The following is a 144,179-nucleotide window of genomic DNA, read 5'->3' on the forward strand; positions in this document are numbered from 1 at the left end:
GTGTTGTGTGCACTCGCAACAGTATTATGTGCACATTCCACGATACTATGTGCACTTTTCACCAGTGTGTTCATGCTCTGTGCACGCTCCACACTGTTGTGTGTGTGTGTGTGCGCTCTACATAATATTGTGTTCACACTACACAATATTATGCACGTGCTGTGCATGCCCCACAGTGTTGTGTGTACTCACTACAGTATTATGTGCACATTCCACAGTTCTACAGTACTGTGTGCGCACACCAATTCCACCAATATTTTGTAATATAAAATATATATTACTATACTGTACCAGTTTTACTTGGCATACTTTACTTTGTTGTATATGACACACTTTTGATGCTCACTGAACTGAGGTTGCATAAGGTTGGCTGTGGCATATTGTTTTCCAAAATTTTACAAGCTTCATCAGCGGTAACATATTTGGACGTTCCTCCTATAACATTTGATACTTGAGTATCAATCCGTGTTTTATGGATCGAGTTTTTTGCTTGCTAATGAAACGTCAAAGGGAGAGTGGTTTTGTGGCAGGAACCGCAGGAGGGGTGACAGCCCGCACGGAAGCTGCATACTCCCAAAGTCGTCTACTTGAAAGGTCAACTAAATTCCTCCCAGACCTGCTACCTCTGCTTGTGTGGCATTTGGAGTGTGACAGGAGTGACCCACAAATAGTGGACCAAAGGGAGGAGGAGAGTCTAACAGTATCCACAGGTACTGTAATACTATATCCTCAAATGCCTTAGCATTATAATATTGACTTTCGCACTGTATGTTGGTCATTTGTGTTTGTTTGCTAGCAGGCAACTTCCTATATATATATATATATATATATATATATATATATATATATATATATTCTGCTACACACTTTGCATTCAGGTGTGCTACTCTGAGGCTATATATATATATATATATATATATATATATATTCTGCTACACACTTTGCATTCAGGTGTGCTACTCTGAGGCTATATATATATATATATATATATATATATATATATATATGCACATATATACAGATACGTTATATATATACACACACACACATATGTATGTATGTATATATATATATATATATATATATATATATATATATATATAATACATTTTATATATATATATACATTTTTATTTTTATTTTTTCACTCTTTGAATTACTTTTTATTAACTGTTTACACTTGTAAAAAAATATATTTAACTTTTCTTATATTTTACACTTAAAGAGGACCTATTGTGCTTAATTTTCTGCCCTTTGTATTGAGTTGTGGAATTCTATAGAGCAGCTACACACAAAAACCAGCAGAAAATGCTTTATAGTTCTTCCAGAATCTGCACCTATTCAGCTGTGTTTCTTTGGATTTGATGGAAAAACTGCCTGTTTTCCAAATGTTCAAACCCCATTATCTGAAACGTTGGCATCGTATAACACGAAAATACAACATTCTAACTGCATTTACATAACTGCATGCAAAAATACCAAATACCAAGTCAGATATTTCACTACAATTGCAACAACGCCAGTGATAACCTCGTTAAAATAACATGCTAGTACCATGGCTATTTTACCCAGACATAGTGCTTCAGTTTGGGTCGGTTTGGAATGATCGCATTAGCTACTCACCCTTGAAGTGATTGCAGTCTTTCCCATCACAGCCATTCGTTTAAATAGTTTCTCGTAACTTCTATGTGGCAGTATCCATGCTTGAGCAACGGTGATTTGCAAGATCAAAAAAATTTTGTTTCGTGTAGCAATATTAAAGAAAATATGTACCAAACTAATGAGAAATGTACTACCAGATGAAAAACTGTATAAAGTCATTTCATCAGCTCCACACTGCAGATTGAGGAAAAATGTGAAGACTCTGGGTGCGTTTATCATGTCATGTGACAACTCATTCTCAGCACCCAAAACACTGTGTGGCTGCATCGTCCTTGACTTGCTGCCAGCAAGTAAATATACAACTCTGTCCAAACGTGCCGGAGGTGTTGTCCGTGTGTTTGACTTATGAGATGTGAGCCCACAATAGATCGATTTTTGCTCTTCAATTTTAGGGGTCTGATGATGTCACGTTCGTAAATGCTACACGACTGCAGGACCCTGATTGTGGAAATGATTGCTGTTTAACTGTGTCTTGAAGCAGGTGAGGCAAGATACAAAGGAAGAACAGCATGACATCAGGTAGGGGAACTACAATAATCCCTCATTTATTGCTGTAAATTGATTCCAGACACAAATTTCCACAACGTAGGATTTGCTATAAATATATCGAATATTTTTGCAGTTAGAGCACAGAAAACTTGTTTATGACTTTCTAAATCAAATTTTCCACATTATTAGAGCCCTGTAGACATGAAATAACACCCCTATCATCACCTTTACACGCATTTTACCCAATACAGTCGACATAATAATGTTGTTTCGTTTTAGCTTGCCATGGGCAACAGTAATTCAATCCTGCAATAAAAGCCTGTTGTTTTGTCAATCAAGTTTGGTGCTTGTGTTTCACCAAACATTACAGTAGACACCTCGTGACCAGTGTAGAATACTACACATCATCTTTGAATGTACTGTATCTTATTTTAGTTGATTTGAAAATGATTCATTTAGCCATTAAATGAAGTTTTAAAAAGTTTACAGTGGAAAAATGTGAACAAGATGGAAGTCAGCCATCATCATTGTGCGGATGAAGGGAATGTAGTCCATGGTCCATCCCTACCGTGAACTCCAACACCTTGAGAACTTCTTATCTCGTTCTTTGCTGTAACCTCAGCACGTCCCACGGGGATCCCAGTCGGGTCACCTGGGTGGCGTGAATGAATGGCTGGGCCGTGATGTTGTCATTCGCATCACTTGAGCTCGGTGGCCCCTGCTGTAAGCACCCCCCCTGTGTTACAGACCCGCCATGTGCTTCTCCCACCGGCTCAGAGGGCGAAACCCAACGCCGTACGCATTCAGGTGTGCAATAAAGTGCTTTTCACTTTTCGACGACTTCCTGTCTCCAGTGGCGTCCTCCATTAACCCGGACAGACAGACAAGAGATGCTTTCTATTGGTTATCCCCCTCCCAAAGGTGGGCCACTACCTGGCTTGACGATAAGATAGGGGACACCGGCTGCCTGTCAATATTGCCTCATGAATGTTGATGTCGCCATTGGCGCTCAAGTTGGACTTGAAGTTGCACAGTGCGTTTATTGTCCACGAGAGATAACACACCAAGACACTCCACCTCCACCACCCCTCCCAACTTTGCTGGCTACTATTTACTAGCAGCAGCTGTAGTGATGTGCCAAAAAAAGTTCTGGACATCAACCCTCGCTTTTCATCACTGCCGCTTCCGACTGCTAACAGGGATCAACCCCCGATTTCCCTGCCTCTCTTCTGTTCCATGCCGCAGCAGGCTGAATGTTGGTGAGGTCACTCCTGGAATCATATGGCAGGAATTGCCCACACCCAAATCATCTAAGAGGCATTGTCACGTTCCAAAACTTTGGATTTCATGCAAGTGCTTTTGACAAAGTGTTTGCCGCCTTCCTGATTTTTTGTTCATGTTTATCACACTTAAATGTTTCAGATCATCGAAGAAATTTAAATACTAGTCAATGACAACACAACTGAACACAAAATACATTTTTTTCATGAAAACTTGTATTATCACATGAGAAAAAAATCCAGATCTACTACTGTACATGGCCCTGTGTGGAAAAGGTGATTGCACCGTTAAAACATAAATTAACAGAAAGTAATTGAGGTCTATGAGCCCGGGTCTAACAGTCAGATCTATCAGACTCCAGCAAACAACAGTGAGAGCCATTATCCACAAATGCAGAAAACACGGAGCAGTGGTGAACCTTCCCAGGAGTGGCTGGCCAACCAAAATGACTCCAGGAGCGCAGCGACAACTCACCCAAGAGGTCACAAAAGACCCCACAACACCCAAATAACTTCAGGCCTCACTTGCCTCAGTTAAGGTCAGTGTTCATGACGCCACCATAAGAAGGTCACTGGGTAAAAACGGCTTGAATGGAAAAGAAAACCACTGCTGGGAAAAAAATAATAATTTCAATCAGATTTTTTCCAGATTTTTTTTTCTCTGCGGTCTGACGAGACAAAAGTTGACAAAATATGTGTGTCCCATTACATCTGGCGTAAAAGTAACGCATAAAAAGAACAGTAAAATATGGTGGTGGTAGTGTGATGGTCTGGGGCTCTTTTGCTGCTTCTGGACCTGGAAGAATTGCTGTGATAAATGGAAGCATGAATTCTGCTGTCAACCAAAAAATCTCGAAGGAGAATGTTCAGCCATCTTTTTGTAACCTTAAGCTGAAACCAACATGGGTTCTTTAGCAGGACAATGATCCAAAACACACCAGCAAGTCCACCTCTGATTGGCTGAAGAAAAACCAAATGAAGACTTTGGAGTGGCCTAGTCCAAGTCCTGACCTGAATCCTATTGAGATGCTGTGGTATCACCTTAAAAATGCAGTTCATGCTGGAAATGACAACAATTCTGCAAAGATGAGTGGGCTAAAATTGTTCCACAGGACTGTAAAAGACTCATTGCAAGTTATCACAAACTTGATTGCAGTTGTTGCTGCTTAGGGTGGCCCAACCAGTTATTAGCTTTAGTGGGCAATCGCTTTTTTACACAGGGCCATGTATGTTTGTTTTTTTTTTTTCTTCCTTAGTAATAAAATGTTTCATTTAAAAGCTGCATTTTACATATATATTTTACATGTTTGATGATCTGAATCATTTAAGTGTGACAAAAATGCAACAATGCAAACAATGAGAAATCAACCATACATGCAAACATATTTGTGGTTCTGAAATTATACAGTGCATAGCAGCTGTCTAGCTTTAGCATTTTGTAAATCACGTTGACATTTCGTACTTTCGCAGCTGTCGAAGCCATGCGATTACAATTATTGACATTGTTGGCATTTCCGTTTTGTTGGCACACTACGCAGGTTAAAATAGTATTAAAAAATGTATCTCAAATGCTGGGCCAGAGCTTAGCAACAGGTAGTAGAATTATGTTTTTATTTATTATCCCATCCGTCTATTTTCTATGCCATTTATCCTCACTAGGGTCACAGGGTTATTTATTATTAATTTGCTCAATCAATTATTAAATGTAATAAATTGTGTTAAAATATATTTGAAAAAGTATATTTTTTCTATAATTTGATTTATGTTTGTTTTATATTTATATGTGTAATATTTTATTATTATTTATGTTTATTTATGTTGTGTGTTCTGCACATTTTAGTTAAAATATGATGTTCTGGGTTGTTATATCTCGGTATCCAACATGAAACATTTAAAAAACAGATTTATTGTTGGCCAATGGATGCGTTTAATTGTATTTATTTATAGAAAATGCTGCCAATTAAAAAAATTACAAAAACAAGCTGCCAATTGAAAAAGGCCCCTTAGCCACATTTTGGATAGCCCACATCTAAATACAGTAGCTAGCTTGTAGTCTACTTTTAAAATACTATACAAAAGTGGCAAGTATTTGTTTACAGCCATCGTTAACTTCCGGATAAAAGACGTCACATGGTGGTCAACACGTGACCGAACCCAGGAAGTGGAACAATCCGACAAAGTGAGTATTTCAGTGTTAACTCCACAGCATATACCGCTTTTTAAAAAGATGTATGTATGTGTTAGTGTGTTAATTAATGTTTAAATTATTCAATTAATAATACAACAAATCATTTCGATACATGTTCGTGTAAAAAATATTTAGGTCATAAAGCGATATATATACATATATATATATATATAATGTAGAGTTTTTTTCGCCTTGTTCAGGCCTGAGGCTTTCTTAATTAAATCTTAACTGTTTGAAATGAAGGATTTAAATTGCTCAAGGCTTCAACACTACACTATTTGCCTCTTTTTCTTTTAACTGCGCTTTATTTATTCTACACCAAGTGGTCACTGCATGCCTTCTTCAAGCCGCCTCCCCGCGGCTGTGCTATATTTGACTAATTATCTTCTTTAACATCATTAACATTTCTATATTTTTTCTCAAGGATGGAGTGGGGAGGAGAGTGTGTCACTCATTTTTAAGAGGACAAGCGTCGGCGAAGTGTGAAAGGAAGGAAGAAAGAAAGAAAAAAAGAAGGCCTGGTTTCTCCAAGAGGTCAGTTAATTCATTTAATTAGGAAGCACACTCACAGAGGTTCGCTAAATAATTTAATTGAATCATAATAATCTGCCTCCTCTTCTTCTTCTTCTTCCAACCCACTATTTCTTTTTGTGTGCGAAACCTCTAAAACATATTTGAAGCGGTGCTTTTGTGCGTGGAGGAAATAACATCATAAATAATGACGAGCAAATGGTGCAGATGCACAGCTGCGGCATTCCTGCAGAGCACCAACAACAAAATGCACGCAGGCAAACATTTAAAGGTCGGCTTTCTGTGCCTATTTTTATTTATAGTGCAGTATTTGGAATTTTGCATATATTTTGTAATTCATCCACGGGAACATTGTGTGTGTAATTAATTAAAAATAATTAATAATAATAATAAACAGGACTTTTTAGCTAATGTTGCACAAAAATGCATTATTATTATTATTATTATTATTATTAACCAGATGTGCACTGCATCTTTTATGTTAAAGTTATTCTCCTGCAAAAGTCTGCCTTTTCTTCTTTTTTTTTTACCCTTCTTGCTATAATAAAGCATTTCTCCCTGGGCTTTATTGATCACTCACTCTGAGCTAATGTAATTATCCTCATCAATAGGGTGACTGCAGGGAGAATCATTATGTGGCTGACATTGATAAATGATCAGGCCAAATGCGGACCTTTTTCTCCCAGGAAGACCCCCCCCCCCGCCTCCGCACACACCCCTCAGCGCCCCCCACTCCCAGGCCCACATAACGTAGTCATAGAAACACCTTATGGTGAAGAAAAGTGCTGAAATGTATAAATAAAATGGCGAACTTGTGCGGATAACCTAATGAATTAACGCATTTTAATTTTCCACCTTGTATGAAAATCCCGACTAAACAATAGATTAAAAAAATAGTGCTTTTTCTTCGATTTGTGGTGTATTGTAGGGAATTTATGTGTTTTTTTTTGTGCGGGTGGGGGCCCGCCTGTGACAGGGAGGAGATGAAGGGGAGGAGTTGTTTGGTTCGGCTGGATCATCCATCATTCCCTGTCAAGACACATGGGCACAAGGAAAAACAGCAGAGGCAATCTACCTTCTGTCTCATCGGGAAAAAAGAGAGGGGGAGGGATGATGTGTATGGAAAGAGAAAGAGAAAGGGAAACTAAACCATTCATATTGAAAAAAATCCACACCTTTTCCTCTTTGAAAATTATATTTATCGAATAATCGTAAATCTGCTTCAATCTTTTTTTTAATAACAAATGTGCTAGAAATTGGCTAAAAACAAACAAAAAACTGGCATTTCACGAGGAGAAAATGTATTAAGAAGACGAGTCGTGCCAAGGAATAAAAACATTTTAGTGCAGGTGTCAAACTTCCTCACTACAAATACTATTATTTATCAAATATCATACATACATACATTAAATACGGCAAAACTAGAGCCCGGAGGAGGGGAAATGCGAGCTAAATTAAACATGTACATTTAGATTTAGATATGTTAAAGGCTATTTACTTTCGTAAAAAGTTTTGTGTTTAAAAATGAACGGAGACAATCCACACGTGCTGCAAAACTGTGCAAACATTTTATAATTAGAATATATATTTACATAGAACTAGAACAGGTTAAGGGGGGGCATGGTTCGTTTATAATTTAAGGCCTTAAAAAAACAATGGAACGTGTCTGTTTTGTTTGCGAAAATGTAATTATTTGAAAATACTCCACGTACGTCGTAATTAATTTTAATTATAACTTATTGAATGCCGTTGGGGTTATTTACGTGGGGAGGGCACATTTAAAATAATTCATACATAATATTAAATAAATGAAGTAAATACATTTTAAAAAAGGCAGTTTGAAATGGAGTTTAAAGGCCGTCCTCGTGCCGGGTGTTGGTTCTTGTCTCGTGCGAGTGTGCCGTAAAGCAGGAAAAAGGCCTGTTGTTGCATCTTGCAGTTCCAAACTCGGCCGACAGGCGCCGCTGCCAAACAGGAGAGGCTGCAGCAGCATGCTCCTGTAAAAAACATTTTCACTGCTCTTCCTTAAAAACTCCAAATATTTTCATTTTTTTTAAACTCCACGTGATTGACAGCTATTCATAATGCATGTGTATATTTTCCTGACAGCTAAATAATGCCTTTTCCTTTTTTCCATGCAGTCACTATAGGCTTGCACACTATAAATTATAGTGATTCACTTTTTTAAAAACTATGGTGTAAGAAAATGTAAATTTGTGTTAAATCCACCATAATAATAATAATAATAATAATAATAATAATAATAATAATGTGGAAAAACCACAAGCTAATCAGGCAAAAATGTACCCCCCAAAAAAATCAAAAAATGAAATATTTATTACAGCATTTGTGACTGAACACCTTTTTAAAACAATACGTCACAGTCCTCATACAAGTATTTTTAATGTATTTTTTGACAAAGCTTTTAAGGGAGATGGCATCTTATCTTCTAGTGAGGAACACGTGCTGAGAGGGGGGGGGTGGGACAAAGTAAAACCAAAAATAAAAGCAGGAGGAAGGAATTCATGGACATATACAATATCAATGCCACAGCAGATCTGAAACTAGCAAAAAACATTCTTTTTTTTCAATTGAGGTAAACACATAGAATATCTAACATGAAACAATTAATAGACTGAACTCTGTACGAAGTTTGTTACAATAGTCTCTCAGCTTTTTTTCTTCTTTTATTACCCCCTCCCCAAAAAGCATGAGTTTATAATTTAAGTGTTTTTTTCTTCTTTTTTTTTTGGCTGCATAAACAGCTTCTCTTCAGTGCCGCAGAACCAACATGTGTACAGTCCGAGAGTGTTGATCTGCAGATAAAAAAGAAGCAGAGTGGGATGTCACTTTTTCTTCTTTTTCCCCCCTCCCACTGTGGAGCTTCCTTCCTTGCTCTTCAGCAAATAAGAGTCCCAGGTTAAAAAAAAAAAAAGTATAAAAACCAACACAATCCAGTGCTTGGGCAATTTTAACAGGGCAACATTCATTCATGAGCCTTTATAGTAAAAAAAAAAAAAAAAAAAGAAAATCTTCAGGAGAGATCCGGTGTCATCTAGCCTAGCAGCCTTTTCCCATCATGCCCTGTTTTTAAGGTGGGGTGGGGGGTGTGGGACAGGATCTGATGGCCATGTGTGGTGTTTTTTTGAGATGTTCCATCTTCTTCTGTTGTTTCATAATAGTGCTGTGCTGCTCTTCCAGGAGAGAAAATCCTAAAAACTAGCTCGGAAAACATAAAAATCCAAAGTTTTAACTTATTATCTATATTTTCATACTACAGTAGTAATAACTCTTGGAGTTGTTTCTTTTTAAAGTCTTCCAGAGTGATTTTTTTTAAATGTTTGAAAGCGCCAAGAGTGTGTTTTTGTCCGCTCTTTTTTTGAAAAGTTTTGAGTTTGCGTCCTCTGGTGTAGCAAAAAGCCCAAGACTTTACAAGGTGTCAGCTTGGTCCTCCACTGGGGTGAAAGTGTAACAAAACAAAGTTAGAAAAAAGAGTCGTCACAGTTTGTCTGGAATTCTTCAGTTCCTTTTAAGAAGAAAAAAAAAAAAGTCATCATGGAGGGACACCGCCGCCTTAGTCTTCTTTTTTTCTTTACATAAAAGCAGTCGCGGGCTCTTCCTTCAGGCGTGGATGTCCAGGCCCGCTCCTCCAGTGGCGGGGTCCATGGGCGTGAGCAAGGGGGGTCTCTGCTGCGCAGATACGGCCATCCCCGGGTGGGACGAGGGTCCTCCGTGCATCAGCATGGCGTGGTGGTGAGGGTGGTGGGGGTGGTACGTGTGAAGAGGAGGGGGTCCGTGTCGCAGCTGGCTGGGGTAGGAGGTCATCTGATGGGGGTTGCTGTAAGTAGAGGGGGCCATGCTCACGCCCATAGGACCGCTCTGAGGTACGTAGTCGCCCGGCACGCCTGGCAGACCTGACAAGAAGAAGAAGAAGACATTATTTTATGTATTTATTTATTTTAACGTGCGTTCCTGCCAGCTAAAAGACACATTACTGCAGCACACTATTTCAAAGCTTTACGATGCCCAGTAGCATTGCGGTCAGCCACCATATTGACATGCGTCGCGTGCCTGCCCCCTGCGGTGTTCAAGGAACATGCATGCTCGCTCTCACACGGGGGCGTTTGATTTAGGGTGTGCTCATTCTAGGCCATCCAAAGGGCCGTGCTAAAGTTGGTTTGACTTGCGTGAGTGCACCCAACCTGGACATGCTAACCCATCATCTAATGCGGTGCTTCTCAAATAGTGAAGCGGGGGCCCCCCTGGGGGGGAGCATGGTGTGGCAGGGCGTGACAGGCCCTCATAAAATTTCTGCAAGGTCGGCACGTCTGATGGCATCTTTGTTCATGCTTGAATGACACTAGTGCCAGCAACTCATACAGTGGTTTGTACAGATTCATGGTCACCTCCGCCATGACTGCCAAAAAACCAAAAACGTGAGTGAGGTGGGGGGGGACACAATATGATTTTATTTCATAGGACCCAGGATTCCTGGCGGAACTCCTGCCACTGCCTTGCGTAATAGAAATAAACAACCACTCAGAATAAGCCACAAAGTAAAGTTGCAGTAATACTTGTGTATTGAATAGGAGTGTAGCAATTCATCTACTACATCATGTATCGATTTATATTCCTGAGTCAACTACATGGATCGGTGTTCGGCAAGTTGATCTAACATCGTTTAAAAGGTAATCAATTGATACTAGAAAATGCACTAGGTCAAAGCACAGCATGTTTTATATGGATGTGTTTTTTTTTTTTTTTTTAAGCGCTATGTTAAACGTTACTCGATTCAGTTTACCCATCTGTGATGTCATCGCCACACATCAGCAGACAACATAATGGAGGATGGACGGCAGAGGACAAGGTGGCTAGCAAGAAATGATCAGGCCACCATTGTTGTCCAGTGTGTGGAAACACTTGGGCTTTTGCAAAGAGGGAGACGGTCTAAATAAGTCTCTTTCTGTTTGCAGGATATGTAAAGGCCAAGTGAAATACCATGGCAACACGACAAATCTCTCCAATCACCTACTAGGGCGCCTTGGGATTTCACGCAACGCTGAAAGTCGCAGGTAAACCTACTGTTAATTCACCCTGGTTGCACTGTATTTGGATATTATTGCATTATGTTGGAAAAACAGGAGTAGCTGCTAAGCTTATTGTACAAATATTGGTTGCATGTACTCTGCTTTCAGTGAAAATATTCAACCAGAATGTGAATGCATTTTCCATTATTTGTTGTTTACTTGTTGCTTTATATTCATAATTAATGTATACCAGATTCCCTTATTAAAAACTAGGAAAATACACTTGCACTGTCTGGTATCCAAGTATTTATTTTGCTGAATCATTTCTGATCGTATCATTCTAAATGCACCAACATTGTCCTTGAATCGTATCGGCAACCTTAGCACTGAAGTGACGATGTGGAGCAGTGCGAGTTCCCCTAAAGCAGCTTTTTATTCAAGGAGATATCACAACATATCAAAGCAATCCCATTTGCAAATACAGTATGTCCTCTAGTGGCTGTAAGCAGTATAAAATGTACACATAAATACACAAAGGCATTGTTAGGATGTCATTACAATTATTGAACACTCTATTTCTTAGCTGCTATTTGTTGAGTTTGCATGGCCTTGGCCCCAGTGCGGCAGGTACAGTTGATTTTTTTTTACAGTGAATTTGACTGTACAGGACTTGTTAGCCAATCAGGTCTTTGAACAAGAAGTATAACATGAAGGGGGGGGGGGTATGTGGGCGGAGTCCCCTGACGTGATGGTAGCATACTGGCCTTGCTTAGGTAATTGTGTCATGTTTGCTGTAAACTATACTAGATGCTGAGGATAGTGGGTGGAAACGGGAGCGGGTTGGTGTGGCGTTGGGAAAAGTTTGGGGTCGGCTCTACAGGCCTGCACCTTCAGGGAAAGTACAGCGAGTACATGGGATATGTTAATGGCGGTGCTGGTTGTGGGGTCACACTGGAGCCAGGGGGGCCTAGATCTGGGCTGGGGTCTTGGGGGGGGCCGGCCCGCTCTGTAATGTGAACCCCTGGGGGATTAGAAGCTGTAATAGGAGGGGAGAGGTCGCTGCAAGGTCACTAAGCATGCTCGCTCTCTGCATTCCTGCACCTTAGTACACTGCAATTAAGAAATTACACTGGAGGGCCCTTGTGAGGGGAAGAGGACAGAAAGGAGAGGAAAGGTGGGTTGGTGGGGAGGGAGGGGGGACAGCGCAGACCTGAGATTAATGACCGATCTCATTGGCTGAGAGGCTGGGCCATTTTCCAATACTCCCCACTTGCATGTCACATCATTGGGAATGCACATATTTGTGAGAGCAGGTCTCTTAAAACCTCACTACCGGGGTCATAAAATAAATAAATCATTCAAGGAGGGGGGGCGGCCGCGTTGGTACCCCCCCCACCTTCCCCGCCTCTTATAACCTGGAGCAGCTCCTGTTAAAAGACCCAGCAGATGTTTTTGACACTGTAAACTGGTAATCTCCACTCTTTGGAAGAAGCTGCAGCCATTCCATTATGATGCAGACCGCCTCCTTTATTAACAAGAGTGTTAAAACCATGTGAGGACACACTGGACCCCCCCCCCCCCACCACCACCACCCCCAGCTTGCATGCCTGTTGGCTGCTGTTATGGCACAGTGCTCAAGCTCAATGGCCGGCCGTAATTAAGTAGCAAATACGCCATATTGTGCGGCTGTGTAATCAAATCAAGAGAGAATAATATTCCTCTGTATTAAGCTATTAATGTAATTGGTCATGAAGCGGAAAGTGCTTGACGTAATTAAATAGTCTCAAAATTATACGAGCGCCCATATTAAGAATTAGCCAACCTGAGCTAATGTTGTCGCTGTGTGGCTGTTTTAGGGAACATTGCTTCCGGATTTTTCCAAGCAGAGATGAGGAGATTAGGGAAAAAAAAGGAGAGTGAGAGGAGACAAGGACCGGAGGGGTGAAATGATCTCTGTCGGCGGAATGGTGTCTTTGACCCAACGGAAAAATCCAGTCGTCCATTTACATATAAAGAGTTCTTTTAATCAAGGTAAGTGCTATTATATTGTGGCTCATTGCGCAGCACAGTTTAGGTGTTAAGATAAATTATCCTCCGGAACCTCGGCCGCCCTTTGGGGCTCCATTTTTCAAATGTCAGCAACTGTGGTGGGAAGCGGGGTCCTGGATGGCTACCTCAATCAGGCTGCCTCCATTTAGTTGCATTCCTATGTGTGTGTGTGTGTGTGTGGTCCTTTAGCCGCTATGCTAACAGCTAAACATAAATTTAACGCAATGTCTTGTCTCGGGGTGCCCCACCACTTCCCCCGCCCCCCTTCGCGCTGCCCCTTAAATTGTCACCATCCAGTAAAAAATAATCAAAACACATCTCTGCTCAAAACAAACCCCCTCTTGTGAAGACTCAACCATGCCACCCCCAGGCCCTTGTATATCTTGTTCTGGGTGGGGTGGGGTGGGGTGTAATGTACTGCGGCGTTCCCATCTTTGCATATAAGATAATTTGGGCATCAATCCTTCCCCGGACAGATTTATGTCACTCGGAGGACAGTTTCACTTCTCCTTCTTTATCGCTTCACTGGAGCCTGCTTAATTTCCAACCCCCCCATCCCAAATAGCCCCATTCCCCAGGAGATGTTATTTTTTCCCTAAATGTCCAACATTTGCATCCTTGGCTGTCCAGAAAGAGAGTGATGGCGCTGTTGTGATAAATAAATGTCTGTCCGTCCTCTTGTTGTCTGGCGCCACAAGTCCCGTCCTCTCCATCCTGGGACGACCAAGGAGGGGGGGCTTCTTTTTCTTTTTCCCAACTTAATTCATCCTTAACTACTCCCCATCCCTGCCTCCCATCCTGCTCCGATGCCGTATATTGAGGTGGAAACATCAAAGCCCCAAGCCCCACGCAAGCTGGGAAAGAAATAAAAAAGACAAATAAAGATGACAAAGAGCCCAGTACTTACTTCCCCCTTTTTCTTTGCGTTTTTGCTTTACAAGACGGAGGTTACATGTAGTGCCATTGCCCATCCATGCCCATATTCATCCCCATTCCACTCATAGGCCCTGGGAAGAGGAGAGAAACGCCAAAGAGGAGTCAGAATCACAAGTGAAGACCAGACAGGGAAGCTTCAGATGGAAAAAAGGACCACGGAAGAGGAAGACATGACCATTAGGGATGAGTGTTTGAGTACCATCAAAGTATTTCTTTTTGTTTGTTTTCTGCATATATTTTTATCATTGTATTTTTTCATTTTAATTTGTGTAAACTGCTGCTCTTTCATAACTTTATTCTGAGTAATTCCAAAACAATTAATGTATCTCCAACTCAGGAACACGTCTTTAATCCGCTAGTCCTAGGAACGACAGTCATTGTCACAAGGCCACAACGAGGTGCATTCATGGACACTGTCAAATATCCCGTCTTTACGATGCGTGCATGCGTGGTCTAAATAATAAGTACTCAGAAATCCCAGAAAATACATCTACGCTCAAAACATGTGAATCCAACCTGAGCTACGTGATGTCTTTGAGCAGGGAATAATGCAGTTCAGGTGTCATTCAAACGTTCTGCTACTATTAGAGAGACTAGCATTAGATTAGCTTTTCCCACATTCGTGCTAGCTTCTTTTTAGCTTCATTTAAACTGTTGAAATATACAGTATAATAACTGTGTCCTGTCACTTGTGTTTCTGTTCACAAAATACAGCCGTGCATCTGCTGGTTGCAGCCAAGTCGTGCAATTGGATGAATTTGGAATCATCAGTTTCTCAACAACAGTACATCCTGGCTATTAGCTATTCGAGTTATGCAAATGAGAAAAACTTGAATACTGGAAGTAACCATAAAACCCCTGAAAATGTGCATTTTTTGAAACTCTAAACCGTATAAGCTGTGCTCCTACCAGGTCTTAAACAACACATAACATAACATCACGTCTTGTGAAGGCATCTTCTTGCTGGAAAATGTTACTAGAATTGATGTGTGAGACAGCGTTCTCTGCTACATAGTTGGAGTAGTCTTGTTTCTCTTGCAGATAGCGCCATCAAACCACTGTCTATTGTAGTTACCATATTGATTACCATTATTGATTTAATTTAGTGTACCCCCCCAAAAGGAGAGAAAATACAGCTATGAAAATGCTATACTTATCTATTGTAATTTGTATTTATTAATTTTGTGGCTAGACACTTGTTGCTACAGACTGAACAGCACCTCTGCTGGTTGCAGACAAGTAGTGCACTGCATTTTTATCGATCAATTAATCAATGCATGATGTAAAATTATTGATTTGATGATTTTTGGTCACTTTTATAGGACTAAAGGAAGAAAGAAACAGAAAGTTCTGATATAGTGCTTGTGCAGCTCGTGCTAAGTGTTAGCGCTCATGCCACAGACGGCGTGGATGGATGGATCACTTTTGGAAGGCGTGGGGGGGGCACGCTCGACAAGCAGACGGGGAACTCACCGGCCGGTCGGATCCCCATGTGCTGCTGCCCGTCCAGCACGAAGCTGCCCATGGGCTGGCCCTCGGGACTGTATGCTGCTCCTTGGCTCACTGAAGGATCAAGAAGAAAACCTGATTGTAGTCAAAACGCGGGCATGAGGAAGGGGCAAAGGGAGGAGGAGGACGAGGGTTTGGTTTGGGAAGGGGGGGTGGGGAGGGAGAGGCGGAGGAGGAGGAAGAAGAAGAGAAAACACACCAGACAATCAGCAATTGTCTCAGCTCCAGCCCAAACATACTGTAAGACATTGTGCTCATGTTTGTGGACTGCATTGGGGGACGCGTGGCATGCACACACACACACACACACACCATGACATATATCACAAACATTGTTCCCACACTACGTGATGGAAGGAGCCATGCAGTAAAAGTCTTAATTGCCAAAAATAGGATGATAAAAATCTATCTGCTTGTATTATCCTGTTTGGATTATGGAAGAGAATTATGTTTGGATAATCTACAGATCAAACAGTCATGGTCTTTAGTTGGGATAGACTCCATGTACTGCATGTATGGGCTGTAAAATACACAATTTGCTTTGCTAATTTCAAGCGTGCTGGTAAACAAAAACTAATTAGGATGAGGGTGATGGAATCATCCCAAAGAATAACATACATATATATGTGTAGCAAATTCACATTTAATAAACGACACCAAAAAAAATAGACCGCTATGCATAACATTCAATGCACAGCTGAGAATATCGAGGAAAGACCGTCGCGGTTCCAACCACCGCCGTGAATAATTCTTTAAAAAAATGATTAGTCGAATTTTTTCCATCTCACTTTTAACTGTTAAACTGTTTAACTTTTTTTTTTTTTTTACACTTTTACACTTCTTTTTACACTTTAGAGTTAAGTGTAAAAATGTCTCTCAATGGTGACAGCTTGACACTGGAATGGATCATTTCTATTTTTCATTATTTCCTAAGGGAGAAATTGGACCTCAAGCAGTACATTTTTAGTCTAGAGCAGGCGTGCCCAAAGTGCGGCTTGCGGCAGAATTTTTATTGGCCCTCAACGCAAAAATAAATTCAAAATATTAGGGAAATAGTGTCATAATATTAAGAGGGAAAAAAGGTGTAATTTTATGAGAACAAAGTTGTAATTAAAAGGGGGGAAAAGTACATAGGTGTAAAAGCCTCTTATTAGTATCAGCTTCAGTCTTTGTTTTTTTTTCCCTCCCATTTTTGCTGTTTTTTTCTTCACTTTCTTCTCAAAAAATCATTCCCGTAATATAACTTTTTCCAAAAAGTCAAAAGATTTTGTTTTTATATTTCAACTGATACAAAAATTACATTATTTTCATCATAATATTACAAAATTATTCTCTTAAATGATTTTTCCATGACTAGATTGGCTGAACTTGGCTACATGGTGTCAGAAGATTGGAAAGACCTGGGTTCGATTCTCTGTGTGGAGTTTGCATGTTCTCCCCGTGCATGTGTGGGTTTTCTCCGGGTACTCCGGTTTCCTCCCACATTCCAAAAACATGCTAGGTTAATTGGCCACTCCAAATTGTCCATAGGTATGAATGTGAGTGTGAATGGTTGTTTGTCTATATGTGCCCTGTGATTGGCTGGCCACCAGACAAATAACCATCCACACTCGCATTCATACCTATGGACAATTTGGAATGTGGGAGGAAACCGGAGTACCTGTAGTAAACCTACGCATGCACGGGGAGAGCATGTAAACTCCACACAGAGATACCCAGGCAGAGAATTGAACCCAGGTCTGTATGGCCTACATTCTAACCACTCGTCCACCTGTTTTATTGTTGTTCCATTTTATTGTTATTGTTATATTTTTTGAATATGGCGCGGGCTGCACTCCTGAATGAAAGTCCCGGAAGTCCCGCCCCTTCCAACATGTGATTTGATGTAAATCTAGGAGCTAGATAAGTAGTTGAATGAAACGTAAAGTACTCTTGACTTACTATAGGAAATCTCCAATTAGATTAAATCACATTGAGAAGATAGCCTGCGGGGGTAACTTGAGGTAACTACCCCCCCACCACCTCCCCTCCTTCCACTCCTTTCTTTGAAATGAAACTGGGCAACAGTGTGCATGCAAGGATTTGTTTTTTGTTTTTTGGAAAGGACATCTTCACACCAGGGAAGGAAGAGGAGGGAGGAGAAGGGGAGGAAGAATAGAAGAAGACAAGTGTTACTGTACGTTTTTTTACCTGCTCGATTTGACTGGTCAATCATGGGCTGTACTATTCTTCTCCTGGCATTAATGAACCTGGCAGAAGAAGAAGAAGAAAACACTCAATCACGGGGCTGAAGGATTGACGACGAGAGACACACACATCCAAACAAAACAGCAACAAACAAAAGGCCGATTGTGTGGCGACTTGGGAACCCAGAGAGGGATACTTTTAATGTTCCTTATGATGCCCCCTCCCCTCCTTCACTCCCTCGTTTAATAAAGCTTTTGATTACGTCGGGTTGCTACGGGCACCGGGGAGACATTCCTCAAGTATTAGTTGCAGAGGGGGGACGCTCGCGGTGGCACATCCCTTTCTCCGTCCGTCTTTTTTATCCCCCCCTCGCAGACAGTTTGGCCCTGCACACGCCGACTTCCCTGCATCCCGTCTCCAGATCCTTCTTTCCAATCTTAGGATGTCCCTCATTGGAATTTGAAAGTAAGCTTTAATTAAGAAACACAGAGGATACAAATGGTTTCTTTCATTGCCCTCAATGGGACCCCAACTCAAGGGGGGTGCGCCCCCTCTTTCCAGCTGTCCAGAAATGAGGACCAGGCACGGAGTGTTCACATGGTATTGTTATGTCAGCGAGCCCATCAATTAGACCCGTCTGAAGTTTTATCACCGCCTTAGCAGCAAATAAGCTCCACACGCACACAAAAAAGGAACCTCGGGTACATGGAACCCAAGGGTCACATGGAGGTGAGTGGCAGCCGGGGGCGACCTTTTTAACTTGACGCCTTTTTAACACAAACTGACCGCTCGAGCCCGAGAAAGCTCCTCCATTCACGTTCATAAAAATGGTAGAACGGCCATGTGGTTGATATTAAAAGCTGTCCAGTTTTTGCGGTCCTCTGCAGAGAACGAGGGCCTCCCCCACAGCATACGGGGGCCTGGCTAAAGAGGTGGTCATTAGCAGGAGCAGTGCTGGAACCAATTTGGGTTCCTAATCCCCCATGAAGTCCTGATACCTGCCCGTACCTTCCCAACGGACCCTAAACACCCTTAATCTGCCCTCGTCCAAGTGACACGCTTAAGGAACAACAAGCTGCATGCTTGGCAAAAGAATGACAAGGGCAGGGCATCCACGGGGGCAGGTACACGGGGGGGGCAACCAGCCTTCACGTCCCTCCCGGTGGGTGGCAAAGATGAAAGTATTCAAGGGATTTAGACACTTTAGGTGAAAGTCACATAGCAAAGGATTTGAGGCAAACGCCTGCAAGAGATGCTTCCAGCATGGCAACCCCCCCACCCTCACCCCCCATCTCCCCGTCTTTATACCATAATGGTTTCTCTCTAAAGACCCCAAGGGGGAGGAAATGTTTACAAGGTGTGCTCTTTTTCATCTGTAAGCGACAACAGAACATGAGGGAAAACTTCTTTAAAAAATTCTGAAATCAAATACTGCGTATAAGTATACATACATAGTTAAATACATAGTTAAATACATAGTTAAATACATAGTTGTAGTTATTGGCAGGGTGAAAAGAAATAAGAATAAATAATAATACACGTAGCATGTTTGGCCAAGCAACTGTATGTCACATACTGCCTCATTTGCTATTGTGTGCTTAACTTGTCGCCATGGCAACCAGGAGGCGTTTTGCCTGCACCAAGGGAGCGGTTTGGAGAATAAGGGGCTGTAGTGGTGACCAAAGAACCCCTGCACCCCCCCTCCTTCTTTTGGCCTTAGAGCATCTTTTATCAGAGTAGAGCAAAGCCAATTGGGCTTATCGAGGTCGGCCCTGATAACGCTGTTAATGGTGTGTGCTTAGGAGAACAGAACCGGGACCAGCCGGGCCCACTGGGACTAACAGGGGCCAGTGGGACCCACTGATGGATGGGTGGATACGAGAACCCAGTGACTTGGGTATCAACCCGTAGCTTGACCACAGAGACTTCACTGTACCCCTGTGCTGTAAATCCACAGAACCAGAACCCCCCCACCTTTTATTATCTACATCTGGTGGAGCTTATTACTGGCTGCCTCTGCTGACTGTTATAACGTATACACACACAGCATGGGAACTCCACGCTGTCTTCAAACAAATAATTAAAGGCAAGGTTAGGGGTCGTGTGTAGGTCATTCCTCGGGATACGCCGCAGAATGTGTACATTCTCCCCGGGAGAGGCTGAAATAGTGTTGAGGACGGATGGGGGGGCGGCGAGGGACTTCTTCTTTAGGCATTATTAAGGTTGAGGATGCTTCTGGAGTCCATGTGCTAACTCTGCTTTTCAAGCATGAGTGTGAATGTGTGTGCACGTGTCTCTTATGTGTGTGTGTGTGTGTGTGTGTGTCTCAGCACATTCTTTAAACATGAGCACCTACAGTAGCGCTTAGCATGCCCTAAAATGGCAAGATGCTCACATCGGTGCAATACATATGTGGCGAGACGGAGGAGGATCCTCAGGAAGGATTGTGTTTTGGCTGTGAAAATAACAGTCCAAGTATGAATGATGGAGCCAAGGCAGCAGGAGTCCACTTGACACCGGGTCTCCGCTAGGCTGGATCAACACAGCAGCCACGGCGACTAATATGGGCTCACACACGAGGGGGTGGCCTGTTAAGTAGCCTGGCGAGCACACAATGTTGTTTTGTGTCTCACCGTGCGTGTGTGCCAGAAGACTGTCTCCACAGGAGCGTGTGTATTTTTAATATTGGGTATTTTTCTATTCCGTCCACCAGCGAACCAGACTGCGTTTTTAGGTCATCGATATCTGACTTTCACATTTAAAAAAAACACAGCGAGGGGAAATATTTTTAAATTGTATTGCTTCATTTTGGAAGATGAAAGTCACACACATTTAGAGAAAAAATATAAATAAATATAAATATATATAAATAAATATAAATAATAATAATTTGTTCTGATGACATATAAATATATTTAATATATAGTAATGTTAAAAAATGTAAAAAATATATTTTATATATTTAATTTAATTATATATTTAATTAAAAATATATTTAATATGAGTAATGTTACAAAATGTAAAAGTAAGATAAAATTACATTACATTATCATTACAAGATAAAATATAAATATGAATAATTGAATATCATTGCAAAAAAATGAAAGGTATGAAATAGAAGCAGTTATATTATATAAAAAATATATTTTAGGAGTTATATAGGAAGTCCAAAAGACTAAAGTTGCAATATTTTGAGAAGAGAAAGTTATATAAAAGTTATAATATTAGGAGGAAAAGGGTGGAATGTCCCGAGACGGGACAAAAACAGACAGAAAACATAAAAACATTTTACAACAATAAGAACAATAATGTTGTGCTATTTAGTAAAAAAAAAAAAAGTATTGCAAAGTTATGAGATGTTACGAAGTTACAAAGTTGCCAAAATGTTGAAACATTAGTGTAAATTAGGACATTAGGGTAAGTCTATGAGAAATTCTATGATAAAAGTTATAAAGTAAGTATATATAAAGAGTATTGATGTTATGATAAAAAAGTGTGAGGATATGAAACAAAAGCCATTCTATTCCAGGAAACGTAACACTATGAGATAAAATAAAGTTTTACAATAAAAAAAACGTGCATGTAACATGGATAAAGTATGTGCCGTGTGCATGCCTTGTCACGTGGTGTAAAAAATGGCGCAAGCATGCAGTAAATAGTCAACAAAACCGTGTGACAGCATAAAAAAAAGAAAAGTCAGCCTGTGGTTTTCTGCACGCTTGAGTGCTACTCTTGCAGTTTTTGTTTGTCAGGGCAGACATGTTTAGCATGGCTCTCTTCCTCTTTCCATCCCGACTCTCCTTCCTTTCTCCACTAAGTCGCCAAACTAGTGACCCCACTCCCGATTGGCTGGCGGTCTCCACAGCGATTGGCCCAGTTGTCTCTCTCTCTCGTTCTCTCTCTCTCTCTCTCTCTCCCTCTCACGTTTCTCCCTTTCCAGAGAAGGCTTGGTTTGGCATGATGATTTGTCAGCCAAGGAATGCTGACAACAGGAGCCAGTTAGTTAGCAGGTGTGGCTTGGGTCACTTCAGCAGAGATACCACATGTTAACTAGCAGTGCTTTATCGGCATGGGAGCGCTAGGAAACTGATTTTCATACGGCCCAAACACCAAAGAAAATAATGCAATGTGCGGGTTTGAATCCATGTTGAATGCCAATGAAAGAAAGTCATTTGAATAAAATACACAATTTATTTTGCACAACGTAACTTAAATAACAATATTTTTTTTCATACAGTAATTTTTTCATACTGCCGCTTAGATATTGTCATATAGTTGTTATATTTTATATATTTATATATTGGTAGATTTCATATACCAAGTTCCCCCTGTATTCAATTTATTTGTAACATTACGACTTTCTAAAATAATATCGGACAGGATTTTCATCATAATATTTCAACGTTTATTTCAAACTAATTTGTATATTTTTTTTCATAATAATAGCTGGTAAGATTTTTGTCCTAATATTGCAACTTTTTAAAAAATATTAATTGAGCTTTTGTCTCATAACCCTGACTTTTTTTCTTACAATAATAACTGACTAGATTTTTGTCGTAATATTTACAATTGTGTTTTTTTTCTTGTAACATAAATTTAAATAAATAAAAAGGACTTATAGGATTTTTGTCGTAATACTGCACCTTTTTTCTCCTCACAATAATAAGTTTATTCTCAAAATCTTTCAACTTTTTCCATAATAGCTGACAGGATTTTTGTTAAAATATTACTTTTTTTTCTCATTAATTGAGCTTTTTTTCTTTTTTTCTGTTAATAGAACTTTTTTTCAAATATTCAAACATTTTTTCTCATAACACAACTTTTATTATGATATTTATTATGAACTGGTCAAATTCTTGTCCTAATATTTTAACTTTTATCTTGTACTAATTTACCTTTTTTTTCCCACCTTAAGACATATTATTAGAATACAATATTATAATAATATTGCCACCTTTGTCCCATAACACTAAGACTTTCTTGAGATACATTTCCAAAATGTAACTTGTATCGACATTTTGGACTATTTTTGCCACTTTGACCAAGGATCATGACCACAATTAGCGGAACGCTTACTTATCGCCTCGCCACTTGACACAAACAACCCAAGCTTCCACTGATTAAGTCAGTGAAGTATACAACAACCTGTCCTTTGAGAAGAAAGTGCATGAACACGAAAGCCTCGAGGAGGCTGCGTTTGGTGTAAGCAAATACTCATCGTGGTCTGGCCTCAGGTCTCCTGTGAACCATCAGATCTACTGTAGTGACAACAACAGGTCCCATCCTCCAACGTGTAGCTAATACAGACAGCTGATGTATCATACATCGTCAGGGTTGGTTCCTCCATCTCTGCCCCATCAGTGCCCCCTTCGTTTGAGTTGCACACGAAGCGACGTCAGCAGGGTGAGCATGACCTCACCCCCGTGTTTGATTTGGTGCAGATGTGAAGCAGAGCGCGGAGGCAGGATTTTTCTTTCTTTTTTTTTTTTTTTTTAAAGGAAGGTTGAGGGCCCACATTTGGGGCAACTGCTGTGTTTACATAGTTTTCTCTCTCGCTCTCTCTCTCCATACTCTTTTGTCTGCCTCTCAAAGGGGGACTGTTTCACCTCTCCTCCATGGACTTTCACTGACCTGTTTTTCTAGCCCTTTTTATGACGCCGCTCATTGGCCTTTTGTGGCACCCCTGCAGCCCCGCAACACATGCACATTAGCATCGCTCCCTCTATTGCTAACACATTACTCCCTAAAATTAAACAACATACAAACCTGGCAAACTATTAAGCTTCGGAGCAAAAAAAAAAAACAGTACACATGTATTTGTGCTGCAAACAGCGGCGATATAACAAGCAGCTAATTAAAATAAATCAATAGCACTGCGGCATGCTTGCTCTCTGGCTGTGCACGTTAATGTCAGTAAACTGCTGCTATGCTATTCTGCTGACACCTTCACTCTTTAAAGGAAGATTTTGCCCATCATACGAAATCCTTATGGGAGACACGGACACGTCTTCTGTCTGTCCCTTTTCTGTGCGTTCTAAACATACTAAACACAAACACAACAGCTCAGCTAATAATGCATGTAAACACTTATTATGCCTATGAAGCCCTCTGGAAAAAGTCTCCAGAAAGCGCCAACGTGCATGTCAACCAAGCTACATTGTTATTGTTATTGTTAACACTACTGACACCTCGCCGCACCACATCGGCAGGCTACTAGCCGGCTAGAGACTAGCTTCACCACACATGCATCAGACCACTACCAAAAAGGTAACGCTACATATTGGAGCTGCCGCCGCTGCTGCTGTATTTTTGTTTTTCAGCTTGAAAAAGTCAACGTGAATTGTTGGCGTTTGTTTCTATGTTGCTATGAGAAATCAATGCACCCAGGAAGGAAGTTCCAGTAATGATTGAAATGACCAAAATACGGCAAAATACTATAAATATTACATGTTATTATGCTATAAAACCGTGAAAGAGAATGAGGACCATTGCCAGAAATGGATGAGTTCTATTATATTCCAACTTTTTTACAATATAATTTCCTCCATTAAACTTAATTTTTTTTGTGGTAATATTTTAAAAAAAATTTTTTATTGAGCTGTAGAATTAGGATTTTTTTCCTTATATTTCATATGTATATATACCCACACATTTATGTATATTTTTTCACACATTTTTTCCCCCATAAAATTACAAATTTGCTCCTTGTACTAATTGTATTACTAATTATCTTGTGCTAATGTCACTACAATGTATTTCCCACAATAGTATGATTTTTTGGCTGGGGGGGGGTGTCATATATAATATACATATATATATTTATTGTGTATTTATTCATTTTTTAAATAAGAAAATATCAATGAACATAAGTCATAATATTGCTGCTTTACTTAAAATAAGTTTTTCCCTCATAATTCATTCATTCATTCATTTTCTACCGCTTTTTCCTCACGAGGGTCGCGGGGGTGCTGGAGCCTATTTTTTCATAAACGTAATTTTCTTAATATTTGGAATTTTCCCCAATAATTAGAATTAATAGTAATCATTTATTTATTTTTATTAAAAGTTTATGATTATTTATTTAAAAAAATTTCATTTATTGTGTCGAAACTTGTGACACTTAGGCTCCAGAGCCAACCTCTTTATTCAAGCTGCAAAGCTGCAAAGACACTGGTTTATCCCACGGCCCACGAAGGCAGCATCCAGTGCTCAGAAAGGTGAGGCTGTCTGACAACACCACCAACAAGCTCTGACAACAGCAGTGTGTGTGTGTGTGTGGGGGGGGGTGAGGGGACTTGACACGGCGTTCAGGCGCCTCTCATTTGACACGTTGCCCTCCTCCTCCTTCTTCTTCTTCTCGAAGACACACGATAGTTATTGTTCTTATCAGCTAAGGTGAAAAGAATGGAGCACGGCCAAGCCCGCCTGAGGCGTCAACACACCTGTATGAAAGAGAACTTATTGTAGCAACACAGCATGGCCGACTTGCCCCGGCACCGACAAATCTTCTCAGGGGAGGAGGAGTGGACTGACTTTTCTTTAACCCGGACCGTCCCCAAATAATCGCCTCCATTAACCAAGCGGCCACCTCTCTGCCCTGGAATGTTTTCACCAATGTTCTTATTTTGGAATCCCACCAGCAGGGGATGGAGCAAAGGGTGGCTCCACCGGAGGAAGAAAACACCTTATTAACGTGCAAAGGTGCACACACGTTGCCTTCGCCTGCCTTCCTTCCTCAGAGCTGAGGGACCAACAGCTTTGGCTTTCACCTCGTTTGAAGTCAGGCTGGAATCATCCCGTATGTCAATAGTAAGCACTCACTCGCTACCCCCCCCCCCCCAAAAAAAAAAAAACTGCACAATACCAAGGAGTATTAGGGACTAATGTAAAAGACCGTACACCCACATATTTAAAAAAAATACTAATTTATTTTACTTTTTTAGTTTTATTTACTAAAATATTTACTTTTACTAAAAATTTACTTTTGTAAACTTACTTTTTTTTCTTTTTTCCTGTAAAATAGTCTCTCTTATTTTTACATGCAATATTATTATTATAATCACATGGCATTAGAGTAATATTATGACTATTATTTTATGGTATAACAAGTGTTTTGTAACTTTTTGCTTTTTACTCCTAAAATAAAAATAATGACTTCCTCACATGATATTTTGTATTTATTGTCATAACTTTATCATCTTCATTCATTCATTCATTTTCTACCGCTTTTCCTCACGAGGGTCACGGGGGGTGCTGGAGCCTATCCCAGCTGTCTTCGGGCGAGAGGCGGGGTACACCCTGGACTGGTCGCCAGCCAATCACAGAACACATATAGACAAACAACCATTCACACTCACATTCATACCTATGGACAATTTGGAGTGGCCAATTAACCTAGCATGTTTTTGGAATGTGGGAGGAAACCGGAGTACCCGGAAAAAACCCATGCATGCACGGGGAGAACATACAAACTCCACACAGAGATGGCCGAGGGTGGGAACTTTATCATTTTAATTTAGTTAAATAAAAAAATATTTGTATCATATTATGAATATTACAATAGACTGTTATAAAATATATATATAATATATATATATAATATGTTATAAAATTACAATATAATATTGTATTCAATTTGAAATATCTATGTGCATAGGATGGCAGCGGTCCACACAGAGATAAGAAGGGCAGTCCAGTGCCATCATTAGCATCACTCCTCCTGGGATCAGGAAGGAGGCAACCCATTTCCTTCCTTAGCATCCAGCCTGCAGCTTCCTTGCTATCTAACTACTTGCTCTTCCTTTACTGTCTTTGTATCATCCTCCATCTTTTTCTACTGCCTGGTAATCGAATAAGTGGGTGTGCGACTCTGTGACCCGCCCCCCCCCTCCCCATTCCCTCTCTCTCCTTTTTTGTCACATATCAAACAGGGTTGCTTTGTGGATTAGCAGTGGGGGGAGCCGATAATGACATGATAGCGGCATGATATTTCAAACAAAATTGAGTGCCAATTGCCGGCGTCGTCTCGGCAGCGAGGCGGGAAACAAGGACCATGTATTTCCTTTGAGTCGGGATCAAATGTCGCTCTTCTTCTCTTCTTTTACCAGGCTGTAATGGGCAGAAGATGTAGGGAGGGGTGGGTGTACATGCCTTGTATGCACACATAGACACGCATGATCCAGTTCTTCAAACCCAAAGTGGAGCTACAGTAAGCGTACAGGGAGGGGGCAAGAGGTGCCCTGATTTATCACGTCGCCTCTTGGGCACCCAAGAATGGATAGACGCCAACAAACAACAAGCGATTAAAAGGCCGCCCCTTTTGCCCCTCACCTACTTCTCATAATTACATCACTAGATGAGAACAGGATTTTTCCACACTGGAAGTTTCCATGCCGCACATTATTAGCGACCGCATGTGCCCCCAGCCATCGCTTTTAAAAATTAATACAGAGTTTCAATTGCACATAATTGCTTTGACATATATTCACAAGGCACCAACAGCAGCAGTAGCAGTGGTCACAAGAAAAGAAGGCAGGGTTATAAATAGTTTGTGGAAGCAACTGAAGCAAAGCCAAGACTGGAAAGAAGACCACAGGGGCTCTGATGTGATGGTGGCCGCCCCCCCTAGGGGGGAAGCCTCTCTGATCGGTCCCGCCACTGAGTGTGTGAAGCCTCCTCTGGTCCTTCTTATGCCACAGTTGCAATAAATGAAAATAAACTGTTGTGGCTCCTAAATATTAGGGATCCGACTTACAAAAAGTATTGGGACACATGGTTGGTTCATCTACAGGTGGTATGGAAATGTATGGGGTGGGTGGTGCCCAACCCCGCTCCTTGATTGATTGCTTAATTGATACATGTAGCAAGCACACACCTATTATTACCATTTTTTTTACATTTTAATATTTGAACTTCATCCTACTTTTCCACGATCTAATCTCTGAAGCTTAACCGACCGCCAGAAGCGCATGTATCACCGTCATATAAACAAGTAAGATGCATAAAAAGGTTATTGTTACCTTTGTTACTTTTAACAGTATGTGGAAAGAGGACAGGAGGACGTAGTTGGAATGCAAAGCGTGAAAAAGCGAGTTGAAGACAAACAGTGAGAGCATGCCTCAACAAAGAGAAAATACCTTGTAGAGGTTCATGGAGTTTAAAGAGCTCAGCCCGAGCAGGAGATCCTGTCCTCTCTGGCTATACACACACACACACACACGCACACACACACACACACACATACACACCCTCAAGGCCATTCTGTTACACCTGGTCACCTTTATCCCTTTCAGCCCCCCACGCCCTTAGCCTTCCTTACAAACATACGCAGCAAGCATTTCCCTGTGGCTAGCACACGGCTCCCTTGGCTATATCTCCCTCAGCTGATAAAAGTCATTATTGCAAATCTACTCTGTCAGGTCGTCTGATCCGCTGGGGAGAAGCTCTGTCACTGTCATAAGCCACAGACAGAGGGAAAAAAAAGCCTAAACAGAATGAACCGTCGTGAAGATACATTCTGTGTAGCATGCTACTTTTCAACTGATGCTACATCAGCATTGAGGTTTAGTTTCTGTTGCAGCAAAAGGACTATAAACGCTGGAATATGAAGGCTGGTAAAGAAACTAAGGCTGTCAAATGGACAGATTAATCAAGCGTTTTGAATGAATTCATCATTGTAAGATTTCAAGTTGAAAAACAATGGCCTCTTACTAGCCTGGGATAGCCATAGCAGCTGAAAGGTACACCAGACCAGGGCTTGAGAGCTTTTTGAGTTTATTTTACAAGACACCCAGCACACACAACAGGCCTCTCCCAGCCCCTTTTACCTGTGAAGGGCCAACCACAGTTCCCAATGAGAGGGTGAAGCAAGTCCAAAAGGTACCCGATTTACATTCCCAACACCCTTCATATTAAATATAAGTCCTTCAGGAGTCCCCCACTGATGGGTCACTTCCTGTATATATACACATATAAACACTCACGTACACCTAACAACTTGGATTCCCCAACTACCACCCAGTCAATCCCCCCTCCTCCAGGTGGCACTTGGGAGAGTCCAATTGAGGTGATCAGCCTCTGCCCTGCACTCCCATGAGCGCGCCTCCATGTTTGTGCCACGACCAATCACCTCAAACAAAAGGAGAAACACAAATGACTTCTAAATGAAAAGCTAACTAACTAAAGTGGCACTTGAACTCAAATGGCAAACAAATATAATTAAAGCACTAACCAGAATATATGTAAATAACTAAAGCCAACTATATACACAGAGAAACCGGACAGTGTAGGTGGGGCATACACCTGATCAGTGAGGGAGGATTGGCAGCTCCCTCACAATCATGATTAATCACCATTTACAATTATGTCTGAAAAAGTTGATATAACCGAAAGATAAGAAACAGAACATGCGTGTACATATACAGTATTTGTATGTAATAACAGTGTCACCTGACGCTTACCTTGACTGGCCTGTTGTGTTGGAAGCAGTTATCATGGCCATGGATGTACGTATTTGTGATGCTGACTAGCACTTGGTTGCGGGATGCCGTGGGTTTGCAGTGTTGTTCTGTGTGAAATGCACTCTAAATACAGAATCTTTACGACTGTTACGGCTATTTTGCGGGATCTCTGTGTGAAACAACTTTTGTGGGGGTTTTAGCTGAAAACGTTGCGGTGTAAATGGCCCCTCAAAAGCTCCCATTTGTCCCAATGAGCTCTAAAGCAAATGGAAGCTCATAAACAAGAGTCCTGACTGTATAGACTTTTGCCCTTTTATGAGCCGGGGACCCCTGTAAGAGCTTAGTGTGTGTGGGGGGGGGGGGGGGGGGGGGTGCTGGGATAAGCGACAAAAGAAGAAGAAGGAGGTACAGGTTAAGGCAGAGAGAAGAGTGACATCTCGCCTCGTTTGCGGCGGCCTCATTACCAAACAATACGGCTGTGAAATTGGTTTAATGACAAAGTCATAAAATTGCTATTCTGCTCACAGATGGCCCCCGGGCTCATGGAGGATTCTGGCAGGCTTACGACGGCTGCCCGCGTGCATTAAGCTACTTCTTGCTCAGGAAAACACAGCATCTCTCTATCTTCCTGCAAATGAAAGAAATTAACCTACTTTTCCCTTTCCTCCCTCTTCTCGACCTCTCATCACCCCCTTCCCCCCCACACACACACACTTCTCACCCTGCTGCTACAGAAATTAAGTAGAATTAAAGACAAAAAAAGACGAAGAAAAAGAAAAAGGAGTCTCACCCACGCAAGCGCAGCTCGACTTTATTTCAAACGCGCAGCTCTTGTTATTAAACGACCCCGCCAATAAAACCAAGCTGTTGAGGAATAAAGGAGCCAAAAGGTGCTGAGAAGTACAAAGACACCCCCAACCCCTCTCCCGTACCTCCTCCTCCATCGCTTTCTAATGCTTTTGCTGCAATACTTCTTTCAGCTCTCTTTGCAGCCTCACACAAGTACATTTAGTAGGAAACGGGATAAAATAGGAAGCACTATATTACATTCAATTATCGACCGTATAAGCACAGCTGATATAGTGATGCACTGTTCTTCAAATGGGCTGCCACATCATGCTATTGTTGTAATAGGGATTATGGTGTAAAGTGCTGCTAATATGTTCATTAACTGCAAAGGGTTGGTAGTGAACCAAATTCATATGCACGGTTCTAACCTACCCAAACCGGGGCGTCCTCCAGTTATCTATTACCCAGTAAACAGGTCAGCTAAAAAAAAATGGTAACTGTCTAATTTAATTAAATACGAGAAAAACATTTAAATGTAAAAATACATTGCATTTTTGAAATAAAGAAAAAATCCTAAAATTTAACAATATTAAAAAATATATAAATAAATAATAATTAAAAAATAATAAAAAAATAATAAACAAACAATCCAATACATAATAAAAATATGAGAACATGCTGTAGTTATACATCAAATCCAATTAAAAACAACTATAAATTTAACTCCTGGGAAATAATTACTGAGCTAAGTATCATATCCAAAGAGCCAGTTTTGAAGCAACAAAATGGTTGGAAATTTTGATCAAAATCCATGAAACAGTTTTTGAGTTTCTGGATCAGGATCAACGGTTTGTGCTGCACAGCTAAATTATCTTAAGTCCAGTCTCAGAATTTTTAAGTTATACCTGCAAAAGATCCAATCATCATGTTTGTTAATTTATCAGATCGGTGCTAGCTCCATATCAGTCTTGTGTCTGAATATTCTCATTCATCAGGGCAATAAATCGATGGCAACCGTTCGATTCAACTGTTCAGGTTGTCTTTTTCAGACAACAACAACACATCATCAGTCGGGTAAACCTAACCAAGTTCACATTCCGAATTCATGGATGAACCTTCCAACGTTTGGCGATTTGTGCTCCACACAGTCTTTCAAAGACAAGGTCAACAGTCCAGTTGCGATTGATGCTATGGTCTGAGAAAACAGTCTAGTGTTTTGTAAGTGACAGCAAATGGGATTTGGTTCCTAACTTTGGAGGTTTGTTCATTGTAGGTCCAGGTTTAAGGTCATTCTTTCATTTTTTAGGTATGTTCCCAGAAGTGGCGGAATCATGGTGGAAACTGGCCAAAATCTGTAAGTTATAAACATTTTGTTATACCAATTTTGAGATATTTTCCTTGAGTCATACCAACACTACACACCACTAACCCTCAAACATACCCCGCCTGTGTACTACCTACGCTGCACTGTTGTTTGTATGAAATTCTACTAAATCCTCGGAAGTGTTAGTTTTATGGAAGTAACACCCCCCCACCCCGATTGTTGACTCACACAGCTGCCGTGTTCTGACCTGCGATACACTCTCAAGTGTCTGATAAAGTGGGAGGGGGCACCATTAATCACATGGCACATACGCTGGCAAAAAGTGCACACATCAACACAACGGTAGCACACATTAGCATCAGCTGTTTAAAACTCCCCCATGGCTCACTTGCAAATGTGGATGGCAACAACTGCTGAACTAAAAAAAATATATATAAAAATGAAGGGTCTAATCTGCCAATAGTGTGAGTATGCCTCCAGTGGAGATGAAATGGGATTATTATTTGAGCATGGAGGAAAAACAGCCAGATCAAATGAATTTAGCGGGTGGGGGGGGGGGGTGCTTGCCACTTGGGATCTGACAACAGAGTCAATTCTGCTAATTAACTGCCAATTAGCGCTCCCTAAATGAGAGGGATCATGATGCTCGTGTTGGCATCGCCACAGACTCCCCCTCTCTTTACCAGTCACACACACACATACACACATTTAGGTGGTATATTTAGCAAAGCGGTGGAGGGTACAACATGGCTACTTCCCGAAATCCCAGGTTATTGCCAAAAAAGACCCTGCCATTTCCATTTGGGTCAAAGTTAAGACTTGGAAAAAAGTAGGGTGTCTAGGAAAGGAAAGGAGGGGGAATCATCATTGCCTCAAAGCTCATAATAAAAAAAAATGGAAAAATGAGACCAGGAGTCACCATTTTATGATACATTTGGAAAATATGAGTTATTATTATATATATTTTTTCATATTGGGCTCGCCCGCCAAACCAGAGGATCATAAAAGTTTCTTACTGGAAGCCTTTTTTGTTTGGACTTTATCTTGGCAGCGAACACTGCAAACAAGATGTGCACCACTGCAATAATGTTGAACCTGATAATGAGCTTTCTTGTACCTCTGCTCAAGTATGCACAATATATATGTACACTCATATATAAATGAAATTATATGAATCCAAATATAATATTTTTATAATAATGTAAGACTGTACATTTGTATTTTATTTTTAAATAAATCACATTTTTTTCCATACAAAATTATATTGATGCCTTTTCCTCATTTCTTTCCTTTGTGTCAGTTTTGAAATTTTCATAAAAATATCCCCCACCCTCTCAATACATGTAAGCTTCACACTTGATATTCATACAGTTGTGTAATCCTTTTATAGTTGTGATAATAATAATAATAACACTAACCAGTGTACTATGGCCTCCCTCAGGTGACTGCTGGGAGATACGGAGTCTATTTCATGTCATCAGTGGGCACAGGCTGCCTGGCGCCGTCGTCTGGCGGATATCCTTCCCTTATCAAGTGACCTGTGCTCCGACAGGGGGCAAAGGTTGGCCGAGAGCCGCCCCTGTGTCTTAATAACTCACTCATTGTATTCCTTTCTGCCGCTAATTACAGCCTCTCCCATGTGTGTGTGTGTGTGCGTGTGTGTGTGTGTGTGTGTGTGTGCATTCCCCCCTGGGCTGTAGAGAGGAGCCAGAGGAGTAAAAATAGAGTGTGGCTTAGTGCCCTCTTTATTGTTATTAGTGCTCCATTGGCACAGCAGTTCGTCATCATATATGCCAAGAAGTGACATATTTGCCTTCTTCAGCTCACTGTGAAGACGACGGAATAACGAGCGCACTATTTCCTGCCTTTCTTTAGGCCAGCTTTCTTCTCCCATCATCTGTCACTGGTGTCATCTCTCAGGCCCGTGCTGCAGCTTGTCTGTGTGTGTGTGTGTGTGTTTATGTGATGGCTGCATCGCTGCAGTGGTAAATAACAGCGGATATCGTGCTGGGTTTGACGCAGAGACGCGAGGGGATACGGTCAGGCCCCATTTAGCTCCCAATGACGGCTGCCCGAGACAAGAAAACCACACCACTCATTGTTAAGATATGGTCCTCCATTGAAGGCCAAACAATCTTACAATGTCAATCTCATTGTTGTGATTGTTAAACTACCACAAAAATTCAACATCATACTGTATGTGTGTAGCATGACAAGGTATTGTTGGGTAGTCCCACTAACTGATAAACAAACAGCTTTTTTCTACTACAGTCCAACTGGATGGTAACCAAAGCACTAGAAGCTACGGTACATTTATCCGTATAAAGGTAAGGAAAACATTGTCAAAGTGTCGGTCTATCCAAACAATAATAGAAACTCTACTGGATAACCAATGCATTACGACTTTGATGCATTCGAAGAAATGTGTAAAAAACTATATGCATAATCCTACACAAAATTAGTGGAAATATTTTTTAATAATAAATGTAATTAGTTATCAACTCCTGCTAATTTATCCAATTGCACATCCTGTACAAAGTGTAGTTGCTATTCTTCATTTTCACTGCAGTACTTCTTGATCTTGGCTTAAAATTTTTCAAAAGTGGGATGATGAAAATCCAGAATCCACACCCGACACCTATTATTGATGGCAGTTTCTGCAAAAGCATGCCAGTGGAAACTTTGTTGTTGTTCTTTGACCAAAGCATTACAACATTAGAGTTAACAAAAAAGAATGTGTTCAACAAAAAGTCATTTTTGGGTAATCCTGGTAATTGCCAAATAAAGCCTCTAAATGTCAACAGAAGCTTCACAATCATTCTTCTCCCTTAATCGTGATAGAAAGACACAGGAACCAAAGCGTCCTTGTTGGTGCACGATGTCTTTCTAATATCTCAGGATACTGTGAGAGAGCTGCCAGTGTCCATTAGAACACACACACACGATATGCACACATAGGCTGCCATTAAGGGCATAATCAAGTAGCCGTCAAATAGTGGACTTTAACCTGTCCGTGTTCTTTATTAACACGGGACCTGCTAATGCCTACAAACAGGTGAGGCTGTTAAGCTAATGATGCAGACGGGAGATAGCGGCTCCAGGAGCCAGACAAACGGTTTCAAAGCGGTAGTGGGAGGTGGCGGTTGTGTTCTTTTCGGTGGTGTGCAGGTGAGCTGCAGGTATAAAAAAAAAAAAAAAAGGGAGGATGCTTTTTTGAGCTTCCACAGAGCTGCCTTGTGCCCTCGCAATTCCGCCAGAGGACAAAGCCCTGATTCAGCACATCCTTTCCCCATGGGGGGAGAGCGCTGGAAACCGAAGACAGTGACTATGTAACCCCCACCCCACCCCACCACCACCACAACCCTTCTCCATCCAGCACCAGCCCTCTGACTGTCTCTCTCTCCCTGTGTGTCTATCCGTCTTTGGCCCGTCCTGTTGGCAGCGGTAATGCATCAAAGGCAAGCACAGAACAATGCCAGGGCCTAGTCAGGAATTTGAAGGGCTTTTATTTTTAACAGGAATTTCGGACGGCAGTGGTCCGTCATGTCCTGGCTGGACTATCTGAGCAGCCACTTGGAAAGAGACACCAGAGAAGGAAAAGGAAGGGCAAATAAAGTTTGAGGTGTGAAACCGTTAAGCTTCTCGTTAATTCACTCCTTGTAAACCGAGGGAGGAATACCGCGGACTTATCTGCAAACTTTCCAGTAATGGAATGCAGGTCATTCTCGATCCACAGACACATGGGACAATTTGTAATATGCATGCCAGACCACTAGTTGGCGACATCACAAAAGGTTTTTTGCACTTTGTAAGATTTCAGATTCCACTTAGGTGAAGTCATTTGTATGTTAAGTACAAATGCTACAATGCACTTGACATGTCGTGCATGTTTTGCCAACATTTGTTTGTAGTTTTAAAATTTTTAATAATTTTGATAACTGTTCCTGTTAGCGGACCCTTTTTATGATGTTGCAAATGCATAAAAATCCTGAAATTTCAAACGCAAATTTGGCCAAGCAGGAAAACCTTTGCAACTTTGCTTGTAACTTTTTGAACTTATTACCAATATAAACCCAAAAGTATTTCATCGCAAAAGCATATAAACGGCCAGTGAAATCTTGTCTTGTTTTTCCCCCCTCAATGATGAAATTGATGCTCCAATTTTCACTTACGTCCCTGTCCCTGTTGTGTCAAAAGTTCTTATCGCTGGCTGACGTCTATTTTATCTGGCATTGACTTTGCCACGTGAATAAATATTCATATTAACGACACAAACACAGAATAAGGCAGATGACCCGGCAATTTTCCAACCTCTGAGGTCATGTCAAAGCCTTGACAGTGTTACAGAGCAATCGTAAATGGACTTAAACGTCTGTAGCGCCTTTACGTAGTACCTTTACGTTAATCAAAGCCTTAGATTTACTCCTTTACTGACTGATGATGCAGCATCGGGTACAGTATCTTGCCCCAGGATACTTCAACTGAAGAGCGAAGTATCGAACCAGCAACCGTCAAGTTGGGAAACGACCAATCTACCACCTGAGCCATGAATCTGTCATCATATAATTAAGTGATTATGGGATGCGCACACAATTGCGCTAACGACACGCTTTTGCTGGCACACTGAGAATCTGCTGTTAATTTTGCAGGATCTCTGTGTAAAAGCTTCTCCAGGTGAAATGTCGCCCATAAGAAGCAATGCACTCCTTCTAAAGAGATATAGCTATTGCTTTGTCTGTTTCCCTGTCAGGTTAGCGGAGTCTTTCTGTATTAATCACCATGACACAGGCAAGGCAACTCAATTTTCTGCTCCCGTAGGTAAGGTGCGCGGCATTGCCGGCCCGAGACGGCGGCACGAGGCATGAAAACAGGCAGCTAATCTTTGCTTACCGGTGTAATTGAAATGCTATCCACACTGTAGGGTGCATTAAAGTCTGATAACGGCGGGTTCCTGTGGCCAATTTAAGTAGCTTGACTTCCCCCTTTTGGCTGGGAGGGAATAAAGGGGGGAGAGTGTGGCGGCGGTGGTGGTGGGGGAGGTTCTGATAGATAAGGCTGACAAACCAAGCTAATTCTCCAGGCATGTTTCTCATTGTGATCCAGGAAAAATGAGACGAAAGAGGAGAAAAAATGAATCAGAGAAGCAAAAAAAAAAAAAATCAATTGACCCTCGGGTGGCTTGTCGGCCTGCGCGTCTGATAAACGTAAAAGCTCGCTTAATGTGGGCCCGCCTGTACCCAACAGATAGAGCACTTTGTAAATGAACCCGCTTTGATAAATATATTAAGGAAAGCCGCGAATAAAAGGCACAGACTTGTCATTTGTAAATAGAAGCCCCCGCTACACGGAATTAGAATGATAAAATGGGGCTCCATATAATTAAGTTTGTGTAAGACCTGAAATCCGTGCAAATACCTTCCCGGGATGCTGAAAGGAGCCTGTCACTTCAATTAATCTGAACATCACCCTGAGAATGTACGTGGCCAAATTAAGCCACAGATAAAAAAAAAAAAACGGCGGCTAGTATTTTGATAAGTAATTCCTGTATCATTTCTTTGCTTGTGTGATCATTTTATTTAATCCACCACCCCCAGTTATGTGCTAAGCCGTCTACAAAGGACCCTCACCGGCCTGGCCACCTTAATCCGCCGTAGTGTATATACAAGGAAGGGGGCGGCTGGCGCTGGTGCCGTCTTTTTGTGGGGGCACCGTTGGTACTGGTTTTTTTGGGGGGGAGGGGATGATTGGTTGATGGCAGGGCGGGGAGGAGGGGTGGCTTATAATCTTCCCAGTCAAGACATAAAAACCAGAACATCCTTACATGCTGTAATAAAGGTGCTGGAGGTGCAAATGTGGACTCACCAGTTGTTTACTTGTAGGATGGTGAGACCCGTGTCTTGGGCTAGCTGCTTCTTCTGCTCTTCAGATGGGTACGGGTGCTGTGAAAGAGGAAAACACGACCGTTAGCCTTGTGTACTGGACATTTCTGTTGACTTTGTAATTACTTTGTAGGACGGTCATGTGATTAACCATGCACGATAGAGGAGTCTTTGTGTCCATAACGCTTATGATTGGGCTGTAATCTGTACAAACCACTGTACGAGTTGCTGGCACCAGAAACACTCAACCCCATTGTACCAATTACAAATATTGCCATTATACCATGCAAATAGTCAAATATTCAAAAAAAATAGCGCTAAGGTCCTATGTCTTCCTCCATTGTGCCGCACCTCTGCCTGACCTCCTCCCAACCCCGGCGCTCCCTCAGCACCGTATAGCAAAAGATGCATCCGCCCACCCATCAACACAAACACACACACATATACAATTGAACTAAACCTGTCAGAGCTGGCCAAACAAGTTTGTCAAATGTGTCAACCTCCCTGATCCCCCTCATTCCCGCCCACGCACTAACAACGTATGTATGCATGTATAGGCAATATTTAACATACCTGTCTAATTTTTCATAAAATGACAGAAAAATCTGTGCTGAAATAAAACGGCTTTCTATTTGGTCCAAACACCACCCGTACACAAAGCCTTGATGGTGTCTACCTGATCCTGCTAACTAACCACCTTACTAACCGTGGAAAACAAGAACCCCCTCAGCAAAATTGGCAATTTTTTGGGACCGGAACAATTTTTTTTTCCCTTGGCCCATCAGTCATGGTCATCAGTCCACAATAAAATTGCTTTATGGTTACGGGACGCTGTGATGCTATCGATGTGGTCTCCAATAGAGGGAAGATGGCTGATGTATAAGTGGCAGGCTTTGGGGCTGCCCCGCAATGTAGCATGACAAAACAACAATGATCACCACTGACAGATGTCTTTAAGGGCCAGATTAGGAGTCGAGGCGCACGCAAACGAAACAAATGAGACACTGTTGTGTGTTTCTGCACATACAGACACACACTCACACACAAATATTCGTAAATTTGACACCTGCAAATCAGCACACACACAAGAATTCCTTTTAAAAGATGACACTTAAATCCTCCTCTATTTTCAGGTGGTTTCAAGCTCCATTAACATTCTTCCCCTTCAAAGAAAACACCTTCTTACTCTTCTGCTATTTTTTTTTTTTTGCCCTCCAGCCTTTTTCACCTCTTGCAAGGTCGCAAGGAGTGCCTGCTGTAAAAATATATTTTCTATATTATTTTTTCAATAATTAGAACCAAGAGGACACTGCCTGTCTGTATTCAACGAGGAATGTACTCAATGAACAAACAAGACTCAGTGTACAGAACAAATAATAATAAGCCTTTCTGCACAGCAGGATTAATCTGATGCTGATATGTTCAATTACCAGCAACATAAGAGAAATGTTTTGATTGCCGAGTGTTGACAAGTCATTGGCTTGGGAAGAAAGGGAGCTGCTTCATTGCATGTGGGTGTGTTTGTGGTCGAATGGGAATTTATCAGAAAATATTTAAAAGCACTATGTTTGTACTCTATGCATGTCAGAAACTAGAGTAGGGACAATTTTCCTGAAAGTAAAACAATACTAGGTAACTCATTAATATGCCAGTTTTATACCCATATTAGTGCATTACTACACACAATCTTAATTATGTATCAATTAAGCATATCTTAAGCATATCTTATTAATATGCTTAAGCATATATATAAGCATATACATATTAAGCATATCTTAATCTTAATCTTATTGCACATATGGCTTGGACTGGACCCGTGGTGCCCAAAGTGTGGGGCCAGGAGCCATTTGCGGCCGTGGCTGTTTTTTTATTGGCCCATGGCACATTGTAAAAAATCAAATATTTTTATCACACTATTATGATGAAAAATAACATGTTAGCAGCAGAAAGTTATGTATTATAATATTAAATATATATATTTAAAAATATCCAAAAGTCAAACAAAACAACTAATAAACAAATAATTTTTTTAAAATTAGTTTTGGGTATAAATCATAAATATTATGCAAATACAGTCATAATATTATGAGAACTATTTAAAAAGAAAGCATAACTATTAGGGTTCATTATGTATGAACCAATCTATATTTTTTATTTTTTATTCTTGTTTTATTCTTCTAAAAAAACAGCTAAAAGTAGATGGACTATAATATAAATATATTTATGATGTGTATGTTGTCCTACTAAATTCTTAAATTCTTCAGACTAAATTCGGGAATTAGCAGTTAAATAACAAATAGTGTGGTGTAGAATAAGAGCTAGTGGTTTGTTGGAGGGCCTATTCATATAATGCATCGTATACCTGTAATAAGAGTGCAGTGCACCATCACTTCTGTGCTTCTAGGTGTTTTCACATTAGCTTTGACCTCGGTCACAAACCAGGCTGGCAAACACACTCACGCCCACAAATGTGCACAAGACAAACAGTGAAGATGACATGGAGGAGCAGCCCAGATTGGAAATGGGAGTGGGTCATTTACATTGTATTAAGGCTTCCTCAGCCTCTCAGATCCCATCATCAATCGCATGGTGTGTTGTATGCGTGTGTGTGTGTGTATACATGTGCTCTCCAGCAGCTCAGCTGGACCAGCATCAGCCTGGTGACGAATGGTCTGAACAAACGAGGAAGATGTCTCATCAAGGAGAGTGAGGATGTTAAAGTTCCACACATTCTCACACAGTGGACCACTAAAAGGATGGTGGAACTTTTCCATGAAGAAATTTAAAATGTTAGAGCAGGGTCAAATTGTTGCCTTTAAAGTTATACAAGTGTAGAAATGAGATGGCCACCACCAATCACTAGTGTGTACTGTATCTTTAAATTCATTGAAATCAATTTAAAAAAAAACAACAAATTATGATAACAAGTAACAACGCATATGCCAATGGTGGAGTGTTAGTGCTTTGAATGCTCCTCCATGTATTCCTTGGATTGTTCTCTTTGGAGTAAGTGTGGCTTAAAAGCCAAACAAAAAGCAAAACACACGCAAGGAGCTAATGATTTGAGGGTCACCAGATTGAGATCTCGTATGATGCGACTTTAGAGATGTATTTTTGTGAAATTCTGGGTTTTTATTTCCATTACATAACAAGTAACCTCAAGTTACACATACCTGTACATCCATATGTTAAAGAAAACCAACATGAGCAAGCTCTTTGGCAAATGAGGCAAAGAAATGAAAAATTTTAGGGGTTCCACTTTAAGCCAGCCTGACACTATTGTCTGAATCCAACCTTCCCGCATCACATGCTAGTTCTAACATACACTAATTCTAAGATACACAACACAGCTGATTTTTTTTTTATGACTACAGGCCACCCACACATTATGTTGTGGCAGCTTTCCTTCAAGCTTGGAGCTCTGAAATCTCAGCTCCAAACACTGCATTTTGGCGCACACACACACACACATACACACACACAAACAGATGGGCATGAGAAGCCGGCCGCCATGGTGGGCCTGGTGGTTACGAGGCCACAGCAGCCGTGAAATCGGAGAACGACTATTTAGACCTCTGAGTAACCCCTTCATGTTAATTGCACCCGGGTTCAAACACAAACATACATACAGTATACTGTGTATATATACTGTGTAATGTATAGTGAGGTAAAAAAATGCTTTGGAATACAAGTTAGCACACATGTAATACAGACGTCCTCAGAGTTTATAATCATTGGACAAATGGCTTTATGAGCAGGTAGTTGGTAAGTGTTGCCTGTGCCCCTCCAAGGTTTTTTTTTTGACAGTAGCCATGCTTTTCAACTAATCATGCTCATATTTTAAATGTGTGTCCTTGTCAGTCTCTTAAAAGTGTGTACAAATTTTGTAGTGATTTGCCCAAACACCCCAAAGTTACAGTGAGTGTTTTGTAGAACACAACGAGTAGAGATATTTCAAGGTATGGGTCCAACTTTGAGGTTTAATAACAGCACCGCCACATGGTGTATTCATGAGAAAAATAATAGCACAGACAACACAGTAGGGGTGCATATTTTGACAAATTTTCACCCTTCTGTGTGCAGCGGTTCAGGAGCAGAAAAGTTACACATCCTGTGAGGTGTCCTAATTTTGTGTATATGTGCCTGTGAAGACAATGAATTGCATAGAAAAAATGATGCAGTCTAACGTCTGGAGATGTCCTCCTCCTCCCTTGTCTCTAGAGACAATGGGACATGATTATTTAATGGATGGAACACAAACACACACACACACAGGAAGTATTGATACCCTCCCCTAGCAGTGAGCGTTGACCGATAGCCTTAAAAGCGGCCTGACCGCAAAACAGCTAATAAATAATTAGCAGGCCGAGATGAGAAGCTTCAATTTGTCGTGCGAGGCAGCTCGGATCGAAAACCGCTTCGTTAATTAAGTTAAAGTCTGTGCCGCCATGCTGACTCGCACATGTTGTGTATCTTGAAATGCACAAACACATTAACACACACACACACACAGAGTATATAGTAGGTACAGGCTCAATTACAGAGTGTGATGTGTTCCCGTCTCTGATAATGCTGCATGTAACGGCCCCTGTGGTTGGAGCCATGTACAGTAACCACATCTACCACTCCATGCCTATACATCACACACATTGGCCGCTAACGTCCTCAGACGCATCATTATCCGGCATTTCATCCAAACCCCTTTCTGCCGTATCCCCCTCCACCCCCCACCGCAGTCGTTGACCCCTCCCACCCGCAATTGATGAATGACATCATCAGTGTGTGACATGAGTTATAGACGGCGGTCACAAGGTCGCCGTGGAGCAGCTAGCGAAAAAAAAAAAAACCTATTCCACGCTAATGACTCCCAGGAAATAGGTGGGCTATTGGCTGTTTACCCCGTTGCTGTAGTGATATGAAAAGATTTTGCTGCTAACGACCGGTGTGAAATATAGGTTGAGTTTTATTACCTTGAGCCAAGGAGGGTGTGCTTTCATGGCGGTAGTTTGTTTCTTCTGTGGAATCATTTCACTACTTTTTGTGGGCTCCACTATATTTTGGGGACGCCAGTAAAGAAACTACAGTATTTTTAGGTAGGGATCCGGGATTGTTTTTTTTTTTTTATATTATAATGATATTTTATGTGCAACACATTCCAACAACAGGCATTGAATTGCTTTGTATTAAATAAAAGTAAAGCTTTCAAAACTACAGGATGTATGAAGGCGGTGTACTGATCCAAATTAGGAATCCATCTCTTTATTTATCCCTTTATTGCACTTTATATAACATCCAAATGCCAAACAAATGACGGCAGCATTTGACGGGTTTCCTCTCCTATACGCCTCCTCCCCACATGGCATCGATTGGAATCTTATTTGTTTTTAATCAAAGTGACTGCAGGTTGATGGTTATTATTCACTGTCAGAAATGAATGCAATCAAAACATGATGAATGACATTTTAATATGGAATCTGCATGCGCCATCCGAGGGGAGGGGAAGATTGGCACATTTAAATATGCCGACTCGTCGTTATTAACGTTTCAATTGGTCGGGCTGACAAATGACGCCGACTGAGTGAATGAATACTCGCAGATCAAAAAGATATGCTAAATATATATTTTTTTACAAGTCCGTCACGACTGTGTACAGCATTCTGTGCAAAATTGGACTTTACGAAAACAGTCAAGTGTGCAATCAGATGTCAAACAGACCTAGAACTGACAATTAACGCACAAATCATAATGTGGATGGATTTATTTCAAGTTTTGAATTAACATAAGTTGGTCTGATTGACATCACAATGAAAAACAAGGTTTTTGAAAAAAAAGTAGTAATAGTAATTAGCAAAAAAAAAAAACCCAAACAAACATTTTTGGGTTTATTTAATTTTTTTACAATTTGAAGCTCTGCCATCAACTAATTTTCAACATATAATTAACTACAGCTTAATGATTTTTGCGAACTATGGAGTCATTGACTTTTGGGACTGACAGAGTGAGAAATAATTTAGTCCAATAAATTGTATAATAAATTGCACCTTAATTAGTAAAACACACTATTCCAACACTTTTTTTGCACAATTCCCTACCAAATTGTCACAAGAACACGTGATATGAAACCCTGTGACCCTGTGACTTCACCTACCCAGGCATAGGAAAGAGCTCCCACTCTGATGCCAGCCTATAAACCACCAACACCACATGCCAGCCACTGGTAACAGCCAATGAAAGTGCTTTCATATCTCCCTGCACATTCAGAGCATACCAACTCCTAAATGAGTGGACAACAATCTTCATAGTAAAAGAAGAAACAAAACACCGACCGGACAGGCCTGAGGCGTAAATGAGCTAAAGGAGCTGTGCTAGCTTGGCAGTGCATCGCCACTCTCCTGATGTACTCCTGGACCCGGCCAGGAGGCCTGTTGCCCTGCACCATTAATTTATGTCCACTGGTGATGGTGCAAGGATTTGAGAGACGCTACCCTTACACTAGAAGTACACTGGGTGAGGAAAAGGGAAGAGGGGGAGCGGTGGGGGCTTGGAGAAGAAAGGAGGGAGAGAGGGTGAGGAAGAAGCACCCCCACCACCCCCGGAGGACATGCGAGACGTCGGCATCCGACTGTTGCGAGCTCGGCGAGGCTAAATAGCAATCACTCCCACACAATCCCAACGTACCTCCAGACTTACTGAGCAACAAAGAGAGAAAGGAGCGCTTGTTTTCTACACACAGTGAAGAAAAACGGTGGCATACATTAAAGGTACATCTGTACAAGTCAATACAACAGTTGGATCTTTGGTGGAGAGCCATCCTACATCACCCTGAGAGCTGTTCCTCATATTGTGTTATACGTTTTATTATGACTTATGACTATATCTCTATGATGCACACCTGTATAGTAAATGCAAATGCATAAAAAAATGAACATTACTCTCTTTATTTTCTGTATAATTACACCAGGGATGGGCAAGTGCGGACTGCAGGCCTTTTGCCGTCTGCATATGGTCTGCAACATTCATTCATTCATTCGCGGGATACACCCTGGACTGGTCGCCAGCCAATCACAGGGCACATATAGACAAACAACCATTCACACTCACATTCATACCTATGGACAATTTGGAGTCACCAATGAGCCTAGCATGTTTTTGGAATGTGGGAGGAAACCGGAGTACCCGGAGAAAACCCACGCATGCACGGGGTGAACATGCAAACTCCACACAGAGATGGCCGTCTCCTAGCTGTGAGGTCTGCGCGCTAACCACTCGACCGCCGTGCAGCCTGGTCTGCAACATATTTAAAAAATTCAACTCAACAATTTTTTTTTTAAAAACAGCATTTTTCAGTATGTGGCCCGCGATGGAAAAAGTGAATTACATGTGAGATGTTCCTAATACTCAAGCCACCCTAGAAAGGATCAAAACATTAGTTATATGTATTGTAATAACATATGTCAGTATGTTGCACAGTTATACAACATCAACAACAAATGATATCAGGTAAAAACAGAACATTACTATCTGTGCTTTGTCATTAGAGCAGGTGTACCTAATGTTGTGGCCAGGGAGGGATTAACGCATCCATGTATTGAAGCAGGCCGATACTTTTGTGGGTGTTTTGATCTGCCTCGTAGCCCAAAGCGTTAGAGATGAGCCTATTTTAATGATCAGATGAGGAGCAGTACCACCCCGCCATCCCTTACAGTCTCTTACAGTTTTACCATACGGAGGTCTCCCCCAGCAGCTATCGCTTTCTTGCTAACCCGTCTGGCCTCGTCTCAGCCCCCCCCCCCACACACACACACACAAATTCACCCTCCCATCTTTCAAAGCTTCCGCTCGAGCTTTAAGCCAGGTCCTAGAGGGCAGGAATTTGGCCTGCTTTTTCAGACCGGCCGGTTTGGCTTTGTTGTGGTAACTGCCCGCTTCAGGGGCACCCCGGCACTGCAGCACTGCTGACTCTCCAGCTCTTGGCTCGCCTCATGTCTGCACACGACTACATTTTTAAGACATTTTTGCAGCCTAAAAACGCAAATGATAAAGCGCAGTATCGTTTTTACATGCCTGTGTACGCATGTGCAGTTATTGTCGTAAGTCTAAAGCTCCTTTCAGACAACCTTTTGGGATATTTGGAGAATTTAAAGGTGAACTGTACTTTTTGGGAATTTTGTCCATCATTCACAATCCTTATGTGAAACATGAACACATATTTCTTTCCCTTTTCTGTGCATTATAACACGAGAAAATGAGTTAATATGAGCTTGCTAACAACAATGACATTGGGATAGACCTATTTCGACTATGAACCCTTCTAAAAAAAACCTCTAACAATATTGCATGGTTTGATATACATGCTGTGATCATATATTAACACAGCAGCTTAGATACAGCAACAACACTTATAATGTCTGCTCTGGGATGGCTGTGTCTTCCAGCACATGACGTGTTCTCCAGTCCTCAGGTAAAAAATACGGACGGAAAACGAGCATCTTGGTGAGTCTTTGTAGTGAAATTGAGAGCTAGGTATCCACTCTTCCATCTGTGAATGATGCAAAGACTAGCAGTTAGCAACGCATCGTGTTAGTCCGCCAGATAGGCCGGCATTTTCCCACTTTTTTTCATGTTGCTGTACTGCCTGAAAAGTACTGGCACAGAATGATGAAGTATCAAGTAGCATCAGTTCCGTGATGATGTTGTATCAAAGCCACTTATGTGAAAGACTATAAAATGTGTTTTATTTTATCAAGAATAATTACTTATTGCTAGTTGGGTACGACTTTGTTTTGATGCTGCCTGTAAAACCTGACATTTTTCTGTCAGTTTTGTTGCTGTTTTAAAGCTAATCTGGTATTTTTTACCTAGTATCAGGAGATTCGGCACTAAAGCGACAATTTTTTTGCAGCATCTCTGTGTGAAAGTGGCTATAGGCACACCAATTACTATTGTTGCCCGTCATAAAGCCATCGGTAGCAACAGCAAGCTAACTACTAAGCCACTGAATAAACAGCAGCGCTGTTTAATGACCTTTGCACACATTGTAAAATAAAGACAACAAAGCGATGATTTTCTCAACAGGCCTGAAGGGAGTTGAATGAAGAAGTTACATTAAAGTTTATCTGCATTAAGGTGTTTTATTGGCAAAAGGACTTAATATCTGCATATAGTATCTCTTTAAGTCTCTGTCCATTGTGTTCCGTGTTTGACTTGCCAATTCAAAGTAAAGAGGGGTTGATCTTCAGTTTAAATTGAAACATTCATTTGAGAGGAGGCGAGTGCGGGGGGTTTGCTGCTGCTCAAATAGAAGCTTCTGAGAGTTTCCACTTGACGGCTCTCCCTTTCATTGTGCATTAACTTAATGAGCAGAAGTATTGGAATACACAAGCAAAGCCTCTTTTAGCACTCTCTCTCTCTCTCTCCCTCTCTCTCGCTCCTGTCTCTTTAAGAGTTCACATTCTCCAGAGAAAGGCCACGGCGCTCGAACAGCGAGCCTCGGGACACGACAACAAGAGCACATCCACTTACTGAGGACAAACAAGGACCCTACCCCAGCAACCCCCCCTACATACACATACACATGCACACCCCCTGGGGCCAACTGTGGAATGTCACGCCAATTTAGACGATATCATAGAACATTTGTAATGTCAATTTTTTAAATGTTCAGGTCAAAAAAAAAAGGCGGTAACATTTGTCCATTATAGCGCAGGCTTCCCCGCCCCATCCCTCTTCTGCCACAAACAGCTGCAGGGGTAAACTTCCTGTTTGCTAATGATGCTAAATGTGTTCAAGTCAGCCGTGTCAAATTTTGCCTCCCTCTTGAATGGGCAAGCTGGAAAGAAAGATTTGCTGCCTTGTCCTTCAATGGTTATGTCAGTGTGCACGCGACAATGGCAACATAGAAAATTCTATTGACAGAAATCGCACCAAAAAGTAAAACTAGATTAAAGGACAATTTCATGTGTAACCAAAGTGAACCCTGTCGACAAAAAAACATCAGTAAGACGTAAAAACAGTGTAATATTCATGCTACTGTCAAGCTTAATGTTGTGTTATACCGTTCCTGTTTACTCAATCGTTGTTTACAATCAATTGTCCCGTGTTTCTACCGTCCAACAAAATACAACAAATCTGTCACAATCAAGCAAACACAAGACAACCATCGTTCTTTGTATTTGAAGTTTATGTTATCAAAACAATTCCTATTCATAAAAACCTGCAAGAACACCTAAAACACTACAACATTGTCATTACTGTGTTTCCGTATAGCAACATTTTCAATTGTTTATAACCTTTGTTATGTAAACAAAGCATCTTCTGGTAGCCTCAGACTTTTGCACTGTTTCAGTTTAGATCTTGCATGCAAGGGAGCCAGTCAAGCCCCACCATGTGTGTACCTGCTATGCCTGAAGATGACATGAACATCTCCCCAGTCGTCCTTTCATCTCTTTGCCTACAAGTCAAGGAGCTATCTCCTGTCATTGCTCAACACCGCACAGCTGGGGGGGCCCTCGGGCTTCAGTGTGCGGACTGCAAAAACCCCCTTGAGGATCTTTTCAAAAGATGAGCTGACATGGAAGTCAAAAAGAAGTAGAAGGAGGCTAACAGGTTGGGCTAATGGTGTTGGAGCATTCCAGCTGACCTGGTGCCCGCGTCTCCTTGGCTCGGTTCTTAGGCTCAATCCTGCCCGGGGGGTGGACTAAAGGGACCTTTGACCTGGCTGGCCCGCCTAGCCTAGCTACAGCCCTGTGGTTTGTTAGGGGCTTTATCCACTGACAAAGCAGGCAGGAAGTTGGCAGCCACCCAGCAGCCCCCATGGGAGGATGACCATCAGCTAGCTCAGCTTACTGCTCATTACAGGATGGCGGTGCATGCATGCATGTGTGTGTGTGTGTGTGTGCGCATTTACGCTTTCTTAAATTGTTACTATTTAATTTAATGGCTGCAAGCTACAAATGTCCCCCATGCTACAAGCTAACCCGATCAGCTTATGCGTGTTAGCAGTCAGGCGAACACCCAGCCACACTGGACTCAGTGGACTTCGGCACACTTCGGTCTCCCAATGACTTGCTCACTTCCCCCTCCAGCTAGCTAAAACATTAGCTCATAAGACGACTCCACTCTCGCCCTTGCCACTCCATAAAAGTCAGGTAATTAATTTATACACCTTGCCATTAATAAGGCTGATGAACTTTCACTGCTTAAATCTATTACATCTGGCCAGCCATGTCTAGAGCAACTAAAGGACTTTCCACTGCCAAAACAGCATGGTAGATTTTTCAGTTTTTTGGGTCTAGATCCGTCTACCAATCTGGGTGCAACAAGGGGTCAATGACCTGCAAGGCATGATGGCTTCCCGACTCGGAGGCTGTTGACAAGCGTCTGTGTTCTTTTCAACAACTCGTTGAACCACCCCCCCCTTACCACCCTCCGTCTACCCCTTCCCTTCTCTGGAATGTAACACAACCGCTCGCTGAGGTAACCCAAGCGCCTCCCTCCTCATCCCATCCTTCATTTACAGAAAAAAAAACTTAGACAGACAGAAAAACATAATCGGAGGAAGACCATCTGTGGGTGTTGGACAGCTGTCCCCCATCTCCCAATTTCTTAACCTCCGTGCTCCCTCGTTCACTTACCATTTCCTCGCTTCTGATTCACTTCTAGGGCTCAGTGCCTGTGGAATAATTAATGATGCAAGGGTTGACCGGAATGCCTTGGTTAGCCGGTTTTATCTCAGACTGGAAAATAAAGGAGAAAAGAGGAAGAGAAAGACATAAACCAGTCAAGACGGTGAAAGAAACAGACTGTTGATAGCCGTTTCCCCCGACAAGCCTCAACCCAGTCTTCCCCTCAAGTCTAATCCACCATCCCCCCCTTCCCTCTCTCTCTCTTACTCTCCATCCTGATGGAAGGATTGGGGGGCCTGACCTGTCTGGTGATTGATGGTAATGTCTCAGGAAGTCATTTTCCCCGACAGCACCCTGCCGCCTTTCACCAGGCCTGGTGCAGAGGTGAGGCCATCACATGGATGCTTTTAACTCTCTGCTCGCCGGCTCACCCAGGACTTTCTGCGCCATCTATCACGCTAACCTTCAAAACACCATCTTGTCGTCCCTGTGCACTATTAGTCCAGCCAATTGTCCCATTTTCAGTGTCACATCAAGGTTGAGAAAGTTTCGAGAACCAACACAATGTACAAAAAAGGAGCCCGTCCTGAAGTGGTTGCCCAGGTCTTTCTGTCCGTGTCAAAACATCATCTCATCCTTCTGCACTACTACCAATTTCTATGGTTTCTGTGCAGATCAAGGTTGAGAAAGTTTGGAGAACACTGGAGAACCATTACGCAATCCTGAAGCACTGACGTCCACCCTGCCTAGGTCTTTCTTTGCTAACCTTGTTCGAGGACCTTCTTCGTCATTCTCATCTGGTCCCTTTGCACTAATTGTGATTGTCCTGGTTTCCATGCCACATCAAGGTTGAGAAAGTTTAAAGAACCAACATAATGTACACAAAAACAAAGTCCATCCTGAAGCGGATCTGCCATGTGGCCCCTAATTCAGGTTGCTGGGGATGGATCCTGCGCGACTCCATTACTGTCAGCGCTTACCACCTCCATTATAGCAATTAGGAGGTTCTCACACTAGGAATGCTTTGCTATGCTGCAGAATTGCTAACATCTGCCTGGTGCCGTCTCCAGTTGTCTTTTTTTCCTCAGAAACTGAAAGTCTCCAAGCGCTTCTCCCCACATTTGTTTTCTTAAATCGACTCATACTGTGCCATAAAGAGCTTCCTCTCTGTTTGAGTCCAAATAAACCTAAAATGATCCGTGAAGAGGCTCACCGTTCCTGCTTCCAATAGGCTTCATTAGTTTTTGATATCTGGCGCGGGAAAGGAGGGAGCAAGGGGGGAAATAGCATGAAGATAATCAATGGAAAGAGGCTCGCAGCCTATTAATCTTCCCCAAAGGATTGTGGGTTAATACGCGTTCTTGCATAGGCAAACACGGCTGTCTGCAGAACACATCTGTCTGCCTGGATGGGCTACTTAATGAAAACAGCCAGTGCCTGGCTACGGTGATGGATGTCGTTCCGCCGGTGAAAAACGACTACGCTCTCGCAGTGCACCGAGGCTGAGCTACACATGATAAGGCTCCATTCCAAATCACAGAGGGACCCAGCTGTGTTCCCCCCAGTAAGGTGGACAATGGGGGCGCAACGCATGGCCACCGGAGCGGGTCGCCATGGAGATCATATCAGTGCACCTTAAGCAGACTTGATTGAGGGAAGGAGAGAGGACGGAGAAAGACTAGAAGACTTGTCGTACAGTCCGCAGATAAAGAGGAAGATGAAACTCGAGCCAACTGAGGTAGATAAGCAGCAAGTCATGTGTTGTGCGTCTATGCATGTGCATGTATGCGTGAGCCGGGACATATGTGCGTGTTCTGACAAGGTCTGAGGTGACCCCTGGTGTGGAGAAGTCCTGTAACAGGATCTCACTGCCGTCCGCGCACTAGCGCTTCCCTCGGTTGTTGTGCTAAACAGGCCACCTGAAGACAGGATTAGCCCGCTGTGACCCGGCCCTAGAGGTAACCGAGACACAACAGCAGGGACAAACATGAAACGTACACTGTCACGTGTTGCACAGGGGGGGTGGGAGACAGGTGGCAGCAGGAGGAGAGGGGGGGGGATTGTAAATGCAAACAGGACACCTATAAGAGGATGAATGCAAGTAGGCTACAGTGAAGGTGTCACTAGTGTTTGCTGTTGTCTAGTGAAAACAAAGAATCACAGCATAAGAGGATTGGGGCCAGCTAACACTTTGCCTTGGGTAGGGGGCTCAGATTTGTTCCTGTATGGAAATGGATGCCCGTCAGCTTGTCGATGACTCAACAACACATAAAACTATGCATGCTGTGCTGTGACAAATGAGCAGCGCTTAATGTGCCAGTGATTATGCGGGGCTGTGGGTGCCCCTAAAACCCCCACTTTGAACTTGTAATTGCCCCCGGTTTTTTAGTAATGAACATTAAAGAAAGGGGTGGGGGGGGTGTTCGGAGATGTGTTGCTAATTACAGCTGTGCTTTTTCAGGAGTAGAAGTAGTAGGATGATGCTCTAGGACTGCCGTCTTCATCTAAATAATTGTGCAAGACGCTTTATGGGCTTTAGAGAGGTGCTTTTGTATGTCAGACGCTGCAGCCTTGGGGATACGCGGGAACACAGGATCAATATTCAGATGTGTTCACATATGCAGCCAAGGCCTAGATTTGGTTGAGTTTTTGTTTGAGTCCTTTCTTTTACAATTACAGCTTCTGTTGAACGATTGGCACCGGGTCCTTTTCCTTCTGCGAGGAACCTACACCCGAGAAGATGTTTCCACCTTTTTTTCTAGCCACTGATATGGCATCATCCCCCCTAAATTTTCCCCTTTAACATGGCACTAATTTCCCGCCATCGCTAGGATCTTCTTTTACGACAAAGCTGCAGGATCACTGTGTAAATGAGGCACATTCTACTCCTGGAACGAAGCCATAGTGCCACATTTCTGTTTTCAGAGGTACTATCAGCGCTATAACAAAACCGGGGCAAAGATTGCATAATGCTAGACCGGGGAGATACATTTAATTGAATCCAGAGTTGTGCTAATATCCTGCCATTGCTGGATTTACATAAAAGGAAAAGGTGTAAAAAAATGTCTATGGGATTTCTGTGTAAAAGGGGTTACTGTGTCATGGCACCATGTTGTTGGATTTTGTCAATGTATAAAATGTATCCGTGATAAAGTGTCTTTAAAATCATCAGTTGTATTCCTAAAACATCCCCTTTCGGGTGGAGAGGCATTTTTGATATAGGAGGAAACAAAATATCGTCTGAAAAAAGGTTATGGTGCAGACAGGGTCCGCTGAGGTTCGTGGGTAAAAGAGCAACAAATTGACCGGCTCAGCTTCATTCTTTGATGAGGACTGGGACCTTAAAACCCGGTCTGTGCGGGAAGCAAAAATGATATCAATGGAAGAGGGGGGAGAAAAAAATGAAAAGGTGAGGAAGTGGGTGGAGGGGAGAGGTGAGAACAAGAGACATTGCTCCCAGTTATAAGGACCCCACTGTGCAGGAATCCTCAGCGCTCGCCTCTGGACGGAGCAGTGGGGCAAAACAAAAGCATGCATTAGAGAGGAGGTTGAGGGAAAAATCACAGGGAATGGCAGTTTTGGGATTCTGGATTCCCATGACAAACCAAGCAGTGAAGCACAAGGTCTGTTTTTGATTTTACTGCAACCCTTTCTCTTCCCTCACCCCTCCACTTCCACGCTCAGCTTTCCTCCCTATGTATTTTCTCCTTCTCTGGGTGTGAGATGCATATCAAAGCCGGATTGCAGATTCTAAGCGGTCCCCAGCATGCGGCAGCCACAACCTTTCCCCATCAGGGGGTTGCTTAGTTAGGCTAGCCTGCAGGGCGGCACCCATCCAAGGTTAAGGGGTAATTTTAAGGAAACCAAGTCTGAGATGTGAAACCAAAATCCGCTTAAATATTTTGCTTTGAGCTGGGGCAGACGAGCTAAAAACACAATCCTGAAATCAGCCATCACCATCTTAATAACTCTTTTCCACCAGGGGCATGTTCTGCTATCACAGGCTACCTTGCATGGTCTGTTATTACACATGATGTCATTCCCTTGACGAAAGGCAACCAAATTTTGTGTTATGACTACATTAGTGGTGGATTGTACTGCTGTGCTGAAAGCTGGGAAATGTGGCCCTCTCTTACAGTCTAACATTGGAGTAAAATGTTTGCAGGATGCCTGTTTGTACCAAAAATCACAGGCCGTTGTGGCAATATCCAGCCACTGTTCTGTGTAAAAAGCAAAAGCTGCATTAGCAGGACATGTCTACAGCAGGAGTAACCAAGGCAAACAAATCGCTGCTCCTGCACAACAATGGGAATCTAACTTCATGCATGAGTCAGGCTGCTATGACGTCACGCTATTTATGCATCCGAAGCGGCTGCTGCCATCCCGCCTACACAATCCGAAGTGGAAACGCAAGCCAAATCAATGTTCCAAACAAAACCGCATGGTGAAAACGTGGCTTTGTGCTCGATGGAGAGTAGTCCCCACAGCGTGAGGACTCCGCTTGGGAGGTCTGGGTGAGGTTTGTCAATACAATGTTGGCACACAGAGCTTCTGCAAAACATTTACAGGCATGCAGCCCGCACGAAGGTGAAAGACCTCTTTTCGAAAACCATACAGATTTTACACGTTCAGTTATGAAATATTAATACCGGCAACCAGTGCATTCCTTTTATACGATGAACAGAGAACATATGCTTTCAAATGCACATGTAGTCAGCCATTTTGGTTTGTAGGTGTCATTTTTGGGCATTTCTAAGGTTGTACATGAGCAAAGACCACCGAGGGAATGAAAACAGAACATCTCGGCAAAACAAATGGGTGGGGCTAAATTGCAAAACATTGAGAGTTCTCATTTGTATTGTTTCTTTCTTTATTGTAGTCTAACTGGAGATTGCTTTTTCTGTTCTAGGAGTTCCCGCCCATGTGACAATTGGTTGGAAACAACCATTTTCCCGAAACACTCTTCATTAAACAGTCTGCATTAAGTTGCAAACAGCAGGAGCCAAAATTAACCCGGAGGAAGGTGAAGGAGGAGTTAGAGGGGGGGTAGCGGGGACAGGGAGGATTATGGCAGCTTTCCTTGCATTTCCACATACACAAAACATATGGGGCTCATACTGGCAATAGTTTATATGCCAGGGGATTCCACGTAGGCTTAGGTGGCTTTGAAGTGGAACTATAACAGATCTGGATTAAGGAGCAAAGTGTAAAGGTCTGTTGTTGGAGCATGAAACACACACACTCAGGCTTATTACGCTGCAAGAATGAGAGCCGCAACCAAAGAACACCATGCACAAAGCATCTTGGAATACAGCCGCAGAGTGGATGTGGCCTGTAATATAATTATACAGGCTGTGAAAATGCGACATCTAAACTGTCACTCTGTCTTCACCTCTCTCCTACAGTATAAAAAGGGGGGTACTTGTTTGACATTTAAAGGCAATAGAGTATGATCTCAGTGTTCTTCTTGCAAGAACAGATGGCAGATGCTGAGCAGCCACCAGACAATAGCGAAGGAACCTCCCTCCACGGTCTTCATCAAACACTCAGGATGCAAACTCACTTGTCTAATTGTCGCTAATGTCTGGTGTATAAACAAACTCACACAATGCAGTAATAGTTGCACATTTTGGGCCAACCGATTGTGGCCCAGGTTGCCATGGGTGACTGGAGTGCTGACTTTTTTCGGGCACTGAGGCAAACAAGCACATGACAGATTAGTGTGTGGGCCTCCTCCAGGCCTCCACCTCTGTGACCTTTAGGAGCTTTGACTTCAAGCCCTAAAACTGCTCCCTTTTTGTCCTTTGTCTCCACTCCTATCTTCATCTCAGAGATGTTAAACCGCCGGGCTTTTACAAACTTCAGCTGTGTTCATAGTTGGTCATTTTTCAGGAAGAACTTTCCAAAGTGTTTGCAGATGTGTCTCCCCACCAGTTCCACACAGAAGGTCCACAAGAATTTTCAAGGAAACAGTGGCCTGCACAAACAACATGACCACTCCTTTCAAAACTCTTGCATCATATGACGATAAACATCCGTTGCCAATGCCTGGCCTGGCCTGGCCTGGCCTGGCTTGGCCCCATGTCTTGTGAATGACCTGAGCTGCTTGCCTCTTTTATGTGCATCTATAAAAGGGCGGTTGAGAGAGCGGCTCCCATAGGAGGGCTCGACCTGGCGATGACACCCTGTTGTCATGGAGACTAATTCTATGTTGGGCTGGGATCGGGAGGTGAGGGGAGGGGGGGGGGGCATTGTCACTAGTGTATCTAATGATGTTTGCAGCACAATGCACTCATCTCCTCACAGAGTGGGATGTGTCCTCACTTGGGTTAATCATACGAGTCCTGTCTAAAGCTTTGGAACCGTTGACACAAGGTTACTGTACACGTTTATTTTTTTTACGATTCAGAATACAGAGAAACCAGCGGAATCACCAACATTTTCAGGAAATTCTGCCTTTAAAGTCAACTATTGTTCCCATGGGTGTACTCACAAAAGTTAGTTTTTTTCATTCTACAGGCGTTAACTTCTTTTTACACTTAAAAGCTCATGACCATATCACTATTTCACTATAATATTAGAATACATAATTAATATCCATCCATCCATTTGCTACACTGCTCGTCCTCAAGAGGGTTGCGTGCATGTTGGAGCTTATCCCAGCTGACTTTGAGCTTGTTATAAATAATGTAAGAAAAATATGTCATAATTACAGTTATGATAACAGATGATTAATAAGATGAAAATTAGTAATGGATTCTTTCTTTCGGCAATACAAAAGTAAAATAATGAATAAATACAATGGCAGTGATAATAAATATACACCTTAATTTAATGTGTTGCCTTCAAAAAGTAAGTAAAATATTTTTTTGTCTAAATTAAGGTTTTTATGGTTCCTTATCATATAGTCAGTAGCAGACAAATTCTGGATCCGATGAAAAAATAAATTATATGGCACCTAAAATACGAATAAAATAGGAAGTCACCACAGCGGATCTTTATGATTCACATACTGATTTTTGGCTTTAGCCCTTGAAATACCCGATGCCCTTCCTGACCAATACCAGCGATGCTTATTAGTGGTGATTCAAACCTGAGGCATCCACACCAAAGTCCAGAACGCTAACCACTACACTACGGCATTCATCATAAAGTCTAATTAATCCATGTGATCGGTATCGGCCAATTTCAGTCCTGGATGATCGGCAGCATAAAACCCTGATCAGGTATCGCTAAAATGAACACATTACAACAAAATACCAGTACTGACTAAAGCCATTCTACTCAATGATGTTTCCATCATGCATAAATGTGCACAACAGCTACAAGCACCGTTTCTGTGCGACAGTCCAAGACTAAGGGATGTATCACTTTCCTGTCAGGGAACCCAGGGGACCAATAAACCTGGCTTAGCAGCTTAACAGCATTCCCCCAAACACCCAAGCCAAAGGGTGACCCCCAGCACAAAATCTTGAGATCCTTGGTTCTTGAAAGGGGCTACCATTCATTGCACCCGTATTTGTTGTTGTTTAGGATTTTTACACTAAGCTCAAAGACAAGGACAGAGAACCAAAGAGGTCTATCTCTATATCGGACTACTTCCTGTTTTCATTGCGAGGCTAACCCTTGTCTTTACAGGGGTGAGCAAGGGCCAGTGGGGTCTTGCACAGGGTGAGAGGGAAGGAAAGCCTGGGGCGCCAGGGGGCTAATTGTGCATTTTATCCAAACAAAAAGGGACTATCGGCACTTTTATTCACCCCTCTCTTCTCTCCATAACACAACCACAGCACATCCATGGCTTCCTTGCATTGGGGGGTGCAGTAGCAGCATTTCCCCCCATTTTACGCTCAAGTTTACCTTTCTGATAACATAATCTCCCCGTAGTATTGAAAAGCTTATACCAACAGTCTGGGATTTCCCTTCCTCTAATGTGGCTGGAAGACATCCAGAACCTCATGGGGACGCAGCAAGGGAGGGAGGGGGTGGTATTAGAGAGAGAGCGAAAGAGCAGGAGGGAACGCTGTGACCCTCATCTGCCTGCTAACACCGGCTGATCTGCCCATGCGGCTCTTTGCCAATTACATATGGGGCATTTCAGGTTGCCACCTCGCATGCTCTTGACTGCATGGACATATGGAGTCAGGACTGCAGGTTCTGATGCGCCTGTGATGCAACAGGTTGTCTCTCAGGGTCCACAATAGGATTAGAGACCTGCTGGTGTAGAGGACATGTCATAGGTGGCCACCTGGGATAGGCTCCAGTGACCCTAGTGAGGATAAGCTGCTTATTCTGTTTTTCTCTTAATATTAGGACTTTATTCTCCAAATATTTTATCTTTATTCTTGTAAAAAATACTGCTCTTGTCTTCAATTTTGCTGTGTTTTAGAATGTCCATATAAGGAATTGCCAATTTCTTATTGACCAATCGACGGACTGCATTGTGTTTAGTAGCACTATTTACCTTAGAAAGGGGCATTTGAGTACATTCCTTTTATCAAAAATGTGTAAAATTCATTATTTTGTTAATAAATTAACTATTCCAACAAAAGAGGAATCCTTGTCAGTGTTCTACACTCTGGTTTCATTTCAGAAGGTTGATAGCGTCATCATGTTGTTTTTTTAGACAACAAACTCATTGGATCAACAGCGCCTCTGCTGGTTGCTGCAAAGTAGTGCTCTCCATTTTGCCTTGAATGCTTTGAGAAAGGACATACATCAACAGGTGTGTGGTATACAAAAGTCGCAACCTCCCGATGTTGTCCTCGGTTTTGCTTTAGGTAAATAACCGTACATATTTAATCGACTAATCATTTCAATGCCCGCTCCCTAATTTACGGAACTTCTCCATTCAAAACTAAAGAGAAACGGACTGATTGGTGGAAACGGGGACCTAATAAATAGGGGCGAGCTATCCGATGATTTCTCCCAAGAGGTCAAAGTACAACACGGTGGGGGCAATTTTGTTATACTGAATCCAAAAGCCAACAGTTGTTACGATTGGCCTGTGGGTAAAAAGAGGGAGGGGGTTGCTGTTCAAATAAGGTAAGGGAGGGGGTGCGGGTAGTAGCCCCTGTCCTTTTGGAGCTTTTCAGAAAGACACGACAATGGCTGGATGTTGAGAACATATGTACAGAGACCCCCGTGGCTCACAGAGCTGCATGCTGCGCCCCCCTCCCCACAAAAAAAAAAAAAAAACAAGGCGGCTCCTTTTCACTCCTCACCCCTCAGTTAATGAATGGCAGCAATGACAGAATGCCACTATGGACCATTCAAGGTGCCAAAGTCCCCCAGTCCCCCCCTCCTTTGCTCAAATGCATCCAGCAACGGCAAATACATTTGCTTAACAAATTAAAAGAAAGGCGAAAGCAGGCGGGCTGATGGGAGTGTGTGTGTGTGTATATACATATATTTGTGTGTGTGGGAGAGTTGATGGGTGGGAGAATTGGATGGCAAGAAGAGAGAAGGGGGGATAATTCAATTAGTCCTCTTCCTTAGTGAAGAAATGAAGAAAGGTTAAAAGGGAGGGATTATTATTTGTACAAGACAAACCCGCGCTTCACACAAAGGCAACAAATAAAGATTGGAGAGAAAATCTACAATTTGGGGACCTTGAAAGCACCCTGAATAAAAAGAGCCCCCCAAAAACTTGTGTCTATTGGTCTCCATTGGGTGCACTTTTCAATCCCTTCTTTCTAATAGAATTTAAAGCAATTCTAAAGCTCTCACTGCACCATTCTCATTTGAACCAGAACTTGAAAACCCATAAGTTGGACATGTGGATGGGTTAGTCAGTCAGTTAAAAAAAAAAGAAAATGTGCTAATAAAAACTTCTTTATCCACATTATTTCCCAATTCACACCAAATGTTAATGTATTTTTGATATGCACACCAGGTTTTCTATACGTCGGTGACATAGTTTCTGCGTATTTAAATGCCGTAATTTATTAAATGACCTGAAGTTGTGAGTGCCGTTGCTCTTAAAACGTCTATGGTAGAGGTATAAAAGAGAAATTGAATATGATGCTGCTCTGCCAAGTCACAAGGGGTGTTATGAAACAAGCGAACACACCAAAAGCTGCCAAAAATGTGAGAACTGTAAACTTCCCTATCCACATTTTTGCACCAAATTTGAATGGGTTTGTGTTATGTACTCGTACCATCTCTCCACAAAGTTTGATGTAAATCTGTGTTGTTGTTTTTGCGTAATCCTGCCAACTATCCAACAAAACAACACCTGTCGCCATGACGGAGGTAATCAAAATGCCCTGAAATCGTGAGTGCTGCTCAGTTTGGGCGATGACTCTCTAGTCAGGGAGCGAGTGAGGTTTGAACAGCTGCAAAGTCATTTTGATAATGATGAGAATAATAAGCAATAAGTGGGGGCCGGCGAGGCTTCGGAGGGCTTTGCTGTTGCAGCTTCACTGCTCCTGAATAGATAAAAGTGATTAAAGCACTCCTGATTATCCCCTGACCAATATGTAATGGATTTACAGCCCTTTCAATTAGTCCATATTTGCTGGTCACTCATTACTTGGGTTTTTTTGTGGAAGGGGGGGTCATGAGGATTTTGGTGTGTAGGGGGGGAGTTAGCTGACCCTACAATAAAGACCATGACAATAAAGTCTACTTTCACTGTCCTTTACTGCAGTGTCCTGCTTGTGTGTGTCGCATGCTGCTGCTGTAATCTGACCTATGTGGTAAAATCAATACAGCCTGATGTTCTGATAATGTACTGACATCAGTGAGGGTCCGGGGGTGGGGGGGTGGGAGTTCAATCCTCACTATGCTTACAAATAGACAGACTGACAAACACTGGTGTCTGATTTCGCCAAGCTGTGTCGCATCATCAAGTTTAAAACAAAACAAAACACAGTGGAGCATATAAAGAAAGTCATAATTTAGTCACAGGTTAACTTTTTTTGAGTGGGTGCGTATTAAAGGCATAGAAGAAACAATTTACTGCAAAGATTTTGCAAGATATCTATTACTATAACAAAATTACTCAAAGTTCTTCACCCACATTTTTCTTTCCATTTGCACCAAATTCAAATGGTTTATAATAAGAATTCTTCATGATAGATCAAGTTAGACTTTGGAACAAACTATTCAGTGTTCACAGTAATTCCTCATGTATCACGGTTATTTGGTTTCAAACGCACTTGTGATAAATGAATTTCCGCAAAGTAGCATTTCTTATTTACAGATCAAATATTTTCATTGTTTCAGTGTAGAAAACCTGTCTATGACATGTCTAAATACAGTTTCTAAAATGAATAAAACCCTCCAGACATGAGAAATCACTCCTATAGTTACTTTTACACTCATGTTATCAAAAATATTTGATATAATGACAGAAAATAAGACATAAATAAGACAATAACGTTTGCGCAGACAGAAAGTGATGGTGAGGGTTCAGAGTTGGTGAGAGTTATGTGGGCCAACTGTAGTTTGTTGGGGGATATTTCATACCATCAACAAAAGTATTTGTGTATTGTTTTAGTTAATTTAGCTATTTTTATGCTTGAACATGCTTAATTAGCAAAACAATACATACAGTTTGTTTAAATATGCATGATTTATTAATTAATGTATTTTGATAACCGCAATAGTGTTATATAGTGGCGAGGGATCACCGTATATCCAGTTTCTACTGTACTTTAGGCAACAAACCAGACAAAATTCTGTAATACAAGACAGAAATGTCCTCATTACTCAACCAGGAAGCAACATTTTTCCTTTTCCACCTGAGACAATGGTGCCAAACAATGGCTGTGCATCCCCACATTGGATGTCACTGTTTGCCGCTCGCATTGTTGCAGGGAGTGTGCTGAGCAGGGTAAACAGTCCAAAGTGATTACACTGACCAGGTCACTGCGCACCTCTGACAGTTGGCTGACAGGTAAGTCACTCCTGTCAATCACTGCCTTGCAATGTGACAGCTGTGTTTGTGTCCATAACTGAATAATAACAACAAAAATAATAACAAAAAACTGACCGTGAGATGCTGGAAGAGCCACGCCCTCATGATATTGGTGGCCACCTTGGGGAAAATGCCTCGTTTTTTCTGCCTCTTCTTATCCTTGTCTGGGTCGTCGTCGTCGCCTGTGCCGGGCGATGCCACGCTGTTGTCTAAACCATCTCCTGGACGGAAAACAAGGCCTGGGTTAAATAACATCTCATAATCTAAAACATAAATACTGCACAGGCAACTAAAGCTTGACTTATGAAGGATGGGATAACCCGACAAATACCACACTTGATACCTAAGAGTGATGCTAAAAGCACGCAAGCTGGGGCTCAGTGAATTTTCCAGAGAGAATCCAGTGTTATGAATTGAAGATATGAAGGCAGGGGGTTGGATTTAGATGGCCTTAGACAAAGGCCTGTGCTGAGTGAGGGGTTTACACTGAGACCGGGCCGCTGTTGTTCTATAGCCCACAGCATGTACATGGGGACGAAGGGGGGTTAATCACTGTGGTTTTATGGTTGGACACCAGATCTACAGTAGGAAGGAGGAAAAGGGAAAAGAATGAAGGAGTACAGTAGAGGCTGTCATTAATTCAATTACATTTGCATGCTTGACATAATGTTGGGCTTTTTTTTTTATCTTGTGAAGAAAGCCAAGGCAGTCGTGCACACATGAAGTGAAACACTGCCCAGCAAAATTCCACAAATATGGCAGACAGGCTGGAAATATGCAGCACTTTACGCAAAAAAATCGTATTTCCCGGTCTTGGTAACACTTTTTCTACATAGTTTAGCTCATCCTTATCAACCTTAGTTAGGTGCGACTTATATATAAAAAAATACCATCATTATTATCGACAGCAGCTATAGGGCGCGCTAGGCTAACGACACAAGAAGCATTCAATGGATTTTGTGATGCAGAATGAGATTGAGAGCTTGGTGAACTTTTTTCTCGTTAAGTTGTGCGTTGTTTTAATCTATTCAGTGGATTTATAACTGTAAATGCATCACGTTAACATACCTATTTAGCCTCTAGTTCTTGGTGATTTTGTGTAACTGAATAATTTTACAGATTAAATGTCTGTTGTTGAATATTGTGAAATAAATGTGAAAAATCCAGTTCCTCTTAAAAATAGTACATTAAGCCCCTTCCGCCTCCAGAAAATATGTAATTTTGCAACAAAGTTCCATACTTTTTGTGCAATTCTTTTCTGAATTCTTGTGCATAACCGTATCATTTGGGACATTATTTTATGCAACATGCATATTTAAAGTATGGATGTGATTTGAGGTGATGCACCGTTGCACTTCAATGCACATAATGGACTTGTTTGCCTCCACTCCCCTCCCTTGCAGCTACTCCACCCTCAGATTAGCATGGCAAACCGGCGTAAGCTTGGCCCGCATTAATGTCCATCAGTGTTTAATTCCAAGTAGGAAAACCAAACAAAAAAAAAAGCATTCCTCTTTAAAAACTGAAGTTTCCATCTTTGTGTCCCCTTTTTCTTGTTCCTCCTTCCCCGTTGCATTAATTGTGCATTAGCAAAAAATGATTTACTTTTAACAGTCCTAGTTATTTTTTTCTTGCCCGCGGGCACAGATGCCTTGAAAGCCTTCCTTGAGGGCATCTAAATTATGTATCTGAAAAACTCCTCCACTAAGGCCGGAAAGGACCCCGGAACATTCTTCAAATTCAAACTCGCATGTCCGCCCGTTTTTGGAGAGGCGTCAATCACAGCCACCTATAGGAGCCTTAATCTGGCATAAATATTTGAACTAATAACCTCACTGGTTCTGTAATCAAATGCAAAATAAATGAAGAATACAAGGACAGCAGGAGCAGCAGGGGCCCCAGCTCCTCCTCTGTTTCTTTTTTCCCCCCTTTCTGTTTTCCTTCCACATCATTAGTGCAGAAGGCGAAAACAGAGAAGTGCCGACTTTGCACTCCGTGTGAAGTTAAAGAAGCAACAGCCCCTCTGAGGGACATATGGGAACACAGAGGGGACGACCAGGGAGGTGTTGTAATTGTAGAACGGACATTCATTAGCGGCCAATGCCGTAAATCCCGCGCTAAGTACGAATCCTTGTTCAGGAAAGCCTAAAACAATAAACTGGGGTCTACTCCGACTGTGAAGGGAGGGGAGGGCTTCCTGAGAAATGCGACCCACGCGGAAGTCAACATGAAGCACTGTTGAATTTTAAACACCCTCTCCCTGTTTGTTTGCTTTTTTGTGTGCGTGTGTTGGTTTTCCGACACAACTTTTCAAATCCCCTCTCCTGCTGTGAGCGGTCAGGCCTCCTCCGGCGAGAACGCACACAGTAGCCAAAAGGCTGGCAGATTCATTTTATTGACGTTTCCATTTTCACTGCAATGTGATAGCCTTCGCCACCTAACCACCGCCGCCCCCTCCGGCCTGGGCCATGCAGGCCCGACCCGTGCGTATTTACAGAGTGACCTGTCACTTCATTACCCGCTATGCTTGTTGCCTCCTGTCTCGGGCTGTGATGGTGAAACCGGACTCTGAGGCTGTTGGCTCCTCCTTACATGGAGGTCACAGTTTTATTTGGAGTGTGTTCAAATTTAGTGTTCCCAAAATGATATCTAGAGTCACTCAGTTTCTTTGTTTTGTTGGATATTTTTTTACAGTGCATGCACTGTTAAGCCCATAATTATTGATACTCACTATGTAAATGTGTCATATAATTAATGCAATCTCTCCTACCACCAGTTATTAATGACCACACACACAATACAAATACAGGAATGCCTTGTTTGGTTTGGTTCCAGACCCGGCCGTGATAAGTGAATTTCCACAAAGTAGGATTCCTTATTTATAAATATTTTGTAGTTAGAACATAGAAAACCTTCTAAACATGTTTTAAAATATTATTAGACTCCCCCCATCAACTTTACACTGGTATTAAACAAGACATACTGGACAAAAGTAAGACATCACTTGGACTCTCACATTGGAATTGGGAGAGAGTTCTCTGTTGGTTTTTGTGTTTTTTGGCTATTGTCACATGTTTTTAATGGAGAATGCTAAATTTAGACTGAGAATACAGAAAATGTGCTTAAATATGCATATTACTTTACTAATATTAGGCCGTAGTCAACCACAAAAAAAGGATAATTGATTAATTTACTTTGAAACGCAAAGTGGCAAAAGACGAGTGTTAACAGAACAACTCCAAAGAAGTCACAAAGTCCACAGTGTGATGACTCACGCATGCACAAATACATTTGTGCAAATCGTGTGTCATAATACGATGATTGATGTGATCTCTCCTCCCACCGGTTATTGATGATATCGGGCACCATGCAAAATAGAAATAAACAGAACAACTCAAAATGAGTCAAGGTCAAACATATAATTCATGCAATCGCTCCTCCCACCAGTTATTAATAATAGCCGCCACCTTGCATAATACACATATGTCGTGACTCTAAATAAGTCCTACAGTATGTAGTCCCACAGTATGATGAAATGCTCACACGTGAGCGCACAACTGCAACACACATGAAATACAATCAATGCAATCTACCTCCCACCAGTTATTAATGATATATTCCACCTTGTTAATAGAAACGGAATGACTTCAAATAACCCACAAAACTGCAGTAATGTGTTGTACTATGACTTGATCGTGTGAAGGTGTACACGGCCCACATTTGAGCCTGGCTGAAGAGTAATGCGGATGGGGGCCAATGGGGGCAAGGGAGCCCAAGGCCGGGATAGTAGAAATTATGTTAAGGGTAGGGTAATCGCATGCCATTTTATATTGGGACAGAGTACATCTGGCAATACATGATGTATTTTACTTAGTTTGACGTGTGAGTTTTGCACACCCTGTCCCATGGGATACAATGTGGTTGTCTACGGCCATGCATTTATAGTTATGAAAACAAATATCGTGCAAAAAAAACAGGTGGCAAAGACAAAGAAGGATTGGGAAGGAGTAGTAGAAGGGAAAGAATAAAGAAGAACTTGCAGAGCCTCATTACATCTAAAGGAGAGCTGGTGCTTTGCATCCACCCCCACCTCCTCCTTTCTTAGGAGTGAGAGAAGGAACGCTGCAGGGCAAATTGTCCCAAACGCTAATGGCTTCTGACTGTTCCCTGGCAACTCTGCCATTCTAACCTGTGTGGATGTGCACGCTGGGAAAAAAAGTAGGGAGAAGTGGGGGGAAGAAAAAAAAAGTGTAGGGCAGAGCAAGGGGGAAGCGTCCCATCATCTGGCCATGTGACACAGATGGGGGTTGGCTATTAGGAGGCAGCCAAAAGGCCTCAGGGAGCTGAGGTGCTGGAGTGTAGCCCTAGGCGCTTTTGGAAAAGCAGCACCCTTGGAGACAGAAAAAAAAAACCTCCCTTCTCCCGCTTCGCCCCCCCTTGCTCCTTCTTCCTTAAACAACTGTTAAAAGTTTTGTGCGGATATCCATCCATGTAAATACGGTCTAACAACACAAGGACAACAGCTAGCAAACAACAAGAACACATTCCACACTCATATATGCATTCCCTCTCAACTCATCCACCACTGGCTAGTTATTAAAAATGCATCCACATACAGTATATTTCTCTCTGTGAGTAAATTGGTCTCAGGGCTGAGCTCATTAACGAGTCAAGAAGACTGTAAACACGATGCAACTCTTGCTTAGCTCTTGTCGGCAACATCCAGGGGCTCACCTCGGAATTCTCTTGCACAAAGAATTAGGATAGCTTACAATGTGTCCCACTATCAGCGAGTGGACCACGGGGAAAAGGGGGCGGGGGTTAAGTAAGGGGTGTTGCAATGACTGCATAGATCATATCCAAGGGAGTGGGAGGCACCCTGTGATGCACACTAGGCTAGTTTACACAGTCACGGGTAATTCTCAACCAATCATTGACATGTCAAAAAACAAGTATGAAGTTATATGGGTTTTTTTTGGTCATGCATGTAAAGTGGAGGCATGCATTAGTGCGTCACGGTCAAACTCCGTAATAATGTAAACTCCGGATTGCATTACATAGTTCTGTTAAATTTGACATTTTCTGTAATTCCACCTTTTCAAATAGGCTCAAATGAAAAAATTCCTTCATTCATTTTCTACCGCTTATCCTCACGAGGGTCGCGGGCATGCTGGAATCTATCCCAACAGTCTTCGGGTGAGAGGCGGGGTACACCCTGGACTGGTGGCCAGCCAATCACAGGGCACATATAGACAAACAACCATTCACACTCACATTCATACCTATGGACAATTTGGAGTGGCCAATTAACCTAGCATGTTTTTGGAATGTGGGAGGAAACCGGAGTACCCGGAGAAAAACATGCAAACTCCCCACATAGATGCTCGAGGATGGAATTGAACTCGCTGTGTGGCCTGCGCTCTAACCACTAGGCCCCCGTGCAGCCCTTCATGTGCCTTATGAAATGGAAAATCCTTAACACAGTGGTCAGGAACTTTTCTGGCGAAAAGAGCCATGAAAGCCAAAGCAGTGGGAAAATCTGAGAAACCCAGCTTGGCATTGTCATTTGAACACTAGAATGATGATGTCACCGACCCGCCGCCGCCTCATTGTCGTCACATGACCAGAAGTGAGCTTTGACGACAAGTCAGGATAATATCTGAATATTTGGACGGACATAACTCACCTCAGTCAACATTCTCCTGATATTTTGTTGTTTTATAGTCCGTAATGACTTGAAGAAATAATTCTATTTCTCGAACACGGAATACTACGGACTAATGTGCATTTGTTATTTCTTCTTTTATGGTTTGGAGTGTCTGCGTGCCTGATCACAGCGCCACATGTAGGTGTGCCTTGTGTATTACATCGTCTTACTCAGCGATACGTTCCCATCTGGCAGTGTGGACACAAATCCTAAGAATTTTCCCGTGTGAACAGGGCCTTGGTTACATCATGATTGTTTCCATGTGACCGCCACCAATATCGCCATCCCCTGGCCTGGCATGCATACTGCAGCACAGCAGTTGAATGAATGGTCCAAAAAACCCACACTCGGTAATCCACTCCCCCAAGACAGCCAGTGGTGCTTTTACTATTCATACAGCTATACTGAGTAGTCTTTACACAGGCTTCAGATGTTGTGCTGTGCAATGACTCTGAATAGTGAGAGGCCCCCGGTGTTTGTTTCAGGCTAATGAAGCAAGAGTGTTGAGGCAGTGGCTTATGGAAGCGGTGCTTAAAGTGACTTATTACAGAGGGGGGCCCCTACCTATGCAAACTAGTCAGGCGTGGTGACGATAGTGGAGTAGATAGCCAGCTAGGAGCTATGTTATATAGGGGTAGCTCTTTTTTGGCATTATGAGCGCGCCATAGCAACCGGACCCCTCCCTCCTCTCCTTCCATCAACATCCTATTACAGCACCTCTAGCCCTGCAGCAGGCTCGGCCATAGAGAAGGAAGAGAAAAGAAGAGAGGGATTTAGGAGCCTCCCTTTTACCTCCTTTTTGGACCAACATAAGCAGCATTTAGCACATTCACCCCTCATTCCCCCACAAATGGTAGAGACGCTGTAGGGGATCCCGCTTTTGTCCGTCTCGTTACCTCCTTTTATTTACTCTGGATTTACGGAGGGGTCTTTGCCGCCTTTGGGACCACATTCTCAAGAGGCACATACACGGGCGTGCACAGAAGTGTTCACACTAAAGGAATGGCCAAAGATGTGTGTTGGTTTACACTGCCTGTAGCTATAAAATCATGCTAAAAAAGCTTCATATACAGATACAAACAAATGGTATCAACAATAAGTTTACACTATACCAGCACACTTCAGTTTATTTTTTTTTAAACAACAAAACTATTAAAAAAAAAAAAAAGATACAGGCCAATTGGCAAATTAGAGATGTGACTTGAAATAAGAAAAGTGGGCAGGATATTAAGAACATTTTTGCAGTGTGTGATATATGTACTTTCCATAACCTGCAAATCCAGTAAAGTTAAATCTTTGCCTTTTTGAAACGTTTTGGGTAAAGACAACAAATTGCATATTGGATTGAAAAAGCTGCAATATGCATGGCAATATGACCATAGCAGTTGGTGATGAATGCGAGACATAATATGACCGAGTGGTTTAATTAGCAGTCTAACATTATGTATTTTTCGGCAAAGTTGGCTTTAAGATGTTACACAAAAATATTGTAAATGGATAAAGACGACAACATTTAACAGAAATATCTGCAAACTCAATTCAAAAAGATGCAATATACATGCCAGACCTCTTGTCGTCTTTGTCTTTGAGAGGTTTCGACAGCAACATCAAACCAAAAGTATGTTAAAAAATTGAAAAGTTGTAATATGCATGCCAGGCCACTAGTTGGCAATGGATGTGAGCGGTTCTGAGCACATATGCCAAAAAGAACCCTATGGTCCGCCATTGTTTTGGTTGTGATGTATTCTCGCTCTAATGCTTTTAGGCTCAAATGAAAAAATTCCTTCATTCATTTTCTACCGCTTATCCTCACAAGGGTCGCGGGGGTGCTGGAGCCTATCCCAGCTGTCTTCGGGCGAGAAGCGGGGTACAAGCTGGACTGGTCGCCAGCCAATCACAGGGCATATATAGACAAACAACCATTCACACTCACATTCATACCTATGGACAATTTGGAGTCGCCAATTAACCTAGCATGTTTTTGGAATGTGGGAGGAAACCGGAGTACCCGGAGAAAACCCACGTATGCTTTGCACCACGCATTCATCTTGACAGTTGTAGCGTTGTTTCCAGTCTCCAAGATGCCATTTGTTGTGTAAAAAGGATTAGGTACTATTAGGTCCAGATGAATTTATGGTAATGGTAATGGTTTAATTTCATTTGAACATGCATCAGATTACAATTGAGTGCATCCCATAATCAGTTCACAGTTCCACATGTCCAAAAGGAGTAGGAAGAAGCAAAGGTTATTAAATCCTACCCCTCCATCTGGTACTTTTACAATCAGTAACTGTTACATTTGTTCACTTCCTGCTTTCCATAATACAGTTTAAGTTTTTTTTTTGTTTTTTTTAATAATGTACCTCGTACCAAAGTACGAGCAGATATGACTATACAATGACATTATGTGTACCATAGTAAGTGTCAATATAGTGATATATATAGCACATCATGAGTGGTTCAAGACTCTTCATCCTTGTATTTAGCAAACATCAACTGCCTGTATTTAAAAAGTACACTTACAGTTTGCTGTTCTGTAACCCAACACACCAAGTGGTCTATTTTCTATTTTCTCAATCAGATTTATACAGTACATTTTTAAGCATGTGCAACAGCATGGCAGGAGTGTGTGTGGGGGGGGGGGGGTGTTGGGGGGTTAACAGTGATTATTTCCTGATCTGTGCTTAAACAAGCGGCAGCCCCTCGCACTGGACCATAAAACAACAGCTTAGTAAACAGCGAGCATGCTGACAAATTGGTAGCGCTCGGGCCGCAGTCATTAACAGCCCTAAAAGCTGTCAGAGCAATTACAACAAACTCTCTCCTTCAGCAAGGCTCCCTGCCAAACTCAGATGTCGCTACCCACCTTCTCTGTGCCGCACCCCCCTACTCGGCTACACCACCTCCTACTACCACCAGGACCCTGGCTAAAGGCGAAAGAGGCAAAACCGCCACTTTTCCACCCCTCTCTCCTCCTCCTGAAGTCATCAGAGATGTGGAGACAACTTCAAACACAGCTGTATGTGCATCCTGGCGGTTACGACTCAGCGGCTCCTCTTGCATGAGAGGTAATGTTCAGTTGTCTTCCCCAAAAACACATCATTAAGTGTTCCCTTAATGAAGTGGAATAAGAGCTTCTAATTAGATGGGTTTTACGTGTGAGGAGCCGAGGCAGTCAGGCAGCAAGAAAGGCTGGAAGGGTTGGCAGGAGGGGTGGAGGGGTGTAGTTGCTCAACAACTCCTGCACCTCCCTACTCCACCTCCTCTAAGCCCCCTAACCCTGCCATCAGGCAGATATCTCTCTGTCATCCCTGGAATGCCGGAGATAAGTATCGCCTCTCCGCCGGTACAAGGCCTCTTTTGCCTCTTGCGGGCTCAGCGGTGACCCCGCCAAGAACATCCCTACTAACCAAAGAGTTGGAGGCGAGGGGGTGGAGTTGAAGAACGAGTTTGGCTTTTTTCAACTTTCAACACCAAAGTATGCGCATATGGGCATATGTTTCAGCTTCTCAGAAGTCCATAAGGTAGAGGGAGGACTTCAGCATGGTCACCACTTGCCCAATACTCCATCAGCGCTATAACAGTCTGTGCTTTCCATACAGACACCTGAGATGAAGGAGACCACCCCAAGCATGCATCCTCACCTTAGTTACAGCTCTAATACTATCTCTAAAGGCGGACAAAGGCCTGGTATGTTTCGTCTTCTTACTCAGTTGGTGCCGATCACACAGAATAGCATCACAAAAAAAAACAAAAAAACTAAACGTAAAGGACTTTAAGACTTTTTCACAGCAACACCAGTTGTCATTTGGGAGCAGAAGTTAGGTTTCCAACTACAGTCACAACAGACAGTGTTGTATTGGGACAACAGTGAGTGCTATCACACAGCCACACACCAGGAAACATGATTGGGGAAATTTGAAATTCACACCGCTGACCCGACATTGTGGACTTCTTTTACATTACCTCTCTTGTATCTCAAAAAAGTCTGGGTTTCCACACGCCTCTTTCGCAACAAGATTTTGCAAAATTGATGTAGTGGTCTACCCTTTTCACACAGAACCCAGCAAAGGCAGAATATTGCTACAACGGTGCATCCCTAATGCTGCCCTCTGTAGCATGTCAGTGCTGGTCACACAGAACATCAATAAAAGGCAGGAACCACAATCTTTCTGCTGTTTGGTAACATAAATCAGGCTTCTAAAGGCCACATCACTAACCTCTTTCATACAGACATCCCGTAAAATGGTTGTAGTCGCTCGTCTGTGACTTTCATACAGAACCCAGCATAGGCAGGATATTGAGGATAAGATAACTAGATGGGTCGGCTGTGATACTACAACTATAGAGATGGAAATTGCCAGGTTGACTTTGCTCACCCATACATGTCGGTGTAGTTTATACAGAACAGCGACACAGGTAAACAGGCAGAAAAATTCCAGCTTAAAAGCAATGTGAAAGGGTCTTGCATGACCTATTCTCTCTATTACCCCCATAAAGGAGATTAGTTCTTAGTTAACAGGATTTTCTGTAATTATATAACTAAATATAAATATATATTTTTAACATCAGAGCTCTGTAGACTTAAACTAAATCCCCTATAGTCACCTTTAAGCCCCTATTACCCAATATAGTAGCCATAATAAGCGAAAATAAGACATTTAAAACATAAATGAGACTTATGTTTATGTGTGTGTTGCTGTAAATGTGTTCAATTTTTATTAATTTTTTTTTTTTTAAATCAATGAGCGGTGGTGAAAACGATGGAAGGAGATGAAATAAAGACGTGTTAAAAGCAGGCCCTTTGCAGATGTCAGGAGCTAATTTGCATGGATGGCAAAGGGCTAAATTGCGGGGGAATGGTTGAGGGGTGGGGGTTGGGGGTTCACTCTACACTCTGTATGGGGAAACTAATAAAGGGAGTTGTGATGCCCATGACTGCCCCTCACTCAGACGACAAGGATCAGCGGCTAATGAAGGGCTTCGGGTAGAGCCAGCAGACATTTCACACTCTGCGACTCATGAACAACTCCACCCTGTTTTCTTGTCTACAAAAAACAACAACAACAAAAAAAGACTACTGCGCATGAAATCAGCTGTACTCCCGCCATAATGTTGATTTTCACAATAGAGCCTGGAGATACTTGCATGAAATATTAAAGCATGGGGAATCTCCAAAGCAAGCAACAATGGTCATTAATGCAACAAGCTGTTTTTAAAGTTTTTTTGTGTTGAAACAAGGCATAATCGATTTTAAAAATTTGATAAAAATATATCTTTGCAGTGGAAAAATGTACTAAAATCACAGAGTGGTACAATTTCGACCCAAACAGGTGGACGTCCTGATGGACAGTGGCACCAAAATGGGCCTCACTTTCCATGTAGAGCAAAAGCAATAACTGCATTAAAAGGTTTATAAATCAACAAGTCAACCATCAGATTCTAGTCCTCTCATCAACCGAATGCCTTAAGTTTTTTTCCCTCTCCTCTCTCTCTTCTTTTTTTTCGCTCTATGAATGTCCTGGAGGCAAAGGAACAAAGCGAGCAGAACTGATTACTGCGCTGTTGCCCTGCTCCGCCAGTCTAAACTCTGTTTGGCTTCCTAATGAGCTCACTAAAAAGCCAATTCATCACCCATAACCCCCCGCTCAACCTGCCTTGAAATCACACCCCCTCGCCCAAGTCCAGGACAGTCCCTCTAACAGACTTTTTAGGCTGTGTTGACAATGTGAAGCAGAAGTCGTGAAAACACATCCACGGTGAATAAAAAAACAAATCAAAACTACAGTGAAAGCGTCTATGGTCTAAATATGGTACATTAGAACTGAATAGACCATTAAATAAGGAAACTTATCACATGGAGCCACTGGAGAGGTCATCTTAAAACTGTGTAATATTAATATATACAGCACAGTACAAAAGCCTTAGACTAATTTTATTGACATAATGCTCCATGTTTTTGCAATTTGTAGGATTAGACTAAAAATTCTACAGCCGATTTCCACCAAACTTTGAAGAGCGGTGGTGCATGGACGGAGGAAGAATCAGTGAGAATTTTGGTGAGGAGGTGGATAAATGAGGTAATAACAATGACGCCCCCTTTTTTGAAGGTCTGGGCTCTCCTAAGGGACATCCAGCTACAAGGGGTCATGAAAGCAAAAATCATTTGTGCACTGAAAGGATATTATTAACAAGGGTTACTTGAAAATACATGCCAAAAAATATCACTGTAATCACTAAATCGGAAATAAGCACTGCACTGCGAACCAAGCCTCACTACAAGCAGTTTATTGGGCTACTGGTCACCAGTTTAGAGTATAGCCTGCCTGGGATTGGCTCCAGTTATTGCTTTTAACCGTTAAAATATGATGATTTAAAGATGTGGTAAGGAGAAGTGTCAAAAAGTGACTGGTTTCTGTGTAAGTATCTTGTAGTATCACTTTATTCCCGTAATATTTTGATTTTATTCCCATATTATAACTTTTCTCCAACCGAATTGTCCAAATATTACAACTTTAGCTTTGTAATTCTCTCATTTTCAAATTTTTCTGTGTCTTTTTCTTTGAAATGTAAAATGTACTTTTTTCTCTCAATATTTTGACTTTATTCTCATAAAATTACATCTGTTTTTTTCATTTCTACAGTTGTTTTTTTTTAATTGTGCAATGATTTCAACTTTCTTCTTATTCGTATTTTTTTCTCATAATATGATTTTATTCCCATAACATCATATTTTTTCTAAAAGATTTCTCTAATTTTTTTCTAAAAAAATACAACTTTTTTATCATCACATTACAAAAACAAAAAATTATATATTGTTTCTTAATACTTAACATATACTACTAAAATAACGATTCTCTTTAGATTACAACTTTATTCTCCTAATACTTTATTCTGGTGAAATCACTGCAGATTTCGTCATTTTTGCTGGTGGTGTTTTTTGTTCTGGTGAATTATATTTTTACTACTATTTCTACTAATTAAAGTGTATTAATTAATACATTTTCCTATGATACACATTCAAGCAAGATGAAAATGGTAATATACAGGTATTTGCTGGTAAACAACTAGAAACGCGAGGGAGTAAAGAGGGAAAATATTTTGATTAGGTGTAGGATAAGAGCTGGTTTGGAAGGTGTGTGTGTGTGTGTGTGTGTGTGTGTGTATGGTCGGACAGCGTAGGCTGGCTGTAAACTCCCACAGTTCCTCATTACACCGAGTTGAAATGATCCTCCCGACACCTGAGCTGTAACCAAGAGATTACAGAATTGATGAATCCTCCCTTTAAAATGCAGCTGTTTTATTCTGCTTTAGTAATTAATTCTTTTTCCGATAGCGTATTGATTAAGTGTAGCCCCTGATAAAGTTCAAACCCAGCTGGATCCCTGCGGGGACTTTGGATCGGGCCCCCGCTCTGGAGAGTCAATGAAAACTTCCTTCTTCCTCATCTCTGCCTGCATCGCTCTCTGCCAGTGCAGTTTAGCCTCATAAATTAGTCAGATCCGTCAGCAGTAGAGGAGTTCATACATGCATTGTATGCTCGCCTGCTGCTGTGTTGCTTTAATTCCATCACAACCATAACACTAGCACACATGCTGTTGCCCATATCTGCAGGTCTGAAATAACTTGTCCATAAACCATAACACAATGACATACTGTACATACAGTACTCTTTGGGAAAGACATTTTTACATACAAGTGAGTCCAGAGCAAGGTTGTCTCTATCTGTTTCTCTCTGGGGCGTCAACTAGCAGAGAAATCTGACTTGAGCTTTTACGAGAGGGTCTTGTCAAGACCCCTCACCTACTAGCGCCTTTACAAGTCAATAACCCGGTCCTGGTGTCCGCCACCGGGCCTTGGCATGAACTCACCCCAATCTATAGAAAAGCTCTGGGGGCAGTAGGGGGTGCTATGTCTGTCCTCCAAATATTTTAGAACAATACACTTTAGTAGGGAACTGTACAAAAACTAATACTTCCAGCCTGTAAACATGTTGAGTTTAAGTTAAGTGATCCGTGCTAGTAGCATGGAGTATTGTGCAATAAAATGCAATTTTTTTCATGCAATCCACCCAGAAGTGTACCCTTTCTACTAATTACCACAATATTTTATGCGTTTAATTCTACTAAATTCTCATGACATACCATTGAGTGAGTTGTAACTGCCGGGTAAACCCATTACCAAGTAGATAAATAATAAAAAAGTGAGTGATATATAACTATATAGGACCATAGCATCACAAAAGCTATACCATACCCCAAAACCCCAGAAGGATGTTGCATACTACTACAAATGAATGAGTTTTGTTTACGGTCTAAAAGTGACTTCAAGTACATTGTTACTGTCTTGGCTTGCTGCTACGATGGACCTGACTTCCGATGAGCTCTTTTACATCTCATTTACACAATGTTATAAGTTCCAGAAGAGTAAAAAGAAGACACTCTTCTCTCCTCTGATGCCACTAATTAGCATCCTCAGCCTTTTGAAGCTCTCCTTTCTTTCTTTTTTTTTGTGGTTATTGACGTTTCAATTCTCGCCCCTCGTGCTCTCATGCAGCAGGGCCAGCTCGGCCACGGCCCGGTAAAACCCCCGCCCCCCTTCTGCAGCCCTCACATCATCTCCCTACGAGAGGCAATCAAAGAGAGAGGCCCTTAAAATACAATAATGAGGGTGCTCCAAAGAACAATAAGCATGTACTGTACACCAGAGGAGAGGGAGAAAGACGACTGTGGAAGAACAGTGATGATTTCAAAGAGAGGACTGATAGCTGCATACATCCAACCAGCAAATTGCATGGACACACACACACACACACACTATAACAGGTGCTTTGCGTCGCAGCGCCAGAAGACGGGATTCCCCCCCATTCTTGCCCTCTATGGTCTTGGCTTCATTTTGACTTCCTCTGGACTCATAAAGGATGTAAATGATCTCATAGTGGGGGGCAAAGGAGGAAGAGGCTATGAGGCACAACAATCATATGACACTGCCGTGGAAACAGGAGTTCAGAACATTTTTCGACTGTAATCTTACACGCAGATGGACGAGGGAGCAGTTTACCAAGGCTAGCCAAGTTAGCTAGGGAGGTTAGCATTATTCATATAGGGTCTACATTGAACAGACATACTGTCACTAATATTAGTGACACCCACATGAGGATAAGCGGCATAGAAAATGAGGAGATGGAAATAAATACAGTACATTTATGTGGAAAAACACTTTTTTATGCCGCTTATCCTCACTAGAGTGGCGGGGTATGCTGGAGCCTATCCCAGCTGTCTTTGGGCTTGAAGTGGAGTAAAAATTATTATAACATAATTATATTTCTCTACTGTGATTGGCTGGCGACCAGTCCAGGGTGTACCCCACCTCTCGCCCAAAGACAGCTGGGATAGGCTCCAGCACTCCCGCGACCCTTGTGAGGAAAAAGCAGTAGAAAATGAATGAATGAATGAATATATGTCTCTAATCGTGTCAGTTTGCAAAGGTAGCATTATGAATGTGCATATGTACCGACAGTAGTAGTTGCTGTGTGTCCCGTAGGCCATAATGTGGTGTATATAGACTTAGCTTCTCCCCCTACAACCTAAAGAGCATTCTTTGCAGGGTCACAAGGTCAGGCTTCACAGATGTCTCCTGCAGACACTCACTTGTCTAAACATTGCATCCCTGGGAGTAAGCATTCATACTAAACAATGCAGCTTTGCCCCCCCTTCCTCATGCGCTGGAAAAAGTTAAATGTTTTCCTTTTTTTCTCTCCATCCTTTTTTTTCATTGTTTTTAAGCTTGAATGCAACCATAGGGTGAGTTTTTTTTCCAAGGTGGAGTCCTCTTTGATAATGCAAAGAACGAACACGTTATCAGCAGATAAGTGGTGTTTTGTGCTTCATTCTTTTAAAAAACACTCCCCGTCTCCTTACGTTTCCTGCAATTGTTCAAATGGGGGGCCTTAGTCATCCTCGGCAAAGATGCTTTTTTTTTCTTTGACTACCAGGAAAGTGGGAACATGTATTGATAATGGTTAGATTTTTTTTAGGACATGCTTAACAAGTAACGTTAAGCAACATCATGTTTACACTCGTATGATTCAACATGCCTGAAAAGGAGTAGGAAGAAGCTGAGCTTATTTCATCGTACCACATCGCCCACATGCCTCAGCAATTACTGTTCACTTCCTGTTTCTAAATGTTTTTTTTAAATAGGGAGAAAAAAAGAATACTATATACCAAATATATATTATTATTATTATTATTAAATACATGAGAATAATCCATAAAAATATAAATAGTACCTAAAAAAATAAATACATATATAATACATAAATACATTTATATAAATACAGACATTAAGTATTAATGTAAATTAATTTAGTTAATTCATTATGAATTGTCCTGGAAGCCACACTACACAGAAAGCAAAAAAGTTTAAATGACATTATTTGAACATTTAAAAAGAAAAGGATTCCTGTACTTTCATTAAAGGAGAATCAGCTCTTTTTTAGTAAAAGGGAGGAGGGGGTGGAGCATGACACACGAGAGAATTTAACATGCGCTTCAAAACATGCAAAAGTGTGTAATTGGCACAGCCGCACTCAGCCCTGCATATATCTTCTCTCTTTTTCATCTTGCCTTGTTCCTATATTTCTCCCTCCTGTGTTTAATATTTCCCTCCCTCCGAACATCTCCTCTCTTATTTTGCAAATTGATAACCCTTTTAAGGGAATTACGGCAAATGCATAATGAAGGTTTGCAGCCCTGCAGCCAGCATTTATTTCGTTTGGCATGCCTTTTTTTGCAGCACATTTAGCCTCTGCGTTCCTTCCCGAGTGTTCACAGCTTGGGGCATGTAAATAAAAAATTATCCCTGCTGACTAACGCGGCTAATCAAAAATGCTCATTGGAGTTGCCTTTCACCACTAATGGTGCATACCTGAATGCCCAATAAGCCATGAAAGGCTGGAAGGAAAGTGATCAGGTGTGGAGACAGCCTTAAAAAATAAGTTACATAAAATTGCTTGTAATAGTCATTAAATCTTACATGCGCAACTAGAAAATGAGCTTACCCTTCCCTCCAAAAGCTTTGCATAAACGTGAAAGATGAGCACGGAGAGGCACAACTCAGATTGTAACGCACTCCCTTTATCCTCCGCCCACTCTCTTGGAAAGCACGGTTAACTATGGCGCTCTATCTGTAGGGGAGAAAACGCTTTTGCATGGCCTCGTTTGGAGTACAGAATATGCCTCAGCTGTAAATGACATTTGCAGTGCCCCCTATGGGTTGTGGTCAAAATGCTTTGGAAGACATGCTGGCATACATGCAATACCCTTAAAGTTTTATAATCATGACACAAATGGTTATTGACTTATGGACAATTTATTGTTAAAGTGATAGTTCGGATTTTATGAGTTGAAGTTGGATGCCACTACTAGCTTTGTGTCCTGAAGCAAGTTCTGGTTGTATTTTGGTGCTGAGGAAAGTAGTTCCAGCTATTTGCTGGGGACAGTTAAGTAAAAAGTTTGGCTTCTTAAAACAATATGCGTTCAACAGCATTAATTTTGCATTTGCATCACAAAAATGCCCACTAGAAAAAAAAATAATTTCTCTGCCGTCATATCACTTTGGGCTCCCGCTTGTCCATTGTTACGCACATTTGTTTCACCGGTTTCATGGTGTTTACTGCTGGGATAGTGAAAGTAAACACGTCTGACTATGTAACATTGATGGCGACCTTCCTTTTAGCACAAAGCCAAAAGGATATATCTTTATGAACCGCAATACGCAGTTGCCGAACTTCATCAGATGGTTGTTCGGTGAAAGCAGTGCTAACTGATTAGCTAGTTCTTACCTGTGGTACTGGGACAGCAGAACACGTCTCTGTCCTGGCCGTGTAGGAACGTAATCCTCCTCGTAAAAGTGTTCACTGAACACACAAAGCTATTTCACCATAGCCACTCTGGTTCCCATATTATAGCCAATGGCAAGCAGCCAAAGATGTCTAATAGCAATGTCCGTGACAGGAAAACTATGGAATTTTTAGGACGACTTCCTTGTTGTCACAGCCCGGATAATTACAAGTATGTAAAATTTTTTTAAAACACCGTAGATCTCGCCTCGCGAAATGCACATCTAAACACTGAGAAACACGTACACAACAATGGACAGGTGGGAGCGCAAAGTGATACGACGGCAGAGAAAATAACGCAGAGCGATTTGTGAGGTCTGATTTTTTTTTTGCAGTAGGCAAACATATTATGCTTTTGAACGCATATTTTTTCGAGAAGCCAAACTCTTTAACTATCCACAGCAACTAGCTGGAACTACTTTCCTCAGCACCGAAATCCGACCAGAACTCGGCTCAGGACACAAAGTGGGGAGTGAGTCACTGTTGACGGACTTCACTGCTATGGGGGTGTCATACAACTTCATGTCAAAAAAAAATCTGCACTATTTGTAGTGTTAGCTAGCTGTTCGAATTTTTTCACGTCTGTAAAGCCCTCAGTCCCGGTGCTGCCTTTTTAGGGGGAGATGTTGTGATATGGTTTGGACATTGGGGAGTCGAGGGAGGGAGAGATTAGAGAGCCAAAAGGGAGGCAGAGAAAGGAAAGAAAGTAAAAGAGCTCAAGGCCCATTGGTCAAACACAAAAGTGCAGAGCAGGAGAGGACATTTGTAGTCAGGGTTAAACTCCATATAAGCGCACCTTCAAATCAGAGGGGGGCTCGATGTAAGCTGGTTGAGGGGGGGCTTTTGAGTCACCCCACAGGTGTTCCTTGGCCCCTGTAACCTCGCTCTGATCCACAATGAACCCCAAGGTTGCCAGCGACACATCAACCTCCTCCTCTATTTTCTATTACATTCCCGCACGCGTGCTTACACTCTGTGTAAACACACAAACACGCCGCCAGACATATAAAAGGGGGCAAAACAAATCTGGCGAGGACTGCAGCAATTGGATTATCACCTCTTAAGGGCCGACTTCTTGGCTGACCCCCTTGGGGCGAGAGCGCGCTGAAACAAAACTGAAAATTTCCTGGGAAAACACTCCACCTCCCCCTTTGCTCTCGCTCTCTCTCTCTCTCTCTCTCTCTCTCAAGGACGGGAGTCATCCCGGTGAAAAAATACACAGGAGGCAGCGTTAATGGACGCCCTGATGCCCTTCGGGGCTCCAATCCCTTTTAGGCGTATTACATCAGAGCCTTCTCATCGGCGCTCGAGTAGCAGCAAGATGGCCGTGTAAACCCATGGTATCGTCATGACATCCTCACAACCCCACTTCCGCTTCCTAATTCAAGCTAGGGAGTCAAACTAGTCCTAAATTTTTTACGGAAGTATGGCCAGAAAGTTAAATATCAATCCACTATGACTTTTTGGTTGTTGTCTACGTTTAGACCATCTAAGGCAGCACATTCAAAAAATAGAGTTGAACAAGAGAAGTAAAAAAATGTAACGTGTGCATTACATTTGCTACAAATTTGAATGTTGTTTGAACTTTTACGACATCAAGAAGCATGACATCGCCAAGAATGTAATTCTTCTTCTCGAAATTCAAGGCACCTGGAGCAACAACTGCAAAACCTACATGAAAGTGAATGGAGGACTGGAAGAAGCCAACGTACTTGTTGTCAAAGACATCAAGAAATGGACAAATATTGATGATATCATCTCGACTACAATGAAAATTAAGGACTCCACTCACAAACCCTTGATGCAGCTGGAAGTCAACAACAATCACCAATAACAACCCCACAATAACACAGATGTTGCCAAATTCAACCACAAAGAAACACATTTAAACTTATCATCCACTAATTCTAACTTATTCATTTGAAATAGTAAGAAATTATTACTTTTTTATAACTTTTATGAAATTGTAATCATATTTTATCTTTATTTTTCAATGTATATTTCATCGGACTGTAATCATTAGCTAAAGTTCAATCGCTGGTTAATCAAATTTCCATGATTTCAAAATATAACATGCTTTGCATGATTACTTCCCTGCAACACCGCTTCCTCCCCGCTTCTTAATTACGGAAAAGGTGGGGGGAGAAAACCGGGAAAATTCTCCGAATGACACAAAACACCACACATTCTCCTCAGCTGTTGTCGGAATAATCTTGCTAATTTCTTCCCCATGTTCGCCTCGATGATATTAGTTTTACACATTAGGCTCGCACCGCCTTTCCTGCCTTGTCGGGTCTGGATGGGAGGGAGGGAGGTTGGCTCGGGCCTGGAGGTGGAATATGGGGGTGATGGAGAAAGTGAGTTCTCTTGATAGTCTTTTGTTTGTACTAACGTGATCTATCAGAAGAGAACAGTGGGTCGGAAGAACGATAGAGAGGAAGAAAAAGAAAGAGAGGGAGCGGAAGGGAGGAAGGAAGAATGGAGCAGAGGGAGCTGATCATTCTCTTTAATCACATTTTGGATGAGGGCCAGGTAGTCTGCGGTACTGCGAAGGGGCGAAGGAGGCGAGGAGGAAGGGGAGTGGGAGACATGGAGGAATAAGTGGGAAGCGAGGAAGGGGGATTTCGGTGTGTGTCTGTGTGTGTGTGTGTGTGTGTGTATGTGTGTAGCCATTCCCGTAAATGCCCCTGAATGCTGAATCCAGCAGGAATCTGGTGTTAGAGGCAGAGGCAGGGCAAGATCCATTTTAAAACTATGTGCATTAACTATACTTTTCCCCATAGATTAAGCACTCCACATGAATAATTTAGCCTCTTTTATGCTAATGGGATCATGAAAGTAAAACCCCCCCCAACCCACCCCACCATGCCTCCATCCACCACACCCCTCCCTGTAAACGTGTTTTCACCCCCTCTCAGCTTTCAAAGATAAACGCCAGCCCTTCCCAACAAAACCATCAGACAGTGTGCTTCTATTTACTCACTAGCACAGCGCTAGCATGTACCACGTGCAGTCACATTGTAGAACTATGATAAAAAATGCATCTTAATAGTAGTAGAACAGTGTAGTTCAATGTTGTAGTGTAATTGATTCAAACTTCCACAAATGCACAAATGATTGAGTTGGGAATAGCCTATGAAAAAAGTTCATATGCATTGCAATTGGTATATATTTTGTTGCTGAATGTATAAAAATTTGGGTAAATTGTTGTTTTTTGTTACGGCAAGTGACATCGGTCATTTACAAAGTAGACGGTTTGGTGGTCAAACAAATCAAAAGTGTACCTAAAATATGATCGGAAATGATGAACCCTGGCGCAAAACTATGGAATCCAACCATTCCACTTTCTCCGCATTTTCCCCTTTGATGCAACACACTGGTGCTGTGCGATGCATGCTATTTCCATTCATATTTTAGGTTGACTTCCGAGTTGTTCAATTACCGCACCATCTAAACTGTCGTTCATTCAGTGAAAAAATACCTTCAAATTCTGACGCATACAAACTTTTTTCGGAGTATTTTCCCGAGGCGTCCATATTTGTTGGTTTATGCAAATTTCAAGCTATAAACATAATAGTTTATGGTGGAACGTCGTACGTTGTTCTGCATGATTGTGTTGTGTCATTTCACTAAAACATTAACAGTTTTTGGCTTTAAATATGCAGTCAAATAAGGATGCCTGTTTTGTGAGTATTCCATAGGACATGCTACAAAAAAGTTCATTAGCATTTACTATTAGTAGATAGCTGGTTTGAAATGTTGACAGAATGTACTGAAGCGATTTTGTGTAACGGCAAACAGCATCTACAACTTGGACGTCGGTAATATTAACAGAAATAGTATGCATGGAACGGCAACAGTGTGTTGCATCAAAAGGTGAAAAATACACAGATATTAGAAAACCATGAAATTGTGGGGTTACTTAGTTTTGCGATTGGGTTCATATGTAATATAAGTCAAATGTACTGAGCTTAATAGTTAATGGCTTGAAATTTTACTAAGCAGTCAAATATTGAAGTCTATTTTAGCAAATATTCCATGCAAAATCCTGCCAAAAATGTAATGCTGAATGGTTTTAAGTAGAATTTTTGATGATGTTTAGAATTTTGGATTGTTGGGGCAGTGGAAAAACCTTGGATGTTGACCGGCAATATTAACGGAAATAACACAGAATAGGTGTGTTGCATTAAAAATTCATAGGCAATTTTTTTGGTTACTTGGTTCAAGTGTCATTTAAGTAAAACATACTTAATATATTTTTTGGCTTGAAATTTGGCTATGCAGTCAAACGTGGAAGCCTATTTTGTGATTATTTGATGGGAAAACCTACAAAAAAGTTCATCTGAATAGAAATTAGGAAATATTTTGTTGCTGAATATTTCTGAAGTTTTGGCAAACTGTAGCATTTTTGTGTAACGGCAAATGACTTTGGTCATTTTCAACTTTCACGGTGCAGTTGTTGAAAAACTGGCCTACAATATTAAAGTTTGTTTTTTTTTAAACTTCTTAGTATAGTCATCAGAGGTTAAGCTACAACTTTTCATTGTTCATTTACTTCTACAACTTATTTTGGGGATCAAACTAGATGAAACAGACCATACTTTGCCTACCCCTGCTTACAATCTTATCAAAAGTCATCAAAATTTTATGAATGTGAGGGTTACACCTCTGATTAATTCTATTTATGTGATTTCTGATGGCAACTCTGAACAAATATAACAAAAAATAACGATGAAGTGCTTAAGTCGAGTATACGTCAGCGTGATTGGTGGGAAGGGTCACTATTCCATCATGGTCGTTTACACATATTTACAACCCTCACGGGCACACACATGCCTTTCCGTGTGGAGTTGACGTGAGGTGTCGAGCGGCGGTGTAAAGATTATCAGTGCACATGCAGCTGGGAGTGAGAGCCATGAAACAGCAGGGCTTGGCTCTGCTTTATTGTTTATCTGTTGTTTATGGGCCAGTGTTCAGCTTTAATTACGATCCTAAATTAAAGCTTAACAGGCACTTAGAGGCAACACACACACATACAGTATATTTTACACACATGCGGATGAATATCTTCCATCACTGTGTTGCAAAGGCCTGGCGACACTACCACCACCAAGAGTGACCCCGCTGGTGAGCAACTGTAAGGGAGCCTCGTAAGCACCCACCCCCCAGCGAGGGCCACTATATCCTCTGCACAAATGTACCGCAACTCCGCACTCTTATCTCCTATCCCAACACTCCCCGGGGAGCCCATCTATCCACAAAAGCATAGGGATTGTTCAATTGCGGAGAAAATGTACAAAATGCTTTCTCCTCTCTTCTCCTTTTTCTTTCCACATGGACGGCAGAATTACACAGAAAGGGCTCTCAAGATGTCAACCTGGATTTGGTCCTCATGCATAGCTATAACAGCCGCAAGTGTGGAGGAAGAGAAATGTTTCCTACCTTTCGGGATCAGCGCTGACTGTGTTTGTCAGCAAGACACAATTACAGACACCTTGCACATTCATCAAGTTGAACTCCCTGCAAGTGATGTCTCTGATGTTGGCCAGATAAGCTTGGGCGCCTTCCAAAAAGACTGTTAATCAAAATGATGTGCAGGGCAAGCATGAGCCGCTGAGTTTATTGTGTGCTCGCATGCCTTCTGAAGCCGTCTATATCCACTTCATGTTTGTTTATCTACGCAATAACATCGGGGAGTCACTCTCTTAGGGCTATGTGCGCACACACACACACACACACACACAGGGGTGTTTTGATAAATGTGTGTTTTGTTTGGTCATAGCAACAGCACCTTGGATTGTTCAAATCACAACTTAAAGACAGGAGGTGTATTTTGTATAACATGTTCATGTACTGAAATAGTGGAATATTGGAAATATAAAATAACTTACAAGGACCAGACCAAATGTAAACAAAAGAACATGGCTGACGAGAAGATGGCATTTGCTTTGTCAGCTGCAAACTCAACATGTTGGTCATTTGTTGAACTACATTTTACAGAATAAGTTCCGAGAGAGACGATAGATCCACACACAGCAGAACCGGAGGCGCTAAATGTTACTACTGTACTGTATGTAGTAGAAGTACTAAACACTCATCATAGTTATATGACACAAAGCCATATTTGCCAGAAGTTTAACTGCCATCCTTGCTGACTTCTACGAGCGAGTGATTCACCTTGCTTTACTGCTCGACAGTAAACGACTCCTCAAGGAGGGGCCGAAACACACTTGCACGCTTGTTTAATTGTTTTTTGGCATGGCTTCAGAGCGACGCTCGCAAGCAGAGGTGGTGAATTGCGCTGGCGGCGGGCATCTCGAGGAGGTCACGCAGCGGATAATTTAGCTTAATTGTTATATACGCCGACGAGAAGACGAGGGAAGATGTTTTTTTCACATCCTTAGCGAGGATGGCCAAAGTTAGCAGAAAGTACGGTGGCCTTTGTGCACTCCTTTTGCTTTGCGGCTGTCTCCCCGTCTACTCTGATCCTCGCCGTCACCCCTTTTAACAGGGGCCAAGCTGTTAAAGACCCCATTACTGCAGCCCAGCACACTATTCGCATTTTCTCTGCGGACTTCAGAAAGAGAGCGTGGTGCAAATTTTATGTGGGAATGTATCAGCGCTAGGATGGGGGGGGGGGGGGGGGGGGGCAGGTGGGTCTGTCAGAATGGAAAAGGGCCAGAGTCGGGAGTCAGCGAGCGCTTCAAGCGTTAACGTAATTGCAAGAATGTGAAAAATGAGGCGGCGGGGCTCCCGAGCGGAGCGAAAGGTCATAGCGCGGCTCGCACAAAACAACTGGCTGGAGGACGGCCTCATTAGACCATTAAATCTGCTGCCCCCCCCCGTCTCTCTACTTCCCTTTGACTCATACTTTCCCTCTCTCCTTACAATTCTCTTCTTCTTCTGTTGACATACTGTAATATTATCATTATCATATTCAATATATATATATATATATATATATAAACTACTACAATATTTTCTTATTTAGTTTATTTATATGTGGCTATGTGGACCTTATGATTATTATGATTATTGCTTCTATTTATTAAAACAAAAATGGAAAAAAATTCTGAAAAATGTCTATTTACAGATAATTATTAACATATAATATATATTGAGCTATTGTAAAAAATATTTTATTTTTTTCTAATGAGAAAATGAGAACAATGTGGATAAAAATTATTATTATTATTGTTATTATTATTATTATTACATAAATTACATTTATTAAATAAAAATATATGTGTGTGGAAAAAACTTTCTGGGGAAAAATGTAAACCAAATATTTACTTCCCTAAGGCAAGTTATTGCTTTGTTATTTTTTTTCTTTTATTTTAGTATTATTATATTTTAGTAGTAGTAGTACTAGTAGTGGTAGTAGTAGTGGTGGTAGTTATACAGTAGTTTCATTAATTAATGAAAAAATATATATATTTTTTATAAAATATAAAAAATATTTTCAAAAATAAATATTCAGCATTTAGTATTAGTACTAATACAAAATAATTGATTATTACATTTTAATACTTGCAGTTGAAAAATACTGCATTTAAAATAATAATAATACAGAAGAATAATTAAGCTTAAACTTACTGAATTTGTTTCAATTTTATACATAGATGCCTTATTATCATTATTATTATTATCACACTTAATTATTTCTTATTATTATTATTATTATTATCATTATTATTATTGTTGTTTTATTATTCTAATGTCATGCAATGTTGTCTTATCTTGGCTCAGAGCACAACGCCGTACCGTAACTGTCTTTGGCAACGTATCGATCGGCTGTTACTGGATACGGTGCGGACAGGAGTCGATAAGTGCTCTGTGGATTACAGGTCACTTGTACTTATGTGTGTAAGATAATCAATAGGCAGTGCATTTGTTTCTCTCCTCCCTGCTGTCCACCCCCCTACTACCTCCTTCTTGTCTGTGTCCTTCCTCCTGCAGCCTTCATCAGATGCTTTTGTTTTTAAACACTTATTGCCGACTTACTATGAAGGAATACATCAATTTTAGCTTAACTGCTAAGTTGCTGAGGTTGTTCTGCTTTACACGGTGAAGTAGTTGAGATGGAATCAACAGCGCCTCTGCTGGTCGCAGCCCAGTAGTGCACCCTTCAAGACATGATTAAACAGCATCTGCCCTAGCTTGGTTAACCTTATGGAGTTATTACAACATTTATTTTATATAGAAATGACCAAAACTCCAAATCGACCTCATATAGCTGGTGAGGAAACACCAGGACAAAAACTAAGTAAAATACATTAATAAAGCCATTAAATTAATCCAATAAATAAAAGTGAAAGAAATATATTTTTTAAATATTTTTTTAGATCAAAAACTGATTTAAAAAATAGGCATTCGTGTATTTTTCTCTGCTCTCACCAGAAATGACTAAGGAGTTATACAAAATGTGTAAACCAAACTCACAAAAAACCCTGAAAATGCATAATTTTCCCACTCCATTTTCAATATATGAGATAATGCTGGGTGGGAAAACATCAAGCTATCGCCCCTCCCTACTGCCCTGCAACCCGACTAGGCGACCACAGAGGTCTGTGGTTCAGTAATGGTCCATCTAAAGAGGAGATCGTTTCAAAACCGGCCCTACCACAGAGCAAAACCATCCATCAATACATTTGATCACTTATTGGCAAAACGATAAGACACAACAAGCACACTCCCTCCTGATGTAGTGTGTGTAACACGTGCAGTGTGTGTGTGTGTGTGTGTGTGTAGACGACGTGATGAAATCTCATGCAAAAGCCTGGACACTGCCAGAAGGCACACGGAAAGGAGATGACTGAAAACGGGAAAGGAAAACACGTCTTCTCTCGTCTGGGTTTGGGCCACACTCTCATGTGATAAACAATTTTAGCCCTGCGAATTGGACAGAATGCTTTTTGATCATGTCAGCATTGATGTGGAGCGTGACGAGCAAATCAAGACAAATAGCTGTGACTGGCGCACACTATCTGTAAGACATTCCAATACGTTTGTTTTGAAATGCTTTATTCCTGTTTGGCAGGTTGTGTGCTAGATAACACTGAGACATAATTAGTTCTGTTGAACTTAATGTGTTTTTTTTTTTTTCCTTACACCAGCAAGAACTGGCAAGAAATACGCCATTAGTCACCAGCTTTTGTTCGGCTCTCAAAATAGCAACATTTCTTTTTTTTACTGTGGTGCATCACTTGGGGATGTTTGACTGTAACAGTGGATAAGCGCCTTCATTTTGAGGTGTGACTGTATTTACATGGATGCCAGTTAAAATAAGGGATAATCCAAATGTACCCGAGGAAGGAACTGGCTCACGTTTACACATCAATGTTAAAGTGCAGGCATTGGATGATTAGAAAGCCCTGCATGTGTCATAGTGTCACAGGGGAACCTTTGAGGGCCAAATAAAGAACAGCTAATCTGTTTCAGGGTCAAACTGTGACCAACAGAAAACCTTGACAGGAAACTTTTAAAAATTACAAAAATATAATAAATTTTAAAGTACAAAATATTTAATGAAAATTGTTGAAAAAAAAATTTAAAAAAAAGGCATAATGCGGTGAGTGGTGTAGCTCTTTTTTGTATTTTTGCTCATTGGAACTCAAGCGTAAAAAGAAGTGAACCACTGTTCTTATTAATAAAAGTATTATTTTTGGCCCATGGCGCTGCTCTGCCTCATGTGTCCCACATTGCGATGGTGGAAAAAGGCAGCTGAGTTGTGTCGCCTGAGCATTTTTTTTACATTTTTGTTAATTGTCAAATTCAAATAAACAAAATGCCCAGTTTTTTCCCCAGATGAAAGCGTAAAAAGAAGTTAACTACTGAGCAGCTCAGTGCCAACTTCTCTAAGCTGTTTTCCCAGACAATTTTAAATTTAAAGTTTTCTGACTCCATATAGCAGGGCTGTGGAAAGTGTGGCCCACGGCGCATTCTAAAAATATAATATTAGGAGAAAACAGCAAAAACTGAAAAATCTGATGTAACTTGATATTTTTAATATAATATTATACAATTATAGTAATAATTATATAAGTTATATTATTAGATTAGAAAGTTAAAATGTTAATAGAATATATATGAGAAAAGATACTTTATGAGAATAACATTGGAATATTAGAAGGAAACATATAGTAACATCATATTAGTAGATTAAAGTAGAAATATTCAAGAAAATAGTCATAATAGGAGGAACAAACAATTTTGGGAAAATGTACTTTGGGGAAAGAGGAGTAATGTTAATAGAAAAAAGTCAATATATTATGAGAATAGTCATATTAATGAGAGAAAGCTGAAATATTTGGAAAAATTTTTTAAAAAACAGCAGAAATGAAAAAAAAATTTTTTTCTGAATAAAAAAGTATGCAAAATTACAAGAATAAATTCGTAATATTATGAGAAAAAATATGTAATTTAGTAGCATAAATTTTAAATATTTACTTTTTTAAATCATAATATTATGAGGAACAGAAAATAGTGGATGAAGTTGTAATTTTGGAAAATTTGGCTCAGGGGAAAACAAAAATAGGTGTAATGTTGTGCAAATAAAGTCAAAGTATTGTGAGAAGAACATTTGCAGAACAATGAAACATTTGCACAATAAAAACCATCAGCAAACGGGGGAGAAAAAGGGCAAAGACTGAAGTTTTTACAAAAACGTTTTGCTTGCTTTTTTTTCACCCATATCATTCATCTGATATACATTTTATAGAAATATATTCAATGTCTTTGCATATAGTATAAGTGTGCTTGCGTTGTTGCTCACCTTGTTCGCTGCTGTTGTCACCGCTCTGTGACGCGTGTCCCCCGCTGGAGGGTCCCGGTGTGCCGGCTGAGTGTGTGGAGGTGGCGTCATCATGGTCTCTCCATGACGCGGGATTCTGAGTTGGTGTTTTTTTCAGACATGAAGTGGAAAGCGGTATCCGTGCGTGCGTCCATCCACATTCCCCATCCGAGACCGCAAAACCAGGAACGGCGGGAGAGCCGGGAAGAAAAGAGAGAAAGCCCATATGAGTGACATGTGTTAAAAAAAAAGAAGACGAAACAAATGCACTAAAGCAGCTGGCAATAAGTCAAAACAATCAAAGAGGCTTCATTAATGCATGAGAGCAAAACGCTTTTAATGCTGCTCTGCAAGAGGAGCTCTGCTGAGTAATTGTCTAAACACATATGGCGGCTTTTCTTTCTCTTCTTTCTTTTTTTTAATATTATTGTAGCACAACCAAGCGAGACTTCCGTGTCAAGTGCGAAATACAGAGGTAAAGGAGTCCAAACACACCACAGCCGCCATTAATCATTACCGCTGTCAGAAATGAAAATAAGATATGACAGTGATTCTCCTGCTAATCTGCCAAAAATGTGTTCACGCCCACGGAGGCTTGCATGAAACACACACAGGCACAACCATGACATAATAAAAGTGAGAAGTATAAACATGCATACATGCTCACTTTTATATTTAAAAAAATGACAAAGGTGGCATCAGCCAAGGTTGAACAACAACAATAATAATAACAGCAGTTAGTGGTTGATTGCACCCTGCTAGCTTAGCCGCTAAAGTGAAATACGGCATGTGATAAAAAAAAAACATGACAAAAATAACCACACACACGTTTATAAGCGTATTAATAAGGGTTCTAACATCATTAGTTGTGCTTGTTCCACTCCAACACTGTAGGTGTCCATGACAAACTGGATGCTAACATGCTAACTGCCAGAGAAATAAAGCTATTAGCTCACTCAATCCCAGCCGTGTTTCAAAACATAACCGCTTCAGTAAAGGTGGCTGTTCTGAAAATATCAGAAAATATCACCAGAAAAGGGACAAAACCAGCTTTTTGTGACATTTTTTTGGATTTTAAGACAGCTCAAATATCTAAACAATTATACCAACTCAAACAACACAAAAATTGGTTGTTTTAAGATAAAATAAGCCTGGAAAGTCCAGATTTACAGCAGCAAAAAGCACACAAGAGCATGGACAAAGTCATACAAATCAAGAAGTTACATACACTATTTACAGCCACGGTTATTGTGCATGATTTTTGAAGCAGTTTATATGATAGACTCTGACAGCTGCAGGAAGGAAAGCCCTGCGATATCTCTCCTTCCCACACTTTGAATGCATCATATGATTTACCTCAAAATAATTAGTTACAAATGTAGCACCATGAACTATTTATTATTTTCACATTTCGAATTGAACTGTGTGTGTGCATGTGTGATCACGTGTGTGTGCATGCGTGTGCTTGTGTTAAGATTAACTTCTGCAGGCTACACTCCTCCATGCGCTCTCACTTCCGCCTTTCTGTCATGTATGTTTTTCCATTTTTTCTGCCACCTCGAGGCTGTTTTTATGGCTTAAAATTGCTCGGAAGTGAAATGCATTAATGGGGAGTTGCGTCATCACCTCTTATTGACTTATAAATACGTTTTTGGAATCGGGCGTTCAAGTTTATCAAAACAACTAAATACATTTTTGGTATTGAATGAGTTAAAAATGCTGTAATACTTTTTCGTTTAAAATGAGTTGTGCCAAAATGCTCAACATTTTAGCAGCTAATGTGTAATAGTGTACAGATTAGACTCTAAAGTGTTTGCATAATCTTGCTATTTAGCAGCTCGGGTGTATTACGATATATTTGTTAGGAAATTAAATAAAATGTAAAATTTAAACTTTGTTAGTCAAAATGTGTCAATGTGGTGAGGGTTTAAACAAAATAAATTACGTAATTAATTGAATAGAAAATAATTTATGAAATAAATAATGTATTTAATTACATTAATGAAATGCATTCTTTATGCTTTGATATGAAATACACCACTTTTCTCAAATTTACCAAACACATTAGTTTCTCCCCGGAAAAAAAAAATCAATGGTTTTGCACATCGATACTATTGGTAAAACAACCCAGCGGAAACACCCATTTTGAAATTTTGAATGAACTTCTACTGCTATGAAGGTTGTACATTTGATCGGACCCAGGTTATGGTTGCAATAGTTCCACCTCCAGGACTGCAGATGGCAGTAATGAGCATTACAAACTGGTTGCTAACTGCAAACTAATACCAAATAGTGTCTAAGCTGCGAGCTTAATAGATAGTGTGTAATAGTACTTGTAAGAGAAACCAATCAGGAGTCTTTATTCTTTCTAATTTAAGATAATTGTTAATATCGGTCGTAACACAGAACGCCAGTCCGGTACTGTAGGTGATGATAATGCGCATTACATACATGATTATGTCCATTGATAATAATGATGAGGCTTTATTCCTCACCAAAATTGAATGGCTTCTTTGGGTTCTTGTCACCTATCCTGATGGTGGAAATTGGATAAACTGTTTCTAAAATAGCCACAAGTAAACGTCCAGTTTTCTGCAGTTCATTTACTCTGTCCCTTCCCTCCTGCCCTGTCGGAGCCCACAAGGAAACCGGGTCCACTCCACTGGTACAGGAAAGGCTTTATCAGTGCCACATGACGGCAGACTTGAGGTGGAATTTCCTTAGACTGAAGAGTCGATACCGTCGGTTGTCGCAAAAAAACCCAAGTGCTTGGTAACTCAAATGTGAGGCTGGCGCTGCAAGAGAATGAAAACAAACACGGCCTGCACCGAGGCGTCCCGCAATCTTTAAGCCATTTCTCAGTACACGCTATTCCTTTGACACGTGTACGCATATGAAAGCAAGGAAAGGACTGTACATAGTATGTACATAGTATGTAGCAACATCGACCAAGAAACACTTTTTTTACACTCTAAATGGCGTCCCGGAGAAGACGAGTGGCTGCCGGGCTCCCCTGGGTGCCGAGTCCTCTGCTGTCTACAGCAAGGACCCTTTTATCCAAACACAAGGCCCTTGAACGCTGCCTCCCCCGCCTGCATTCAAGGCCCTCTCAGTGTCAGCTGTTCACCGGATGGCGCTCAGGCTAAAAGAGCTGAAAAAAAAGAGATGCTCAGGAGAAGAGGAGCAACAATAGCCCCGTGCGGGGGTTTGAAGCCCACCAGAGTGAGCCCATGGGGGGAAAGTGTCGGCGCCTCAGTTCACTTTCTGGGCCATTGATCGACAAATGGTCGGATGCACTTCAGTAAAGGCTGTTGTTAGGGAGTTCATACAGCTGCTTTCAAAGTCAATTTTAAGTACTTTCAGCATCACTTTGGAAGGGTTTCCGGCTTGTTATACAACACAAATCTGCACCTTAAAATTGTTATTTTACAACAGATGTGGGGGTAGGGGGGGCTGGCTCAAGTGGTAGCCTCCCAACATGAAGGTTGTGGAGTCTACCAAATATCCTTGGGGAAAATACTGAACCTCCAGTTGCTGGAGTTTATAAACACGGGATATGTCGATATATACGAAGGAGAATTCAAACAAAATCAAACATAAAAAATAACATTTATAGACTTTTCATTTAAATATGTTTTAATTTTAAAAAATATTGTATGGATGAAATTCCTTCAATGTTCTATGCCGCTTATTGTCAGTAGGGTCGGGGGATGCCGGAGCCTATCCCAGCTGTCTTTGGGAGAGAGGCGGGGTACACCCTGTACTGGTCGAACTTTGTACTCCAAAAAAAAAAAAATACTAAAAATATAGGACAGTTTTTGGTTCCTGATGCTACATTTGGGAAAGGCTGCTATAAAAACAAACCACATTTATCAAAACAAAATTAAAAGAAAAAAATCTATTGGTATTTATTAAATTTATTATATATTTTTCTTATTTTTGCTGTTTTCAGATAATTCAAAAGAAAACACCAACAAGTTTTTTTAATTCCTTTCAAATAATTATTTTAACAAACAGGTTTCTGCTTTCCCTCAATATGTTCTCAATAAATGACTTTGAGTTACTGAGGTTTAAAAATCATATCCCTCTCTCTGAATGTTCTGACCGCCTGTTTCCATGCCAGTGCATCGTATCGCCATGGATGTAGCTCAACATCTTTTACACAACAAACTAACTGAATCAACAGCGCCTCTGCTGGTTGCAGTCGAGTAGTGCACTCCATTCTGCCCCGATTGATCACCCTGCAACAAACCAAAATTGATCAATTTATGGACTACGATGCAAACTGATCTGCATATAAAGAAACATTCCCTTGATGGGAATGTTGTAGTTTCCCACTTAACACCAAACTGCCTGCTAAATGGTTCCAAACTCAACATTAAAATTAAAGCATCTCCCAAGCACCCGTGGGAACCGGACATGATACTGTAGCTCAAAGCATGTGGGACAAGCTCATCATGCTTCCCAAAATACTCCACTTGTGTCTCCATCACGTGAGCGAGGGAGGCTTGCGTGTAATTAAGCAGCGCCGGGCTCGGCGTGGAGAAAACGACCGGGTTCGACTGGAAGGAAGCTTTCTCTCTCTTCCCTCTCTTCGCCTGCCAGCCAGAGACAGCCAACCCGCCTTAATGCAAGAGCCCAATCGATACGACTTAATTTAGCTATCATTGCAGGGTAATGTGTCATTTTTAATGGCGCTGGCTACTGAATTAAATTCAAAGACACTGCAGTTAATGGTGTTAAAGGGAATGATATTTGTGCTAGCCTGCAGCTTTATGAGGCCCTGTGAGATAAAGCTTTGTTTGCCTCCTATAGACCACAAAGCAGGAGCAGCCATTCATAACAACAATAACAATAACATGGTGGCTGCACACTTTCACTTCTTTTTTTATTTAATACCTTTAATTCACCTGCAATCCATAACCCTGTCTGCGAAACACATCAAACATCACAGCGGCGGCATTAACTTTGTGCACTCAACAAGGCGACAAAAGCTTCTCCTCCATAAATTATTTAAAAAAAGGAGAGGCGGGCGGGCGGGCGCATCATCAGAAGATGTCGTGCACACACACGCATGCACGCACGCTCAAACATACACAACAAGCGTTTTGTCGCGAGCCCTGTGGGTGTGATAAAGTTCAAACAAGTTGTGCGTGTCAGCCAAATAGTCAATCTACACAAGAACACTGCAAATATAAGAAAAAGAAGCGGGGGGGAAAAAGCCTAGAGGAGGATGTTAATATTCCCTGAAGAAAGTCATAATTAGGCTCTTTGCTAATTGTCTTAAAGAGAAAGAGGAAAAGACACAACAGCACACACATTATAAGGTGATAATTATGCAAAAGTAAGATCTCAAGGGGATGGCTTTTTCTTTTAGGTGGCCATATTTGACAATTTCAACAATATAGTATGTCATTTATCAATCACTATTTAAAAGGGTGTTACCTATAATTTAGTTTTTCATTCATCTTAATTTATTCATGTGTGTTTTAATTAATTAAAAAAAATTATCTATTTGTCTATTATTTTCGCTTCGCTTGTGGGGCGGGGTTAAATAAACTCTGCTTCTTCCTACTCCTTTTCGGACATGTTTAGTTGAGCATGTGTAAACATGTGACTTGTTAAGCACGTCCAAAACAAATAAACTATGCCCATAATTAATATAATGATGACAAAGCATGGGGACAATATGGATTATGATGGATTCAGGCGGAGGCTATAATCCCCTTGTCTCTTATTTACAAACACCTGCCTCACTTTCCCGCCTTGCCTGCATCCCTGGGAATTCCCAATAAAATTGATTTAGTGGCATCATTGAATTTCCCTTCAATTCCCCTGAAAGCTGCAAGGGAATGAAAAAAGAAAAGGAAGAGAAGGGAGGGAGGGAGGAAGGGAGGAAAGGACTTGTGTCTTGCACGAGAAAGGCAGCGGGGATCCCGATGCTGATCATGTACAGAACCGCTGACACGCCAAACACACACGAGGTCATAAATCATACCTGACATTTCAAGATGCATCTTGCCACACGTTATAAACACAGGAGGAAAAATGTTAATAATTACATACAGCTGTTTTAAGGGGGGGGGGTGTAGCCTCAATTGAACAGCTGAGTCTTTACTAAAACCCTCAATTATGAACAATCATTTGAAAAAGGCCTTCATTTAGTAGTACATAATAATAATAATAAACACAGTTCGTGTGGACTGACGAGACGACAAGCATAAAAAGAAATGAATGTGGAAAAAGGAAAATCAATTGATTCAATTAAATAAACGTGATTAATGAATTGCTTTATATTTTTATGTGTGTGATAGCAGCATAAGGAGAGGTGCTCCTACTATTTGGAACGCCTGGTCAACCTATGAGAGGAACTAAATATGAGGAACACATTTCAGTATTGACGCAGTGCAGTACTACGCCAACACAATCATAAACATGCGTCTCTTTTAAAATTTCAATGCAACTTTTGCATTCAATTGGAACACACCACAATTTACAGTCTATGGATGTACCCCTAAATAAATCCACGCCTCTCTAGAAACTTATTGTGATGCTCTTGGAAGGATGGGGGGAGGCTTACCAAAGGGGTTGTTGTGCCTAACAATTATATCATGACCCTGATATTCTTAAAAAAAAACAAAAACGAGTGCACATACTGTACATACATGCATATTGTACACAGTGCACGACCTCGTGGCAGCTGCGTTGCATGCACACGCAGCAAGGCGGGGTGGGAGTCGTGTTCACGGTGCAACAAGTGAGCAAAGGCGCTCTCTCGCTGTTGCAGCCATGATGATTAGATATGACTCCCAACAGGCTCTCGCAACACTAATCAAATAGGAAATGTAAGTCTAGATGGGCCGACACCGCAACACAGAATGAAGCTGGATAAAAAGTGTGTTTTTTTTTTAGTGGGGGTTGTTTGTTTACACGGCAACAGCATTTGGGAGCCTGGAAACATCTGAACACAGGGATTACAGTTCCAAGGCTAAAAGCTGTAATGTTGTAGCGTTTGTGCTTATAATGCTCAGTTATACTGTATGCCACTGAAAAATAAAGGAGGACATGCAGTTGTCGCCAACTAGTGGTCTGGCATGCACATTACAGTGCTTTCTGGGATCACTTTAACAATAACCCCTTTCACACATCTTGGAACAGACGGCATTTTTCCACCTTTATTTCCTTTTCACCATAACAAGATGGGACACCACCTCTGTATTCTCAAATAGTGGGAGCGTTGTCGGGGCGGCATAAGGGCAGGGAATAGTTTCATGTCTGCCAACATGTACACATGTATTGTACTCAACATGACATTTGACTCTTGAATACACTTGTATGCTTCATCGCTTCCCATTTTGTAGCACTTTCCTGGCTTCAGTTAAATATATAGATATTATCAGTATGGTGGAAAATATCCTGCTTGGCTGAGTTCTGTGTAAAATGCACAAGTGGATAGATGCCAGATCTTTTGTTACGACTGATGCTCTGATAGATTTCTGTGCTAAGGAGGCTAACATTGTTCACATTTTAACTTGTCATCAAAGCCCCTGTCACACTACCTATTAAAGCTGGCATTTTTCACCTTTTTTTTTGCCCCCCAGCTTCTGAGAGCTGTAACAGCCTGTGTATAAGGAGCATTCACTTCTCCCACCATTTTATGTTGAAAGCCATTGTCTGACAAGTCATCTATTAATTTAAAAGATTGTGGGGTGCTGTGTTGCTGTGTGAAAGCGCACCGACTTGCGGAAATATCCTGCTTTGCTGAGTTCTGTGGAAAAGGCACAGGTGGATAAATGTCAAATCTTTTGTTATGACTCTGATGCAGGATTTCTGTGCAACTGGGGCTAACATTTTTTACATTTTTACTTGTCATTTTAAAGTCCATGCCACGCTGCACCGCAAATTTGCCAGCTTCTGAAAGCTATAACAGAGGCGATACGCCGTCTGTGTATAAGGAGCAGTCACGTCTCCCGCTCTGTTATGTTGTTGTCATCTCATCGGATGACGAGTGTGATGCCGTGTTGCTGTGTGAAAGTGCACACATTTGTGGTAAGTTCTGTATAAAAAGATGAGAAAAAATCTGTGTAAAGGGGTTAACAATGTCATGCAAACATAATGGAATTTGCCAGCTTCTGAGGTAGTATCAGCGCTATAACAGAAGTAGGATCACGCCTGTGTGTATGGGAATTCCACAATGTCGGAGTCCGAGGTGTAAAGTTTAACACCCGACGCTCATTTCTCCAGTCCTGTTGTATTAGAAGCTGTATTTTATACGTCACAGCAGACGCTTATAGGCTGTATGTGGCATTTTTCCTTCCTTATTGCAGTGTATATGGACTTTAAATCACTTAGCACAGACGAGACTGGACCAAAGTGAGCTCGCCATGTCTTGCCTGTTGCAGAAAATCCAATGTCAACATTTTTTTAAAACCCCTCCTCCTATTTTTTTTTCTCTCCAGCCATGCAGCGTCAAGATAAGCATGGGAGCTCCTATTTACCTTCAGAACAAATCAGTCCGAGAGTACATTTCTAATATTTTGGTTACCTCATTTAGCATGCACATCCAATCCATTGGGCCTGATAACATTCACACTTGTTTAATTCTATTTGTCCTTTCCTTGAATTAGATGTCGCGCATAAGAGAGGGAGAATTTGACTCATTAATTAAAAGACAAGCCGATATTTTACCCCCTTTATCACCCTCTGTACACGTCTCTCGTTTAAGGGGTTCATCAAAAGGAGAAGGGAGGGGGGGGGGTGAGTATAGTCCTGGGTGGGCTTACATGGTAGAGACAGTCACCAAAATCAACATTGTCAGCGAAGGCCACATCCCCTTTGCCTTTCTTGCTGAAGCATAATCCAATCATCCCTAAGACAATGCTGCATTCAAGTGTAAATAAAAGTGCGCTTTTTGACTGTTGAGAAGAAAAAAAAACATGAAAACAAGCGTCCTTATCATTGCCACAACTTTCCCCACATGAGACGGTAGCCCGAGGCCAGGGGAGATGGGTGGGGGTGCGGTGGGGTGGGGGGGCCTGTTAAAAATGCAAAGCAAAGCAAAGAAAAGTGGACGTGACTGCGGCTAATTAGCATATCTAACTATTAGCTATGCCTAAAATGGGGACAGAAATTAATTAGGAAATGGAGACAAATGCCTAATGAAGTCATTCAATAAATAACACCGAGACAAGAAGGGCAGCAATAGTTGTGTTTTTTTACATCACATCTAATTAAGCAAAAATAATGTTTATGGTCACCTTTTTAGCTCCGCAGGCAAATAAGCAAGGTTTAAAAAAAAAAAAAACTCAAAGTGGGTGCAATAAAAAGTTCATGGGTGCCACAACAGAGGAATAAATCCCTCAAAGTTTAAACACCTAACGAGGTGGTCAGTCCAAATGGCCGCAAGATAAATGATGCGTCACTACTTCTTTTTTTTTTTTGCTGATGTTGTTTATTGCTTGCATTTATGAGCATATCTCAATTACACAACCGCTTTACAGTGAGGGCTAATGAATTGTTAATAAATAGGTTAATAACAATGTTATAAATGTGCTATGAATTGTTAATAAACATGAAAATGAGTATGTCACACAAAAATTCTAACTATTTTGACTTAAACATCAGTAAATTTATAATAATGACCTATAAATAAATTTTATTTATTTCACAAGTACCTTTTTTTGCTTTGAAAAATCACATGTGTTCTGCTTTAAAAGCAGAAAACATTGTGACTGTATTCATAAGAACAATAGAGCAATATAATATAATGTATTTTATGCTCCATTTTTACATGGCTTCTACTCCCTTATAATGACGCGTTTAGGTCACCATATACCTAGCCCTTTAAATTGCAATTTTCAACACTTTTTATCATTTTGAAGCGACACCGCACACACATGAAATATTGTGATTGCCACCAGTTGCTATTTCATCCCTGCAATACTATTGACAACAACAGCATCTGTGCACAATATCGCCAAGCTGACCAAACGACACCAGTGTGCATGTCAGCGTGTGAGTGTCTTTGTGTGCATGCCTGTGTGTTTATTAGGCCTCTAGCCAGAGCCAACAGATGCATGCAAGCATAACACTTAAATCCATGCGCCACAAGGAACAAGTTGCACCACATAAGATGTGATAACTCACAATAATAATACTACTACTAATAAGAATAATACACCATATGTGTTTATTATACCCCACAAAACAAGATGCATCTTCAAATTTAAAGCCCTGCTTGCTGCACATATAATTGAATTGAGCATTATGGAGCCTTCAGCCATGAAAAAAAGAAAAGGTGGGGTACAGTGAGTGGAGCCCACAACACTGCAGAACAACACAAATAAAATATAGTGATCAACAGGAACAATTAAACACATTAACATTAGCAGAAGCATCATATGCAATGTGAACTTGGCATTGATGCTTAATGCAGTTCAAAGCACGCACGCACACACACACCGAACGTGCACCTCTGCAGTGGAAATCCATAGCACCTCTGCGTGGAAAGCCCCCATTCTTTCTTTCTTTTTATTTAAATAGTGGCCTAAAGCGAAAGCTTAGCCTGCCTCCCTGCCTATAACGCGTCATAGAGTTTCCTTAGTGCAACCGTCAAGTACACACAAACATGACTGCACCCCATCAAAAGACTAAACAACAATCAAGTCTATTGTGGCGCATTTAGCTCTTTGACCCCGCATCGGGACATCGGCACATCGGCACACCGCAACTAAAGAAACGAGCGCACACTATTCGAATCGCTACGAACAATTACATTAGCGGTGAGTTAAGGGCATGCAGCCAAGAGCCGGGAGATAGAAAATGTTACGTTCACTTACATGATCGGCGAGGTTCGTCGACGAGCCGGACAGCTCTTCGTGGTCGGATTTGGAGCTCCCATCCCGCTCATCGATCACTAAATCTATTGGCATTTTTCCTTTCAAACAGCTGATGTACCGATGGCAAAAATTGTCGCAGAGCTCGTGCACCTTAAAGGAAGAAATTGCAACATTTTAATGTCATTTTTGGTGCAGGTTGAGGAGCAATTAAGCGGAATTAGGGCGGGGGGGGGGGGGTGTGGACGGGGGATGTCATTAATCTGTTCTAAAGAATAGGCAAACTGTTGCCTTACTTTTTTATTATTATTGTTCTCTGGAGACGTGCAGGAGCAACAGGTTGAAAAAGGGGGGCAACGAATTAAAGATAAAAACCGAATGAAATAAAAATAGAATCAAATCAAACTAAAGTGGCAGCAGCTGAAAGCAGATCTGCATGCAGGATCAATAACAAAGAGGCTTAATTGAGCACATTTGAGCTGCTTAAATAGCTGCACGCCTGCATTAAATATGAACATTTTACTTCTAAACACCGATAGAGATGTAATCCACGAGTGTTTTTTCCTCATAATTTCACACTAAAGCATGCAATGAATGCATTCTTTTACCTTTTCTAATTCCAAGAGGTGAAACCGTAACACTTGTATGGCTTGTATCATCTGAAACGTATGACAATGACATTTGTCATCCAAAGAAAGCATCATTTTTAACTACAAAAATGACAAAAAAGTGAACTCACCAAGTTATCCAACTCTGGATTTGATGAAAATAAAGGTTTTTCTGCCCGGACCTGTAAAAAACAGTAAAGAGTCATGTTTTGCATGAACTTTTATAAGCGATTAAAAGTCAATGTAAGTGTTTTTTTTATAGTGGGTCTGGACCTGTTTGGCAAACACCGCGATGTCCTCGTTGAAAGAGTCCGAGGAGCATACGTCTCCCCCGGCCACGCCGGGCTCCCTCGGCGTGCACGTCGCCAGCTCGCACTTCTCGAAGACCAGAGCGAGCAGAGGGAAGAGGGGATGCCTGCAGAGGAGCGCGCAAAGGCGGGTTAACGACACGGAGCATGCCGGTAACTCCTGGAGGGGCAAGCATGCATCTATGCAAATGCTTTTTTTTCTTTCTTTTTGCAGAGTATCTGTTTTGTACCACTTAATGACTACATAAAACTTCAACTTTTGTATTATTTAAGGCTAGAAAGTGTAGTTTTTTTTCTATCACATGTTTTATCATGGCGACGCAAAGGCGACAGCAAGACTTAAACGCAAAAATTTATTTTATAAAGAATTAGTCAAGTGTGAGGGGCGTTGACAGTAGAAGACATAATACAATTATAACAAGTAACCTTCGAGTCATTCACACACATAACACTTTGTGTAATAAAATAAAAGTTGATCCATGTGTCCGTATAGAATAATGTTATATTGTGTAAATTATTGGCACAATCCGAACATGCATGCCTGCGTGTACGCCTTTGCACGTTTAAAGCTAAACTATTAAAATAATTGCATGATTGCAATATTGAAACACGCCGTATTTTGCGGTGTATTCACTTCATGTGTGCAAAACAATTATATAGTAAATAGTGTTTTTTTAAAAAGGAGAAATGATAAGAATGTATAAATGTGGCATTTAACCTATGGAGTTTGCTGCGGTGAAATAGTGTTAAAGTGCATTTTAGGAAAAATAAGTTGTAAAAATGGACTCCTGCATGTAAAGTTTACCCATAAATCTGGTCCTTATCCCTCTTTAGGACGTCGTTGACGGCCGAGCCCATGCTGGTGGGCATGACGTTCGGGTGTGGAGCGTGCGCTCCGTAGTGCTGGCTGGCGTGGAGCGGCGGTCCGTGGTTGAGGTGGTGGACCTGGGGGAGCGGTCGGGGAGCGTGCGGATCCCCGTACATGGACGCCGAAACGCCGTCCATACCCCCGTAGTGGGCCAGCTCATCGTACTGAAGGAGCACAAGCAAAGGGGGAGAAGTCAGCGAGGTGCATTGTTACTTTTGGGTCTTTTTCGAATGGAACACGGGGGCGTCACAGTCAGGAGTGTTGCGATGTTTAAAAAAAATGCACGGTATTACCAGAAACATTAGAAGTGAGTTAAAAAAATAGATGTTTTGGAGTGTGTCCGGTGGAGGAGGAAGGCTTGCCTTGTGGAAGGAGCTTGCACAAATGTCACGCTACTTTCCACAGCGTGGATGTGTGCAATGAAATGAGTGGGACCTTACCCTTTGCGCCATCAGGCTGCAGCTCCAATAAACTCCTTAAAATGTGTTATTTTTCTATTAAATATCCCACTTTTGTCCTGCGTGGAAAGAGGAAAAAATGTTCCAGGTTCTTCTCGCTTTCGATTAACTTTTTATTATTATGTTTTTTTTCTTAGCGAATTCTCCTATTCGCCGCTACACGCTGAAGTCGTCGCATCGGACGGTCCGTCTTTTTGTTCACAAAAAGAAGCAACAAAAAAGTGGATAAAAAGTCAAAATGTGAGGTTACAATGGGCCCAGATTGCGAGTCAACTGTCGCGTCTCATGGCTTTTTGCCACTCCAGCTGTCAATCAAAGCCAGAGGTTGTCAAGGTAATGAATGAATGACGGTTGGTGATGATGTTCAAGTTTTTTCTTTCTCCTCCTCTCCTCCGCGTTAGTCCGTTTTCATCCGGTAAAGTCCGGCCGTGCGTCTTCCTTGAAATGTCTGCTTTAATGCTCGTCCCGTGTAGTTTTCAAGAAGACACACACAAAAGTGGGTGGAGAGAAAGGAAGAAAGAGGTGGGAAAATAGAAAATATTTGGGAAAAATAAGAAATAATAAAAAAAATATGCGTAGAGGTAAGGTTTCTCCAAGGGTCCGCGGTGAGTGTGTGTCAGCGAGTGTTGGCAGCTTGGCGGCTGGCTGGCTTCTAGAAACACACACCGCCTGCCTTTGGATGGCTGACTCGCAAGCGCCGAGCGGTGGGCGAGTGCAATGACGGATCCCGGAAGTGGCGTGCTGGCCCCAGCCAGTGGTGGTGCTGCAAGTGTGTGTGTGTGTGTGTGTGTGTGTGGTGGGGGTAATAGACGGGCACCCTCCCTCCCTCAAAGAACTCTCTCCCCACCCACCCAAAATACTTTAGCGTGCAATGAGGATGGACAGCAACACAACACCACACACTTGCAACATACTGCAAATATTATATATGTGCTAAGCTCTTATTTTCACTTCACATTCAGAAACCATGCTATTGGACCTGCTGGGACTCTATCACTGTTAAAGTGTAGTAAAACCTGCAAAAAAAGTTTGTAGAATGTATAGGAATGACTGCAAAAGTCATTGAAATCTCCATGTTTAGTGACTTATCTATGCAAAGTGGTTATGATGTATTAATTTTAACTCAAAGTTTTGGTAAATTGTTGTAAAAAGTACTAAAACTACTACCAGCATGACTGTCAATGTTTTGAAATGTTCACCATTTCTATTTTTAGTGATTTCTTTTCAAATGTGGTAGATAAAGATCCGCTTATGTCAGATTTTGATGTTAAAATAGCATGGTTGCAACCATTGAAGAGTTGATTTTGACTCAAATGACCCGTGACCCTAGAGATGATAATCAGATGTACATTAGTTTTTATATTGTATAGTGGTTTCCTTTAAAATAGGGTAAATACAGATCATCCTGATTCTGACATTACATAGTCGGAAAACATACAAAAAGTACTAATAGTATGGCTGCAAACATCCTCAAAAGTCATTGCGTTTTCCATTTCTACCGACTTCTACATGTAACATGGTCAAGATGGGTGTTAAACAAAAATTTTAATGTAAACATTTTCAAACATTCACTTTTTAATATGTTTTTTTTTACTATTTCCTTGCAAATTTGTCCAATAAAAAACATACTGTGTCAGATTTGGATGTTAAATTCTAGAAAGTAGTACTAATTACCAAGTGAGGTCTGTGTGTAATGCGGTCAAAAAAGATGATGTTATATTGTAGTCAAAACTGTCAAACTACTAATAGTATGGCTGAAAAAAGCTTCAATTTTTCTTACGTTCTTTGAAACATTGTCAATAAAAATGATTCTGATTCATTTTATGACATTAAAGTCTAGTATATGTATGCATGCATTCATTAAACACCCGATTATGATGTGAAATGTCACAAACATGGCAACATTATGGCTGCAAACGCCCTTAAAAGCTTTTAAAAGACTCCAGTTTTTAGTGACGTTGAGTTACATGGTCATTTTGAGTCAAATTCTGATGTTAGTTTGTCATCGGAATTATGATTGCAAATGATTCTGATGTTGAACTGCTGTAAAACTAGGAAATAAAGGTCAATAACGATCATGCAGACTGCGCTCCTTTTATTCAAATTTGGTCCATAAAGGTGATTCTGGTTCAGATTCTGGCATTAAATGCTATGCCTGTAATTGTTAAGACAGCTAATTTTAATGTAAAAAGTCTCTTGATCTGATGTCAAAAAGCCAATAGCCCAGATGTGTCCATTAAAGACCTGATGTTGATGTTAAAATGTTGCAAAAATAGTATGTGGCTGAACAAGGTTTCCCAGAGGATTAACTTCTTCATTTTTAGTGACTTCCTCCCAAATTTGGTCAGTAAAGTGCATTCCGATGAAGATCCTGATGTCAAAATGCAGTAAATAGCACAGATGTCTTCATTAAAGACCGACTTTTGCAGTTCAAATGAAGTAAAAGTATAGTACAAGTAAGGCTGCGCAAGATGTCACACAGCATTTATAGTACTTGACCACTCGGTCATATAGAGACGCTACTGATGTTAGAATATGTAGTACAATTTGATGCAGATTGTCATGCAAAACTGCAGTAAAATCAGCATGACGGACTGTAAAGCTTTTCAAGTAGCATTGACTTTTTTTCTTTTTTCGTGTTGACTTTTAAAACTTGGCTGATCCGGAGGACGTTGATTCAGATTGTGATGTTATATATCATAAGCGTATGGCTGCAACTTATATTTTTACATGGCCTTTAACTACAACTGTGAATCGGAACCCAAATTGTGTGTAAAGTCATTAATTTGTACAAAAAGTCAATGGAACATAAAATGGGTACATCGTTAAGAGTACTACTTTAGAAAGTACATTTTTTGACCAGTACACAGTTACCACGGTAACCATAGTGAGGCTCTTTTGCACTGCGTACAACTATTTGTGACAGTGTCCCCCCATGACATATACCCCTGTTACTTGCTATACTATAGTTCTATTATAACCAATACCTCCATTTCTGCAGTTACTGCAAATTACCCCCCCCCCCCTTTTTTTTTTCCAGTGTTCCTCTCCAGATAGGAACCCTCAGTGGTCAATTATCAAAGCATGCCTGGGGATCATCAATCATGAGAGGAGATTGAGGAGAAGGAGAGGGAGGAGCATGTTGAAGAAGACCCTCCAGGAGCTCTTTAGGCACAATATACATGACTTTTAATAGCGGGCCAACATGGATGCAATGGCGGTTGATGGTGGAGTCTTTTTTTTTTGTGGAAGGTGATGATGCAAATGAATCATTAATACATAAAGGATTAAGATTCAAGTAGATAGGTGAATAACTAAATAATAATAAGGCACATTTGCTGTTCTTAAATGACAACAGTGATGTTTGTTGGCATATATGGGGGGGCGGGGGTGGTGTGGGCTCGGTGGTGTGGGTGTGGGAAGTGCAAAGGAGTGCAGCAAGGCTTTGACAAACGGCTGTGTGGACATTTCAAGCAGCAATTCCCCGGGAAGGAGCTCGCACAGAGGCAGAAAGAGAGAGAGAGCAACAACAAGACGCACAGCCACTCTGCAAAGCCTGCTTTTTTTTTTTTTTTTACATTTCTATGCAACTTTTCCCCCGATACCTCCCATTTGGATTACACTGGTAAGCAAACCTCATGTTATCTGTATTTTTTTTTTTACATGTTTTTTTGGAGTGCATCATTTTCTTAAATAAAATAAAAATATATAATTTTTTGTAACGTGCAGTTATGGTGCAAATACGGGATGTGATGCGACTCTGGTGCACACACACCACCCACCCACCCCGGAGATTGTGAGCAGCCAAAAGAGCGTGTGAAAACACTGGAGGTTAATTATGCGTGTCCAATGTACGGCTTTCCACGCACAGGCATCATACCTAGCAGGGGGAAATGAATTAATAGCACTCAACACTTAAAAAAAACCACAACCTATTTTTGTTTAAAAGTGTGTATATATTTATTAGTCTTAAACACGTTTAGCGTATGCAAATGTGGATATTTAATTGGCCTTTTAATATTCAAAGTTTGTTTGTTTTCAACATTAAACCAATGTACAGTATGGAAATATGGCTATTTATTAGATTTTTTAATAAGCATTAAACAAATATAGAGTACGGAAATCTGTGTATGTATTCGTTTAAAATACAAATAGTTTGTAACGTTGGTGTTTATAGTGCTAAAATCTGGTGACTATATCGTGTCTTTTAATTTAACCCGTTGATACTGTGGAAATTCTATTTTGTATTTTTATTTAAATGCAGAAAATGTGTGGTTGTTAAGAAATAAACTACCTTAAAGTATGAAATCAATTGATTTAAAACAAATTAAAGCAATTTACAGTATTTGGATATTAGTTTTACCCGGTTTTTTACTGCATTTTTTGTATTAAATAATTCCTAGGGAAAAGGCTGAAGGCATGAAACAAATATAATATACAATTACAAATGAATCATTTAACCACAACGACTTCTTAATGTGATTTCTTTTCACGATAACATCAAAAAAAAGTTCCTCTTTTTGGCGTTTTAGGGTATTTTTTCCTTAAGTAAAGCGATTGGACGACATTAACAGACGCTAAAATTTCATCTGCTGGTGTCAAATTGAGGTCAGTGGAGGGTTAAAGCTCTCCATGTCCGTGTGGGACATGGCCAGCTGCGTTTGGACTCATCAAGGGGGTGTAGAGGGGGGGAGCACACGTTTAAGAAGAAGAAGGGGAAGGAGAAGAGGTGTGCGTAAGGGGGGGGGGGGATCCGTTTCAAGGAAAACACGAGTGGGACAATCAGCAAGCTTTAAAGATCCTCAAGACATCCTGAAGGGAAGATGCAACCCCCCCCCCCCCCCCCCCCCGAATTCTCCTCACTTTTTGTCTTCACTAAATATGCATTGTTTGTAGATAAATCCTCCAGGAACAAATAAAACAGCCTTAATCTTGCTTGTAACTCCTTTTCTCCACTTTGTTGAGATTATGCAAATGAGGGAAGGGGTTGCACATAGCTCACGTGAGCATCTTTATCTCATTTAATCCCACACAATGTAACTTTAGTTATACTTTTCGGTGCTATTTATGAGGCATAAATAACAGATACGCCCCCTCCTCTACTACACCAACCCCCTTACACAACTATTTAGCAGTGCACCTGAACTCCCGGTGACCCCCCCCCCCCCCCGGTGCTATGTAACGACGTGGTTTGAAAAAGTGCAGCCGGCAAAGCAAGTCAAATACTTGCAAAAGTTTCGCGACTCACTGTAAATTCTTTCAGCGCCACTCTTGGAGAAGCTTGAGCACACAAAACAGCACATAAGCAGGCCACGGAGGGATTAGGCGGCCCTCTGGCGACACCTAGCGGATGCAGGTCTCAGCCAAGCGCCGCAGACGCCGAAAAATAACATTAAAACAACTATAAAATGAGGGGAAAACAACAAAATGGAATATGTGTAGGGTTATAAAAAGATTACTGATTTAAATATGGTTTAAATACATAAACACTGAAATGACAGTGATTTTTTTAAAGCGTTTAAACCAAACGAAATGAGATGAAAATGTCATGATTTGCTTGCTGACGACAGAACGATACAGTGCAAACTTTACTAACGCCGTTAGATGAATTAAATATACATTACCCCTATATTTCGATTTCGACGATGTATACATCGTCAGTATTTCGTTTATTTTCCAATATATCACATGCTAATTGTATTTTCCTGCCAAATAAATGCACATTCGATGCCCTCTAATTATGTATACTAAATACAAAACAATGCAGTACATAATAACTGATGTGGTAAAAAAAAGAAAAAACTATAAAGGTGCTATTTTGCCACAGGTGTATGTCTCTGTCTGTCACAGACACACACACACACACACACACACACGCAAGAAATACTAAAAAGGTACAAATACATGCAGAAATAATAAAGAGTACAAATGTATTGAACAAAAGATAATCTGTATTTGCTGCAGAAATTTAATATTTCTATTTATTTACTGGCTACTTTTACCTGCAAAAAAGACACTTTTGATTGACATTGTCAGAGAGTTATTCATTTACAATTAAGATTAAGATATGCCTTTATTCCTCCCTCAGTGGGGAAATTTGCATTGCACAGCAGCAAGAGTACAGAGTCAGTTAAGCAGTACAAAATACACAATATAGAAAAATAAACAATATAAACAACCCAAGTATTAACAAAATCAGCAGTTTTTCCCAGAGTTATATACAATACAGTATGTAGATAATATGAAACCAGATGAGATATGTAACCAGTCTATACACTGAGATCCTGTTAGAGAGTTGTGTGTACTATCATACTGATATTTAATGGCGACTCTTCCCCATGATATAAGTGAGCCTCCTGTGTGTGTGTGTGTGTGCTGTCCTTAGTGCAGCTCACGGCTGAGATTAGTCGTTAACGCCTGTGTGTGTGCACCAAATACTGCTGTAATGAGCTTGTGTTTGTCCCAGAATACCTGCAGAGTGAGTGTGTGCATGGCGTCAACATAATCCCAATTCCACCACCAATTCCACTTTAGAAACAAACATAAAAAGGACATTTGAATATAAAATATGTTATTGGATGGCGCTGTAAAGTCAGAAGTTGGTGTTAAAGGAGGGTGGGGTTGGGGGGTGGTGAGGAGTTAATAGTGGTCACCCTCTTGCTGCGCCTCTGTCGCTCATCATTTATCAGGCTTAAGGGGGCTTAAACAGGCCGAGGCCTATAGGACCACATTTTATTACATTGCAAACCCTCTCATGCCTTATCTACATTACAGGAAGTGCGCGTGTGGACTTTTGGACATAAAAGCATGTTCAATATAAAAAAAAAACATTTGACTGTAGAAGAAAAGGGAGGGAGAGGTGAGAATATGGCTTCAGGCACAGCAAATATCTTATTTAATTGTACTACTTCTGGTCCTAGTATTGGAATGAATGGATGCATTCATGAATACACGTTGCAGTGTTTGTGTTGCCTTAGCAGTAGCAGACGCAGCAGTACGTCTATGAAGCCGCTCTTACATTGTACAGTATGTGATTTTTCTTCAAATTATTCATTTATTTTATTCATTATGGTATTTAATATGGTACTTTTACTTCATTTTGACATACTTATCTTTTTTCTTTTATTTATTTGACATCTAAAGTTGTCATTGAGGCTACAAAATCTATTGTTCTATTTCATAAAATAATAAAAATTAACATTATTATTATTGTTGTACATTTGCTTATTTTATAAATTCAGTGTCCATGAGGACATAAAATTATTTATTTTTTTATTTTTATTTTTATTTTTATTTTTATTTTTATTTTTATTTTTATTTTTATTTTTATTTTTATTTTTATTTTTATTTTTATTTTTATTTTTATGAATAATATAATAAATTTATAATATGTATTTTATCAATTCAATGTACACTGCAGTATACAGTGCACAAATAATATATTATTATTATTATTATTATTATTATTATTATTATTATTATTATTATTATTATTATTATTATTATTATTATTATTATTATTATTATTATTATTATTATTATTATTTATTGTTATTGTTGTTATAAGTGGCAATAATATAAGTATAGTTTTTTCTTTATTATTTTAATTGAATGTATTTTATTTTCCATAAAAAGTGTATTTTTTTCAGTCTCCCAGCATCCACAGGGCCACTTTTTGCCGGTTGTGGTACTGCTTCCCTCCAAGGAGAGCTCATCACAGCTCAGCCAGCCTGAACGCAGCTGCACACACACACCTACTCACACACACACACACACCTACAAACACACACACAGTGACACATTTTGATATTCTAGTCACACAACAGAGTAAACACTGTGCTCTCCCATTCAATAAGTATCATTGACAAGGGTCCATATAGCCTCACATGAGCCTAAACACTGAAATAATGTGCACACAAAGACTGGCTTGTTGTTGTTTAAAGTAAATATGGTAACTTGTCCATGATGGTGACTATTCTGTATGTTGTTCTGTAATGGAATTAAATGATTTGCATGAATAGGTTCCCCGGTGTGTGTCTCTTCTTGTTTTGCTGCATATAGACTCATGAAGTGAAAGGAGTGCTATTAATTGCGCTCTCCTTGATGCATCACTATGGCAACCGCTAGCCTCATGCTTGCATCAGTAAAGTCAAATGTAGACATTTGGAAAGAAGGAAAAAATCCTCCTCCGCTTTCTATTGTGGTCATGATCAAGCGTGGTCGGCAGGTAATTATCCGGCCCTGTCAAGTCGAGCCGCCGCAGAGAGTGAAACATCGATACATCAAAAGCGTCTCGGCGCTGATTCACCAAAGAGACGAAGAAGATCTGAGAGGCGAGGAAGACCTACAGAGAGGAAAACAACAATGTCCCTTGGATAAATACGAGGAGACAAATATGCCGGGTTGACTTGAGGAACAGAATATTTGCTTGTACTACACAGCCCGCTTGGCCATTGTAGCCTTTAACGCTGATGATGGCTCTGCTTCTACAAGGAGCATTTTTCTGCAGTACCAGAGATGCCTTTTGGAGGTCAAAGGCCGGGAATGAAATAAATTGGATTCATCTGACTGCTGCTTTACATTTTCTGTCACACTGTTGATACTATGATTTTACAGTGGAAATAAACAGGAAGTACTCACCAATCAGAATTCACCCTCTTTCTCCCATTGTCTCACCAATACTCACTAGCCACTCCATTCGGTACACAAGGGCATGCAAAACACGAGTTTAGCAAAATATGGTTGTAGTGGGGTGCAACTGCAATATATCATACAAAGAGCTGTTTCGAATCTAGCGCAATGCCAATTGTTTAACACAATATTATTGTTTAACATTGTTTAACACTTCCATGTGTTCCTATGAGAAATCATCTTAATGTTGATAATCATTGATAATTGATAATTGATAATTGATAATCATCTTAATGTTATGTTGCCATAATAAAACAATGTTGTCAATCACAGCATTTTTAAAGCGTCTGACAATCGTAAAAATAAGTTACACTCTATATAACCCGAAATTAGGTAACTGATGATGTGTATTTTGAGGGATTTTTCACTGAAAATTTTCAGTGACGGGCGGCACGGCGGTCTAGTGGTTAGCGCACAGACCTCACAGCTAGAAGGACCAGGGTTCAATTCCACCCTCGGCCATCTCTGTGTGGAGTTTGCATGTTCTCCCCGTGCATGCGTGGGTTTTCTCCAGGTACTCTGGTTTCCTCCCACATTCCAAAAACATGCTAGGTTAATTAGCGACACCAAATTGTCCATAGGTATGAATGTGAGTGTGAATGGTTGTTTGTCTATATGTGCCCTGTGATTGGCTGGCGACCAGTCCAGGGTGTACACCGCCTCTCGCCCAAAGACAGCTGAGATAGGCTCCAGCACCCCCGCGACCCTCGTAGCCTCGAGGATAAGCGGTAGAAAATGAATGAATGAATTTCAGTGACATCAAATAAAACAAAAACAAAAATAATTTTTATACACTAGCTAAACCGAGCTGGTGATTTTTGTAGATTTTCCATTTAATGTCATATGTGATGTCATGAAAATTTACCGAGAATATGATTTTTTGTGCAACTTTTGAATCAAATTTTGAGCACAACGTTTGGTCAGTTACACAGCTCTCCTTGGGATGGCTGTGTCTTCCAGCACAAGACTTGTGCTCAATTCCTCAGGTAAAAATGCTGACTGCAAACGAAAGTGAAACAGTGAAATTGAGAGCAAGGGGTATCCACACTAGCTGCTAACGAGGCGTTGTGTTACTCCACCAGATAAATATAGTTTTTCAAACATTGGATCACTTTTTCTCTTGACCGGACGCCGGTCACCGAGACCCCCTTCTGGAGCCAGGCCTGGAGGACGGTGCACAAAGGCAAGCGTCTACATCAGGGGTGGGCAAATATTTTGACTCGTGGGCCGCATTGAGTTAACAAAATTGTCCAGGGGGCCAGAACATGTATTTAACACACACATTTTCCTTGAATGATTTGTCTAATTGTAGCTGTATGTTCTCATGTGGCTTTTTTCAGGAGCACTTTAAACATCAAACTATGTCACTAAATTTTACATTTAAAAAAAAAATGACTAAATAAGACATGTTGCCAGTTTGTATGTTAAAAGTTGAAATACTGAAAAAGCAACTGGCGGGCCGGATTCAAACACTTGGTGGGCCACATGTGGCCCCCGGGCCGTAGTTTGCCCACCCCTGGTCTACATCCATTGGGTCCGGCCAGGCATAGCCTCAAGAGGCTCCTTGGGTCCCCAAAGCGGTCGGGTGCAGAGTGAGCTGGGTGGTTTGGATGCCTTCCAGACGGCTCCCTGGGGGGGTGTTCAAGGCACGTCTAACTGGCAGAAGGCCTTGAGGAAGACCCAGGACATAGAAGAAGACATGGTCTCTCAACTAGCCTGGGAAGACTTCGGGATCTGCCGGTAGGGGCTGGACAAAGAGGACTCCGTGCTTGGACGACCTCGGATAAGTGGTAGAAGATGGATAGATGGATGGTGTTAGCTGCTACAATAACAATATCGCTCTAGTTTGTTTAATATAAAGGTCAGTTATGGAAAGGGAATACTGTTGGTGTTTTTTGAGGGGTTTTGTGTTAGGGTTTTAGCCTCAAATAGGTAGGTCCCAATGACATGCATTGGTGGCAAGTTCAAACTAACTTGTTTTCTCTCTTTAGAATACAAGAAACGGAACGAAATAGGTGTTCATGTTTCACATGAGGATTGTGAATGATGGGCAAAATCCCCCCCAAAAGTCCAGTTTTCCTTTAAGGCAACCCATTATCCTTATTTTTCAGCCCTTTGTGTTCAGTTGTGGACTTCTATATGGCAGCTATACACGATAACACCCACAGAAACCTTTCTAGATCTTCCAAAATCTGCACCTATTCCAGCTAATTTCCTTGGATTTCCAAAATGGTCTGTTTTAATTTAATTTGATTTTCTCTGCACACATCCACTATGATTGGTAACACTCCCATTCACTTCCGGGCTACTTTCTAATTTTGTGGGTATAGGAGTTGATAGTAAATGAATAAAGCCTTTGGAGAGCTAACTGAAAAGTGGCTAGGAGCTAACGGCAGCTCATGAGCTGCTGGCTGCAGACCCCTGACATACCATGTATGAACTTTGAGTAATAACGTAGGTCCATGTTTACTGAGTGCAGGCATACTGTGCCCGACATTAATGCACCCTTTGCGATGAGATCATGTAGCTTCTGGTGTTCATGTTCATAGAAAACAGTTCCTGCTGACAGATGAAAATCTTTCATAGAAAGATTTCCTGGGAGCCATAGCTAACAACAGTAAACAGAGCGAAGCAGAGCTGTGTGAGGGCAGTCCTTGAGCAGATCTGGCCGAAAGTGCATGCCCATACAAGGAAGCCCACCTCCTTGTGCCTCTCTGACACTGGGTTCTCCGATCAATCGGCCAGAGATCGGTATTGGCCAATACCAGTAAAAAAGCACGGTATCGATTATTTATAGCCCTTAACATGCAATTTGATTCTTGAATATGCTTGTATACTCGCCATGTTGCGTTTTCCTGGTTTCATTTTTAAGTTCAGTCTGTACAGTACAGATAAATGAATAAATATTATCAGTTTCTCTAGTATTTCAAATTGGGGATTGCAAAACAATATCTATCCCTTGGGGTGGGGGGAGGGCATGACGGAAAATAATTCAGAAGTGCTGATTTAGTGTAAGTATACATCATTATTCCTGCTAAATGAACATGAAATTATACAAAGAAATGTCCTACATGAAAGTACAACAGTACCTCCTCCTACTAGGTGAGAGCGTGTAATGGCGCATTATGTAATAATGAATGTAATACATTTTCATGTCATTATGTAATAATGCCACATTTTGGAATAAATTTCGCCACATTTTGTAATAACTTGTTCTACATTGCAAAAGTTATTATAAAATGGGTGAAATCTATTACAGAATGCATTCAATAAGTTTATTTCAAAATACAGCATTACTACATAATGATGTAAATATTTCATATTTTTTTCATATTGTACCATTATTACATAATGCAGCATTAAAGTCTATTCGGTCAATTGTTGAATTTTTGATTTGTTAATACTTGGGTTGTTTATATTGTTTATTTTTTATATTGTGTATTTTGTATTGCTTAACTGATTCTGTACTCCTGCTGCTGTGCAATGCAAATTTCCCCACTGAGGGACGAATAAAGGCATATCTTATCTTATCTTATCTTATTTGTGAGCTGGAGGGTGCTTGTCACTGCCGTCAAATGCATTAAAAGTCAATGAATGAATTTGACTGCCAAGATGGAGGTTTATACACCCAAGCTCACCAGGAGATAATCAGACTTTTACACCAATATATGATAACTTTTCCTGGATAAGGATAGGGTGCATGTACTTCAAATAAAAGCACAAACATCTTTCAATTTATTCATTCATTCAATCATTTAGTACCACTTATCCTCACAAGGGTCGCAGGGGGTGCTGCAGCCTATCCCAGCTGTCTTCGGGCGAGCCAATCACAGGGCACATATAGACAAACAACCATTCACACTCACATTCATACCTATGGACAATTGGAGTCCGCAATTAAACTAGCATGTTTTTGGAATGTGGGAGGAAACCGGAGTACCTGGAGAAAACCCACGCATGCACAGGGAGAACATGCAAACTCCACACAGAGATGGCCAAGGGCGGACTTGGACTGGGGTCTCCTAGATGTGAGGCCTGTGCGCTAACCACTCGACCACTGTGCAGCTTGAGAATTATTTGAGAATTTGAGAATTATTTGAGAATGCTAATACCATAAAAAAAGCTCAAAAGGAGTCAGTGCCTCACCAGCCATGAACCTCATCGAACTACACTATCCACTGTGTACGTAACATTTGTACAATGGTGGCTGTTATTTTGATATGACATAAATCAGTATAGTGCTTCGGCAAAGCTAGCTTTAATTGGTGTTGGCGATCCCAGTGACAACCGGCATCAAGGGAAAAGCTCACTCGGCTCCCCTCGACTAGAGGCGCCCTGGGATTCAGGGCTGAGCGTGGAGAGCTCGCACTTGCAATTTGACTTTGCCACAAGGAAATGGAAGTTGAATGGGCGACACCGTGTTACAGCAAATATAATGCTTTCCATGAGTCTTTGAATAGTTGGAGGCGAAATGGCGGCGGCGTAGACAATGTTTGAGTGTTTAATGCTATAAACACACAAGCTTCCCTCCCTCTGGCACATGCACGCTCACTCTCTCTCAGGGACACTTTGCATGTAAATATTCATACAGAGACGAAATGGGCTGGTATTAATTATTAAGCACAGGCAAGACTCGTCATTCGTCATCGTGCTATTTTTTTATATGCTGCACCTTAAGATGAACCTTTCTATGGATCCCACGAAAATACATTAGGGAATAACATTAAATCCTCGACAGAGTCCATATCATTCCTTCTCCTGGGGGCTCCAACATTTCCAGAATGAATGTAAATCTTTACAGGTTATTTCTTGTGCGAGTTCCTGTTAACACACACACACACGTGTGCACACAGAGGAACTTTTCAGGTGAAGTGCATCTGCGGTTTGCGGTCCATGACAGACTGTCATGTCTCACGTAGAGGTGGAGGCCCACCAACGAGAGGCGGTCTACGCCAAATACGATCCTTTGCAGGAGAGAAGTGGACCTGTGTGAGAGTGTGTGACGTCGGAATGGAAAGGTAAAAGAGAGTATCTCAATAGTATGTATGGACACAGTAGGGGGGGTTGTTGTGTGGTCAAGGTGTCAAATACACTGTTTGTCTTCCAGTCTCGTCATGGTGATACATTAAGAGCCATTTTGATGGCTTACAGCTGCATTTTTAGAGTTTTTGGCTTTTAGTAGTGGGGCATTGCTCCAGATATAAAAGTAATCCATCCCTGGGTCAAAGTGACAACCAGGCCAAATGTGCAAGTGGGGCTAGTCAAATGGCTAAGTCACACAAAATAAGTGTAAAAGGAAGCTAACCACTGTAAACCACAACAAACCCCCCCAGTAAAACAGATTATTTTAAGATGGGTAATGAGTGACACTGGGTTTCGACTGCTACAACTGTCACTAAAAGCTAACAAAAAAGCAAAATGGTGTTAATCCGTTGATGCTGGCTAAACTGAAGTTGACTAACAATAAGGATTTGTGGAATTTGCGCTTCACAGTCACAAAAGAGAGTTTAATGTTCCCAAATGAGAAGTTGCTGTACCATACATGAGGCCCATTTCACCTGTATAGTCCTCCCCTGACTGAATATAGTAAGTGCCGCAAAATGAACCGTAACAAAAATGGGAAAAAAAACCCAGGCGGTTGTCAAACATACGTAGGACATTGAAAGGTCAGGGAAAGTTTTATTCTCTGATAAAGAAACTTACTGCATGACTAGGAGATCCTACCTGAGAGGTTTTCCACAGGACTGTGGAGGGGGTACTATCGTGATCCAGGGTGCTTTTTGCTCCAGTGAGAAGAATGGATGCTCAGGTTGTGCAGGAGCGTCAAATGGTAGATCACTGGTTATGTAGAGATTAGGGATTTTTTTTCAGATGGTCTTCAAATTTTGATCAGGAGTGTATTCTATTATTCGTGAAAAGTGTATTTATATACTATATACTATATACTATATACTATATACTATATACTATATACTATATACTATATACTATATACTATATACTATATACTATATACTATATACTATATACTATATTTATATCCCCCGTGTCCCCTTCGCTCCTCAGACTCAAACCTCCTGGCACTCCTCTGTAAGATCAAGCTCCGAACTTGGGGTGACAGAGCCTTCTCCATTGCTGCCCCCACCCTCTGGAACTCTTTGCCCCATTCACTCCGTGCTTGCCCTGACCTTCCCAGTTTCAAAAAACAACTAAAAACCCACCTCTTTAAATATGTTTTTAATGTCTAACTTTTTATATCTGACTGCTGTGCCCCGCCCCGCTTTTACTCATGTTTTAACTGTGTATTAACCAATCAATGTTGTACTTTCACACTGTTTACTTGTTTTTATTAAAGTAAATTTTTCTGTAAAGCGTCTTTGAGTATTTTGAAAAGCGCTATACAAATAAAATGTATTATTATTAGAAATTATATTATAAATTATTATTAATTATTAAATTATTATTATTAATAATAATAATAATAACAATAATAACATTATTATTATTATTGTCATTATTATTATTATTATTATTATTATTATTAGTAGTAGTAGTAGTAGTAGTAGTAGTAGTAGTAGTATTAGTATTATTATTAGTATTATGGATTTTGAAATGAATGTATTTAGTCAGATAAAATGTGTTGTTCAAGGAGGTATTAAAGGCTTGTTTTCTTATCATTGCAATTGCATTACTTTTTTGGGGGAAAAAAAATCGTACTGAATTCTCATGAGAATGTCCTCCACTGAGGGGTGATGTTCATCATTTGTGTTGACAGCGGTCCAAATCAAAAGGGACACTTGCCATTCTGTTAGATCCAACCCCCCCCTCCCTCACAATTCCGTGCCGTAAAAAGTCGGGAGCTGAATTGAATTAACAATTTCCCCAGTTGATTTGGCCCTTTAAAACCCTCATTACACACAAGCATTGTATACATTATCAATCCCTCGGAGGAACAAGGAGTCTTACGCTCATCTTATCACGGCCAACTTGTAATATTATAATCAATTAGTACGGATGAGCTAATTGTCCAATCTCTCACTTGCTAATTATCCACGGAAATAGAAATGGGACAAACCGATGCCCCATTTTTTTTGTTATAATATAAAAGGATGTGCCCATTGAGCGAGAGCTTTTGTTAGCATGGTGTGTTTCTACTCGTCAATATGTATGAGACACATCAAAGGGCGCACATAGAAAAACGGGGCCGGTGCTGAACACGTTTCCAATCCGGAATATGCAAATAAGATGGTTCTCATTTCCAGTTTTAGTGTTTGCATAAGACTGCTTCTTGTGGCATTTACAGTACGTGTAGCCTACAAAACATGCTGTCCTTTGGGATAGTTTATTTTTAAAAGCCACACAAGATGGTTATAAGTACGCTGCATTTTAACGCTTTTGACAACAAATTGACACAGATTAAATGTGCCTTGCAGCGCTGTGGAAGAATTTTGCTGAATTGTTGTCATTCAGACACATTGGAGGCTTTTCCAGCATGAAGTGCTGGATCACAGCAAGTCTCCCAGGTCTAGAAGCAGCAAAACAGCCTTAGACCATCACACTACCACCACCATATTGTACTGTTGACATGATCTTTTGTTGAAATGTGGCATCATTTTACACCGGATGTAATGTAACACACAACTTCCAAAAAGTTCAACATTTGTCAGTATTATTTCCCAAAGGTCTCAGGTGTCATCGTGATTTTTTTTTTTGGCAAAAATGAGGTGTGCCTTAATGTTCTTTTTGTTCAACAGTGGTTTTGGTCTTGGAACTCTGCTATGCAGGCCGTTTTTGCCCAGTGTCTTTCTTATGGTGGCGTCATCAACACTGAGGCAAAAGAGGCCTGCAGCTCTTTGGCTTTGTTGTGGGGTCTTTTGTGACCTTTTGGATGAATCATCGCTATGCTCTTGGGGTAAATTTGGTTGGCCGGCCACTCCTGGGAAGGTTCACCACTGTTCCATGTTTTTGCCATTTGTGTATAATGGCTCTCACTGTGGTTTGCTGGGGTCCCAAAGCATTAGAAATTACTTCATAACCTTTTGAGCACTGATATATCTCAAGTAATCAATTAAAAAGTGTGTTTGTTGGAAGTGATGCGTTGTGAAAGTGTAATGTAAAGAGGCAAAATTTTAGTAAAAATCTTTGACAAATCCTGAATCATAAAGAAACTGAAAAAAAAACAATGTATTTGTTGCAACACCCACATGCACTGTCCAGTTCAGGAATATAAAATGAATGTTATGAAGTTAAAACAAGCTATTGTCGCCTGCAGGAGTTGGAAATAAGTATCTGGATATAAAAATATATATATTTATTTGCTTCTCTTGGCTTCTTTGTTCTGAGCTGTTGTCAAATTCAAAATTTCCACCTGCCTTTCCATCTGCAAAGAATATATCCCGCTTTCTACTCTAATATTCACTGCTTGTTAATTATTAAAGGTATGTATTTGAATTATAAATATACTAGTTATACAGACGTAGGCAAAGCAGGCATATAGCCCCGGGCTAAATTCCTCCATTAGCCATTATTTTCCAGTCTGCTGTCTCCATATGCCTGCCTACTGTTCCGATGTCATCTCCAAAAACACGGAGGCATTCCTTTGTACTCGCCTACCCCCCCTCCCCTCTTTGGCCACCTCCAAAAAACCCTCCCCCCACCCACCCTGCTTTCACCCACCTCCTCCATACATATGTGTGCTGCCTCCTTGAAGTAGGATGTCACACTTGTCTTAAATATAATGAATCACTCTCTTCAAGGCATCCCCCGGATCCCAAACACTCCCTGCCTCGTCCTCCCGCGTTTTTCCAGCCTCCCTACGTGTCACAAATCATCTGCCGTGAAGGGCTCGCCGCTAAATCATTAACAGTGTCAGAAAATGACTGGGCCACGACTGGGAAGAACCCCGAGATGATGCGGTGGCGGCGGCGGAGGAGGATGGGAATATTGGATGGTAAACAAAGAGACGGCAGCCTTAAACCTTCTTCCCGTCTTTGTTTTTTTCCCCTTCTTTTTTTCCACCTCCTTGGGATTTCCAACCAACAAGAAAGAAGTGACGGAAAAGTAAAGAAACTGTCAAAAAGTTTATAAGTCGCCAGGAATACCATCTTTCCTCATCTCCTTGTTCTTTTTTGGGACATAGAATCCATGTGTGCTCAGCGGGTCTAAAATGTGATGCAATTTTCACATTTTTTGTTGCTGTTCTGGATAAGCCTATGTGGCTATTTCCCGGTCTTATGGGGTGGTGTCAGAAACCTCGTTAACACAGTGATGCTCTACACCAGAGTCGTAATACTCTAAATCCCTCATTTATTTGTCTGTGCATTTCACACAGAACTCAGCAAAGTGGGTAATTGGTTGGATAATTAGATGTGACAACTGCAGTGTCTGGTGTGACCTATAACGTACTTGTATAAAGTACTTCTTAAATGATTTAAGAACAACAGGGTGAGAGATCACTGAATGCTAAACTTCAGGGGAATACTCTTTCACGCTATTCCACGCCATTCCATCCCATGCAAATTGGCAGGACAACTCAAAAATTAACCCAGGCGGACGCAAAGGTTCCACTGCAGTGATACAAGTGTGAAGCTCTGTGGCTTGATAAATTGGTACTGTTCACTAATCATTAACATCCTAACCAAAACACATTGGTTCCACCATAGAATTAACCCACAAATTCATGTAAATAAAGTTTCTATCGTGCTCATCCAGCATCACCAGGATGCTGGAGGCTATCCCAGCTGTCTTTGGGCAAAAGGCGGGGTACACCCTGGACAGGTCACCAGCCAATCACAGGGCGCATATAGACAAACAACCATTCACACTCACATTCATACCTATGGACAATTTGGAGTCACCAATTAACCTAGCATGTTTTTGGAATGTGGGAGGAAACCGGAGTACCCGGAGAAAACCCACGCATGCACGAGGAGAAAACAGCCCCAGACCATCACACTACCACCACCATATTTTACTGTTGATATGATGTTCTTTTTGGGCTGCACGGTGGACGAGTGGTTAGCGCGCAGGCTAGGAAACCTGAGTTCAATTCCTCTCTCGGCCATCTCTGTGTGGAGTTTGCATGTTCTCCCCGTGCATGTGTGGGTTTTCTCCGGGTACTCCGGTTTCCTCCCACATTCCAAAAACATGCTAGGTTAATTGGTGACTCCAAATTGTCCATAGGTATGAATGTGAGTGTGAATGGTTGTTTGTCTATATGTGCCCTGTGATTGGCTGGTGACCAGTCCAGGGTGTACCCCACCTTTTTCCCAAAGACAGCTGGGATAGGCCCCAGCATCCAGGTGAGGATGAGCAGTGGCTAGGTTTGTCGGGTGGCACGGCGGTCGAGTGGTTAGCATGCAGACCTCACAGCTAGGAGACCAGGGTTCAATTCCACCCCCGGCCATCTCTGTGTGGAGTTTGCATGTTCTCCCTGTGCATGCGTGGGTTTTCTCCGGGTACTCCGGTTTCCTCCCACATTCCAAAAACATGCTAGGTTAATTGGCGACTCCAAATTGTCCATAGGTATGAATGTGAGTGTGAATGGTTGTTTGTCTATATGTGCCCTGTGATTGGTTGGCGACCAGTCCAGGGTGTACCCCGCCTTTTGCCCGAAGACAGCTGGGGTAGGCTCCAGCACCCCCCGCAACCCTTGTGAGGAAAAGCAGTAGAAAGTGAATGAATGAATGTTTGCAATGTCAGTTCCTTATCCTAAAATTGTTTTGCCATCAATGCTACACAAGCCACACTTAAATCATCGCCCACCAATGCCATCATCCATCAAAATTCAAACAAATTTTCATTTCGTTTTCCGCCACTCTCTTAAGAATCTAAAAGAATGATGGATAATGCATGAAGGGAAAGCACAGTGGTACTGTTTTTAACCTTGCTCAAGCCATTAATCCGCTTTATACCCGCAAAGGTAGTAAAGGAGACAATGAATTAGTCATTAAAGTAGAGGTCAGTTTATTAGAATTCCTGATTGAACTGTAAAACCGCTTCTCCCGGGCTGCTAAGCAAGGAATCTGAAAAAAACACACAAACCACAGAGGGCTCGAGAGATATTGTGGAAAACACGTAGTTGAGCAGAGGTAAGTCACCACTTGGTAAAGATTTGACCAAAAGGACACCAGTTTCCTGCCTTAAAGGTAATGGTAATGGTTTAATTTCATTTGAACATGCATCAGATTACAATTGAGTGCATCCCATAATCAGTTCACAGTTCCACATGTCCAAAAGGAATAGGAAGAAGCAAAGCTTATTAAATCCTACCCCTCCATCTGGTACTTTTACAATCAGTAACTGTTACATTTGTTCACTTCCTGCTTTCCATAATACAGTTTAAGGTTTTTTTTAATTTAATTTTTTAATAGTGCACCTCGTACTGAAGTACAAGGTGATATGAGCATCCAATGCCATAATGGGTACCATAGTAAGTGTCAATATAGTGATATGTATAGCACATCATGACTGGTTCAAGACTCTTCATCCTTGTATTTAGCAAACATCAACTGCTTGTATTGTTTCTTGAATTGGCTCATCGTTGTGCATTGTTTGAGGTCCTTACTCAATCCATTCCATAGTTTGATTCCACATACTGAAATGCTATGGCTAGCATAACGTAGTCCTAGCATAGAAGTGTTTCAAATGTACTTCTTCCCTGAGATCATATTTCTCCTCTCTTGTAGAGAAGTATTGGATGACATTTTTAGGTAATTGGTTATTTTTAGCCTTATGCATTATTTTAGCTGTTTGAAGATGAACTATATCAGCAAGTTGAAGTATTTGTGATTTTAGAAATAAGGAGTTAGTATGTTCTCTGTAGGCGGCATTATGAATTATCCTTACTGACCTTTTTTGCAGTACATTTAGCGAGTGAAGATTGCTTTTATAGTTATTAGTCCATAGTTCCACACAATAAGTAAGATATGGTAGAACCAGAGAGCAATAAAGAGGAACTGTAGTTATGAGGCTACGCCAAAAAAAGGAGAAATTATTTTCCATACATATTTGTATTGTTTCAAGGAGTTTTAGCTTGTAATGACTTATTTTCTGTTTAGAAGCCAAGATGTGACATCACAGACATGCTAGTATTAGCTAGGAGTCCATCAAAATTAGATTCGGAGTCCTGCTGTGTTTATGTAAATATGTGGGCCTATAATACGAAGGCAGTCAATTATCATTATGTGTCACTTTATGTTTCCCTTGCTTGAATAGTTGAGGTGTGCACGAGGTGTGACTTTACTGTGAAAACTGAGAGTGGGCTTTTTAAGCTGACCTACCAGGAAGACCATCCATCACAGAGGAAGACAGGTCGGAGTGGCTGTAAATCTTCATGTTTTGTCTATAGCACGGCAATTGAGTGCTCCGTTTAGGGAAAAGGCTCAGAGCAGTCACACCAGGTGCTTTGAGGCATGCAGGGGGCTCCCAGCCTTGACTTTCACTGTGGTGAGCTCTTGTTTCCACAGACAATCGGTCCCTATTTAAAGTTCTCCTGTTATGCAAAATGGGCTTTTTAATGAAGTCCCTTGTCACTTTGTGCTTCAAATTTCATTGTGTCACTCTGTTAGTAGGTTTCAAAAATATATTAACTCATAAACCATGCATATTTAAGGTAATTTTATGTATTGTTTACCTAAATTAAGCATAAATTGCTAAATGAACTAAAATACAAATACAGTTGTCCCTGGTTTATAACGGTTAATTGGTTTCAGTCCCGATCATGGTAAGTGAATTTCCACAAAGTAGAATTTTTCACCATTATTACAGCCATGAAGACATTAAATAACACCCCTATAGTCACAGTTACACTTTGTTTACACCACATTGCTAATGTGCAGGCTAAGGTAAGGTTATATCGCATCAATGTTTTGTGTCATCACTGACACCTAGTGGCCAGAATACTCCATATACTGTATAGTATACACACTGTATAAGAACAGCTTCTGAACTAATAGCATGTAGCTTCATCTTCTTTAACACACAAAGCCATTCAATGAGGACAATCGCAACATAGCGTTCGCCGTAGTGAACTTCACAGGAAACGATTGGAGTTTTTATTGCAGTACAAAATTGTACCCTTTAGGGACGCTGATTCCATCGGGTTACACTGATAAAACGGATTGTTTCTCAAGTTTTTATTATTTGCCGTTTTATTATTATTATTATATTTATTTATTACTGATTGATTGATTTTCTTTATTCTTGATTTGTTTATTCATTTTTCATCTTATTTTGTGCTGAAAAATAGAAATGAAGATATTTGAGAACATTGGAATGTTTTATCAGAGCTTTTATTGTAGAAAATCGGAACCAAAGCACTGAAAAAGTTTGTACATGGGATTAGAGGAAATCCAAAAGTCATTCAAACTTCTTTAAAACTGAAGGAAGTTTTACCCCATGATGAGTGTATCACATTAATAATAATATCACATTAATCTAAGGGTGTCCTCTATCACAGCAGAGAAGGGACTAAGACCAAGAATTGTGCTGTGCAAGTGTTGCATCCTGTTGACTAGATTTTGCGTAATGGCGCTGGCTCCCAGCAATGAAAGCACACCTCCTTGGTGAACGTAAAAATAGCTCCAGGACAGACAACATGACAGCTATGACATTACTCCCAGGCTGCAGTTAAAAAGCAGCAGTCACAAGAGTTATTTTGAACGGCCATCACCACAGTCTGACAATGTGGTCTTGAAATACCCCACCCATAAAGGCTTACAATTTGGAGTTCGCCCAAAAATTTATGGGAAAACCGAACATGAGACATCAGCTCGCATTATAATTACATGTTGTGCTTTTTCTTTGGCTTACTAAGACATTAAACTGCCGCAAAAGGTGGCAGTATTGAAAAAGTGGGAATACAGTCAAAGTGCAGTTTTGTTAGTAATCCGTTCCAAAATATTTGATGAAAATGATGTCCAATGATGTCCAACTGTAACCACAATGTAACTGAATACATATTTCCTCTTTAAATCTGTTTTTAATGTCTAACATTTTATACCTAACTTCCGTGCCCCGCCCCGCTTTTACGTTTTAACTGTGTATAAAGGAATGAATGTTGTATTTTAACGTATCTTTTACTCTTTTTACTTGTTTTTAATTCAACTCAATTTTTCTGTAAAGTGTCTTTGAGTATTTTGAAAATCTGTACACAAATAAAATGTATTATTTATTATTATATTTCCTATGAGAAATAAGACAATAAGTTGTCTGTGAGAAAATACATGTCACAAAGGCTAATTCCACAACTTTACAGAGTGAAAAATGACATTAAAGTAACTATTGCGCAATATTCCACAATCTGTGGGACAATAAATTTGAAAATGCAACTTCATTGTTTTGTGATTGGGTTCAATAAAAAAAGGTTATTTTTCCAGTGATATGTAACCAGTGTTTAATTAGTTAGCAGTAATTAGTTGCCTGTTGGGAAAATATCTGACTATGATCTCAGGAAGAGGGGAAAAATGAGCAAGATACACAATATGAGTTGCTTAGGTAGTGTATTCCATATCATAAACCCCCAAACAATATACAACAAATACAACAAAGAAAGAAAATACAAGGTATATAGTGACAATTACGGTTCAAAGTTTAAGTGCTCAAGGTTGTATCTGATTGAATGGCCATTCAGTGGGTGCTATTTACAAGAATATACAAGTATGCAATGTGTGAGATTCACAATGAATCACAATGAATGTGTTGTATATTAAAATTTTTATTTATACTTCATATATATATATATAATTATATGAAAGGGTAGTATCAAATAAAAAATATATAGTATACAAGTGTATATACAGTGAAGAAAATAAGTATTTGAACACCCTGCTATTTTGCTATTTCTCCCACTTAGAAATCATGGAGGGGTCTGAAATTTTCATCGTAGGTGCATGTCCACTGTGAGAGAGATAAACTAAAAAGAAAAATCCAGAAATCACAATGCATGATTTTTTAACAATTTATTTGTGTGATACAGCTGCTAATAAGTATTTGAACACCTGAGAAAATGAATGTTAATATTTGGTACAGTAGCCTTTGTTTGCTATTACAGAGGTCAAACGTTTCCTGTAGTTTTTCACCAGGTTTGCACACACTGCAGGAGAGATCTTGGCCCACTCCTCCACACAGATCTTCTCTAGATCAGTCAGGTTTCTGGGCTGTCGCTGAGAAACACGGAGTTTGAGCTCCCTCCAAAGATTTTCGATTGGGTTCAGGTCTGGAGACTGGCTGGGCCATGCTAGAACCTTGATATGCTTCTTACGGAGCCACTCCTTGGTTTTCCTGGCTGTGTGCTTCGGGTCGTTGTCGTGTTGGAAGACCCAGCCACGACCCATCTTCAATGCTCTGACAGAGGGAAGGAGGTTGTTCCCCAAAATCTCACAATACACGGCCCCAGTCATCCTCTCTTTAATGCAGTGCACTCGTCCTGTCCCATGTGCAGAAAAACACCCCCAAAGCATGATGCTACCACCCCCATGCTTCACAGTAGGGATGGTGTTCTTCGGATTGTACTCTTCATTCTTCTTCCTCCAAACACGCTTATTGGAATTATGACCAAAAAGTTCTATTTTGGTCTCATCTGACCATAAAACTTTCTCCCATGACTCCTCTGTATCATCCAAATGGTCATATGCAAACTTAAGACGGGCCTTGACATGTGCTGGTTTAAGCAGGGGAACCTTTCGTGCCATGCATGATTTCACATCATGACGTCTTAGTGTATTACCTACAGTAACCTTGGAAACGGTGGTCCCAGCTCTTTTCAGGTCATTGACCAAGTCCTGTCGTGTAGTTCTGGGCTGATTCCTCACCTTTCTTAGAATCATTGAGACCCCACGAGGTGATATCTTGCATGGGGCTCCACTCCGATTGAGATTGACCGTCATGTTTAGCTTCTTCCATTTTCTAATGATAGCTCCAACAGTGGACCTTTTTTCACCAAGCTGCTTGGTAATTGCTCCGTAGCCCTTTCCAGCCTTGTGGAGGTGTACAATTTTGTCTCTGGTGTCTTTGGACAGCTCTTTGGTCTTCGCCATGTTACAAGTTAAAGTCTTACTGATTGTATGGGGTGGACAGGTGTCTTTATGCAGCTAACGACCTCAAACAGGTGCATCTGATTCAGGATGATACATGGAGTGCAGGTGGACTTCTAATGGGCAGACTAACAGGTCTTTCAGGGTCAGAATTCTAGATGATACACAGGTGTTCAAATACTTATTAGCAGCTGTATCACACAAATAAATTGTTAAAAAATCATGCATTGTGATTTCTGGATTTTTCTTTTTAGTTTATCTCTCTCACAGTGGACATGCACCTACGATGAAAATTTCAGACCCCTCCATGATTTCTAAGTGGGAGAAATAGCAAAATAGCAGGGTGTTCAAATACTTATTTTCTTCACTGTAAATAAATTATATTTATATATATTTATTTAAATTATATTTATTACAAATTTCACTTGGGTTACAGATATTTTTTTCATGGTACTTTTCTTACAATATACATTTTTCGTCTTCACAGTTAGCAGCTCTCCATTCTTTAAATTGACATCACACTAACTTCTCTTTGATTTGCATGGCTCTAATGTGCCGTCATTTAAGGAATTTCTACCTAACAACCCAAACCCCGAGTGCTTCCTCGCTGAAGCGAGACCCCGCTGAGCCAATGAGCTTCAACAAAACGGCACTCGATTGCCCGGGTTTAGCGGCAATGATCCTGGAATAACAAGGAGCATATTGTACCATCAGCGCTGAGGCTTCGAGGCAGAGCTCAATGACTGTGTTAACGATGTTCTAACGACTTGGCAGGGCAGGTTGACTGTAGGGACGGGAGGGTAATATGGCAACAGAGCAGCATTCCATGTTGAAGGAATGTGGAAAAAAGTCATTCGATAATATTCTCATTAACAAAAAAACAAACCCAAAAATGTGACTCAGTTTTAAACTCTGATTCTAATACCAATGACATATTGAACAGAATAAAAATAACTCCTGTAGATGTACCTCAACTTTCTTTAAACAGAACAAGACAAGATTGAATCAAAAGCGTCTCTTTCAACATCCAGCCGTTAAAAGCAGTTAAAGTGGGAATTAAAAATGTTTGTGACCTGACTTATTTAGTCCCAAAGTCCGATGTGACTATTAGTACAAAAGTACATTTTGCCAGTCTATACAACAGTCTTCAGACGTGGTTCCAGCCAAAACGGTCGGTTTTAATGTATTCCACCCATGGCCCGCCTCCAGGCATGCCCACTCTGCTTTGGTTGGTCACACTAGTGAGTAGTTCCGGTTTGTGCCATTTAAAAAGAAAGTTTTCATATTTGGATTTTTGGAAGTACAACAAAAAAGAGCAAGTCTGGGGTTCATACTAACAATAAATCTAATACAGTAAAGTCTCATTATATCGATATCGGTTAAAATGAATTACTACTTATTACGATACTATTTTCATTTCCCGGCAAATTTCTAGTCTTTTATGATATAATTAGCTCCGTTAGTACGATACACGGTTATTATGATAATCCGGTTACTAGGATGCCCTTTTCATCTCCCGCCAGCCAATTTGGTCTGCTTATATCGATACAAAAGCAGCTTAAATCAATCTTTGCTTAAGGATTTCAATACCAAAAAAGAACACGGCGAACGGCTGCTTCCAGTCAACTTTATTTTTCACACTTCCACCACCAGAGCGCAGCACACACAGCGGAAAACACCCGTCCCTCGCGCCTACCCCTCCGGGTGGCAACACCTTCCCTATCGATAGTTCCGGGGTGAATTATGTCCCGGTAACCGGTAATCACTACAGCGTAAGTTTATTTTTATTTACTGTAGTACAAAATTTATTGTAGTACAAAAGCATGCTAGATACGCAATCCATGAACTCAAGGAGAAAATTACATGCCATATCAAAGATCCGCCCACTTTTAATGCAGTTCGGCGCAGGATCGGATATATGGATAGTCCCGAGAATATCGATATAACGAGACTTTACTGTATATCAAATATCAAAGCAGCAGATTTGAAAAAGTTTGGGCACCCCTAGTCCATGAAGTAGGTGTATAGTATCTGCTTGCATATAAGTCATTATCGCGTATTGTTACCACACATCCGTGTCAATATTTTGAGTGGAGCACGCATTACTTAGCACGACACTGTGCATAAAACACTTTGACACTCCCACTAATTGCGTGCGACTTTTATCAAGCATGGAAAAATCAATTTCAGGCAATATCCGCTGTGAAGACACCTCATCAGGCTGTCCCTGCCAGATGCTGGTGGCAAATGAAAAAGACCAAAAAAACAAAAAAAACAAACAACCCCACAGAAACGAAGAAATAAAGTTCATGTTTTGATGATGTCAAGATATGACAGGCACCAAAACAAAGAGAAGCCATTGTGTGTTTGTTTTACACAAGTCCTTAACCACAACATACGACATCTGTCACAGAGAAGCGTCTGTGATGTGTGTCAGAATTGGAGCAAATGGTGATGTATGCATAACAATGTACTCATATGCATGCATATATACATACGAGGTACATGAGAGACTGTGCATACGTAAATGGAAATATACAGTACACTCACCTACCATTACAATTCAACAATACATATCACATTGTAATAAACTTCACTATTTATGGAGTGGGAAAAAACCCTTCAAGTTGACTGTTTATTTATTTATGTTTTTAAATAATAAAATACTATTGTTCCAGTTCAGATTACATTGATTTTATGGAATTATTGCACATAAACAAAAAAAAGAATCAAATGGAGTTTTGTGTTTAACTTATAAAATGTAAAAAATTAAAAACAAAATCTACATCTAGCTTTAACTTATTTGCATGTACATTTTAAAACAATAATATTTAATAATTTTTTTAAAGCCTCCTGCTAACTCCTCCCATATCGGATCAACATTGCTAGCATCACAAGCGACAAGCAAAATGTTAAATGTGCAATCCAGGTTTACTGTCAGCATAAAAGGGATAGTACATCCTGATAAATTTATAAATATAAAAAAAATTATTATAAAGTTTATTTAAAAAATTTATAAAAAAATATAAATAAATAAATTTAAATGAATGCATTATTGCGTGAAATATGGCTAGTTAAACAGCACCCTATCGTCTTCCTCCTCCTCCTGAGAACTAAAACCAGTAAAGTCGTCGTCTTCAGCATCACATTGGAACAGCCTCATAATTCCTTCATCACACACTTTGTCAGTCTCTCTCGCTCTTTCGTTGTCGTATCTTTTTCACATAGTAGTGCAGCCTTTCAAAACCTGTTGGGGAATGTTGATGGTTGGCTGTCCAAGTAGTCCAAAACAGAAGCTGCAGTAATTCTACACTTGATCAAATGTACTTAGATGTATTATAAAACCGTGATATTATTTTCGAGCTCACTCGTCTACGTCATTCTACGTCATAAATGAACTGTATCACTGTACAAGCCCCAGGGTTCAAAGCGTGTGAAAAAGTTTAGCCAGTCACAGCACACAACTATGGTGTGTTTAAGGTGCTGGAAAAAGTGTGAAAACCCAGTGCTTGACGGACAATCTTCATCAGTGACGCATAAACACATAATCATGTAAAAATGGTGGGCTTTCTGCAGAAAAAAATCACTACTTTTGGAGGGAAAAAATGTACTGACCAAATATCTGCAAATTTCCACGGCCGTAAATTCTGAATTCTGAAGGGATGTCTTTGTAAAGTCCGAATTTCTTGATAATTTTTTGTGTGTTGTGTCCAATAAATGACATCTGTGTGCCCCTCTTTGCATATCCTGTACATGAGATAATGATTGCCACAGTACCAGGGTACCACGTCGCATACATGCTCTACATATCTGCTGGTGTGCGACCACCACTTATGAGCTTCAGGCGCCTTGGGAGTTCACATAATGTTCCTTTTGCTGGTAGAAGACAGCTTGATAGCTGTCAGGGACGGGGAAATGGAATAAATGACGAAGGGTTTCCGCTAGGGCGCCTCGGAGGCGCATTAGGGAGCCTCGGGATCCCAATTCCCCCAAACACGGGATGAAGAATTACTTTGTCAGCAAGTCACAGGTTCACCCATCACTGTCTAATGCGCTCCTTGATTAATCCAAAGGATGGAGCAACATTACGTCCCATTCAGGGTGATGCTTAATTGCCTCCGTCATCTATCAGCCTAATGGTGGTGCGTCTGCTTGCTTGGACACATGGTGGACAGGGGACACATAACGGCTCATCTCAAGCTGGAATAGCTGGATAAATGGCAGAGGCGGCGGCGGTGGCGTTGCCTGCAGCCCCGTGTTTACATTCACATACAGAGTGTCTGCGAGTGTTAATGTATGTAGATTTCATTTCTGATGAGTGATTATTTGACTGCTCATTTTGCCCTGAGATTTATGGCGCTCTCTCTATCTCCCGACTGCAGCGGCACGCTTATCTTTAATAAAAGAGATGAGGACATTAATCAGGTTTTGTCGGCGGGTCCTTACTAAGACATTAAATGCATTGTATGGGGTAAGCAAACACGCTTCACATCCTTCGTCGCTGGAGAGTGAGGGAAAGTGTGTGTGTGGGGGGGGGCCCTCATTATATTTATCATAATTTCACATCTGCTGTTTTTTAAGCAATGTACCATGAGCCCATAAAGTGTATTACAACTGTGCATAAATTCAGCTGATTTGTGGCTGGAGTGGCTAATTCTTTGAGTACATTCTAGAAAAACAAGCACTGAGCCCTGAAATTGCGATTCCATAACGGCTTTAAATTACCGACTGTGGAGTCTCGAACTTGCCTGATGCGGTGGCGGGTGTGTTATCGCGACGGGGGTGGAGGAGGGTGGATACGAAAGACAATAAAACCTGGGATGAGTGAGCCATATACTCAAACAAAATAAAGCCAGATAGGTTGCGACATGATGAGAGGAAGTAGCTATCTTACGATGCCATCTCATTGGAGCCTTTTAACCATGAGGATGCATTGACAGGGAGACTCTAGTTCTATTTCAAGCACACATTAGAGCAGGGGTCTCAAACTCAATTTACTTGGGGGCCACTGGAGCTAGGGTCTGGGCAAGGCTGGGCCGCATCAGGTTTTCCAAAAAAAAAAACGCATTTATTAAAAACAGAAAAATATACAAACTTTTTCAGTGCTTTGGTTCCAATTTTCTACAATAAAAGCTCTGATAAAACATTCCACTGTTCTCCAATATATAAATTTTTATTTTTCTGAACAAAATAAGATGAAAATAAATAAACAAATCAAGAATAAAGAAAATCTATCAATCAGTAATAAATAAATATAATAATAATAAAACGGCAAATAATAAAAACTTAAGAAACCACATATAGTTGGTGGGTAGACAAATTATTTTTTTCAGATTAAAATGAACAAAGCATTATTAGAGCCCTGTAGACATGACAAAACATGACTATAGTCACATTTATACTCTTTTTATTTACAACATATTGCGCAACTGCAGGGTCTTGAGACACATGCTAACTCGCAAACTAGAGAGCTAGCGACCTACACGGTAGCCTTCAAGTCATTTCCTTTAAACTTAAATAGCCAAAAACTTACCACTTCCACACGGATAGGGAGGATAACTATTAACAGTTATTTAACCTTTAACATGAACATTAATCAAACGTAATATTTTTTTCTGGGTACATGATACCATACAGCATCCATATCAACATTAAACTTTCATATCAAGGCGGGGGCCTCAAACTAGTGTCCTGCAGGCCACATTTGGCCCACGGGCCACGTGTTTGAGACCCCTGTATTAGCGTGTATGGATGAATGGATGGATGACAGCACAACAGAATCATCCAAGACTGTTAGAATTAGATGAATATTATCATTATTGCTAAGGAAATCCCTGTGTTCCATGGAAGAATACTTTGAAAAGTAAAAAAATATATATTTTTTTGTGGTTGTTTGAAGCTGTTATCATAATTATACAGTGTCACCTCAGTTTTTGTTATTAATTCAATGCAAAAGATCAGGCAAAAACTGTACACACTTTGTTGTTTTTACTGCCCAAGCTGTATTGTACACTATGATTACTAACAAAAGTAATAATAATAATAATAATAATACATTTTATTTGTATAGCGCTTTTCAAAATACTCAAAGACACTTTACAGAAAAATTGAGTTGAATAAAACCAAGTAAACAGAGTAAAAGATACGTTAAAATACAACATTCATTCGTTTATACACAGTTAAAACATGAGTAAAAGCGGGGCGGGGCACAAAGTAAAAGTAATCAATAAGTAATCAGTAAGTAAGTAATCAGTAAGCAAAAGTACAATAAACATTGATTTCCGTCCCCTCATGTTCACTACTCATAAAAGTGTGAGCAATTTTAGCTAATTTAGTTTTATTCAGTTACACAACATCTTGTCAAAGCATTTTCCTGCTGGAAAATGTTGACTGAACTGACATGTGACTAGGTGCCCTCTGCTGGATTTTTGCTGCAGTTAGTTACACCAAAACTTTCTATTGAATGAAGCACTAGTAAAAATAATTATTTAAAGCATAAAAAAAAACTCTTAATATGTGGTAGAGTGAATTCCACATATGCAACTTGGTGGTGGCGACACAGCGATGCTATAAAATAGCTTTGTTGATAGGAATGTTGGATCGAATTATACATGACACAAAAACTATAATTTATTCAGAACCTCGCTAACTGGCGCTGTGTACCAGCTTGGATGAATATTTCAAGCGACTATCCTTTTTCCATTGTCACTGCACTCTACTCCTGTGCTCAGTCGTTTGTGATCAGCTTGAACGCAAGTGTTTTCATATCAGGTAAATGAATATCTTTGCCACAGAGGCAGCATATTCTAGGAAGTGCAGAGGAGCAATCACGCAAAGCAAACACAAGAAGAAACAGAGACATGCTGGGTAATAACAAGAAGCTTTCAGTATGACATGCGCTGTGTGTATGGAAAAACACTTCAAGTATGAGTCGCCCCTTTGCTTTGAAAAGTTCCATCCATCCATTTCCCTCTGCTTATCTGGGTCCGGGTTGCAGGGCAGCAGTCTCAGTAGGGAAGCCTTCCCGGTCCCCCGCCATCTCTTTCAGCTCCACCGGGAGGACACCAAGGCGTTCCCAGGCCAGCTGTGAGACATAATCCCTCCAACGTGTTCTTGGTCTGCCCGGGGCTTTTTCCCGACTGGGCATGCCCGGAACACCTCACCAGGGAGGGATACCCGAGCCACCTCAACTGGCTCCTCTCGATGTGAAGGAGAAGCGGCTCTACTCTGAGCCCCTTCCGGATGACTGAGCTCCTCACCCTATCTTTGAAAAGTTATCTTTATCTATGTTTTGAATACTCTGCAACGATGCTTTAGACGAAAACTAGTTAAGACTGAATCAACAGCACCTCTGCTGGTCTCGGTTAAGTACTGCAGGCCTTCACAACACCACACACAGATCTATTATGCTTTTTCCAGTTTTTTGACCTATAAATATCGTCAGAATGTTGCATTCTCGTGTTAAACGATGCCAAAGTTTCAGATAATGACGTTTACCCATTTGGAAGTGAGCCCTGAAAGAAGTTTGGGATGGCTCAAAATGCTGGGTTTGAAAAGGCGTGGTAAAACCGTTCCATTGTGACATCACAGAGGGGCGGACTTCCTTATATGGTTCATAGTTAGGAAGCACCTTGGGCATGTGACCAATCACAGCGGGGTGGCCATGCCCGGAGGCAGGTTGTGGGTGGTATAAATTAAAACAGACCATATCAAAGGAAATACAGCTGGAATAGGTGCAGATTCTGGAAAATCAAAAAAGTTTTCTGTGCGGGTTATTGAGTGTAGTTGCTCTATAGGAGACCACAACTTACCTAAAAAGCAAATTACCAGCAAATTACCTAAAAAAGTCATCCAATACTTCTCTACAAGAGAGGAGAAATATGATCTCAGGGAAGAAGTACATTTGAAACACTTCTATGCTAGGACTACGTTATGCTAGCCATAGCATTTCAGTATGTGGAATCAAACTATGGAATGGATTGAGTAAGGACCTCAAACAATGCACAACGATGAGCCAATTCAAGAAACAATACAAGCAGTTGATGTTTGCTAAATACAAGGATGAAGAGTCTTGAACCAGTCATGATGTGCTATATATATCACTATATTGACACTTACTATGGTACCCATTATGGCATTGGATGCTCATATCACCTTGTACTTCGGTACGAGGTACATTATTAAAAAAAAACAAAAAAAAACCTTAAACTGTATTATGGAAAGCAGGAAGTGAACAAATCTAACAGTTACTGATTGTAAAAGTACCAGATGGAGGGGTAGGATTTAATAAGCTTTGCTTCTTCCTACTCCTTTTGGACATGTGGAACTGTGAACTGATTATGGGATGCACTCAATTGTAATCTGATGCATGTTCAAATGAAATAAAACCATTACCATTACCGTCACAACTCAATACAAATGGTCGAAAAGAGAGCATAATAGGTCCCCTAAGATTGATTATTTGTTATATTGCTACTAGGGATGTCATGATTAGCATTATTGGCCTTCTGATCCGCATCCGATTTCATTTGGCCTCAGATCTGATCCAATATCTAAATACACAGCAGACACACAGACAGAGCAAGAGTGTTGCCTCGTGAGGAGCAATGCAGGGTGACGAAGTAGAAGTGAGGAGGGAAAAAGATGCTTACAAAGCTAAATGTCACAGCCCCGTGTGGGAATCTATTCCGTCTTTAAACCAAATCAGCAAGGTGAGCCCATCAACACGCACAAGCCAAAATACAGTTCATTCATTCATTTTCTGCCGCTTTTCCTCATGAGGGTCGTGGGGGTGCTGGAGCCTATCCCAGCTGTCTTTGTGCGAGAGGCGGGGTACACCCTGGACTGGTGGCTAGCCAATCACAGGGCACATTTAGACAAACAACCATTCACACTCACATTCATACCTATGGACAATTTGGAGTCACCAATTAACCTAGCATGTGTTTGGAATGTGGGAGGAAACCGGAGTCCAAAATACAGTTTTTTTTCCAAAATTGTGGCAATGCAACAAACCTCCCCTGCAAAAACATGCACTTTTCCTTTGGGAATAAACTACATGTGGAGATGCTGAGACGTTTGGTCCACAAAGTAAATACTATACAAAATTATGTCAGGTCACAGAAAGTGTACTTTGCTTCAAAAGAAATGCTGCTCTTTAATTCAGTTGAAAAGCCAGCATTTTGAGAAAAGCTGCAAATGTTTGACAGACAGTACGAATGAGAAAATCAGAAAATGTCACAAACGGCAATTCACAGTCACACAATTCGTACTCTGTTCGTACATCAGATGACTTGTGGTATTGAATGCAGCACTGCTAGTACTACCCCTTGACATTGTCATTTTGCAGACTGTAGGACTATTTTCATTTACTGTGTAGAAGCTTTGTTTACTTTCCGGCCTGCTGCACAAACATAGCACTTTATGGCAGCTGCCATAAAAGCCGTAAAGATCAGGTGTGTTCACCTTCTGATCAATTTTAAAAAAAGGCAAAAATATCCCAATTCCAATACATCTCTAGTCTATGGAATGTGTTTCTATCACTAGTGTAAAATTCAAAATTTCCAAGGACACTACAAAATATAAATCATACAAAATAAAGTAAAACCTTTCTTTTTCAATATGTACCAAAATCTTTTGAACCCAAACCACTCTTGAATATAATATAGCGTTTTTATAGCAGACTATTCTGTATGTTTACATTGTTTATGCCATTGTGTGTGTGTTTGTGTGTGTGTGTGTGTGTGTGTGACAGGACAGACAGGCAGCTCAAAACATCATCTTTCCTGGCGTGCAGTGCCTCTTTATTGCAACATCCAGTAACAGCAGATTTAATGTCTATAAAATGTGTTCATTAGAAAGTTATGGTTAAGAAATATCGAAAGTATACCCCAAAGTGTCATTTTTATTGTAAACGAGCAGGATGATATCATCTAAAAAGGACGTGATCATATTCAAGTCTTGTCCTCCAGCATTATCTGGGAGCTCATAAAGAGATGAAATTTAATATGATGCTTTCAGTCAATTTAATTGAATTTTAATTGCCACTTTGGACAGAAGGTTTAGATCTAATCAATAAAATATTCAACTTTTGGGTCTGTCTTTTGGGTCTGCAGCGCATCCAGGAGTATAAAAATGCATGTTTATGAGCTCCAGCTGCAGAACCAATATCATATATGCAGTTTGAAAAGAATGTGACGGATAAATACCAAAGCCGCTGATTCTATTAATTACGTTGCGGTGTGAAGAGCAGTCGGTCACCTTCAAAAAGGAAAGCCCTTTTTAATGTGCCGGAGCTATAAATATTTTCAAATGTCACACCTTAGGAAGATGGCGTCAGGCCAGGGCCGGGGCGATAAATCAGAAGCAGGAAAGAAAAGATGGCTCTTTGGTATTTTAGAAATAATTACTAGCACAAAAGGGGTAATGAATTATGCTATGCATTACACTAAAACACACCATTAGGAGAGGATTAGTTTATAAAACGGGTTGGAATTACTCTGGCTGAATATCACCCATTTTCCGCTGTCCATAATTCATAGACACAAAAAAAACATGATATGATAACAACGTCAATCAATGCTAAATTAATTCATTCTGTGGAAATGAATCCAAAAACACAGAAAAAAACAGTCATGGGTATAATAATTGAGTGAACTGACGTCAGTCATTGTCATTAGAGTGTACTACTTGGTTCAACCAGCAGAGGCGCTGTTTATTCCACACTGTTTAAGTCCGCACTGCAAGTCAATTTAGACGTTTTTGCTCATATGTAACCTGTATCTGATTTTTATCGTGTCTGTGTGACAGTGATTTCTTGTTCCATATGTGGATATCTATCCGATACGTGCGGGTCCTGAATATCAAAAGCCGTGTTTCGCTATGCGAGAGTTGCCGAGTTTCCTATGCAAAATAATTAGGTTAAGAAAATATTGACTCCTGTCAATCCAGTATTGACTCCAGTCCTAGAAACTGACACAAATTCTCCAGGATTTAGACCTTTACTTCACTGGGGACATGTTCTTCCATAAACACACATTTGTGCACATGCTGGAGACATTGCATTGATATTACATTGATATTACATCTGAATTGCATATCACACCTGCATTGTGAATGTAGTCTTAAGCAATCTGAAGTTGGGGTGTCCTGCAGGGTTCAGTTCTTGGTCCTTTGCTGTTTTCATTAAATCTCCTTCGACGCATCTGTTTTTGTGTAAACATTGCATTTTATTGAATTTATTTGAGGTCACCAGAAACATTTGAAGAAACGGCTACATTCAATATTATTAATAAAAATTTGCACCCCAAAAACACATTTTTGTTCTTTGGCTTTCAACCCTAAGCTGATTTTGTTTTCCTAGGTTCTAATTTATATTTTCTCTATTTTACTATGTTGTTCTTGTTTGCTGAACGTTACAATACATGTGATTGATTAACTAATTTCCGTCTGTTGTTGCAAAGGATTTAAAGTTCAATTGCTAAAATAAATAACAATATTTGTATATGAAAAAACACATTCTTCTCACAAGAAAAATTGAAATTAAAATATTCAGGTATGTAATAAAAACAAAATATTTAGTGTATTATATGTATTATATATGAATTAAATTACACTTAAGTATTTTAATTATTAGTATACAGTATATGACATATTGTATACAGTATGTGGTAGTTAAAATATAATATATCAGTATACGTATATGCTATATAGTCATACTGGCATGTTGTTTACACATTAATCAATAAAAAAAAATGCTGTTTATTTTTTCCAATGAGTCACTTAAAGAGATTTATTTCTCAAAGTGCTATTCAGTTCTTGTGAGAACAGCCTTAGCCCTTAGGAATAAACATTAAAAAGCAACTACAAGAGTTTATACAGATTTTATGACACTTTTTCAGGACTTGTGCACCATTTCGATCAGAGATGAACGTAGACCAGCTAATGTCCACTGTTACCACTATCATGCACAGTTATAAATCTGCAGCAACCTAACCTAGGCTTCTGCACGCATGGAAGGAATTTATCCTCCATCCCTACAGGGAGAAGGGTGACATGGCCCTATCCTTTAAGGCTCATAAAAGTCTAAATTAAATATCAAATGGAAGCGCTGATGGATAGCATCCCTGCCGAGGATTCCCAACCCCAGCACTGCCCCCCACCCCCTGCTACCTGAAACGACAGGTGCTCCTCACATGACTGGAGAGCCACACAACTTGGTCGGCTGTGGGTTGACTGTACAAAATGAGAGGCATCATCGCCCTGGCAAACACTGCAACACGTGTGTATGACTGAATGGGGATAGCCCCTCATACGGCTTAAAAGTGAAATTTGTCACATGTGATGTAAATCCATATTTAAACATTTTTTTCTCCATCCTCAGCAGTCTTCAAAAAGATTCCTGTAACCTCATCTTGAAACATGATGCTCAAGCCAAAAAGCACCACAATGGCTGTCGCTATCTCAATGCAGGCTAAAACTGTACATTATGAATCATCAATTGTCGTCTTGCTTTGTATCATCCCCAGAGAAAATCCCAATCTGGTCCTGAGCCCACGGCTGATGGACAACCCATTATTCACCCGCGCTTCCTCAGCTCCGAGACAAGGAGCGAGGGATAGGCATAAAAACGACGGCCTTAAGATTAATCCTCCCGCTCTATTCTGCCGCCTCAAGAATCCAAATGAAACAGAATAGTCCCACTTCCCTTAATCAAAAAGTTTTTATCATCTCCCTTCCTCCCAGCTGAGGATAATGCTTGTTCCGTTTGCTTGTCCTGTGAGTTGACACTAGGGAGGGCGATGAGAGGGATCTGCACTTGCCGTCTTTGTACTCGTAACAAGTGGAGCACAATTGGACTGAGCCGGTGGTCTTCCATCAGAAAAGTCTTGATACTGATGCTTTTCCACCAAGACCAGATACAACCAGATACCTCCACAATCTACAACTTTACGGCAGTAGTCCGTTTTCCTACTGTCCTCAGTCTCCTGTTGGATAAAAGACTCTCATTCGCCTTGTTGATTGTTATGCTGCATTCAACACCAACATAATTTCTGATAATTTCGGAATGGGTACGGAATGGGTACGATTATGCAGAGGTGGGAGAAACCAGTGTTTGGCAAGTCTCAAGTAAGTCTCAAGTCTTTGCATTGTTTATTATGTGTGTAAATCATGCTTGAGACTTCATTCGTTAGTTATTTTTAATGAGCTGTGTGAATTTGGTGATTCATGCAAACATGGCAAAACAGGAAATCTGCCAGCCTTGTTGACTGTATTTTTCTCAAAAGCACCGCGTTCAGTACTTCAAGCAGTTTTCCAACTTTATAGCACCACTAAACGAGCAGACAAAAATAAAAAACACTGTCAGTGACTGATGCACGATCGTGCCTTGATAAAAACACTGTGTATTTTATGGAACAAGTTTAACATTGCAAGGTGCATACTGCAACATATTGAGAAGGGTGTAATATTTTAGCCATATTTTAGTAATATTTTAGCTATACATGCAGAATGCTTGATGCCGCCCTTGTGCATGTTACGGAACAAGTTTACCAAGTAACTTTAGATATAAGAAAACCTAATAAAGTGGAGGCATTGTGACAAATGCAGAGCTGTTTCAAACTTCCCAATTGCACCTTGTACGTCAATGAGGCACCGCTGAGGTCCTCTGTAGTGGTCTCGGGAGATGCAGTTGCTGCATATGACTGGCCAATCCCAGAGCATGAAGAGTCCATAATGAGCATTTTCTTTAAACACCAATACGGATAATGACGAATTGTACTCGTTTCATAATCGTATCCAGCAAAAATGCATTATCCGTAGTACAGGACAGGATAAGTTAGTTGTTAGTATCTGTCTTGTCATTACTAGCTGTGTATCCTCAACAATTACCATAACAGAGCAATACTTTTTCAACAACAAGCCAACGGATCCCCACCTGACAGAGTGGAAGTCTAACAGGAAGATATCTTGAGCAGAACAATTCACTTGATCGGGGTTCCAAGAACTAGCTTAGTCTTCCCCTTCTTGGTGGCAAAACGAAGGCGCAAAGTGATATGCAATTTGATTCTCCCCGCTCCCTCTCTCCTGCAATCATCAGGTGAGCTGTGAAATCGCACTTGCAGTCACCTGAGCCTCGATACCGTCACGCCTCGACCCACATCACTTAGCAGGGAGGTGCAAATTTGTTACGGCCAGGGTGTTAATGAACTGCGGGCTTTGCGAGGCTAATGAAAAGGTGCTACCACTGAGCTAAAGTATGCTCCAAGATGTAGAAAATGTAATAGCATCCACCGTGTTTTTGGACCATGGTTCCTGGTTTCCATCCAAGTCCAAAGTGACTTATTGTGCAGCAGCCAAAAGACAAAGGACGCCCCCCGCCTTTTGTAATGTGTGAGTGGTCGGCGTGGGTGGTTATTCAGATCTCTAATTGTACAGGCCACCGGGGGGAAGGAGTTGCATCTCTGCAAGTCCTGCCGAGGAAGGCGGGAGGTAGGTATGGACAGGAGCGAGCGTCCTACTTTTTCACCCCTTTTCCCCCTAAATTGGCAGCTGGCAGGCAAATGAATGCGGTGTGAAGTGAGCCCACCGAAGTGCAGGGTCCTGCTGTTCGGGCGACAAAAGGAGCTCCGTGCAAGGCATCTGCTGTTGAGTTATTAGAATACATTTAAGTCACGTGCCTCTGCTTCCTTTGCTCCCCGGCCACAGAAGCCGGACATCCTTCGAGTAAGTCACCATTTGCTGCTTTTGTTTAAAAGGCAAAGCGTCTGGCGTTTAACCCGTTAACACGCGAAGCCTGCGTGAGTGATCACAAGCAGCCGGAGGAAAAGCAGCATCTTTAATGAGGCATTTACGCAAGCTAAAAAAAGTCAATTGAGCTCATACACCATGATAAATTAACCCTAACGAACACGACTGTTTTGAGGTGTACTGCCTGGTTTGCAGCCAGATGGTCACCAGTTTCACTGCCATGCCATTGTACAGTACCCATGTCTAAATAGTCCATGTCCCACAGAAGGCATCTGTTCACAAACAAGAACAGTAGAGGAGAATTGTAAGAGGATTGTATCCAAGAGAAGATCGAGGACAGCAAAAAAGGCTTATAGGCATCTTAAAAGATGCATAGCATCTTAAAATACTGGGTTATTTTTTTGACCTAACCGCTGGATTGAGCCTGTTGGGTCATTTAATTGGGTAATTTTTATTGAATTGGGTATTCTGAGAACCCAATTCGCTGGGTTATCTCTGTTGGGTGCTAAGTTATTTGTGATTTCCATTATATTGTGTTGGGTTATTTTGGACAAGCGTTGGGTAGAATTTTGAATTTGGGACATGCGCAACAAAGCACCGCCCACAAACTTACTTCGTTCGGACCGCACATTTCATCTGAGGAGACGAATTTCAGCACGGAGCAAGGTTTGTTACATGCCCACTAGTGTTTTACCGTAGAATTGACTTTATATTATTATATAAAGCTTCATAAAGTTGTTAAAATGTAAGTTAGTGAAGCACTGTTGAGTACTAGCTTCAGGAATCAAACTATGTTGTTGAAATTACAAGAGACATGCACTATGTGTGATAGTTATGTGTAATAGTTATCTGACATCAGTTATCCCACTTTGTTGCGCTATAGGAGAATCCACTAGCAGAAGTGCAATGGTAGTGGTAGATTCCAGGTAGAAGGGAACTGCAAAAAAACACACTCCATTGACATGCGCCCAATAAAGAACAGCGAAGGAGGTGAAGGTTCTCCTGTATTTATTGCCTGGAATGTGATTGTTTTCCATGGTAAAGAAACACATTTTATCCAGGAGGAGACTGAGGGCAGCAAGAAAATGCTGTAACAAAGTAGTCAAGGCATATTAAGCCTATGACCGGTGAGCTACCAGTCACTCATTTGGTATCGGTTTGACATATTTGGAACTCCAACTGATCGGGTACTACAAACAGTACCTCATAGTAAGATAAGATAATATAAGATAAAATATGCCTTTAGTCGTCCCTCAGTGGGGAAATTTGCATTGCAAAGCAGCAAGAATACAGAATCAGTTAAGCAGTACAAAAATACACAATATAAAAAAAATAAACAATATAAACAACCCAAGTATTAACAAATCAACAGAGTTATATAAAACTACAGTATGCAGATAATATGAAACAAGATGAAATATATGACTCCAAATTGTCCATAGGTATGAATGTGAGTGTGAATGGTTGTTTGTCTATATGTGCCCTGTGATTGGCTGGCGACCAGTCCAGGGTGTACCCCGCCTCTCGCCTGAAGACAACTGGGATAGGCTCCAGCAGTCCTTATCAGTGATCCCCGCGGCCCTTGTGAGGAAAAGCGGTAGAAAATGAATGAATCAATGAAATATATAAGCAGTCTGTACACTATGGGATCTTGCTAGTGTGTGAATATGAGGCATTATAGAAGTACTTCACATAGAACTTAATATATTGTATTTAGAGCCCTGATATTGCACGTGGAGGCTGATCAGATATTGCACAGTGAATGGAGTCTGGAGTAACTAGTATAACTGAGTATAAAAACAAAGTATTGCACAGATGTACATAGTTGATGTAGTACACAGTAGTACACACACAAGTACACAGATGTATGTATGTATAACTATAAAATAACTATATATATACTATACTATATGTATACTATGAAAGCAATCTAAATGTACTGCAAAAAAGGTCAGTAAGGATAATTCATAATGCCGCCTACAGAGAACATACTAACTCCTTATTTCTAAAATCACAAATACTTCAACTTGCTGATATAGTTCATCTTCAAACAGCTAAAATAATGCATAAGGTTAAAAATAACCAATTAGCTAAAAATGTCATCCAATACTTCTCTACAAGAGAGGAGAAATATGATCTCAGGGAAGAAGTACATTTGAAACACTTCTATGCTAGGACTACGTTATGCTAGCCATAGCATTTCAGTATGTGGAATCAAACTATGGAATGGATTGAGTAAGGACCTCAAACAATGCACAACGATGAGCCAATTCAAGAAACAATACAAGCAGTTGATGTTTGCTAAATACAAGGATGAAGAGTCTTGAACCAGTCATGATGTGCTATATATATCACTATATTGACACTTACTATGG

At 40.9% G+C, this 144,179-nt stretch overlaps 1 protein-coding gene and 1 long non-coding RNA gene across 6 annotated transcripts; one reads left to right on the forward strand and one right to left on the reverse strand.

The window, feature by feature from the left end:
• Positions 1 to 5,537: 5,537 nt before the first annotated feature.
• On the forward strand, positions 5,538 to 14,473 carry LOC131140745 (uncharacterized). Its single transcript, XR_009132457.2, has 5 exons — positions 5,538 to 5,610; positions 6,044 to 6,153; positions 11,124 to 11,222; positions 13,034 to 13,208; positions 14,231 to 14,473. It is a non-coding gene; the product is annotated as an uncharacterized LOC131140745 (long non-coding RNA).
• meis2a (Meis homeobox 2a) lies at positions 8,470 to 103,060 on the reverse strand. 5 transcript variants are annotated; one of them, XM_058091429.2, is made up of 13 exons: positions 102,314 to 103,059; positions 101,811 to 102,037; positions 100,971 to 101,112; positions 100,829 to 100,879; positions 100,698 to 100,748; positions 100,093 to 100,242; positions 89,237 to 89,351; positions 60,929 to 61,071; positions 37,293 to 37,369; positions 17,862 to 17,920; positions 15,636 to 15,746; positions 14,134 to 14,233; positions 9,915 to 10,064 (listed from the first exon to the last, which is right to left on the reverse strand). In XM_058091429.2, the coding sequence occupies exons 1-12, from the start codon at positions 102,323 to 102,325 to the stop codon at positions 14,175 to 14,177; spliced, it is 1,197 nt and encodes a 398-aa protein (XP_057947412.1). In that variant the 5' UTR covers positions 102,326 to 103,059; the 3' UTR covers positions 9,915 to 10,064; positions 14,134 to 14,174. The 5 variants fall into 5 exon arrangements, with proteins under 5 accessions (XP_057947415.1, XP_057947416.1, XP_057947412.1 ...); XM_058091428.2 differs by having other exon boundaries at positions 60,929 to 61,074; positions 102,314 to 103,056; XM_058091431.2 differs by having other exon boundaries at positions 15,636 to 15,725; positions 60,929 to 61,074; positions 102,314 to 103,054.
• Positions 103,061 to 144,179: the final 41,119 nt, after the last annotated feature.

This window comes from Doryrhamphus excisus, linkage group LG14 (assembly GCF_037039965.1).
Source record: "Doryrhamphus excisus strain RoL-2023G ecotype Guam linkage group LG14, RoL_Dexc_Guam_v1.1, whole genome shotgun sequence".
Taxonomy (NCBI): Eukaryota; Metazoa; Chordata; class Actinopteri; order Syngnathiformes; family Syngnathidae; genus Doryrhamphus; species Doryrhamphus excisus.

Coding starts and splice junctions, on each gene's coding strand:
- meis2a (XM_058091432.2), bottom strand. Junction 100,749..100,828: donor ATCCAGAGTTGGATAACTTG/GTGAGTTCACTT, acceptor CATACGTTTCAG/ATGATACAAGCCATACAAGT. Junction 89,352..100,092: donor CGACGAACCTCGCCGATCAT/GTAAGTGAACGT, acceptor ACACCAACTCAG/AATCCCGCGTCATGGAGAGA.